The following is a 144,179-nucleotide window of genomic DNA, read 5'->3' as shown; positions in this document are numbered from 1 at the left end:
ATGTGCATCTCGTCTCACTCGAAACTCAAGAGTGGGTTCAGTTTCATTACCGTAAGAATGTAGAATATTTCTGCTCTTCCTAGAATCATCTATGTATTATAGCATTACGCGCCACATTTGTAGATATTAGACGCGTTAGTAACACCGTAAACTTCAATGTTCATATGAAAACTTTCATCATAAGGTTACTGACGATATATTGTGTAATTTCTGGAGATAGCATTTGTAAGGCTTGAAGCTATAAGCGCAAAAACTCTTAATAAAAAATGTCTGGACATCTGCATGTAGTCTTAAAATGAGGTTCGACTCATGTTTAATGGCGTTAGACTCCCGCCTACAGGCTCAACACCAGTCGCCAAAATGGGTCCGTCCAGCACCTCCTAGTGATTGAAGGCCTTCGAACGGGATTTGTCAACTTCATCTGTATCGTCATTAAGACTACCTAGAAGGTTATCCGCATTTTAAAGCACAGCATCCTATTTCGTTTCTTCTTATTGTGGCGTAGAATCTTCCTGGTTGGCTCACAAATACCACAAGGTGATTAGATATGGGGCATAGTAATCGCCAATTCTGAGCCCGATCATTTCTTTTCCACACAACGATGATACTGGCACGAACAGGAAATTTTTTTCAATGAATATTCTGACTTGCTGACGTCAGGAGCAGAGTACGGATCTCTAGGAGGTGCTGGTCCATTCGGCCAGCTGATCCTGTTCCGGTGGAAAAGTGTGAATACGTACATTCCGACCGCATCAACACATACACATACCCACGCTTAATACCTAGGCTGACCGTATTTTCTTCAAAAGATACAGAAATCGGTATCCATACGGAGATATCACCCAAAACATTGTCAAAAAAAAGTTGCCAATTACGGCCCGAAAACTTTTTAAAAATTTTTCGCATTGCCAACCATCGCTGCAATTGCTGGAAAATCGCTAGTGATCGGAAATAGAGGGCAATTGCAAGTCACAAAGAAATAAAATGCAATTCATAATAAAAGAAAATTAAATGTTTGATAAATATTTGACATAAACGTATAACTATAATAAATTGCGATAGAATCACAATTACCATAATGTGATATATAAGTCGGGAAAATATAACCTTTTAGTTTTTGATTTCAGTAAAAAATAGGAATTCAAGCCAACGTCTTTGAAAATATAGGAAAAACATGTCGGGAGTCTGCAAAAATATATAATATACTAGCTATAATACCCGGGCTTTCTTTAATGAGGCTTTTTGGATCACTTGATATCTCCCTCTTTCTTTGAGGGACATGCAAACCGTGTCTAAGTTAACCAATATGGCGACTTCCTGCGCGACTCATGAAATAAACAAATCTAGATTTAAAGAAACGTAGAAACTAATAAATGCATATATATATATATATATATATTATTTTTCATTTTTTAAGGGTGCTGAGTATTTCGACCCCCCCCCCCCCTTTTGAACTTCAAGTTATCCATCATCTGCCCATTTCTGCATCAAAAAATGCTTAATTGAAGCTGTGGAATTTCTTCGATGTACTTTAAGGGCCCATAATTAATTTTAAAACAACCTAAACTATATGCATTTATGCAGTTGAGTATTAAAAGACAACAAAGAGACATTCAATTTCATGCTTGAGAAGATATAAAGTTGAAATCAATGTTATTGTATCCAACTCAAAATTAGGTCCGGCTATATACTTCATATTTAATCTCCTGGGCTTCGCATATCTCTAAGCGAACTCAATATTTCAAAAATCGAGAATTCAATACAATTTTCAAATGAAAAATCAATTTCATCAAAAATCAATTTATTGATGTGGCGGAAAACCCCACTAAATTTCCGCATTTCTAAAGTAGAATCGGCAGTTTTAACACTGATTTCCATGGGGATCATCCTTTGCCTGACCCTCAAAGTGATGCTTATGATGATTCTGATGTCTATTCAAAAAGCACTCGTTACTGAAAGTATTGAAAATGTGGCAAACCATTATAAAGGCATAAACATATCGGCATCATTAAAGAAGTGGCAAACCATTATAAAGGCATATGCATATCTGAAACGCATTGCTAGGGAACCACGGTAACCAAAATAAACGTTCCGAAAGTGATTGTTGAGGCCCAAAAACCATTGTTGCCCGACAGTTGTTTGCCCATTTGGGGCATTTGCTCTGCTCTGACGAAATTTTTAAGTAGCCTAAAGTCGGGTCACATTTGGTATGTATGCAAAATTTGACGACGATCGAGCTAAAATTGTAGATTTGTATAGAGAACATACACACACACAGACAGAAAACCAATTTTATATACAGTCGAATCCCGTTTTAATGAATACCGTTATAGCGGAAAATCTCTTTTTAACGAACACTTTTCTAATCCCCCAAATAAGTTTACATAGGAACAATGCCAGGTAACCTGGAATTCCTTTATAACGAAATTTCGTTTTAACGAAGTGATTCCTCCGGTCTCTTGGAGTTCGTTATAACGAGATTTGACCGTATATAGATAGATACGGGAATATTGAGTAAAATATTGGTTGGATGGTCAACCGTAATAATAATGTAAGCTAATGCTACCTTCATCTCATCAACCGGGTATGGTTCCAATTTGAAAAAAATGCTCAAAATATGTTAAAAAATCACCCCGTGCCAGTTTTGAGAGTATAAATACAGTGTGTCCCGAAATAAAAATCTATATTTTTATACAGTTCTCCCCTTTTTCTCTAACTTCCAATTACGAAGTTGTTGCACCTGTCTCTTCTGAGGCCAACAAAAAAAATTCATGTTTCCAAGTACAGCATTCGTTGAGATATTTCACTTGAAAAACCGGAGGGGGGTTAGTTGGGAAAGAACAGTATAATGATTTGTCCATTCGTTTTTATGCTGTTCTTTCATAACATTTCTCAGATTTTTGAATTCCAATATCTGAGTAAATATCGCACTTGACAACATGTTTTTTTGGGGGCTGAGAAGAGACAGGACAACAACTTTCTAATTAGAAGTTAGAGAATGGGGACACTGTTCAAAAATTTAGATTTCGTTTATTTTGTGACACACTGTATTTTCACTCTGTAAACTGTTACAGGCAGGATTTTTTAAACACATTTTGAGCATTTTTTAAATTGGAACCTCTACGATGAACAGTTGATGAGATAGATACCGTATTAAGACTTTCGGGACACCCTGTATACAAGTTTCTGGCCCGCGGACTGAAAATGTACTAGCTAAGATCCGATCACTAGTTAACACTGCGGAATGTTCCGATCAGTCCATCTTATTTGGAACTATACCGCTGATTGTATTCATATTCAGCCAGGCTGATTGCTTCAGCGGCTTTCGATGCCGAGAAGGTCGAACGAATTAGACTCGAAGTTATTCCTATGGTCATTGACCGTGAAGATATTTTTCCAAAGAATGCTCGTGTTTCAAACCATAAGAAAGGCCTGATGAAATATTCAGCTGATAAGTGACTTGTTGGGACTGACTGTCTGGGGTTTCTGTTTCAGTGAAAGTAATTATTCGGGTTTTGTATGAGAAATGAGAACAGTCAGTTAGAGTTTGGTTGTTCAGAGAGAGAGGGGCTGTGAGAAAATACGCTCACAATTATAAAATACATACGTGGGTGCATTTCCGCTCATGTCGTTCAGAATGAATCAGCTTGTCAATCTGCATGTAATTCAGAATTTTACTACTACTTCAGAATTCTAATCAGAATTTTGGCCTCGAAAAAGTTTCATTGTCAAAAAAATGCACTTGAGCGATCGGTATTTCCTTGAAATTATACGGAAGGAAATTAATAAGATTTTCGAGAAGATTTTGTCCCCATGTATCCTAAGACGGAAGATTCATCGCCAACAATTCACCGACAACAAAATTCATCGACGAAGTGACATAGTGAGTGATTTTGTAATAAGACCTGAGTGAGGCAGGGAGTGAGTTTCTCATATATGGGGCCACTCATACGGTTACTCACTCACTATCGTATTCGCTCTAATTCATTCACCAGCTCATTCACTCACTTGCGTATAATTGCTGGTTATTCACTCACATGTACTAACCAGCGATTATGCATATTTTCACCGATTTATCACGTTTACCGTAATTTGTACCGTACGTGCATAAAAAAAACTCTGATTTTTTGGGATTAATATTAGGGGGAAAAAAAAGTTGAAAAGGTGTATCTATACAATGCTATCCCCCGCACCAAGGGCGTAGCGAGGAAAGAGGGGATTTGGGGGGTCTGGTCCCCTCCCCCCGAAATGCGAGAAAATGACCGAAAAAAGGGGAAAAAGATGGTCAAATCAATTGTTTTATCACTTTGGTCCCCCCCCCCGAACGAAATTTCTGGCTAAGCCCCTGCCCCGCACCCCCTCCCCCCTGTATAAGAAGCCACTCCTATTTTTAGGACCCAATTTTTTGGCAAAATGGATATGGCCGGAGTTTACCTCAGCCACGAACCGGTGGCTCAAGCTTTACGAACGCTTTGGATGCAGAAGATATTGAAGGAAAATTCAGGTCAAATCAGTCTCTTTTGCAGCGCTCTCTAACGAGAAAAACTTGAAGTAATTTTTTTCCTGTACCAAAAAAAAAAAAAAAAAAATCCAACTTCGTGGAAATAACTTTTTCGCGAACCGCATTCAAATTTACCCATTCTTTCAATTTTCATGAATTTTCAAAATACAGCCGAATCACGTTTTAACGAATGCCGTTATGACGGAAATCTCGTTTTATCGAACACTTCTAATCCCCAGATAAGTTTACATAGGAACCTAATGCAAAAACCTGAAATTTCTTTATAACGAAATTTTTCGTTACAACGAAGTGATTTCTCCGGTCTCTTGGACTTCGTTTTAACGAGATTCGACTCTATTTACGAATTTATATGACACCCTGTATAATAATGTAGCTGGAATCACCCGGAATAAGAGCGTAAAAAATCAAGTAAATGCCGGCCATGATTCATAATGATGAACTCATACTCACAAAAATGTCAAAATTTATTGCCGCGTGTTAAGATTCTGAAGGAAAAAAAATGTCTCATGTTTTAACCTCGAAACCAATATTATTTATGGAGCGTGAAATGAAATTCCAAAAAAACAACGTAATCCAATACAATAAAAACTTTCATTTAAGAAAAAATGCTGAAACCATTATTAATTAATCACCGATGAAAAAGAAGCCCATACCATATAGTCCTTTCAGTTTCCAAGGCCCTTTTCTTACTGCACCTTAGTTTAGGCCTCGCCTTCAAGCCGTTATTTCCTAGACGAGCCCATAGTGAACGCATAGGAGAGAGAATCTTTTCTATTACATTATCTCCTTCTAAAATCAAATCTAGTTTTAAAAAAATAATAATAAAATAAACACTTTTTCTTCTTGTTGAATCGTTTTCAACGATTTTGTGGATTTTTGTTGAAGAAAACAATAGTTTGTTTTGCGGCTTTTGAGCTGAGGATGAACAAATATCGCCTTATCTTTGCCGAAGTCTCAGGCCTGATCTCTCCGTGATCTACGAGCTTATTCATCTCTCGGATTTGGAAATTGTTTAAGGTGCGTGCGTATTATGTGTGGAATTTGCTGAGATCGAAACGCTTTCTTTTACGAAATACTTGATGTGCTGATATCTTTACTTGAATTCATCCTTTTGATAGGAATTCAAGCATGTAATTTGGGGGATGATATTTCTTTTTCCCACCATGCGATGTCTTTATTGAGAAATCTTCTGGGATTTGGAACGATTTTGAGTCGATTCGATCGGAAACGAAAATAATATGAGTTACGTTTACCTGACTTTGTGGCTGTATGAAAAGAAACTGATCACTTTGTCGAACCCTTTTGAGGATGTTGAATAACAGCGTTCGAATTGAAAAATAAGTCACTTGTCCAACAGACTATTAAATACGAGAATCTACTGGTCCGCAGATATCATGAGTGGTCCGCTACACGAAAAGTCTCTTCTGAATAATAATAATTTTCCTAAATATATTGTCATTTAGAAGAATGATATATAACCAAAGTGTGCAAAAAAGCCATAAAAACCAATTAGAAGTATAGTCAAACCTTATGAAGCCACCATTGTTGATTCTGTGGCTTTATCGATAAACAAGTCTGGAGGTTTGAAGAAGCATCGCTTTTTGAATTACATTTTTAGGAAACATTTTGCAAAAGATATTGCTACTTATAAAGTAGAATATACTGAATAGTTTTTTTTCTTTTGCCAAAATCAAATAGCAAACAGTTCGTAAGCAACATTGATTAAAAAATAAATAAAACAAAACATCTTCACATAAAATGTGCGGGTTTTTTTAGCATATTCAACAAAAAATAAGACATTTTCAATTGTCAAAGTGACTGCCGATGTTTTTCGCTGCTGGTCCCGCGGACAATTACAGTTTTTTTTCTCGGTGGTCCGATTGTTTAGTCCCTGATCTCGGATCAGCGGGCCACCAATGATTTCTAACGCTGAATTAGAAAGCCGAAAATTGTCGTATACAGTAATACTCCGGAGTTAGGATGTGAACATACCTAGTGCTTCCGTATTTCCGTTTCTGGAAACCCTCGGCGTCTCCGATTGGTTAAAAACCCGAATCTCAAGATAAAAAAGTTGAAACTCGGATTTTTAACCAATCGGAGACGCGGCGAGTTTCCAGAATCAGAAATACGGGAGCACTATGTTCACACCCCTTAAGCCGGGTTTTCCTAGGAGCAGGTTTTCTATGGTGCGCGCAGTGTGAAAACGCTGATTGGTCAAAAAACCTGAATTTCTGGTTTTTAACCAATGAAAAAACCAATTTTAACCAATGAGTGCGCTGAAATTCTACTTCTAGGAAAACCCGGCTTTACGCGAAAGTTGGGACCGACGCACGAATAGGTGTATTGTTCCAATCTAGCTAGCCAAAATCCGTTTTTCAAAACGCAGTTGAGGCGTGAAAGAAGTAGCTAAAAGTGAAGACAAATGGTGGGAGTATCAACTTATACGGTCATTCATCGTTTCTTTGTGTGATTGAATTAGAGTCAAACTCTTTTACAGCAGTAAATTGTTTATTTCCAATATCAACTTCGACTTCGTGGACTGCGTATTTTCAGTGTCACTTTCTTTAGTTCCAAACTCTATTACTGATAGAAAATAATTATGGATTTCTAAATGGCCACTCATAAACGTTTGTTTAGACATGAATTTGTTTATATTTGTTTATTTAAAATATAAGATAAGGCGTTATGAAAGATACCATATATTTTTGCCAATTTTTATTGTTAATTCGATACATTCGATAAGGAATTTGTTATACTTCCCGATGAGTCCCGATGATTGATTTTTTTACTGTAAGTAAGTGCTCAAGTTATGTAGTAAATAACATTGAAAAAAAGTTAGAAGCGGAAAAAACGACGATTTTTAAAGATATTTCTTTTGGACGCAAAATCTATGCATTTCTAGGAATGGTAACTTTCTTAAACCATTTTTGACTGACGTTGCATTTGTGCAACGTTTGCTCTTAACATTTCTGAAAACTTCTCTTAATACTTTGGGAAAATTGCTCTTAATACTTTAAAAATATCTCTGAACACTGATTTCTATAGCGATCATCCTTTGCCTGACCCTCAAAGCGATGCTGTTGATGATTATGACGTCTATTCAAAAAGCCTCATTACTGGCAACGTTAAAGAAGTGACAAACCATTGTAAAGGCATATACACGTCTGAAACGCATTGCTAGGGAACCACCGTAACCAAAGTAAACGTCCGAAAGTGATTGTTAAGGCCCAAAATCCATTGTTGCCCGACAGTTTTTTGCATTTAGGGTATTTGCTCTGCTCTGACGAAATTTTAAAGTAGCCTATCGTTCAAGTCGGGTCTCATTTGCTATATGCAAAATTTGGCGACGATCGGTCTAAAATTGTAGATTTGTATAGAGAACACACACACAGAAAATCAATTTTATATATATAGATATTACTTTCTATTTTTTAGTTCCATATTTTTGGCAATATAAGATGGATTTGTTTGTATTTTTAGAACATATTTTTTTATTTCATAATGCCTCCGCATATTTAAATGCAGATTCATTTTCATTTTTAGTACATATTTCAGTATTTCTAGTGCATATTTCATCATTTTTTGGTGCATATTTTGCCACTTTTTTTAGCGCATATAATCTATAGTACTTTATCACATATAATACCTCACATATAATTCGTATAAGTGGAATCCTATGAGCCACAAAAAAAAACGAAATTCAACCAACAATTGAGAGTTTACGGCATCAAAGAAATTCTCAGCAGTGCACCACATTTGAAGCAATCTTGTGTATTGTATATCTCATTGTATATCGAGCTCCATTTCACTATTTGCGTTATGAAAGTAATGCAAATGCGGTAAGATAACATGTATTAAAACTCGCATGTCGTGATTATAAACGCATTAACCTCTAGTTATACTCTTCTATGTTTGCGTTGGACGTTTTGAAATGATAATTTCCGAGCATGTAATGATTCAATTCGAATGCGTATTTTCTTGGAAATATTTTAATGGCGCAATTGTGCGTCGGAAATCACGTTATAGCATTCTTTTTCCCCCCGCGGATGATTAATCGCTCTCGGTCTAGCTTTTGTCATTATTCCTACTACTACCACCATTATCATCATTATTATCATTTCTGCAAACACTTCAAACTCGTTATGCAGTTAAAAAAAAAAATAGAATATATAAAAACACAAATGGAAACACTTGCTAACGCTTTTCCTTTTGTATTCGGATGATAATCCATTATGTTTGAGTTGAACATCAAATATGTATGTATAGACATGGATAGAAATGTAAATAAACATGCAAAGGAGATGGAATTTTATGATACATTACAATTGCGCTGATGAATCGCAAATATCGATGCCCGTTACTCATGACCGTGAAGCATATGGAAAATATTTGAAAATTTGATTCACGCATTTCATTCATTGTCTGTCATGGCCTTGTGCTCATACAAAGGCCAATGGGAAAGTCTCGGAATGTGAAGTTCTTGGAAACCCCGTGCTTTTTTTTTTATCCAATTTGTTTTCATCTGTCTTCAGACTATTTAACCGTACATGATCCTCGTATACAGTTCAATACGGAATTTCCAACAAATTGGTACATGATGGAAATGTGCTTGTACGTGCTATGAACCTAACGTGAAGTTTGTTTCCGTTTAATGCTTGTTATATGTAGTTCTGTCATCTTCCATGAATTTTTCTAACCATGAGTGAAGTGTAATGATCGAATCTATTTTCAGTGTGAAAGATGGCTTCGTACAGATTTTTCTGTTAAATAGAAGCTTTTATCAGATACCACATTTACATATGTTTATATTTACATTATGTTACATTAGCGTGCCCCGATTGTTTTCTCATTTATATATTTGGCTGGTTTGCTGAATTTTGATGTGATAAAATAGGCCTTTTGAAAATTGAAAGTAAAGTGAATCACGTAATCCGGTTATCACAGAATGAAAGCTCAATTGATTGGTACTATAGCCAAAGCTTAAATAATTGATACCAGAGAGAAAGCTTAAGTGATTGATATACCAGAACCAACGCTTAAATGGTTTGAACCAGAATGAAAGCTTAAATGGTTTGAACCAGAATGAAAGCTTAAATGACTGATACCGGAGTGAAAGCTAAAATGGTTTGAACCAGAATGAAAGCTTAAATGACTGATACCGGAGTGAAAGCTTAAATGACTGATACGAGAGTGAAAGCTTAAATAATTGATACCAGAACCAACACTCAAATGAATGGAACCAAAATCAAAGTTCAAATGGAATCAGGAACCAGATTCAATGCTCAAACTTTTGTTACCAAGACTAAAGGCCAAAATGGTTGTTACATCTCAGATTATTGACGCCAGAACGAAAGTTAAAATGGCTGGTGCCAGGATGAAATTTCAAATGATCTTCACAAGAATAATCATAACGCTATCAACTTCTAGCTTTTTTTGTATTTCTAACCTTTCTAGTAAATTGCGTATTCTCTCATGTATAGCTTCCTTGGTAAAGTTTAAAAAAAAAACAGGCCTAACTTCACTATGTATCAGTTTCATATAAAAATAAATATCAATTTCATATAGACCCTGTGAAAGAGGAAACATGAGAGTAATACATAAAAACAAAATCCCTAAAATGCCTTAAGGGTACTTAAAACCAAGAGAAGATGCTACCACTAATAGTACAATAATGATAGTACCAATTATCCTCAAGAAGACATCGACTATTCTCGTGAGGTATATCTATGGCATTAGAAGAAAAATGACTTTTGTGGCTATTACATAATGGTTTCTAAATATAGTAAGGCATGACTTATACATGAAATTCTGATTTTAGTATCAATTACTCTCTCTGATTTTTCTGATATAATACTTTTTCCCCTTCCAATGGCACCAATACATCAATGACATCTATTTATTCCGGAAGTTCCTTTTGTAATGAGAAGAAATAATAATAATAAATGCAATACAAGTTGCGTAATATAGTGATAGATATGGAATAAGTGATTCGGTATCTGTGATAGATTTATTTGTCCGAGATCGCGCGTTCAATAATACAGTGTTCGTCGCTAAGCAAATTTCAACCATGATTTGACGAAATGACACATCATTGTAAATTTAAAGGCATTTCCTTGGCGTAATACGGAACTATTTCATTATTAATAATGGAGCAAAAACAAAAAACTTACAGGAAGTTTATTTTAATGGTTTACTTTTCGTTCTTGATGACACTTAGAATGCGTAAGTCATCCTTCCCTGGGGATAGGAGGAACGTGGGATGACCCTTGACTACATCTCTGTAAATGGTCCCATAAATTCGGATAGATAAGAAATATATATATGGGTGTCATTTCATAAACAGGGTGTCTGTATAATATAAGTTATCCTGCTCCGAGTCGTGTAACTTTAAATGCTCATGAGGGAGAAACAAAATTTCAGGGAACTTCTCTTAAATGAAAGGATGAAGGAAAATTTGACAGCTAAAGAAAAAAAGTTCCTAAATTCACCGCTAGAAGTCCTTTGACTCTATAATTTAGAAACTAAACTGCGAGTGAGTCATTTTTTTCTCTGCCCAATACGCCAAGGAAATTGACCTAGCAATAAATGACATTTTTATCTTATTCAAATCTATGTTAATCATATAAATGCAGTGTGTTCACTGAAGTTAAGCATCCCACATATTTTTTAAATGCAAATACAAACACAATGGCCACAACAAGCTAATTGAACAGCGAAGGGGCTGAAAAAAGATTCCCATAATAAACATGGATTTCAAATATTGCCAAAATACAGCAATACAATGTAAAAGCATATATCACCAAAGAAAGAACTAATAATTGTTGCTATTTAATGCACTGCCCATTAAAAAGATTATGGTTGCCTTATCTAAGTATGGATATGATTCTCGATTTATCTCAATATGTTCATCGTATTTTTTTAAGAACGTGTCAATTGTGTTAAAATTCAAGACACCTGGTGGTAAGCTAATCTATTTATTAATTAAAAACCTCATTAGAGAAAACTCCCTGCATACCTGTAATACCTAAATACCACAACCTGGAATTGTCCCTTACGATACTGGTATAACCTGGTCGAAGCAGTTGATTGACGGTGTATTAGTAACCCGTGGTTCATCCTGTCCATCCCGTTGGATATTTTAAACACTTCGATCATATCAGCCCAGACTATTGGCGTATACAGAATTTCCTCAAGAGGGAGGTATTTTTTTCATATCTCAAGCTTTGTGTGCCAACAAAAGCGTGCGTAGCTCTTCTCTGCATCCCCCTCAACCAAGTCTATGTCTCTCTGTAGGTATGGTCTTCAAAACCTTACGGCATACTCCAGTACCGGCCGAACTAAGCCTCGGATAAACGGAAGAATGATTCAAGAGAACACGAAGAAAACGTTTTAGGAATGAAACCGAGCATTCTGTTCGATTTTTTTTACCACCTCTGAACAGTGTTCAGAACACCTGAGCCGCTCGTTAATGAGAATTCCGAAATCGGTGACCCTAGTTGTATCCGGGATGGTACATGATCAGCTACCGTGCTACCCGTATGTGAAACATGGGTTGTTCGAACCAAAATGAGCGACAGTGCACTTATCAACACTAAAGGCCATGCTTCATTCATTAGCCCATGATACAATCATGTTCAAGTTCGTCTGGAGTATTTCCCTATCACTTGTATTCCCGACTACCCCCATTAGCTTCACGTCATCTGCGAATTTGCTAACCATCTCCATCGATACACCCTGATCGAGTTTATCGATAAAAAGTGAAAAGTGCAGGCCCAAGGACATTTCCTTGAAGGACTCCGATCTTCAAACCTGTCCAGTCAGAAAATTCCCTGTTCACCATAACCCGTAGCGACCTATCTCTTAATCACGATTCTATCCAATTCAGAAAGTTGTCCGCAATCCCAATCTCGTGTAAACGCTTCAAGAGTTTTCCATGTTGGATCCGTTCGAATGCCTTCTGGAAATCAAGATAAACAACATCAGCGTTTTTGTTTTTTCCCAAAGCCTTAGTCACGTGATCACGGAAGCAAAGGAGGTTAGTTACACATGACCCCCCTTTCTGAACCCCGGCTGATTATCCGACGATACGTTGGTCTCGTCTACCCACTTCACCAGTGCCTTTTGATAATAATTTCTAAAATTTTCGAGAAGGAGCTCGTCAAACTCACCGGACGATAATTCGACACGGTTTCTCTACTACTCTTTCAAAATATCGGAACCACATTACCAAGCTTCCAATCCCTTGGGACTTTACCCTCAGCAACACCACTCCTTCGAATCTGTGCAAAACTGGCCCCAACATTTCTTTTCTTTAGCACATTCCCCTAAGGACTCTATGATAAATATCATCTGGTGCAGGTGTTTTCCTTGCGCATACGTTTTTTTCCTTTTTTTCGTCATGTAATTCAGGAATTCGGGAAATCCTCAAAATTTTTCTTCTCTGGATATTTTAATGCTTGCCAATTAAAGGGTTAAATCAACAACACATCTCTCAAAAGATAATTATACGGACAATTTGATGATAATCATCCTATCTTCTTGATCCTTTAAATAGAATTCAAGACAGATAGGATTAGATTCAGAGTTTTTTTAAAGACTTTTTTTTCAATTTCAGTATTTCAAGATAGGTACGCAAGGCTAACATAAGATCCGGGACTCACCCTTTGAACTATCATAACCGGCACCAAGGAAGTAAATAAGCCGATAACATCCAAACCAACGTCCACGGAATTTTAATAAAGCTTTGAAGAGACGTTTCTTTGAGAAAGATGACTACAACACGCACATAAAAAACAAAATGGTGTTTTTTAAAATAATAGAGTAACTTCAACACGCTGGTAATTTGCATTCCGCTCGTCACATTGACGTGCTAAGTTATACACGTATATCTCATACAAGATTCAGGGCACGCACTTTCAAAATGGGAAAACAGATATAGACAGAAAACATGTATTTTAAGTAATCTGAGGTACAAAAATAACAATAATCTCTCAGAGAAAATGTATATTTTTGCGATATTTTTACGGTTTTGTTCCTTAATTTACCGGTACTTAGAGTAAAAGTGGTACGGATGACAACAAAATATCTCGAACCAAAACTTTTCAGATTTATTCCAATAATTACAACAGAAATTAGCACGGTATTTTCCTCTACACAACACAATAAATACCTATTCTTTAAAACATCAGGTATTTATTACCCATTATCTAATACCTAAATTATCTAATACCTAAGTTATCTAATACCTAAATTATCTAATACCTAAATTATCTATTACCTAAAATCTATTACCTAAAATCTATTACCTAAAATCTATTACCTAAAATCTATTACCTAATTATACACGGGATTTCTTGTGAGAAACTAATACAGAAAAGTGTTTCCAGTTTTGACCAATGATTATGGAGTTATAACGTTTACAAACGATTGGCAACAAAGTCGGATGATCTCTATTTGAGGAATCGGCGATAAATATGGTAACCTTGCTTAATCTGTCCGCAAGGGCAGTTAGAAAAAAGGAAAAGAGGGAGAAAGAAAAAAAGAGAAAAGAAAACAACAAATGAAAAAGAGTAAAACAGAATAATAAATTGATAAGTTGATAAGAGTGTATGAACAGAGAGTACATTTCTCTTTTCACACTCATCCTACCTGTTCTCATCCACTCTTATATGTATATAGTAGAGAGATACACCATAGGTGTGAAGAAAAATCACTATTAGAGTATAGAGAAAACGAAGAATAAAAAACATTATAGGGTTACAACAAAGCTTCGCGATGATGAGGAGAGAAGAAAAGAAACAGAACTTGTTTGAATTTATTCCACCGGCGTTTGGACGCATTATTACGTCCCTGATAGTAAAGTGGTTAAAAATTAATGACGTCACTTTCGAATCCTGCCAAATTCATCGAATGTGAAGCCATTATTTTTTTCTTTGCCCTTTCCCTCAAAAAACTTGACTTTACTGTAAAAAAAAGAAAATTACCGAATATTTTGGCAAAAGAAAAAAAGTGTTGATTTTGAGAAAACAATTTTTCCAATAGATCTTGCTTGGCTAACACTTTACATATCTGGTGATTAGGTTTGTCAATATAGCGGGGCGAAGGCAACACGCTAAGTTGAAAAACGCGCGATCGCGGAAGAAAATAACTAAACTTGGCTTCTAACGGGATTGAATATTTCGGTTTATTTTCAATTAGTGGCGAGATGCTGCTTAAGAAAAAAAAAATTTCGTTGGAAGTTTGACTCGTAATTGAGCCTTAAAAAACTGACACGTCACAAAATTCCAAAACGTTAAACCCCTAATATCGTGTAGGGCCCCTGCGAGCCCGCAGAAGTGCCGCAACACGACGTGGCATGGACTCGACTAATGTCTGAAGTAGTGCTGGAGGGAATTGACACCATGAATCCTGCAGGGCTGTCCATAAATCCGTAGTAGTAAGAGGGGGTCTCTTCTGAAGAGATCTTCGGTCAGAGATCTCTTCTGAACAGCACGTTGCAAGGCATCCGAGATATGTTCAATAATGTTCATGTCTGGGGATTTTGGTGGCCAGCGGAAGTGTCTGAAGTCAGAAGAGTGTTCCTGGAGCCACTTCGTAGCAATTCTGGATGTGTGGGGTGTCGCATTGTTCTGCTGAAATTGTCCAAGTCCGTCGGAATGCACAATGGACATGAATGGGTGCAGATGATCAGACAGGATGCTTACGTACCTGTCACCTGTCAGAGTTGTATCTAGACGTATCAGGGGTCCCATATCACGCCAACTGCACACGCGCCATACCACATCACAGAGCCTCCACCAGCTTGAACAGTCCCCTGTTGACATGTAGGGTCCATGGATTCATGAGGTTGTCTCCATACCCGTACACGTCCATCAGCTCGAAGCAATTGGAACCGAGACTCGTCAGACCAGGCAACGTGTTTCCAGTCCTCAACAGTCCTATGTCGGTGTTGTCGGGCCCATGCGAGGCGTAAAGCTTTGTGTCGTGCAGTCATCAAGGGTACACGAGTGGGTCTTCGGCTCCGAAAGCCCATATCGATGATGTCTCGTTGAATGGTTCGCACGCTGACACTTATTGATGGCCCAGCATTGAAATCTGCAGAAATTTGCGGAAGGGTTGCACGTCTGTCACGTTTAATGATTCTCGTCAGTCCTGTTCTTGCATGATCTTTTTCCGGCCGCAGCGATGTCGTAGGTTTAATTTTTTACCGGATTCCCGATATTCACGGTACACTCGTGAAATAGTCGTACGTGAAAATCCAAATTTCATCGCTACCTCGGAGATGCTCATCATCTCTCGTGCTATGTCCCATGTCTATGTCCCATCTCTCGTGCGCCGACTATAACACCACGTTCAAACTCACTTAAATCTCGATAACCTGCCATTGTAGCAGCAGTAACCAATCTAACAACTATGCCAGACACTTGTTGTGTTATATAGGCGTTGCCGACCGTACTCTGATTGGTTCCATATCTCTTTATTTGCATACGCATGCCTGTACCAGTTTTTTTGGCTCTTCAGTTTATAAGCCCTGGTTCTGAGCTGTCTACTGCCGCAACTATTCATTAGAAAGAGCGCAATGGTTATATGGGCGGGGGATGTCTCCTCAGTTTCAATGTTGGTGCCGACTGATATAAAATAATTGTACATCGAATCCCTCTGGTAGCACAGAGGTAGTTAGTTATAGTTGGTTCCTAGAGCTTTCTAACGTTGACGCGCGAATGCGAGCCGATCGCTCCTTTGGAAAAGTCTCTCCACTGAGAGGAGGTAAACCTTCAACCCGATAATTACCCGAAAATTCCGGCATTTGCCAATTTCACTTTAAGAATCGAAGACAGATGACACCATCAGTAGAACACGAAACATGCATAATTCTGGCAACATAAATACGGAGGTGCCACACATATTCAGTAAAAGTCCGTTATAAGTGCGGCTAATAACGAGAATCTCGCTATAGCGAGTGATAGTAAGTGATTGTCAAATAGCTAATGTTTAAAGATGCAAAAATATTCGGTTATAATGCGTTCAAAATTAGAAAGCACTCGCTATAACGTCAAAATAATTCTCAGAGAGAGATGCCAGAGTTTTTCCCTTCTCTCTCTTCAAGAAATGAACATGGCGACTCTTATTATGGCATATGCTCTTCGTAAAAATTACTCTGAGGTTCTTCGAACGAAGAATGTACAATGTAAGTCGAATTGTTTTAACCCCTTCTTCCTGTTTTTTGGCTTCTCCACTGCACACCACATGGATTACGTGTTGATTTTTTTTCCGACTGTTTTGTCTCTTCAGTCACTGAGGAAACCCCGGAACCAAAACTTGCAAAAAAACTTGTCTTTTCCCAGAAAATGACAGAAAATATCGTGCTAAAAAAACTTTCAGATTAGCGGGAAAATGTTTACGAGTCAATGCACCATGGAAATCAGCAGTGATATAATTATAATAGCGACTTCTAATTGTTGAGTTGGTCGACTATATGGCTTCGGTAATACGAAATTATATGCAAAAAATATATACAGAATGCACAGCAAAACCTGGGATGTGGCATCTTAATGGCGAACCGTTGATCCTAGAGGCATACTTACAAACAGAAAAAAGTATTCAAATAACTTTTAGACCTCATCATTCACATTCCAAGGGGTTGTATAGTTATTAAAAAATGAAACAATTAATTTTTTATAGGGGCACCCTGTCCTCAAAAACACAATTAGAAAGTTGTTGCTTTGTCTTTTCTGAGGCCGAACAAAACAAAATCCATGTTCAAACATTTGTCTTCAGAAAACGTAGAAAAGTTGGGAAAAAACAGCTTAATGACGGTAAAAGCGTTTTCCTTTTATTTGCTGTTTTCCCCACAACCTTTCATTCATATTTCGAGTTTAAATATCTTAGTGAATATCGCACTTATCAATGCATTATGTACATTATTACAACTTTGTAATTTGGTTTTTGAGAACAGGGTGTCCGAATAAGAGGTAAATTTTTGTATTTTAATAACTATACAACCCCCTTGTAATATGAATGACGTATATACCTGAGTTCTAAGCCTTATTTGCACACTTTTTCATAACTGGAAGTATGCCTCTAGGATCAATAAGTAAAATGCGGCTGAGCGACTTACCTCACTACCATTTATACTGTATACAGTACCTTTCTTCCTTTGAAACCGAGCACAACTCAGGTCTATCACCATCTATGGGCGATTTACTACCCAGTGAGTTGTGCCAGAAGTGTAACTGTGTTTGTACCTAACAGTTTGAGTGCGTATGTAGTGTTGCGTTTGATTTTTCAGTGCCGCTATCCATACCCCAGAAGTGAAGTGAGTGATGTGTCGTGATTGAATTACATTTGTACTGTTTGTAGGTCTGCTGCTCTCTGTGGCGAAACTTTTTAAAGGGGAGATCGGCTCGCATTCGCGCCATAAAGTTGGGATGTATAGAGTACCACCAAGTGTATCGCCATAGCTAAGGCTCATTTTGAGCAAGGAAAATTCGAATAGACCAATCAAATGATTAAATTTCGCAAACAACGAATCAGAACTCCGCTTTTCTTAACACATTGTTGACCTGTCACGAGTTGGTACGACCAAAGTATGTTAATTGAGGATCCAAATTAGGCCCAGGAACCTCTGATTACTCAATTACCCTTGCCACATTCTACTGGCGAACCGTTGATCCTAAAGGCATATTTTAAATTAAAAAGTATTCAAATCCCGTGTAGACCTCAGAAAAGCCATTTTGATTTCAAAAATCACTGAAAGAGAGGAAAAGAACTGCATCCCCCCCTCATTTTCGGGGATTTTTTTTGAATTCACATATCTCAGCGAATATTACGCTTGGAAACGTGGAATTTACTTTTTCGTTCAGCTCAGAAGAGACAACTTTCTTATTAGGTTTCTTAGCACAGGGTGACAAAATATTTTCCCTCATATTCCAACAACTATACAACCCTTTGCAACATGAATGACTCAAGTATGTCTTCACGTTATTCGGATACTATTTCCTAATTGGAAGAACGCCTTTATGATCAACGGTTCACCAGTAGTTTGCAGCACAGGAATTTTAAACCCTACAGTGCATACTGTTGCCAATTGGCAGCATCTACTTTAAATATGTTTCTTTTCCCGTTGCAAATTGACAACTTCATGACTGGGACATCCATTATTTCCATTTTTCATTTTCGATCAAAAGGCATTGATAGATGGCAGTAAAATTCCTCAATTAAAAAAACAAACGTGAATCTTCTATAATCGGTCAAAAAGGAAAATCGTACACGTCGAAATGATTTATTTGCATTTCTGTTTTTTTACGTTGAAGTTCGCAACCCAATTTTTTTTTCTGTCTATAGTTTGAATCACAAAGAAGGTAGTTGTGTATTTGGAAAGTAAAAATACTTCAATACATTTATTTTATATGCGATTTTACATCGTCTGTACGTCCTCTTTGAGACCTTGTATAAGGAATACCATTCAGAGTAGATTTTTTTAAATATTTTTTCCGGCTTCCTGTAGGTTTCATTAATTGTGGAAAAAATTATCAGCTCAAAATAAAAAAAATCATGCATTGTAGGGTTAACTATGCTTCATTTGTACAGTTATCGTTCAGAAGACCAGATAGTACAATCTCGGCCCCGCTTAATCGGATAAATTCCTCAGGCTTAGAAGTTTCTCCCACAGAGACATCGTTTTATTTCCCCGCTTTATATGATAATTTCAGACCAGACCAGACCAGAATTGGACTTTGAGCCGATTCCCAGCCCGCGAGGGCCAACTGCCGGCTAAAAAACTGGCCAAGAAGGCCTGTGAAGAAGAAAATGTGTACATGTTTGTAGATAGATATGTGTTTGCATGAATGTGTAGTGTATGTAAAAATAACTGGTCAAATTGGTGAAAAGTCATGATCTGGCTATAAGCAGGCAAATGTCATCACAGTTCACAGATTCCCCGCTTTATATGATAATTTCACTGACTTTTCGTCGTTTAATCAAATATTGCGCTTTTAATACACATCAACCACTGTACACATAATGCTTTTATGAAACATTTTTGATCAATGGAAAATATGTTGTTAAGATAAGATTATATATATATATATATATATATATATATATTATGATAGGTAGGGCCTACTTTCCTCTCCAAGTATTCAAGTTGTCTTCAATACGTACATTTAATTATCTTCTGTTCTTCTAATTATCTTCTTCTTTGTGTTCTCTGTTGAACCAATAGAAGGCGCTGACTTTCCTAATGAAAAGTAAAAATCTCAGGTATTGTGATGATCATTGCAGTTAAATATAGTTTCCATATCATTTTTAATGTCTGATTTATTCGAGATGCTTTATTAATATTGGTTTTTTTTTCATCAGTTTTCCCAAAAAAACAACTATACAAACTATATATTAAACTATATTAACTATTTACAAACTATATTAACTATTTACAAACTATATTAACTATTTACAAACTATATTAACTATTTACAAACTATATTAACTATTTACAAACTATATTAACTATTTACAAACTATATTAACTATATTAACTATTTACAAACTATATTAACTATATTAACTATTTACAAACTATATTAACTATATTAACTATTTACAAACTATTTACAAACTATATTAACTATTTACAAACTATATTAACTATTTACAAACTATACTAACGTTGTGAAATGGCAAATGAGATGTTCCCCGCATAATCGGATATCGCGTGCTGGAATCGTTGATATCCGATTAAGCGGGGCCGACTGTATTTAATGAAAACAACAATGAAAATTTCCTCTCTCTTACATTATAGTATTACGTAATCAGTTGAAGAAACTAGAATGATTAATGATCTACATATTTTCTTACAAGGATCGTATTGAGTTCTCAATTTTGCGAAAATAAATAAAAATAAAGAGAAACGAGGTAATGACATGTTTTACAAACACATAGTTCATAAATGATTAGCTCATATCAAGGAAATCATCGAGGAAATGGATCATCCATCTGTAATACGTTATCGTACCTCACTCCTTGAATGCGGAAGAACGTGAAAAGTTTTCAATGTCTCATAGAAATCACTTAACGATGCGTGAAATTCATGCGTTTACCATCAAAATAATCTAATCATAATTCAAATCTTGGTCGTAGATCAAGATATCCGATGAAACACAGATATTTCTTGATAGACATCTATCTTATGGATATTATTTTTAGGAGATAGTTTTCAACCTTTTTTCGCTAAATCGGGAGACCAGTTGACACCGAGTTCACTTCGGCATAAAAATCTAGAAAAAATATCCGTTACCTCGAAAGAAAGTACTCTTTGAAATCTTTCTTGACTAAATAAAGCATTGCTTGGATTTTCGTTGAATAAATAAAGGATTGTTACTTTTTGTTGACTACATTTTACCATGGACCATTTCGTTGACTATATAAAACATTGTTCGTATTTTTCTTGGCTAAATAAAGCATTACACTTTTTGAATTTTTGTTGACTAAATACAATATTGCTTAAATTTTTGTTGAATTATATTGAATTTTTGTTGAATTATATTGAATTTTTGTTGACTAAATAGAGCACTACTTAATTTTTTGTTGACTAAATAAAGCACTACTTAAATTTTTTTGACTAAATAACGCTATGCTTGAATCTTTGTTGAATAAAGAATTGCATGAATTTGAATTCTTGTTAAATTATTGAATTTTTGTTGCCTAAATAAAGCATTATTTGAATCATTGTTGAATTAAAAAAAGTATTGCTAGAATTTTTTTTGACCAAATACAGAGACCACACTAGTCCAACGAGGAAACAACAAAAAGATTCCATAAAAAATATAGATCGTCCAAGCATCGCTTGGATTTTTGTTCATTAAGAAGATCATAGTTTAAAAACTTTCATTAAATAAAAGATTCCTTATGCAAAATTACTACTAACTAATGAATTTATTTGTAAGGATTGTTTAGTGTCTGATTTTTTTTTTCTGGCATATTGTTATAAAATCTTATTTGACTAAATAAAGCATTATATATAGAAATGTTCTCTCAACTTGTTAATGCAAGGTTCATCGAAAGACTGGTTATTTGTGATGATGAATTTTCTTTCTTGTAATCATCATCACAAATAACCAGTCTTTCGATGAATCTAGTAAATAAAGCATTGAATTTTCAAGAACTTTAGTAATATTTCTCCTCCAAGAAATTTGTGACTTTTTTTAAACCTCTCTTTACTGACACATTGTTTGAAGATATTTGCTGACTAAAAAAACCATTTGGTTGAGAAACTTTTTTGTGCTACAAAATCATCGTTTCCAAACCTTTATTAAATAAACATTCAACAGAAATATTTATTAACTAGTTTATAAGGAACTTCTTAAAGCCTCTGTTGATTGATCTATTGTTTGAAAACCTTTCTTGACTAAATAAAGCACTGTTTAAGATTTTTATAAATCTTTATTAAGTAAGGAGCTATTTAAAACACACATTTTTGCAGATCTTTGCTGACAGAATGAAGAATTCTTAACATCATTGTTGATTAAAAAAGATTCCTCAGAAGTAATTATCAGCAATGATAATTTCTAATGAATTTATTAATAAGGAGTTATTATTACATTTGTTGTCTGGCAAATTGTTTGAAGACCTTAGTTGACTAAAACGTAATTTAAAGACCATAGTTTGCTAAGACATTGTTCGACAAGTTACAGTTGGATTTAATTTTTATTATGAATATATAAAATATCTGCTTCATGTATAAATATTACAAATTAACTAAAATCAACTATTGTATTGTAATAATGTTTCGTAACCAAATAACAGTGTGAAGCCTATAATGTTATAGATAAACAATCAAACAAAAAACTTTTAACGTCCCAGTAGAGAAATTTCATGAAATATTAATAATTTGTTTCGGTAATTTATGATTATTCAAATCATTATAATAATTTCTAACATTCAGATCATTGAGCAATGTCATCAATGATAAGATTCCCAGTGTAATTTGGTATCCTACATCATAGATATTCGTTACACATCTATGAGAAAGAGAATGAATATTTATATTACATTCGTAATAACGTGGGCGTGCATAATCATTTCTAATTCGGGAATAATTATTTAAAAAAAACATATATACGTATTCCATATTCCATAAATGATTAGTTTCATTTCACGGAAAGGTCACAACAAGCCAACACGAACCGGATCGAATCGAATCGGTTCAATAATAACGCCAATAAGTCATCAATATCGTATAATCAATACCATTTCATAACCAGCGACAATTTTTCTTTCACGCCATCTCCATACGTCACGTGCCGCGACCGTGAGATGAGGACAATGGCGTAATCGCAAATCGAGAAGAGTCTAATGCATAATTATCCCGTTTGCTCGCACACGATGTCCGCGTCAATCAACATCTTAAATAATAATAATAAAGATTCAAGAAGAAAAAAGAACAAAATATCCAGGTCTATATTCTTCTAAAAACCTTCAATTACTGGAACATAACATTAACCGCCGTCTCTTCTCCATCCCACACAAAAAACCGTCCTCCACTGGCATCTTCTAATACCAAAGAACAAAAAAGACTAGTCAGAAACATTCACAGCTTCTTTCTTTCTCTCTCTCTCTATGGGATGATTCCATATCCAAAAGAAGAGTAGAAAATTGAAAGAAAAATAAAATAGAATAGTAATAATAAGAACAAGAATAACACTAAAGAAGAGCACCGACCACCACTCGCTCGCTCTGATTTCCTCCAACTCCGAGGTCAGATGAACCGAACTCTCCAAGAAGTGGACCAACAAGAACCAAAGAAAAATAAGAGTGAAAAAGAAAGTGAAATCATCCCTTTTTTTTTCTATTTTATTCATTATTATTTTTTGTTTAATATACGGTGGAACCCCGTTTATACGACGTTCAAAAGAACGGCTCAAAACGTCGTATAAATGCGAAAGTCGCACAACCGGGACTTATTAAAAAAAATTATCGTCAAAAGACACGTAAAATGCGTATTACAAAATTCAATGTGTTTGATTGCATTTCTGTTATTAAAATTTTTATATTATTTGACTTGAGAAAAACGTACTTGAGAGAAAAAATTGAATTTCAAGATCGCATTTTAAACCGCTTAGAGAAATGATATTATCTTTGCTTATATACAGTCGAATCCCGTTTTAACGAATACCGTTATAGCGAAAATCTCCTTTTAACGAACACTTTTCTAATCCCCCAAATAAGTTTACATAGAAGAAGAAGCAATGCTAGGCAACCTGGAGTTCCTTTATTACGAAATTTCGTTTTAACGAAGTGATTCCTCCGGTCTCTTGCCATTAATTATAACAAGATTTGACTGTATATCGCACCTCAAGCAAAGTGCAAAGCACCTCAACGAAAATGAAATTCTACTGGAAGTTCTACAAGGAACTGATACTGTGTCGGTACCGTATATGTCTCTTATTGGCAGACCAGTACCCAGTGACGTTTTAACGCATGGGGGACCACCCAGGCCTTGCCCGGAGCCCTCAAGAGAAGCTTGTCGTCTTGGCTCAGTGAGCGCGGTCTTGGAGCTTCCGTGTGACAACACGGCTCTGTTAATTTTTTTTCAGTACCCTGGACCAGTACCCTTAAATGCTTACAATGGAATTTCCCACCGTCTGGTGATAACGCTGGAAAACATTGGGAGAAATCATTCTGGAAGGACATATGGCCGTCTTTCAAACGATTCAAACCCGTTTCTTTGGGGCTCATCGTGTCGGGGTATTCTCAGAAACAAGCAATAAGCAAAAATCATTTAAATGTCCATTCTAGAAAGCCATCAGCCTGCTCAACGGTTATTTTCGTACATGTCAACAATCACCCTAAAATTTATGGTGCTTATGGTGATAATATGAAGAACTGATAACCAGAAGAACTGTTTCACTGCATACAAAAATTACGCGCATTTGATGTATACAAATGAGGTAGTTTTAAACGATTTGGAGCTCGAGTCGATGTTGAAAACGTCGAATAACTGAAGTGTTTTGCCTCGAATAAATAAATTATTTTAACATCAAAATGTATTGGGAACCAATTGCGACCGAAGCCACGCGTCGTATAAATGTGAAAGTCGTATAACTGAGAGACGTATAAACGAAGTTCCACAGTATATTATGTCTATCCAAAAAGGATGGTTGATGAGGCAACAACAAGACCAGTAAACGCATCCACACACACACAAGCGTTGTTCCTCCTCCTCCTCCAATCTTAATACCTGCCCAATAGCTTTCTTGCTTCTCTCTCTTTTCTTATTCCTCCACTTTCTCTCTCACTATCTTCTTAAAACTGAAAAATACCTGTCTGTGTCCTGATTTCCTGTCCACTAGCGGCAAGGCCTCAAGGAAAAGAGAAAAAGGCATCTTCTTCTTCTTCTTGAAATGAGGAGGAGGATGGATGGATGATGTGGAGGCATCTGAACACTAGAGGAAGCAATAAGACTGGACGACAAAAGAAGGGTGCGAAGGGACAACATCATCATCACATGCTTTTTTTTTGCAATGGACCATTAACATGGGTCGAGAGAGAGGGGAGGGGGCAGAGGATGTGTGGAAGTGGTCAGTTGTGTTATTTTTTTTTCTTTTCACTTTCAATTCGGGAGGTGGGATGACACCGTTTGGTTTGGATCATGGTGTCGAGGGGGTATATAAGGATGTGCCCTCGGATCCATCTGGCAAAACACTTTCGAACTTTCTCTTAACCATCTTCACCTCCATAAGGATCTCTCTCATCACTTATATACCTTTAAGATCTTCTCTCTCTTCCTTATATCGGATCATTCTCTGGTATATATATATATCTTTGATTTTTTTTTTCAAACCAAAGGACTTGGTATTTCTGTGCGAGGAACAATCATGGACAGAAAAGTGAGTTTGAATTTTTTTCTTTTATTGTCTTATTTTGTATTTTATGGTATATCGGGATTGTGTGATTTATGTTTCCTCAATTTATAAACTAGTGTAAATATTATTTTTTATTGAGTTGGTTTAATTGCTTTATGTCCATTTCTCGAGCTACGTTGGTCAAAGTAGCCCTATGCTGACTTGAGACCGAAAGTGAAAGTTCCTTGGAATACGATGAAGTTAATTCATACTTTTTGGTAACTCTCAATTGAAAATAGAGACTAATCTTCATATGGGATACATCCATGAAGACGATAGTTCGATATTTATATTACTTAGAAACTTTATTTGTCCATTTCTCGGCCTGAATTGATCTAAATGGCCCTATGCTGACTTGCATTCCAAAGCGAAAGTTCCTTGGGATACGCTGGTGTTGATAACATATTTTTTGGCAGTTCTCAATTGGAAATATAGAATAGTCTTCACGTCTGATACACCAGTGGACACGATATTCTGATGATGATATGATTATTCCTTAGAGACTTTATTTGTCTATTTCTCGGCTTGCATTCATGAAAGTGGTCTGATGCTGACGTGAGTTTTAAATGGTATGTCCTTTGGGGTTTCTTTTGGTGAATCCATTCATATCAGTTTTGTATGATACCAATACGGTAACTACGAAAGCCTCCTAGATGCTACTATCTATATCTTTGAAAGTCTCTATTTCCCGAGGATTTTCTACTGACTATTGAGAATTTAGAAACCAATTTTAATTTCCATAACACAGTCATGTGTACCTTATTCTACAATTTTCGCTTGTTAGCAGCGTTAAACATTGCCTTGGTTTTGTTACTTTGCAATCCAGAGGAGTACCGATGGCTTTAAGTAATATCAATAACTTTATATTGGATGTTGAATATCCCAGAAAGCAATTTTCTGGCATGCGTTTCCCTTTTTACTGTTAATTTTTTTATACTGCTATTCAAATGCAGGGCACAAATTTGACTTTAGTTAACTCTGAAAAAGTTGGCATTTTAAACTGATCCGAAAAGGTTTTTTGTAAGCGATTTAATTTAATTTTTCTCAAATTTCAGCTCTTAAATAGTGGAATGCCATAAAAAACAGCCCTAATCACTCATGCAATAATCATGCCCAATTAAAATATTCAATTTAGTTTTCTAATGTGCCTTCGCTTTCGAATTGCAACTGGGAAATTTCGTGTTTAGCCTTTTAATGGCACTATTCCAAATCGACATTAAAATTGATATTATTTTTCTATTTTATAACTAGTGATTTTTTCGCCTAAATAACTGACTATAATCCTCGTAATCCATTATTTGTTTTATCCTGTGAAATATAAAATGTATAAATATATTTAGAAATGTATATAAATGTAAACGGTAAACATTTCCTATATATACTCGTAAGTAGGCAAAGAGTAAAATTTGTTAAAATTATGCAAAATGTTCGTAGGTGTTCTACACAAGGATACGTTCTATCTAAGTTCTATTTTACGTCATCGCCAAAACCCATACATGCTCATAACATAGCCCGAGGCCAAATGTGGGCACTAAAGTGTTATTTTTAAAAGCGGTTTGTTTCTACGGATCACTTTAGTAATTCACGGCACAGTTTCAGACCTCTCAATCGGCTCGAAGAATATTTTCAGATAACTAAAATGACCCGCGTTGCAGTTCCACGTGACTTAGATATCCCGCGGCACATTCCCAGGTAATATAAGTGACCCGGGGTATATTGGATGCCCGGTGCACATTTAAAAATGACTTTAGTGACCTGCGACGGCACTGTTCCGAATCACTTGAATGGCACGCGACACTTTTTGATACCAATAAAGTGGCCCGCACTTTGTAAAAGGTTGAGCACCCTTGACCTAAACTCTATGATTCTATATAAATCTTGAAATAAATCCCATGGCGGATCTATTTAGGTAATAGTATTCCTCTCGTCCGTAACTGTGACTAACGAACAGATCATAAGTATATATAATCACAAAGTTAACTAATTCAAGAGTAAGATCACGTTCTCTCAAATAAGGTTGGTCATAGATAAGGTCTAATCTACCTGCATGCGGTATTCGAGGTCTCGAGAACATAATTTCTACCAGGAGGGATTAGTTATCTGACGTTGTCGGCACATGTCGCACATAAATCTCAGATATCACCACCATTAAGGAGTTCGAAACGAAAAAACACGTTTTTCCTGCTAACCACGAGAGTATCTATCTTTCTATATCCACCGTATTTATTTGGATAACTATTACACAGTGGAACCTCGGACAACGGACACTCCCTGTTAACGGATTATTTTCTGAGTTTCTCCCATGGAATGGGGCTTTAAAATATTTCACTCTCCGTTAGCGGACACTCTGGATAGCGGATAGTAAAATCATGCAAACTCTAATTTTTTTTCAAAGTCAGATTTATTAATTTTTGGTCATAAACCGAGAATTTATCCTGTTCTGATAATATTGTTTAATTCCAAGCTCGTATTGGTAAATATGATGAATCGTCAATTAATTACTTAATTAACTGAACATAACTATGGTCCAGAATGGTAAATTCAAATGGTAATGTTGGTTTTATTTGTTGATTGCATGTGAAGAAAGCCAACATTACAAGACCAATAATGTTGTTATGAATGTTACGATAATTATCTTCCTCACACTTATTTTAATTTAATTTTTATTGCAGAATATATGTGTTACAATTTTTTACATATTTTATCAGACTTTCTAACTTTCTTTGGGAATTATGTATAATCACCGGTAAAAGTGATAGATGTAGTGAAATTTAATGAAATTTTCTTTATCGAGACGATTGGTGATTATGCATAACCACCCGGGGGGTGTATCACTTTTTCACTTTCATATACATTTTAACATTAAAGGAAAAAATTGGATGAGTTTGTTAATTCAATATTATTTTTACTATGCTTTTCATGACGTTTTTGCCTGAAATTTTTTTTTCCATCTCGAAGATTGGGAATTTTTCTCTCATTAAATTGTCTTGAAATCTTTCACTCATTAAATTGTCTTGAAATATTTCATTAAATTGTCTTGAAATATTTCATTAAATTGTCGTGAAATCTTTTGACTTATTAAATTTTGTCATATTTCATTAAATTGTCTTGAAATATTTCACTAAATTGTCTTGAAATATTTCACTAAATTGTCTTGAAATATTTCACTAAATTGTCTTGAAATATTTCACTAAATTGTCTTGAAATATTTCACTGAATTTTCTTGAAATATTTCATTAAATTGTCTTTAAATATTTCATTAAATTGTCTTTAAATATTTCATTAAATTGTCTTGAAATATTTCATTAAATTGTCTTGAAATCTTTCATTCACTAAATTGTCTTGAAATCTTTCATTCACTAAATTGTCTTGAAATCTTTCATTCACTAAATTGTCTTGAAATCTTTCACTCACTAAATTGTCTTAAAATCCTTCACTCATTAAATTTTCATTAAAACTTTTTCCTCATTAAATTTTCATTAAAACTTCTTCCTCATTAAATTGTCGTGAAATCTTTTTCCTCATTAAATTGTCTTGCAATATTTCATTAAATTGTCTTGAAATCTTTTTCCTCGTTAAATTGTCTTGAAATCTTTCACTCCCTAAACTGTCTTGAAATATACTTCACTCATTAAATTGTCGTGAAATCTTTTTCCTTATCAAATTGTCTTGCAATATTTCATTAAATTTTCTTGAAATCTTTTTCCTTATCAAATTGTCTTGCAATATTTCATTAAATTTTCTTGAAATCTTTTTCCTCGTTAAATTGTCTTGCAATATTTTATTAAATTGTCTTGCAATATTTCATTAAATTTTCTTGAAATCTTTTTCCTCGTTAAATTGTCTTGCAATATTTTATTAAATTGTCTTGCAATATTTCATTAAATTGTTTTGAAATCTTTTTCCTTATCAAATTGTCTTGCAATATTTCATTAAATTTTCTTGAAATCTTCCCCCTTATTAAATGGTCTCAGAGCCTTTTTCTGTCCTAAAATCTGTTCTCTCTCTTTCTTGAAAATTTTCTCCCCTCTCTCTCTCTCTCTCTCTGCCTTCAAATCTCATTTTCCTCAGCCTTTAAAATCACTCTCTCTGCCTTAAAATCACTTTCCCTTTCTCTCACGCTCCTCAAATCTCGCTTTTTCCCTGCCCCGAAATCTCTCTTTTGCCCTGAAATCTCTCCCTATCGGTCATGAAAACTTTCCTTTTTCTGACTTCAAATCTCTCTCTCTCTATCTCAATCCCTTTCAGAAATGTGTCCTGAAATCTCTCTTTTTTCAATGTCTTAAAAAATTTTCTCTCCTTCTGCCATGAAAAGTAGCTCTTTTCCTTTCTGCCCTGAAATTACTTTCTCCCTTTTACCAGAAATCTCTCTCTTCGCCTTGAAATATCTCTCCACTCTGAAATTTCTGTTCTCATTGTCTTGAAAATTTTCTGTTCTCTCTCCCGAAAAGAACATCTCCCTTTCTCTCTCTTTATATTTCTTCCTTTTAATCTCTTTATCGGTGCTGGAACCTCTCTCTCTTTTTTTTCTGGCTTGAAATATATTTCTCTCCGTTTGAGAAATGCCCTGAAATCTCGCTTTTTTTCCTCCTTGAAATCTTTCTATCTCTCCCTCTCCCCCCCCCCTCTGCCCTGAAGAATCTCTATTTCAGCCCTGAAATTTCCCTCTATGAATTGGAAAAGTTTACTCTCACTATATACTCTGAAATCATTCTCTTTCTCCCTTGAAAAAAATTTTTCTGCCCAAAAATCTCTATGTATATCTTTCTCTCTCTCAGAAAAATTTCCCTTTTTCTGCCTTGAAATCGTACTATTCTTCTCTGTGCTGGCTTGACAATCTCTTTCTGCTCCTCTTTTCCTCAGAATTCCTCTTTGCTTTAAAAAAAATCTCTGTTTCTGCCCTGAAGAGAGATTCTCTCTCACTCTAAATTGGAAAACATTTCTCTCACTCCCCTGAAATCTTTCCTGCTTCCTTTGTCTTGAAAATATCTTTCTGTAGTGAAATTACTCTCCGTCTTAAAAAAATCTTTGTTTCTACCCTGAAGATTTTCTCTCTGGTCATATTAAAATCTCTGTTTCTGCCCTGAAGATTCTCTCTCAGGTGAGATTAAAATCTCTACCTCTGGAATTCCTCCATATCCTCTCTGAATTAAAATCTGCCCTGAAATCTCTCTCTCTCTGAATTAATATCTGCCCTGAAATCTCTCTCTCTCTCTCTGAATTAATATCTGCCCTGAAATCTCTCTCTCTCTCTGAATTAAAATCTGTCCTGAAATCTCTCTCTCTCTCTGAATTAAAATCTGTCCTGAAATCTCTCTCTCTCTCTCTCTCTCTCTCTCTGAATTAAAATCTGCACTGAAATCTCTCTCTCTCTCTCTCTCTCTCTCTCTCTGAATTAAAATCTGCCCTGAAATCTCTCTTTCTCTCTCTAAATTTGAACACTTATCTCTCGCTCCCCTGAAACCTCTCCTGCTTTCTTTGTCTTGAAAATCTCTTTCTGCCCTGAAATTTCTCTCTGCCTTAAAATATATGTTTCTGCCCTAAAAAATTTCTCTCTCTCTTTCTCCCTATTTCTCGTTCTGACTCTGACTTAAAATCGCTCTTATCTCTACCTACAAATCTCTCTCTCTCTCTCTCTCTCAGGAATCTTCCCAGGAATACACAACACTACTTTAAATGCTTGATCATTTTTGCATTGCCTCATCGAAAACTTGAGTAAATGCGAAACAAAACTCTCCAATTCTCACGCTATACGCTCACTCCCAACACGTAAATAAACTCTCAAACGATTTCGAAACTACTTTCAACACTTCAAAACAAAGTAACGCAGGTCAATGCAAGTGAAAACAACACACACACACAGAGAAACTAATCAGGAAGGAGGAAAAAAAGTAAAATAACACGGTTATAGAGAGAGCCAGTCATCGTAATAATAAATAAATAGACACAACTCACTACTTCGGATGGACGATTCTCTCTCGATCTTTGTTTCATGGTCAACTGCACTCTACTATAAGTAGAATCAAAACACAAGAAACATATTCCGACAGATTTAGTAACAGTTCCGCTAATCCCTTTCTGCTTGAAAAATTTTATTGATACTATTTGAGTAAGTTGTAACAAGATGGATCTATCTCTGATTCCTGATGGGATTCCTTTTTTATTATTATTCTCACAAACGAGCCACGGTCCCGCAACGTTAAATTCTGTCTTCAATTCCTTAAGGGTTTTTTTTGTCTCGTAAATACAGGTCCTTGTCGTATTATTTACGGGTTTTTTTTCAAGGTTGTAACTATTTGGCCTTCAAATTAGTCGATTGTCACTTTTGAAGACCTTTTTTTAAGCTCACGTACTGTCGGAATGGTTTTATTTGAAGTCATGTTTCCTGGATACATCATGTAGCCAGTCATTTGTGACTCTGAAATTAAGGATTACGTATTTTTGAGACCTTGTTGTGAGATTATTTGATGTGAAAGGTGTTATTATTTTACCGACAGGAGTCTCTTCTCTAGTGATAATTGTGCACGTTCAGAGTGTTTATCAGCATATATCGAAATATTTAAGGCGACACGGCTTATATTAATAAGATAAATGTTCGGAAAAACCTTTGAAAATACTTTCCAATTTTCATAGGTGCCCTGTTATTTTGCGGAGTTGTCCTTAGAATGGGTTTTCCCATAATTCTGAAACGCTTCGCGACGTGTAAGGAGTAATATAGTATGGTTTCGCTATTTTATTTCTTTTGGCAAATTTTAATATTTTCGAAGTTTAATTTTTTTTAAAGTAGCCTATATTTTTATTCAATGTATACAAAATTTTGGTGAAGGGTTGATTATTAGTATTGAAATTAGTATTGAGATTATTTGAGAATTATTAAGATTAAGTATTGAGAACGTACACACACACGCACGTGCAATGCGACAAACAATTTTTTTTGATGCCATGTAACAAGAACTAATGCCATGTTTCGGATCTAATGAGAAATAATTTCAGAATCAAAGACAAATAATTTCAGCATCAAAGACAAAATGATAATTTCAAAGTCAATGTGAAATAACTTCAAGCATTGATAAAAGTAATTTTAAAATTAATGAGAAGACGACCAGAATTATTGAAAGAAATATTTTCAGACGTAACGAAGACTCATATGTAATGAAAACATTATTTCAGGATTGGTTGAAATTTTGTTCATATTTAATGATACATTTCAGAATTAATGAAAATTAACATTTGGATATAAAGATGATTTCAGAATTGATGAAAAAATATCAGAATTAATCAAAAATAATTTAAGGATTTATAGAAATTCAAATTTTATGAAAAATCATCCCCAGAGAAAAATAAAATTCGTTCATAACACAGCAAGCACTCTCTAAATGACTCGGAGCCCTGGGCACCATTGAACTGTCCTATCAACATGCCACTGTGGGAATCTAAATACCACAATATGACATGTGTGTGCCCTCGGGCTTCACAAAACATTTCTGTTTGTTCCTCAATGTCTGTGAAAGGAAGACCCGTGTTGATGACCCTAGTTCTTTCGATACCGAACCTGAGTTGGCCGCCGATAGATGGCGCTTTTATTTCCGACCCAACTCAATCGCTAGTGAATTGTCGTATGACGATGCTATACGAATTGGCGTGCGGCAAAGTTGTAGGCGTATGCACCACTCGTGACACAAGTAGACACCTCCGTGTGACTAGTTGCTCACCTATTGATATTTAAAAAATATATATATAAAGTTTATTTGACGTGCTTGATGACGTCACTACAATTCTTGATACAGATTTCCCAAAAAAGATCAAATACAATAAATTTACTTTCTGTGAGACTTCCGCCATTTACAAGACACGGTCTGTTAGCTTATAAAGGTTCCTCGTTATAACAGATCCATTTCTATAAAACGCCTTTCACTTGCATGGATAAGCACAACGTATAAAAGAACTTGTTATATAACAAAAAGTCGTACAAAAAAAACACTTTTTTTTAGAAGAGCAAGGCTTCATCGGCGCCCATAACTTATCAGCTCATCCATTCAATATATAACACGTTCCGCCATTTTTTTGTTTTCACTCCCATTGCTTTCACACAAACTTATCTCTTCTTCATCCGATAACTTTGCATTGTACTTATAAAGGGGGGTTTTGGATAATAGTGGAGAGAGAATGAAAAAAAAAGTTTTGATATTGGATTATATTCGATGAGTTCCTTGTTATTTTAATGTTTAAGTTCCATGAAATGAAAGTCTCGAACGGGAAATTTCTTTTCCTGTCGATAAAAGATGAAGTTGGTCAAAAGCGGATTAGAGCTTCCGCTCCGAAATGGATGTCAGATTTTAAGGATAACACATTATTTTATGCCTACTTCTCATTATTTATCGTCTTATAACCCTATTGTTCTCGGATGAAAATGCTTCTGTGATAGGATCATCTCATTTTTCTCTACCCACTACCTCTTCTAATATTTATACAAGATGTTTTACTAGTACTACTACCGAATAATACTTACGGCTATTAAAGGATATATTGCTTTGTTTTTTATTCTCGGATATTTATTCGTTTTTATTCATGAATATGGAGAAAGTTTCCGGTATTGAATTGCACTTTCCTTCTTTATTAGAACTGATGCTTATACCTGTGAAACAAAAGCTTTCGGGTCAGTGGGAAAAACTAAAATATAATGAGAAGCAGGTGCAATATCGTTATATGGGATTCGATTGACGTACAAAGTGCGTTAAGTAAGAACTTGGAGTAAAATCACGAAATATTAGTACAGCGTACAATAATTTATTCTTTTTTCAAAATATCTTTCCTTAGATGATATGACCAATGAACGATGGTCTTATCGTTCATTGGTCTTTGAAAATACCCTTTTCAAACCCAGTAGAGAAGGTTTAGAACCACCTATAGAACAAGCTCGTGACGTCACTGAAGAAAACCATTTCACCTATTGCCATTGGATGTAGCAGGCCGATGCATGCGATATCTTTACCTTTTCTCGCAATTTATTCAATGGCAATAGGAGAAATGACCTTCTTCTTTCGCGTCACAAGCTTCGTGCGGAGGTCTTGTGCTATAGGTGGTGTTGGGGTGAATCCTACAGCTTAAATAACCAACAATTCTCCCACGGAGCTTCCCTTCAACGTCGAAAACGGTCAGAAATCGCAAGGTCCTGATTGTAAGGGATTATGGCATAATTGCAATATTGCATTTACGTATCGTGTTTCAGTTTTTAAAAGTTTGCGACAACACATATCAAGAAAGTTTCGTGAACAGATAGAGATTTCAGTTTTGGAGGGTTCACTCTCTCTCTCTGAGGCCGCTTCCACAGGAAAAGCCTTCTCTAATTTCTTTCGAAAGTGGGACCATTGCATATCATCTGACGTCAGATACTTTGAAAAAGAATACATTATGTTTTGCTGTACTTATATTCATTGATTTCACTCTAAGTTCTTATGGAGTCCACTTTTTATTAAACACAGGGTTGTCCCAGAATTTTTCCTCTAAAATGAAAGAGCTTATAGTACACGTCGAAACAAAATGGAACTCAGGGTCACAATATTTTTGTGTGTGTGGGGGGGGGGGGCAGATTTTTTATTTCTACTCACAGGTTACTTTAGGCTCTTTTGTTTTCTCTCTTTCTTTGTACCAGTGACAAATTCCGTATAATTTCATGTTAAAATTCGTTGAACACGACAGCCGATTCAGAACTGTGCCGCCAAAATGAGAGGGGTGATAATAAATGTCAACGCAACTCAAGGTCGCAACCCACTTATTCGAGGAATACGCGCATAGCACTCTTCAAAAATCGCCAAATATTGACTATTTTGTCGAATCATAAGCAGCGATAGGAAAATTTCCTCTTTCTAGTCACGGACTATTACTGGGAAAAATATATCGGCCCTTTTTTCTCACGAACGTTATTATGTACATGCATGGTTGGGAATTTTTTTGCCCTCTCTCACTGGTTACTTTAGGACCTTTTGTTTTCTTCAATTATTGCGCACCAGTTGCTTAAGCTGCGCTCATAGCGGAGCGAAGACGTACGAGTGCTGATGATTGCGACTAGAAAGAAAAATAGGCATAGGGTTAGAAGAAGAGATGTGTGTCCGCACATAGTAAAGGAGCAGCAGGATCGAGAAAATTACAGGATCTGAGGGGTTCTGAAATTAACGGACCAATAAGTAGATAGCGAAAAATCAGCAGATCGAGGTGAAAATAAACAAGTTTGTTAAACTTCCGCACCTCGTTGAGTGGCCTCTTTCATTTTTTCGCCTCACTCCTCTAGTATGTGCGGTGTAGAATAAAATAATACAGTTTTTTTGCCGCTATAAATAGTCTATATTTGCGCGGCCTTAGATTCCATGTTAATTAAAATGCAATAAACATAAAATTCATTCGTCTTGTTTGTCTTGGCGTGTACTATCACCCAGCAGAGATCTCGGACACCTTCCTTCGTGTTCAAATTGAAGTTAAATTAAAGATTTTAACATTCAAATCGACGTCTTTTAACCTCTTCATGTATATGAATGCTTCTTACAATGAAGTTTGAGTCTGCGATCCTTACGATGATCTGACAAAATTTATTGGGAAGGTTCATATAGTCTCAGTCTCCTAGGTTCCAGCGCCTGTGCAAACAATCAGTTTCGTGCATACTTTGCATTAATAATTAGAGAGGACATCTTTTTCTACATGTATCATCTTACTTGTTTACCTTTGCAGCTATTTTACAGCTCTGATTGATATATTAGCATATTAACTTTACTTTTTTCAAATTTTTCTACTTGCAGGTTTTCTTGCTCTGTTCTCTCCTGTTAGCATCCTTCTTGGGATCCAGTGAGCAGAAAGGATACAATGTTGGTGGAGCAGGTGGACAGCAAGGTTATGGTGGTGGACAAAAGAACGGAGGTGGAGGAGGAGGAGGAGGAGGAAATGGAGGATACGGAGGGGCCGTCGCTAACGGTGGTTCACAGGCCGGATACGGCGGTGGACAACGAAACGGTTTCTCCGCCGGAGGTCAAGGAGGATCAGGATACGGTGGTGGCGCATCCGGAGGGTATGGAGGAGGCCAAGGAGGAGGAGCCAAGGCCGGTGGATTCGGAGGAGGTGCCGGAAGTAGAGGATATGGTGGCGGTCAAGCAGGTCAAGGAGGATACGGTGCTGGTGCAGGTGCAGGACAAGGCGGATACGGCGCTGGTGCAGGTGCAGGCCAAGGCGGATACGGCGCTGGTGCAGGAGCAGGACAAGGTGGATACGGCGCTGGTGCCGGAGCCGGACAAGGTGGATACGGTGCAGGAGCAGGCCAAGGAGGATACGGCGCTGGTGCAGGAGCAGGCCAAGGAGGATACGGCGCTGGTGCAGGAGCAGGTCAAGGAGGATACGGAGGACAAGAACAGGTTAGACCCGGCCAAGCCGGATATCAACCCGCAGGTGGTGTTGCTTTTAACCATGCCCATGCCAGCGGACTAGGACACGCAGGTAACGCTAATGGTGGTGGTGGTAATGGCTTCGTAGCAGAAGGCCCTGGTCGTAATGATGGTTTTAGTTCTGCAGGAGGAGGTGGATTCGTCAGAGAACAGGGTGGATTCAGTGGAATGAGAGGCGACCCGGGCATCCAAACAGTATCCGGTGGTGGAGTTGGACAAGGGAATTACAAAGGGTCTGATGGAGGATATGACCCAAACGTCCGAGTAAGTTCTACGAGTAGGAGATAGGGAGTGAGAGAAAGAAATGGAAAGTTTCGCGAGTGAACTCAAAACTCCTGTCATAAACTGAACGGGCAAATAGGCATTGACGATTCCCAAAACAATTACGTTTCTGTTCCCTCCCCCTTCTGTACTAAAAATGGGCAGTAGTATGAAGATTGACGCTCGAAGAATGCGATACATTCAAGCCGATCATTTTAGCAGCTACTGAATTCAGGCCTCATTCTCTACCAAAAACTTGGATAAAAGCGAAGGTGTCTCAAAAGTACCATGTCCCCCCCCCCACCCCCGGACTGGTGATGTTGAGGTGGGGGGAGCATCAGGCTGGAATTGCAAGCCTTTCCAGATTACGTAGTTTTACTCAGAAGTCATATTACCAGATCTCATAATTATAACCCCCCGGCAGCGCCTTTACATTGAGACGGCACTAACCAAGAGGTTTTTCCCGATGTTTCTTTTTTTCGCAGTTTCATCAGAAATCATGTAAGACAGTGGATCTCAAACTTTTGTCAGCAGTGGCTTCTTTGCCCAATTCATGATCCGTCTGCGGCTCTCTAGAATAGTTAAGTACAGTGGTTCTCAAACTTTTGTCACCGATGGCTTCCTTACCCAATTCATATTTGTTTGCGGCTCCCTCAAAAAGTTTAGTAGATATTCTGCACTCATCGTGAAAGAATCACTTGAAAACGTAAATAAAGGAACACAATTCAGTATCTCCAGCTCACAGAGACGCCCCCGACAAAAGTTGGCGGCAGTGCTAGGAGCCGCCACGACGCACACTTTGAGAAACACTGATATAAGATACAAACACAAACTCGATGAATCACCTATCAGTATATTTCCTTGTTGTCCGCTTCTCATCACCTATCTTTCTACAGTCTGTTTCGAAACAAACGCTTTAAATATCTATATTTTGTATCATTCCTTTCCTATCTGTTTCTAAAACAGAAACTTTCCAGATCTTCTGACTTCCACAAATCGTGGAATTTCTAAAGAAGTATCTAAAATTTCCACTCTGGCTGGACTTATATCTTCCCATTAACAATCATTGCATCGCATTGCTCTAGGGGGAAAGAGAATCCATAATCCATCCTGGGAAATCCATTACCGACTTACACTTCTTGCCCTCAGGGGGAGCGAAGTCTTTATCATTCTTCAAACGACAATTTGCAGTCTTCACGTGGTATACATAGATTTTAACCCACTATGATCTTCCTCTTAGGAAGGGTTTCATTCATTCCGAATCTTTCTTATTTTGTTCATTTTTAAGGGTTATAACCCCCCCTCGGTAAAAAAAATATGGCGATGATGTGAATTACGGATGTGAAAAGATCTTTACTAATTCAATTTTCCTCGTAATTAGCCTCAATCTGCATGAAGACGTTTCCCCAGAAATAGACATAAAATTTAGAATAACAATAGAAAGTCAAAATGCAAAACAACTTCCGTCTTTTTTTTATGAAGTTCTTGACAGCTTTTTTCACGCGTTAATCACGTTACGTGAGAACGTATCGCCGTACATACCCTCCCAAAGAGAAATGAATTCCATCTTTTTTACAGAGTGTATAATCAAATCCCGAAGGGAAGAGAAAACTTGTTCCTAAACGTGAAAGAAAAATTCAAAACGATGAATAAGATTATAAATGGAAAAAAAAAAGAACTCAAATTTGAACAAAAGATGAAGAACAAGGAGGAAGAGAAGAGAGAGAGGTTCGTAATCAACTGAATTATGGTGTAAATGTCAATATGATTCACTCTCTCTCTCTCTTCCTTAAAATAAATAATTGAAAAAAAAAAAAGTGTCTGAAAGCTACCGAACAACTTGACGAAAAAGAAGTAGAAAATTTGATTTTAAAAAAGGATCTAGATAGCCTAATTCGGTGCATCTAGTTTGAAATATCATATTACTACTGTATTATAATATCAAACAAATGTGTTTTTAGGTCAGACGGAGGCCTTACTTCCAAAAAAGAAAAGGGACTATTTTAGTAGAATTTTTGTGTGCTTCCTTGTTTGATGGTCTGTTTAGTGGAGATTTATACCACATGGGGGCGGGAGGAGAGTTGATAAAGTGACTGAATAGACACATTTCGACTTTGAGTCATCAGTTAGTACTCGTTTGAATGATCTTCCGTTTTTGGTGAATGGTTTCGTTACAGTGAATGAATCAAACGTACCAGAACTCTGCCGCCGGACTTATATCATTGCCGAGATCTCTTCCAGTTCAGCTTCGTGGAGTCTGGAGAAAAGTTGACATGTACAGGAATGGAGTCTGTAACTGATGGTCGATGATTATTGACCTTAAAACTGTATTCGGACCGGGGATAGACATAGAAGCTTCAGTGAAATGAGAGTTTTCAGAAAAAGTCAACATCAGTCATTCGTTAAATCATTTAAAGTTTTGCAGTTAAATTTTCAACTAAATTGCCTGAGCTCCTAAAATCTGCTCCATCAAACAATGTGTTTTTAGGTCAGATGGAGACATTGTCGAAAAAAGGGACTATTTTAGTTGAATTTGTGTGCTTCCTTGTTTGATAGTCTGTTTTGTAGGGATTTATGCCACATGAGGACGGGAGGAGAGTTAATAAAGTGACTGAATAGACACATTTTGACTTTGAATCATCAGTTAGTACTCATTTGAAGGTTCCGTTGTGATCGACAGGTACAGGAATCGCTTTTGAAATTGGTGGTCGACGACTATTCATAGACAATAAAACCGTATTTAGACTGGGGTAAACATAGAAGCTTCAGTGAAATGAAAATTTTCGGATGAAGTCAACATCAATTTTTCATTGCATCATTGAAGTTGTTTTTGCTGTTATGGCTCCCCTAGAGCCCTGAAATCTAGACGTGCCCTTCCCTAAACTTCTAAAATCTGAAATTGAGCTCCCACATGTCCTATATTCTTATTAACCCTTCAATTTTCAAACATTGAAATATCCAGAGAATAAAATTTTTGAGGCTTTATATTGAGTAAATGGAGGTACACTGAATGCTATTTACATGACAGAAAACAAAAATACTGCCGATATTTAAAAGAATATGGGTTGTTGCACTTCAGGGACCACACTGTACTTATATGATTTACATAAATTTGATTAGTTTAAAAATGGCATTTATTGTTTGCTAATTTACTTTTCCATCGTTGTTGAATACAATACACTATGTATCCTCCACACATGGTCTCTCTCCAAAATTCTAGGGTTCAAAATCGTTCTTGCTTGGTTTGTCAAGGAATACGAGACTGCTGGTAATTATAGAAACTTTATAAACATCTCACAAGTAAAAATCGAATCTATAGAAGTTGCTTGGAAGCATCAATACCGAAACGAGCTCAAAATATGTCTTTATTTGAAAAGTATAAAAAGCTGATGTTGCTTGAGAGCAACAACGCTGTCTAAAAAAGAATTCAGATAGTGCTTGAAAAAAACCTTGTTGCTGAGAATTTACAAAAGAAAAACTAATTAGGTTCTAGAATCCCTCATAATACTGGCATTTTATAATTCTTAAGCGATAACAGTTCAGTTTATAATTGTTAAGAGATACATTTTGAGTTGTTTTTTCCTGAGGAAGAAGTAAATTGTTGTTCTACGAGACGTGAACTGATATTAACCCCTTACCGATCAGGGACGAGCTAATATCGAATTTGAATTTATAACCCTTAACATATTTATGTTCTCAGAGTTGTGATTTGTGTTTTTGCTGGTGCTGCCATGTGTTTTCCGTATTTTTAATTGAAGAATTTTCATGTTATGCAATTATGATGGTGTAGTTCATCCTGTTCTCATGCACAGAGACTTTTTTTTTTCAAATGGTAGGACGGGGTTGTTAGTAGTATTTACATGCTTGCTTGAATTTTTGTCGTTTCCTAGAAACCCATAAACTAGAAAGGAAAAATCGATCTCAGGAAAGGGCCAGCCCATTCAGGTTGATTGGAACCTTTGCTCACATCCAACAATAACTACGTTGATCATCAAGAAATAGGGAGGGGACCACGTGTAGCAGACTAAGGTGTAAGAAAAAAAAATAGAAACGAAATGATAATACGAAGAAAGAGAATCCATCTTCCAAGCATTTTGGTCGCTCCTCTTCATAGAGAGTAATTTAAGATTCAGAACACGAAAGTCTGCTTCTTCTCTCAGAAGCCTACAAATTGCTACTGGATCGGCCTGTAACTCTTTCTTCCTCATCATCTTCCCATAAAACTCTAGAAAGAAAAGATGTTCGTAATCTCTCTTTGCCCCTCTGTCTACAGTTTAATTCAGTCATGGAAGTTGTTGTGACAGACACGTGGTTACTCGATATACCTGACAGGAATCATGAATCTTGTTTTTCTTGTGTGTGGCTTTTTTGGGTGCGATGCTCCATTTTTCATCTCCCATTAACAGAAAAAATATCATCAGTTCGACCTTTTACTGGAATCATATTCCTCCCGTCTCGATTATAGTATGAATATTTATGGGAAAAATCTGGTTTAAAACTATTATAATGACGATCGGGAAGAAAGTAATGGTTTTGAGAGAGGTTCGTTCATGACATGACTCTAGAATTAGTTCACTAGGCGAGGCCTAAATGAGAGCGGAAAATATTCGCTAAATTATTTGTTTCTATTTTGTGTGAAAGGAAATCTTATTTACCTTCTAAAGATGGGATCTTTAATGGCGGAGTTATATGGTTTTGCCGCTTGAGGGCTGTGCAAGTTCGGAAGCCTTTCTCCCATTCTAATTTAAGTTTTTTACCCCTCAAATTTGTCGAGTTGTGTTGTAGCTCATTCGGCTCCCGATCCTGTAGCACACTTTCTTCGTCGCCCTTTTGGGCACATGACTTCAAGCTATCTAGATCACTTTTTTGGTCACTAGCGTGCTTGTACACGATCCAGGTTACTCTTTTGGTAGCCTTTGATGGTCTATCAGACCATCTGATAGACCATCAGATGGTCTATCGCTCACTAGGTCACTCTTTTGATCATTCTCATGCTTGCACACGCCTTAGGTCCTCGCTCTTAAAGTCGATGTTTTCTTCTCTCACATGCTTCAACACTGTCTTGGTCACTCAAGCGATTGCACACTTTTTTGACCCCCTTACGTGCTTGCACACTGTCTATGTCACTCACTGACATTCTTGTAACCAGATCGTGAGCCGCTGCTCTGTCTCAATGTAGAGATATATGCAGGTGGTTGAAGAAGACCTGGGCCATGCTGGAAAATGTGCGGTCACGTGTTGCGACCCTATCTCGTGAGGTTTGTTACAGTGTAATAATTGTTATAATGCTGCCATATATTTCAAATATATTTCAAAAAAAAAAAAAATCCATCTTCCATCAAATTTTCAAACTATGAATGAAGTGTAATGATTGAATAATTGTATCGTTGCAGGCATGTTGCTCGCTGTGGCGAGACTTTTCGACGGGAAGATCGGCTTGCATTCTCACTCACTGACCTGGTTTCTTGCTCTCTAGGTCACTCTTTTGGTCATTCATATAATTGCAAACTCCCTAGGTCACTCGTTTAATCACTCACTGACCTAGACAGAGGCGGGTTTGTGGTTTTTTCCCACTGTGACTACAATTTAGCCGCACTTCAAAACGTACTAATTTTCTCAACCAATCATTCTTCAGATTTGGTGTCCCACCGAACTTGTCACCCTTAGCATAGCCCGCTAAGTCTCTCTGTAATACGCCTCTGGGTATTTTCAACCTGTTGCATCGCGGTGCTTGCTCATTGAAATACCCTAGAGAGCTCGGTGTTTATGTTTGATTTCATACTCGTGAGCTTTTTTATGGACTCCTCAATTAAATACCCCATACGGGGCATTTGGCTGAGTTTGAACGTATGTCAGGGATAAGAGAAATGTGTGCGTTTCTTCTTCTGAAGATGGGCAATTCTGATGATGGATGTTTATGGCTGAAAACGTTGCAGATCCCCAAGGCTGTCCAGATTCAAGAAAACTTGGAAATTTGGTTTAATATTATTCGATCTCCTAAATCGACGTTTCTCAATCTTTTTGTCCCTTTGGACCCTTGCAGTTATGCCCGTTCTCTAGGTAACCGTTGAATTAATGTCATATTCAAGGGCAGTGAACCTTAACCTCTTTCCGCCCGTGGTCCTGTTTGCACCACAGTTTCTTCTTGTGACTCCCTGTCTTAACCAAGGACCTTTCCCTTATACAGACACACAGGAGATATCGAACCGAACACTACCAGGCTCTGTTGCTACAGCGATATAAGCACATTTTCCCAAGGAAAGTGGTCACGTAAGAAAGATCCTACCCGTGAACGAAAAAATGATCGGCATCTCCGACAGGAACACCTTGCCTACTAATTAAATGTATTTCTGAGTAAATTTATATTGTACAAATTTTGTAAATAAGGGATGGACCACCCGACTAGATTGCTGTCAGTTTCCCTCTTATAGGAGCTATACTGAATCCTGAAAGTATTTTTTGATGTTTCACCATGTTTCACTTGAAAACGAATTTCTTCACATGTGTGTTTTTGCAATTCAGAGCTCAATTTAGCTCGCTTAACCACCTGTCAAGGCTATCCCTGTACTTGATTTTTCCCCCATGCCCCTCCCTTTAGAATATCTCGGGGCCACGTGGGTGCTGCTATATAGCCCCAGAGGTTGAGTACCAAGCGTTTCAAGTAACCTTTCAAATGATGACCGTGTTATATGTAAGGAGCCTTTGTATTGCAGGGATTCCCTAATTTTACTCCAGTCAGGGCACCTTCAGGCACTCAAGTGGTGAAGTGGTAAGATGTTCATCTACTAAAATGAAGGCGTCCGCCGGTTCGATCCTGGGAGAGAATGCGCCACTACGTTAATTTTCACAAAATTAGGGTCTCGCGGGTCGTGGATTGAGCATGTGTGTGCTCTAGAGATTTCCGTCAGAATGCCGGAATTTCACGGGGGAATCCCAAGGGAAAGGGAACTTCATTCGAGAAACTCTGCCCTGACGTGTTTAAAGACCCACATACTTTTTAATTATATTTCAGAATTTTCCGAGGTTACCCAAACGTACATCGGAACTTAAAAACAAATCCTTAAAATATATATGATAGATGTTACCATCCTTTTATAGTAATTCTCTCCATGATTCCGAAGAATCTTCATGAGTTAAACCTACAGCATCCACGTGAGAGAGAAGTGAAAGTGATCGTGATGTGGTAAGAAGTCATAAGGAAAGCTATCGAAGGAAGTTTTAAAGACGAGAAATTGGTCGTTCCGAAGAAGATAACATAGTAGGAGAGACAGAAGAGAGGGAAATGAGAGAAATATATATTTGGGGTTCTCAGGTTTTCTTTAAAAGAGTTCCGTAGTCGTGACTTCAGTAGCGATTCAATGATTGTGCCAAGACATTAACTCATACTACTTAGCTATGTATAGCAAAGGGTTCAAGAACTATTTCTGGGACTCACGTCTCTCGCATACCATACCCCATGAATTCTTCTTTGAAACGATTATTTTATTGCTTCAAATTATATATATATAATGGCAAGTGCTTTTACTTACTTACGTCTCGGAGGATAAAAACTTTAATATTGCTTCTTGGCATTGCTTTGAGTTCAAACGCAAGCTTTGCATTTTTTTTTTTTTCCTTAAAGAAATGTTTTCAATCACGATAACACATTCAATGTGATTTGAATATTATTGAATTAGCTGTTGAATAACGAACTCGCTTCTCATAATAATTGTTGCAATTATGCATAAAAAAATATAATTATAATCAGATCGTCGGCTTAACAATATTAATGCTTTGAATCGCAATAATTGCTGAATAGTAACGTCATGTTTCGTGTATTGTGTTTTTTTGTGTTATAAATTATATTTATTATTTATTTTTAGCTATTATTAATATTTGACTAATATGATTCCCCATAAATTTATAAATAGTTTATAAATTAATGAATATTTGTATATTTGAATGCGGTTTGCGAATGCGAAAAAGTTTTTCTCACGAAGGGGATAATATTTTCTTTTGTACAGGAAAAGAATGAGTTCACAAATTTTTGTCGATTGAGGGTGCTAAACGAAATCAAATCACTGGAAATACGCAAATCAGATTCCTATAAAATTCAGGGGTACTCATGGGCGTACCCAGCGAGGGGCAGCTGCCCCCCTTCCCCCCAGAAGAGAAATTAAAGTGTAGTAATTTACACGCAGCACAGACATATCAATTTAGTATCGGTGAGTTGCCCCCCCTCTTGTTCAGATCCGAGTACGCCCTTAGGGGTACTATTAACAGCTTATTTCTGAATTTCCCAGTTACTGGTACTTACATGAGGTTTTCAGTGCCATGACGACATCGATGCAGTAGTTTCACCTCGGTCACTGATTTCCAACTGAAGCCTCACAAACGTTTCAGACACAGATCAAAGAAACGTTCAGGTCCGGAATTATGTGATTTGCTTTTACATAGCGTCCTCTATCAACAAAAATTTAAACTAATGTTTTTCTGTACCATAAAAAAAAATCTTCCGTGAGAATAACTTTTTTTCCACACAAACTACATTTTCAAATTACCAATGTCAGCAATTTTTTATGAATTTTCAAACTATTTACTCATTTATGCGACACCCTGTATCTCTTAGAAATTAAATTAAGAAATTGTGTATTGATAATAATAAGTAATCTGTTTTCAGCATTTGAATTTCAAAATATTATAAAGTATGAATATTCGAATTTGAATATTTCTCTTTCAATTATTCTGTTAACCCAAATATGTGATTAGCTTCAACTACTGTGTGTCACTGATTTTTAATCATTAATATTCATATATATATATCTCTCTAGTACCCACCACAGCCTTATCAATTCGAATACAACGTCCAGGATGAGTATGGCAATTCCAACTACAGACAGGAACAAGGTGACGAGAGCGGAAACGTCAAGGGAAGCTACGGCTACACCGATACCGATGGCGTGTACAGGGTTGTGGAATACGAGGCTGATGAGAATGGCTTCCGTGCCAATATCAGGACCAACGAGCCCGGAGTTGGGCCCGAAAACCCAGCTGATGTCATCATGACCGTCGAACAACCACCCCAGGCAGTGATCGACCGATACGCTAACGCTGGTAACCAGAAGGGATACGGAGGTGGATCTCAAGGAGGATACGGAGGTGGACAGCGCGGTAGCGGAGGTGCCGCCGGAGGATACGGTGGGTCTAACGGCGCTGCCGGTGGATCAGGAGGTTACGGAGCAGGTGGTGCTGGTGGAGCCGGCGGATATGGCGGTGCTGGTGCTGGAGGAGCTGGTAGTGGATATGGCGGTGCAGGCGCCGGTGGAGCTGGCGGATTCGGTGGTGCTGGAGCCGGCGGTGCTGGCGGATATGGTAACGGTGCAGGAGCCGGTGGAGCTGGAGGATATGGCGGTGCAGCAGCTGGTGGAAACGGAGGTGCTGGGGGATATGGTAACGGAGCTTCACGAGGTTTCGGTGGCGGTGCTGGTAGGGGAAATGGTGCAGGTGCGGGAGGATATGGCGGTGCTGCTAAGAACGGCGGAGGATATGGCGCAGGTGCCGGTGGAGCCAAAGTTGGTGGCGGAGCAGGTTTCGGCGGAAAGGCAGCAGGTGGATACGGTGGTAACGGAGCAGGAGCTGGAGGAGCCGGCGGATACGGAAACGGTGCTGGCGTCGGAGGAGGCAACGGATTCGGAAGCGGAGCAGGTGTTGGGGGAGGTGCAGGTTACGGCAACGGAGCAGGTGGATTCGGAGGTGGATCTAAAACTGGTTCGGGATACGGATCCGGCGCTGGAGCCGGCGGCGATTCCGGGTACAGTAACGGAGCGGGAGCAGGAAATGGCGGTTCTTACGGTGGGTCTCAGGGTGGTGCTCAAGGAGGATTCGGTGGGGCAAGCTCTGGCTACGGTTCACAGAAAGGCACAAAATACTAAAACAAACGATCACCGGAACGACGACTCTGGACTGAAATTCAATCTTTAGCTTTAACGAGATGCTGATTCCCTGCCTGGTCATAAGCGAGGATATTTAATTCCTCCCATACACGAGTGCGTAGCCTAATAAGCGAGCACAAAAACCCTTATTCCCCCCCCCCTTTTCTTATGCGTAGGTGAGCTCCGTGTATTTTTATTGCCAGTGGATTGTTTTTGCTGTGGTATATATATATTATTGTGTGTGCTGGACTCTATGATCCATTCCGACGAATTGACGTGTCATGTACTGCAACTACAACTCAGCTCAGCACTGAAAGCCATTCTCCTTGTTTTGTGATAAAAAGAAAAGAGGGAGAGAGAGTGGCCCAAGTGCTAGGCTGATTACTATTCCTTCTTGCCCGCCAAATCATTTGCCAAACTTCTCTACCAAAGCCTATTTAAAACAAAAAATGAGTTAATTAATACCATCTAAATACATCTATGTATACGGAAATACACAAATGAAGAAATGGAAAAACCTCTGCTTTTTGTTTAGGCGGGCAGCTGTGAATCGTACTAAAAATATGTAAATGCTATTGTTTGTATATTTGTTTGAAATAAATTTTTTTTTGTTGAGAGAGATATTTTTGTCTTGGTTCATGCTTTCTTTTGTGAAGATTTACCTTCTTTATCACGAAAAATAAGTTCTAGGTTGCTGACTGAGTTAGGTGCACTATCTAAGGCCGTGTCAAGCTTTTTAAAAAAAAGGTTCGTGCCACTCAATAGTGAGCAGAGACAACGCCCACGATGTACAGGGTGTCCCATAAGTTCGTAAATATTTTGAAAATTCATAAAAATTGTTATATTTGAAAGGGTTTGCGAGAAAAATCATTTAAAACTTTTAATATGCATTTTTGGCAATAAAGGGCGCTGCGTGAATGTTAATCTCTGGAATTTTGTAAATCTGAGTGCTATAAAATGTAAGATATACGATTAACAGCTCATTTAAGAATTTTCTTGTTACTGGCTCTTACTCAAGGTTTGCGTTGTGATGTTGACATTGCTGGGTAAAGCCCTATTGTGAAGTTAATTTACCTCAGCCACGAATCACCAGCTGAACCTTTACGTACGTTGATTTGGACACATAAGAGATTTAAGAGAGGTTCGGATCCATTCGCTCTTCCCGGAATTTTATGCGGCGCCCTCTGCCGATAGAAATTTGAACTAATTTTTATTTCTCTACCAAAAAAGTCCCCTTAGTGAGAATTAACTTTTCCTAAACCGCATTCAAAAATACACCGTTTCCTTCAATTTGTATGAATTTTGATTTTTTTGCCCATAAATTTACTGATTACTTGATTCCCCTTGCCGCAAATTATTGGCGAACCATTGATCCTTGAGACATACTGTACTGGCAATTAGTAAAATTATCCAAATAACATATAGTGCTCAGATACGTAATTCTTGTGTAAGGGGTCGTATAGATATTAAAATACAAAAATTGACTTTTATACAGACACCCTGTCTTCAAAAACCCAATTAGAAAGTTGTTGTTCTCTCTCTCTCTCTCTCCTGAGGCCAACAAAAAATTCCAATGTTTCTAAGTGCAATTTTTCACAGAGATATTTGAATTTAAAATCAGAGGAAAGTTGGGAAAGAACGGCATAAACCAGGGGAAAAAACGTTGCCCGTTAGTTTTTGCCGTTTTTTCCAAAATTTCCTCCGATTTTGAATTCAAATTTCAAAAATTGTACTTGGAAACGTGAAATATTTTCCTTGGCCGCGTGAGAAACAGGGCAACAACTTTCTAATTTTTTTTATGGCGCACACAAGGGCCCGTATAAAAAGTTACTATTTTTATTTTGATAACTATAAAACCCCTTGAAACATGAATGACTTATCTGAGTACTGAACGTAATTTGGAAACACTTTTTCTTACTGAAAGTGCACCTCTAGGATCAACGGTTCGCCAGTAAAATGCTGCAAGGGGAAATTGAGTGATCACCTTGTATATAGATTTCAAAAAGTATTGGTAGAGACAATTTTCCGATGTCCAAAAGACTTCGCAAATAATAATCATTGGGCAGTTAGCTTGTTAGCTTGGCCCTATAACCCATGGCAGGAAATTGATACTCCCAGAGCCGCAACTACTGTAGATGTTTAGTCAGCCGGGGCAAGCGGCCACTTTGGTGCAACCTTGTAATGTTGAAAGAGAGGTTCAAAGGGGGGGGGGGGGGAATTGCGCCCCTTCTGATCCGGGCACCAGATCCGAGTGCTTCCCCTGAGTTGCCGCCCTGAATACTCCAATAATAAATTTGACTGATAAAGCTTCTGTAATCGAAGATTTTTCATGAATTTTCATGCTTCTCATGATGGTACTTGACGTTAATACTCAGGGACGTCTCTGGAGACGTGCGCAATAGCAGACGTGCCAAATCAGGGGTTAAAAAAGAATAACAGTTGCAAAAACGTTTGGAAAAAAATTTTCGCCTTTGAAATTCAAACTATATAGATATATCGTATGGAGCAATTTGCGTAGAAAATTAATTTTTCACGCTTACGCATGGCGCATAAAAATCTGCGAGTTTTTGGGGCCATTTCACTGATGAGACTTTTACCCCGGAGGGGAAGAGGGGCGAAGAAGAGATGTCTCGCACGGGTGAGATTTAGTCTCGAGCCGTTCCTGTTAGTCCTATCGAGAGATTGTGGTGCCATACTAAAAAAAAATGAACTATGGAAATTCAAGCTGACTATCATCGTTTTACAACAATGACAATCATATTCGTAGTTGAGTATTCAATCGAGGTTCTTGCAGGAGACGTCGATCCAATGCCTCCATTCATAAAGTCCATGATCAAAACCAAAGATGGTCACAGGTACAATGTACAATATTTTTACGATATCAGCACGTGTTTTCTCATACTATCGACGCAAATGAGTATGCATTTGATAAAGCCGATTGCATACTACGCATGCTCGGGCTGGTGTGCTTGTAATTGTCTTAGCTCGTGCATGATGTGAACGGGATGACAAGTTAAATTCACTTGTTGTTGGTACATCAAAACCTCCAGACTTAATACAGTGCAGAGCTCTGGTACTGCTCCAATCAGTTTAGGCGCTAGTTATACAAATATTGCGTTTGAGCTAGACCTTCAATAAATAGTCTTCATTGTCGCCTCATCCTGAGCCGAAGTCTGACGGGCAACTGAATCAGTGTGGAAGTAGATCAAAAGAGCAGAAGCAAAAATTTTGACACTTTCCCTGACGAGTAAGTCCCGAACAAGCGTAGTGACCATTCAGAGTGGGTCGATCCAAGTGTCTTACATCGCATGGTATGACAATGAAAACAGAATGAACAAAATTAATATTCACTCGGTGCTGTATAAAAGATTCTCTCTGTACATTCTCAGGTAAACTTCAAAGGTACGCAAGGCATACAAAACAAGCCGGTCTCCACTTAACATAAACGCTGCCGTAGGATGCTACAGACACAAGACGAAACTGAAAGAAAAGAATGTAGATAAGGTTTCATACACGTGTTTACCAGACATAGTTCACAGCGGCAATTACAATTGAAGGGGTAAAAGTCACGGTAGTGTTAGTCACTTTTCGGTCTAATTGTGATTTGCATTGTTCATTTTATCTTCAAATGCTAATACTCTATAGGAAAAAAACTGTCTCATCTCCCTTGCTAGCATATATGACCGCAGAATCCTGTGATTATGTAATTTTTACCCCGTGCATTTAAACGTTTTGTATCGTGAAATGAGGCATCGCGTTTTACGAAATTCGTTCGAACGTTTTATCGGATGTTCTAATTTTTGAAACAAACGTGCATATCCCCACATCTTTCCGAAGATTCATCTAATTATACACAACGTATTTCCCCGTATTAGCCCAGCATGCCGTAAAAATTCGGGGACACCAACTTTTTGGATATTTGAGACTGGTTCATTTCAGGAATGCCGGGAAAAGCTAGTTTCAATAAGGATTACATGATACATTCAAGAGATCGAGATATCAATCTGTAATGAATATTGAATAAGTACGTGAATTTTGGAATGAAATGATAGTTTTCCCTTCAGCAAGTGTGTTTCGGCCAGGAATTTGGTAGCGGTAATGAAAATTAAGCTCTAGCTCATCGCTCTAACCTAACTATCGACAGCCTTATACGAAACACAGATACTGCGTTTTGCACTTTTCTGTGGTATTGAAGATTGATGAAAGGAATATTATGTCACTTTTATATTATAAAAACTTGTTTTGCCATGTTCTCTTTCATTTTCCGCTCTGTTTATTCCAATTTTGCTTACATGATCAAAAATAATATTTTTGTAATTATATTACAGTAAAAAACTTGCCTTCAACGGAATCGCAAGGGACCGAGATATTTTTCCGTTGAACAAAGGTTTCCGCTTGATAGAGGTTCAATGGCCATTATGCGTAAAATTATGTAATGATCTCGGGGATGTTGAAATAAAATAAAAGTAAATTAATTGAAATAAAAAAATGTAAACAATTTATAAAAATAAATAAAATAGTCTTAATTAGTAAGTATTTATTAATTAGAAAGTAATAATTAATTATTAAATATTTATCACTTGATATGATACATTATTTAATGCATTTACTTCAACATTACACTATATATACTGTTCACTATATACATTAACTATTCACATCGCCAAATAGTGAGTCCAGACCAGACCAGAATTGAACGTTTCCGTCGCTGCCCAGCCTTTGCAGGCTGTCTGGCGACTTACAGATCACCAGGGGTGGTATGAGAAGGAAAAAGACAAGTTTGTGCATGTGTGTAAGGTATGTAGTGTATGTGTGTGTGTAGAGAATGAATGAGCCAGGAGAGTATTGTTTACAAATCTTCGCGAAATGAATGCTCATCGAGATAAAACACAACACAATCGAAGAACAAGGAGGCAATGTCTTACGGGAAGTAGCTGATGATATGCTACCCAAAAACCCCAACATTATAAATATTTACATAATCGAGAGACACTAACCAGAGATGTTTGAGGTACTGTTGAACCGTCATCAGTCATATAACCATAATCAAGAACGTCAAAGAAAAAGTTATAATGAAGACATGACACATACCATCTCTGTATTGTAATAACATCAGTTTCAACACGACACGAACCCAATGCACCATTTTATGCAAGCGCAAATTATGAATAAATGAGAAAAATTATTAATTGCGAAAAAAAAAACAAAAAAACATATAAATGCCTCTGAATTGCGATCACAGCATCCGCAATATCAAACAAAACTGATATTAGATTGATAAATTGTTTTGAAAAAAAAAAAATCAAAATCATGAAAATGTTCTGAAAATTACATCAATTCGTCACCCAATCCACGCTAAGCAAGTCCATTGGCCTAGAGTGTACTGTGGGTATTCTAGGGTCATAACAGACAATTTCTCTAAGATGCGGGTGTTCAGAAGATCGTAGCCTGTCAAAATGAGCATTGGCAAGCTCCTTGATATAGTCCAAGATTAGTGGTAAGTCAAGATCTTTACGGATGTTTTTTCCTCTCACATACCAGGGGGCTCTGGTAAACTGACGAAGAATGATGTTCTGCTGTGTCTGTAAACGTTTCATATTTGCAAGACTGGCATGAGCCCATACTGGGGCAGCATATGTCAGAATAGGACGAATAATAGTTTTAAAAAGAATTACTTTATTCCTCAACGTTAGCCTGGCCTGTGGGAATGTGATTCTGGATAGCATCCCAACTGCTTGTGAGGCCTTATTTCTTACGTACATCACCTGAGGAGAAAATGAGAGCGACTTATCTAGTATACAACCTAGATACTTGACTTGGAGTTTTCTTGTCAACACCGTATTGCCGATGTATATGGGAGTTCTTGGAAACTTGTACCGTCTTGTGAAGAGAATATATTGACATTTTTGATGATTCAACTTTATATCGTTGTCTTGGCACCAGTCCTCAACGTCTTCAGTTGATTCTTGTAAATTTTCAATACATTTTTTCCCTTTTTTGTGATTGGTCAACAGGATGGCATCGTCAGCAAATAGACCAAGCATTCCGCGCTGAGGAGCTGGGAAGTCATTGATGTATAGCGCAAAGAGCAGTGGTCCCAAACAAGAACCCTGCGGGACAGACGCTCTTATTGGTCTAACAGTTGAGAGACAGTTGCCATTTTTGACTTGGAATCTTCGATTGGAAAGGTAACTGTTTAAAAAGATGATGAAATAGTCAGGCAAACCCAGGTCAATTAGTTTGGATAATAAGGTCGTGTGATTCGTTTTGTCGAAGGCCTTACATATATCCAGACAGAGAGCACAGACATGTTCCTTGTAGTTGAACGCAGTCATCACGAACTCGGTAACTCTGTGCAGCTGAGTAACGCAAGAATGCCCCCGCCTGAATCCGTGCTGCTCACTTCGAAGAATGCTGTTGAAGGACAGGAAAGCGTCAAGACGTGAAATATAGATACGTTCAAAGACTTTAGAAATGTTACTGAGTAAGCTGATAGGTCTGAAGTTTTGAGAGAAAAGTGGGTCAGTTCCAGATTTATGAAGAGGTTTGACAATAGAAAGTTTCCAGACATTAAGAAAATAGCTTGTCTGAAGCATGCTATTAAATATATTAGTGAATGATTTGAGGATAGAAAGAGGAAGATTTTTAAGAGCGAGATTTGAAATTTCATCATGACCAGAAGCTTTTTTAGTTTTGAGTTTGTTAATCATGCCCCTGATTTCGTCAACATTGGTCAAACCGGCAGCACCCATTCCGCGCAAGGCATCCGAGCGAACTCTATCCAGGAATTCTTGAACTTTTCCATGATGAGCTGAAGCAATACTTCGAGATTGCAGACTGTTTGGCATGAATTGCTTTTCATAGTTATCAGCAAACGTTTCAACAATCTCTTCATTAGTATACAACAGTTGACCTTGTTCGTTTGTAATTTTGTCCACCGCTGGAGATTTTCGTTTACAGATTTTCCACGCCTTCCAAAGTGAGCCATCGGATGCTGTGGCCTCCTCAATGAAGTGGGTGAATCTCTCATTGACATATTCAGTTGTTTCTTGTCTTATTTCCTTTTCTAGTCTGTTTAGAGTGGTTTTGTCAGACCGTCTTCTAAATCTTTGCCAGAGTTTTCGGACCCGGTTTTTTAGTCTGATTTTGTCCCGTAATTCTTCCGAAATGCCAAATCTGTTTTCTTTTGCCTTAATCTTCCTGGTAGAGGCTTGAATAGCTGTTTTAATTTGTTCAGTCACTTCAACTACTGCATTTTCAATACAGTTCGTCGTCAATTCCGCTGAGTTCCACACTGGTAATGTTTCCAGCGTAGAGCGGAAGATTTCCCAGTTGGTAACCAGTTGATATGGAATATCCTTTGGTCTAGTTATATCGATGGTGAAAATAATAGGGTTGTGAGTTGAATTAAGTTTGGCAGTTGTTTCGAAAAAGATGTTGTGCCTAAAGTTTTTGGAGATTCCATAGTCCAGAACATCGGGTCGATAAAATCGACTAGTAGGATAATTGGTTGGAATGTTCGATGAATGAATGCACAAGCAATTATTCCTACAAAATCTTTCTAGAACTCTACCTTGTCTATTTGTGGAATGGCTGAAGAATGTGACAGTTCCAGTCGCCAGCAATTAGTACCGGATTGTTGATATTAACGAGATAGTTTAGGAGATTGATATCAACATGGTTATTAGGTGGTTTGTAAATTGCACAAATGGTTATTGGTGATCTGTTGATGAAGATGTTTACTGCCAAAGCTTCCATTTCAGTTGAAGAAGGAATCGAAAGTTTTTGGTGAGGAATGTCCTTTTTAACGAACACCGCAATTCCACCACCCCTTCCATGTAGACGGTCTTCACGTAAACAGATAAAATTAGAGATATTGGAAGTATGAGAAGGTTTTAAAAAACTTTCACAAACCAGTGCTACATCAATTTGTAGGTCATAGAGTAACTGTTTGAATTCTTGTAGTTCCTGTTTAAGCCCAGTGGCATTCCATGCCAGAATTTTCAGCGGTTTGCTGATAGTTGACACTGGTGTATTAATTTTTGAGCGCTGAAATAAAACCAATCAGAATTTGAATAAGGTTATGAGCCTTATCTTCAGAAATGCCCATATTGACCAAAGGTTCTCGCACAACATTGGAAAAGTTCTCGATGTTGTTCTTCTGTGAATTCTCCACTGTTTCATTAGTAGTTAAAGACATACAAACTGAATGTACAGACACATCAGTGACATCAGTTTCATCAATGACAAGGTAAGGTTCTGGCATTTGCCTGTTTACAGAATTATTATAAGATTTGGAAAGTTCAGACGGCTTAACTATGTGATCGCCGAAAGAATCATCACGATTATTAAGATGTTTGTTGAATTCATGAATTACATCTGTGAAATTAATTCCAAATTGATTATTTTTGTAATCTAATATTTTCACTTGCTCGGCTTCGTTATACTTTCTGTTCAGCTCCTCGACCAGTTCGGCTTCCGTGAGATGCACTTTGCCTATTCCAAGAATATGTGGTCCCTTTAAGACTTCGTCTACAGAACGTTGTAATACCAACGGGATTGAACTAGCCTTGACCCAAGGATTTGACTCCGTTTTAGTAGACAACTTATTTTCAGAAAAGTTGTTTTCCCCATTTCTGTCTCTTCCTCGTTCTAAAACTACGTTATTTCCTACGCTGCCTAGCAGGGGGAAATCTCGAAGCGAAGGTGGAAGCTTGGAGATGAAGGTTCTTCCAGATTCACCTGTGGAAGCAGGTCTGGCAGGGCACTTAGAATACGTTCCTGTATGAGGGCCTCCACAGAAGTAACACTTTATCTTGTTCAGATCTCCCTTAACCAAGCAGCTTCTAGTACTGTGTCCTTCTGAACAAAATGCGCATATGGCTTGATTATGGCAAAAATAACTTGTATGTCCGAATTTCATGCAGTTCCTGCATTGCAAGGGGAAACGATTTCCTCTGTATCTTTCAATCTCTATTGGAACCTCGTCGATGTCGACCAAGTTGGCAATTTCTTTAGAGTTGATCGGAACTTCCACCAAGAAGAGCGGGAGTACTCTTCCTGAAGTATAGTTTTTGAGATTGCATACTTTTATCACATCGAATCCTTGTTTTGATAAGTCATTAGTGATGTCAGAGTGGTTAACATTTGCTGGTAGACCACGTATTACAAATTTTAAGGACCTTTCACTATTCATTTGGTACGTATGATACTCGAACCTGTTATCGTCCAAGAACCTTGTGACGTTCCTGTGATCATTTTCACTAAATAAATTTAACAGAATGTTCTTCTCTGTCGTTTTAGACACTGGAGCAAATTCACAATTGTTTTTTATATCTCGAAAGGTTGCAAGCCAGTTGGATCCCCAAGAGGATAAGACAATTTGGGGTACATTAACTTTTTTTCGTCTTCTGTTGACTTGAGTAAATTCATCGTTGTCACCATTAGGATAATCATTGTCAATTCTAGATTCTACCCTACTCAGTTCCACTGAATCCGACTCTGCGTTGCACTCTCCAACCCCACCTGAGTCTTTCACTGGACTTCGATGACTTGTTGAAGCGATTGCAAACTCATTTGTTGATTTATCTTCAAATATGGGGGTAGCAGTAGCTCCAGTGGAGTTGTTATTTCCCGTGGAGAGCATCACCTCATTTGCTCTTGTAGACATCTTTTTTGCCTTTTTTCTAGCTTTTGATCTCTGTGACTTCGTCAATTTTGGCTGACTATTTGGCTCGTCAGTTGTGACCATGGAACCAAGTGCTGGATCCGGTTTCTCTTTCGAGATCCTGGATTGAAGAGACGGCAGATAACGATCTGAAGTTTTTGCCATACATGCATTAGATGGAGGGGCCTTGGCAACAGTGATATTTTTGTTAGCATGCTTGTCACTTTTAGAGTTCTTGGTTTTCAATTTTCCCACGTTGAATCTGCTTTTTTCGTTGCCATTGCCTTCGTCAGGGATCACTGAATTTCCAGTTACAGATGGCAAAACTGGATTAGCCGTTGAATTAGATAACTTAACACAGTCGGAAAGTTCCTTGGTGATCCTATTTACTAGTGCCGGATCATCATGATCAGTATCAGTGTCAGAGTCCGATCGTTTTTGCTGAGGCTTATCACACTCATTCGGCACTGGGCATTGAGATGACACAAGTTTGGATAACACACATCTTTTCAACTTCTTTTTAAGGGCTTCATTATGCTTACGGGATTTACATTTACTTGAAATATGACGCTTTTTACTGAAACCATTGATTGAGGCCTTCACCAAATTATCAGATATGTTGGCATCATCATCACAACCTTCACTGATAGTAACAAATTTACCCAATTTCTCAACATCAGAATTAGGTAGTAGTGTGACATTATTATTCATGACAAGTTCTTTTACCAAACAATCGGTTACATTGACATCATTGATACCATGTTCATCATTACAGACCACATTACCCAGAATTATAGCATCAACAACATCTGTATTGTTAACATTGACTTTTGGGTTACTATTATCATTATCAAATGCTAGCTTTTCATTTACACCACACTTGTCATGATCATTATCATGAATAACTCTGTTTGATACATACATGGAACCATTAACTGATTTGATAACATTTCCGTTCGATTTGTTGATACATGCATCATGAATTAATACCATCTTAACATTATCACATGGTTTCATATCATTGACACTCTTTTCAAAATTAAAGTCATTTTTATCACATAAATACACAGAATTATCGATTGATTTGACACAATCATAAATATTATTTGGGCTGATTACCTTATCATTTATCTTTGAAACATTTCCATTCACAAATTCTTTACCTGTAGCAGAGTTTTTAACACATAAATTATCAGCCATTACTCTCTTACTCTTACGAATTGATTTAGCACACTTGGGACCAGGATCAGTTACCAAGTTTACAGGCCAAATAGTGAGTAAAAAATTTAAAACACTGCTGTATTTTTTTAATTTTTTTTCCCAGTGGTTAATAACAGAGTATTTTGTGTATGCAGTTCACGCCCTTTGCTGCTGGACTTTCAGTCAATAATTTCAGAAATAATGCAAAAATGCCCAGTCATTATGCTGCTATAAATCAAAGTTTCTTCCTTTCTTTGAAGGTTTTGACAAGCCACGTGTATAAAACTTCACCCTACATTGTTTCTTCTTCTGAAAACGACGACATTCACCTCATCTTCATCCTCTTCTTTTTGCCTTCCTATAAAAATTTAGTGAGGGTGTCTATATTAGTCGTGTCAGGTTCAGTTTGTACGTTGTCGTCTAGGTTTATGTAATCCTCAGCACTGCGTTTACGGAAAGCAGCTTGCATGCAATTTTGTACGGCTTACGTATCATTTGGAAATTCAACTTTTGCACTGGCTTCTCCCGTAGAAGCCAGTTAAAAAGTCTCGCCACAGAGAGCAACAGTCCTACAACGATAAATCATTCAATCATAACACTTCACTCATAGTTTGAAAAACTGGTGGCAGATGGCAGCACTACACATAACAAGCATTACAGAGAAACAAAAAAAACTTCACGTCAGGTTTCACTACACGTACACGCACATTCCCGCATGTACCGATTCGTTGGGGGTTCCGCGGGGGAGGGGGTGTGGGCGGGGTGCATGTGTGGTGTAGCAGTAGTAGGTAGGGCCTCCAAAAAATGGCTCGGGGATCCATGATGTTCTTAAGTCAGCCAACTCGTTGTGTACCCACACGTACCCTGTACGTACAAGACACACTTTGACTCTCGTGTGTACATACTTAGTTAATAACTTAGTTAATATCAATCACAAAACATGACAGGAACGTGTTTTGTGTCCGTGTATGCGAGTACCCTAATGTATTTATGTTGTCGGGGTAATGCTTTTTTGGTGTTGTATCTGGTTTCATCTGTCTTTTATATTTCGAAATAAAGATAGTAAATGCTTTTAACTTTTCGTGTTATGTAAGTCAGAGTCGCCCTTAGGGGGTGTGGGGGATGTACGGCAGGCGAAGTCGCACCGGGCCCCGCGGTTTTGGAAGGGCCCCGCACTTACAGTAATAGAAGTTAAAAAAAATACGTATATCAAATATATTTTCAACTCAATTTTTTTTTCTCTCATTGATTCTGAATTCTCATCAATTCTGGGATATTTTCCTTCATTGACTTTGAATTTCCATCAGTTCTAGAATTTTTTTCTCTCATTAATTCTGAATTTCCATTACTCTTCCGGAGAATCACTTCTCTCGTTGGTTCGGAATTTCCATTACTCTTCCGGAGAATCACTTCTGTCGTTGGTTCTGAATTTCCATTACTCTTCCGGAGAATCACTTCTCTCGTTGGTTCGGAATTTCCATTACTCTTCCGGAGAATCACTTCTCTCGTTGGTTCGGAATTTCCATTACTCTTCCGGAGAATCACTTCTCTCGTTGGTTCGGAATTTCCATTACTCTTCCGGAGAATCACTTCTGTCGTTGGTTCTGAATTTCCATTACTCTTCCGGAGAATCACTTCTCTCGTTGGTTCGGAATTTCCATTACTCTTCCGGAGAATCACTTCTCTCGTTGGTTCTGAATTTCCATTACTCTTCCGGAGAATCACTTCTCTCGTTGGTTCTGAATTTCCATTACTCTTCCGGAGAATCACTTCTCTCGTTGGTTCTGAATTTCCATTACTCTTCCGGAGAATCACTTCTCTCGTTGGTTCTGAATTTCCATTACTCTTCCGGAGAATCACTTCTCTCGTTGGTTCTGAATTTCCATTACTCTTCCGGAGAATCACTTCTCTCGTTGGTTCTGAATTTCCATTACTCTTCCGGAGAATCACTTCTCTCGTTGGTTCTGAATTTCCATTACTCTTCCGGAGAATCACTTCTCTCGTTGGTTCGGAATTTCCATTACTCTTCCGGAGAATCACTTCTCTCGTTGGTTCTGAATTTCCATTACTCTTCCGGAGAATCACTTCTCTCGTTGGTTCGGAATTTCCATTACTCTTCCGGAGAATCACTTCTCTCGTTGGTTCTGAATTTCCATTACTCTTCCGGAGAATCACTTCTCTCGTTGGTTCTGAATTTCCATTACTCTTCCGGAGAATCACTTCTGTCGTTGGTTCTGAATTTCCATTACTCTTCCGGAGAATCACTTCTCTCGTTGGTTCTGAATTTCCATTACTCTTCCGGAGAATCACTTCTGTCGTTGGTTCTGAATTTCCATTACTCTTCCGGAGAATCACTTCTCTCGTTGGTTCTGAATTTCCATTACTCTTCCGGAGAATCACTTCTCTCGTTGATTCTGAATTTCCATTACTCTTACGGAGAATCACTTCTCTCGTTGGTTCGGAATTTCCATTACTCTTCCGGAGAATCACTTCTGTCGTTGGTTCTGAATTTCCATTACTCTTCCGGAGAATCACTTCTCTCGTTGGTTCTGAATTTCCATTACTCTTCCGGAGAATCACTTCTCTCGTTGGTTCTGAATTTCCATTACTCTTCCGGAGAATCACTTCTCTCGTTGATTCTGAATTTCCATTACTCTTACGGAGAATCACTTCTCTCGTTGGTTCGGAATTTCCATTACTCTTCCGGAGAATCACTTCTGTCGTTGGTTCTGAATTTCCATTACTCTTCCGGAGAATCACTTCTCTCGTTGGTTCTGAATTTCCATTACTCTTCCGGAGAATCACTTCTCTCGTTGGTTCTGAATTTCCATTACTCTTCCGGAGAATCACTTCTCTCGTTGATTCTGAATTTCCATTACTCTTCCGGAGAATCACTTCTTTCATTAATTCTGAACTTCCATCAATTCTGGGATTTTTTTTTCCTTTGATTAGTTATGTATTTTCATTGGTTAGTAGATATTTTTCAGCATTCTGGTATATTCTGCGATAATGCATGAATCTTTGGATGTCGATTCCCCTACCCCCACAAAAAATATAAAATCGGGGGCTAAGGAGCCCGAAATAGTTTTCACACAGGGCCCCGCGTCTGATAAGGGCGACCCTTATGTAAGGGTCATGTTGAAGGTCTGGCTGTTCTCTGCGGAGAGACACTTAAACCTGAAATAAATCACTTAAAACCTGATTTTTAAGTTTTAATTAAGCTAAAAACACAATTAAACAAGTATCGCATCTTGAATATTTGAATGCATAATCTCGACATGATTTCTGGACCTATTAAAATAAATTAACATGAAATCCCCATTATCATCTCGTTTCGTTTTGTCTGAAACTAATTCAGACGAGAGTTTCGACGATTTTTTCAATGAGTTTCATGTGTCTGGGATGAGTGTCGTGTGACTCATTTAGGTACAGCTGAAAGTGATCGCGCAATTAACATCGGGTAGTGATGTTTCTTCTTCACAGTGGTTTTGTGAGTCACAACTTGAAACCCCCCGTCATGTTTATTTGGTTGACCTGTGTAACGTAACACAGATTTAGGTCATGTTTCTAGTTTCAGGTGATCACGTTTATCAGACATCAATTACATCAACTTTTATATATATATATATTTCTTCTTTTATATGGGAACTCTTCCTTTTATTCCATCCTCCATCCCTCAATGATGCAATTCGATATCTGTGATGAGTTACATAAAACATGTCACGTGTACTAAAAATACACCATGGTTTTCTTGAGTGTTAATAATGACACAGTAACTTGATTGCTTTTTTTTTTACACTAGTGTGCGAGCCTTGGAGTACGCAGGGGCGGGGGGGGGGTTGCAGAGTCGGATTAAGATGTTTGAAGGCTCTAAGCACTTAAACGATTTTGGTACCCACCTTTATACGTATATTTTACACAATGTTGAATCTATCAATGGAAAAAAAACCCATTGAATGGTATTATATTTCAGAAGTAACTAATCTAAGAGCAGCAGTGGAACCAGAAGTAGAGTGGGGAATATACAAGGATGACGTCACTCTCCGCTACGATACGACGGTTTTAACAACTGGCTGTTGCGAAGATATATTTTGGAAAGAGAGAAAATTCAACTGCTCCTGCGGGGAATCGAACCGACGTCCTTTCACTTTCCGGGTAAACGCCCTAGACCACTAGACTACAGAGGCACTGAATCTCTCAATCTTTCCTTGGAGCTCGTGTACACTGAAAGGGACCGTACTAAACGGCCGGACCAGACTCAGGCCAAGCTCACAACTGCTGACGCTGCCACCAGATGGCGACTTATACAATCAGTATACAATTCAGTGTACACGAGCTCCAAGGAAAGATTGAGAGATTCGGTGCCTCTGTAGTCTAGTGGTCTAGGGCGTTCACCCGGAAAATGAAAGGACGTGGGTTCGATTCCCCGCAGGGGCAGTTGAATTTTCTCTCTTTCCAAAATATATCTTTGTATAAGTCGCCATCTGGTGGCAGCGTCAGCAGTTGTGAGTTTGGCCCGAGTCTGGTCCGTTTCAGTGTACACGAGCTCCAAGGAAAGATTGAGAGATTCGGTGCCTCTGTAATCTAGTGGTCTAGGGCGTTCACCCGGAAAGTGAAAGGACGTCGGTTCGATTCCCCGCAGGGGCAGTTGAATTTTCTCACTTTCCAAAATATATCTTCGCAACAGACAGTTGTTAAAAACTTCGGAGTGGGGAATAATCATCCCTCCCGAAATCCCAATGATATGATAAAACTTTTCCTGTCCAGTAAAATACGGGACAATCCTACAATCATACACAATTGGCCGACCCTCCTGACTCATCGCTGTGGATCCGTGACTGTGTCTAAGGTTTAATATATGATCTGGATATATTTCTCTGAGCACTCACTTTATTTATCTAAAAGCTTTCTCCTACTTTTTCTAGTTCAAGTCTTTGATAATATCTTTAAAACTAATGCTACTTTTACCACGTTTGTGTCTATACTTAGTAGAGAGATATGAGCCATCATATATTTCTACATACTATAACCTCAGTCAAAAAGGGTTTTTCCCCACATTATTTGCTTTTTAACTCAACGCGTCATAAATTTTCTTTTCAGTGTTTTGATTCTGGCTTTGAAAATACAATGTTCAATTTTATTGGTTTTCCCATTCCCCCAAAATTCAATACTTTTCTTGATTAAAAATTCTTATGAAAAATTTGTTAAAAGATTAATTTTTAAAATTATGCAAGATAAGAGACATGCGTGTCAATTTTACCATTTTTTTTAATTGCCAAAAAATGCACGCTTTCGAACTTTTTTTTTCATTTTTTAGATAGACCATGGATTTACTAAGTAGGGTGGTCTCTTTTTATTCGCCCTTCATCTCATCAACTATTTGTCGTAGAAGTATGGGGTTCCAATTTGAAAAAATGCTAAAAATGTGTCCATAAACCACCGTTTCAGTTTTTAGAATGAAAATACAGTGTGTCACAAAATAAAAAAAAATTGATAGTACATGGACAAAGAAACTTATAAACTTACTACAAAGGGGGGGGGGCATGAAAAATTTGGCCTGGAGGCATACCAGAGATCCCAGCCTAGGAGCCATGCTGTAGGATATGGGATCCATGGTTTTTTTATAAATTCATTACAGAGTAATGAATATCCGGTAAAAAAAATCTGACACAGCGGCCCTGCTTCTGGAGGATGGAGGGGGCCTGATGTACCAATATACGTTAAGAACAGGGATGACTCGAGAGGATGTACCTGTGCGGAACCTATTTTTGGTCTTCTCTGTCCACGTTGTTTTTTTTGTTTTTTTTTGTCGACGAAGCTTCTCACTTTTTCAACTCGAATTTCGCACTCCTTTTATAGCAGTTCCCAAGTGCGGATCCAGACGGGGAGTGATCGCCCCTTCCAAGAGTTGAATAATAGGGGATAAATTTGTCTGTCCCATGAAATACGGATGATCCAATTCACCTACACAGGAAGTCGCTTCTCCGACACGTTGCCCTCGATCCGCTTGCCTTCACTCCATTCGAAGCTGAAGATGTCTGCCACGGCTTTATTCGCAGCAAAAGATATCTGTCTCGGCTTCATTAGCAGCTGAAGATACCTGCATTCGTTCCGTTCGCAGCTGATCTCTGCCTAGGCTCTATTCGCATCTAAAAATGTCTGTAAATCCTATCCATTCGGAGCTATATTTCTGCCTCCACTCATTTCGGAGCTGAATATTTATGCCTCCACTCATTTCGCAGTTTGATATGTCTGTCTCAGCTTCTTTCCCAGCTGCATATTTCTGCTTCTGCTCCATTCGCAGCTGAATATTTCTGTCTCTGCTCCATTCGCAACTGAAGATATTCTCCTCCGCTCCATTCGCAACTGAAGATATTCTCCTCCGCTCCATTCGGAACTGAAGATATTCTCCTCCGCTCCATTCGCAACTGAAGATATTCTCCTCCGCTCCATTCGCAACCGAAGATATTCTCCTCCGCTCCATTCGCAACTGAAGATATTCTCCTCCGCTCCATTCAGCAGCTGAAGATGCCTGTCTTTGCTCAGGAACGGATCCAGGGGTGGGGGCGATAGGTAAGAACTGAATAATATTGGAAATTTTTCATGTCCCGTAAAATACGGGACGATCCAACGAACTTACACGATTCTCTTCTCCCGACACATCGACCTGGATCCGCACCTGGCAGTACCCCATACAGCCGCGCAGGTCGCACGGCCAAAGAACCGTCCGTAGTTAAGAACACCGGTTACGATTTCTTTTCTGAATTGTTTCCAAACTCTGCTTCAACATTACAAGAGAGTGCCAAAATGCTTGCTTGACATAGCTGACCAAACCTCTAGTTGTGGCCCCGGTCTACGATGGTCTTAAGGTGGCCTTTATGTACAAATGGGTAGGGCAGAAAAGAGAAAGGAATCTCTGCCCGCGTGCGAGATTTATTTTTGGTGCCCTCGATGACGTTTCTCAGCTCAACAAATTTTTTTTACCATCCAACTCGGATCTGGCACCCTTTCCGAGAGAGGTGCCCCATGTGGCTGCACAGGTCGCACGGCCTCTGTGGGGGCTGAAAGGATTCAGCCTAGTTTCTTATAATTTTTGTTTTTTTCATACTATAAATTCTTTATCGAGAGACCAGTGAAAAATCTGGCCTCGAAGGCCCAAACAAAGATCCCAGCCTAGCGACCAATGCTGCAGCACGTGGGTGCAATAAATGCATCCAGTCTTCCCGCTAGGCCAGTACGTCCTATAGATATTGTATCTAGAAAGTAATGAGTCCCGTGTATACCGGGTGACTCGAAACGTTACGCCGTTCGCCAATAGCAGTTTTTTTTTCTTGTTTTTTGCTTTGTAGCGTTTGCAGCGACTTCACAATGGCACTAACAATTTTAAGGGAATTAGAATTAATATATATATTTAATAATGTAAAATATGTATATATACTGTCTTTATTATGATCAAAAACACAGATATTAATGCAGTACTTTGAAATAAATTATTGCACCAACGCATATTAATTATGAACTAGAATACATCAAAGAAGAAAAGAGCTGTTGCTGAGAAGGAAAATCATGTAATAAAAATCATATAAGCCTGCTGGAAGGACTTCATGGTCACTTGGGGCTGCTAGTGTATGTATTATATAGCCCCGTTCACATGTGCAAGATTGGGGGTCGCTCTGGTGGTAATTACCGGCATGACAACTGTTTTCCCCTCGTAAGAAAAAGGTGGGAGAGAAGCTCATCAAAAAAAGTCCATCTTTCTTGGGGTGGATTGGAGGTCGACACCGACCTTCTCTCCCATAATCCTTCGCGCCGCGGAAACTGCTATAAGCTCCTTCGTCAACCATCTTAAATCAATCACTTCCGTTCAACTACGTAACCAGTGACGACTTCCGGAAAGAAGAGGGGGGGATTGCCGGCATAAACTAAAACGTCATGTGAACGGTTTGTAGCGAAAATCCCCGTTACCGGTTTTATTGTACATGTGAACGGGGCTAAAGTGTGTGTGTTTTGTGTCGTGTAACATATGTTTTGTATTTGTATATCGTATTATATATTTTTATATTGTAATTTGCTGTTTGTTCATTTTAATTAAAAAGAAATACTTTAAGACATTCAATTTTAAAAATATTGTTTGTGCTGCTATCTACGTCCAAAATCAGAAGTGCCTTATGTGGTGATGACGAAGCTCAGGTATAAAAAACTAAATTCTTCATTCAGCTTTGCTCCTTATGAACTGACCTGAAAGGTCAAATTTCTAGTTCAGTAACTTTTTCAAGACCCAAGGAGACATCCAAAACAAAGGACCTCCACACAAGCAGACGACAGGTAAGATCGTAAAAAGTGAATTTTTCCACTCCACTTTACAGTGATGTGCTGCCATCTAATTTCAAATTTAAAAGTGACTCATGTGGTGATGATGAAGTTTAAAGTAAAAAAAACTATATTCTTCATTCCGCTCAGTTCCTTATAAAGAAAGCTCATAAACTGAACTGGAAATTTGAACTAAAAGTTCGGTTATTTTATTTGAGCACAAGGAGACGTCCAAAACAAACACCCTCTTAATGACCAGACGACAGACAAGAAGTCGGTTTGTTCGGTTCCCTACAAGCTACGCTCAGAAACAGAACTGGAAGTTCGAACTGCCAGTTCAGTCATTTTTTCAGGACACAAGGAGACGTCCAAAACAAGTAACCTGGAGAGAAGCAGACGACAGAGATTCTGAGGATTGCATCGAGCTTATATTACTGGAGGGAGCATCCAGCCGCCGCGACAGCGCAGACATCCAATGCAAGGAAATCGCGTGACTCGGTGAAAACAACGTTTGTCCATAGAAATGTACAGTTCGGTTTCTAAATATTGCGTTTTAAAGATTTTAGAAAAAGGATAGAGAACTCATCTAAGAGGTGAAAAAAGATTAAATTATTTCTTTCATTAATACTGGAATCATTACTTTCATCAATTCTAGAATTCAAGATATACAGAAGACTGGATGTTGTGAAGATATTTATTATTTGAGATGTTAATTTTTTAAGGAAGGAAAAAACTCATCTCTGCCTCTACCGGGAGTCGAACCCGGGTCCCTCGATTGCCAGACGAGTGCTCTGACCACTAAGCTACAGAGGAGATAGAGATTTTCCTTCGCTAGAGCTTATATATGCCGAACGGAACCGTGCATAGATTATTAGAATTATTTCCTTTATTAATTAATATTTCTTTCATTATTCTTCTGGAGTAATTGCTTTCATCAATTCTGGTTTTGTTTCTTTCATTAATGCTGAAATTATTTCTTTCATTGATTCTGAAATTATTTCTTTCATTAATTCTGAAATTACATCTCATTAATTCTGAAATTACATCTCATTAATTCTGAAATTGTCCCTTTCATTAATTTTGGAATTATCTTTTTCATTAATTTTGGAATTATCTTTTTCATTAATTTTGGAATTATCTTTTTCATTAATTTTGGAATTATCTTTTTCATTAATTTTGGAATTATCTTTTTCATTAATTTTGGAATTATTTTTTTCATTAATTTTGGAATTATCTTTCATTAATTTTATTATTATCTCTTTCATTAATTTTATTATTATCTCTTTCATTAATGCTGAAATTATCTCTTACATTAATTCTATATTTTCTTTCATTAATTCTGTGAAAAAAAATATATATATTTCTTATTTTTTAGCATACATTTTTTTTATGAGACCGCAGCATGGCCCCCACATCCTAGAGCAGGGCCCCTAGGCTGGGATCTTTTGCGGCCCCCCCCGACCACTTTCACGGGCCACTTTATGATGAATTTATAGCGTGAAAAGAAAAAAAATGGTGAAAATCGTCCCGGGCCCCAGGGCTGGAGCCTTGTCAGCCCACCCCTTGTGGGGGCCATGGACCGCAGCTCCGTAACTGCTGTAGTGGTGGATTGGTAAGATACGGAGTTAGAGACGGGAAGAGTTCAGGGTATATGGGTTCAAACCCACCCACCTCCAGAAAATTACACTGTTTTAATAAGACAACCATAAGTATTCTTTATGGGCGTTGTATAATATTTTATCATGTGTATATATTGTTTATAATTTGTGTTAATTGCATTTTTAATTGGGTTGCTTCTTTTTTTTTTAAATATATGACATCCATATTTTTATGGGCATCTTTTTCTCAGCCACCTCGTTGGGCATTTTGCCTGCTGTGGCGTTGTATTTGTATTTGTAACAAAATTCGCACATTTGCAATAATCGATTTTTTGTAGAAAAAATAATTATTTCTTTCTACAAAAACATTCGGACAGTACGGATGATCGAACAAATAAGTGAAAATACGGATTATGTGGTCTTCAGGTGGGGTTACCAGATTCAAAACTGAAAAAGCAGGATGCCTGGTGCGAACTTTAGGCAGTGCCGTCTTAACGCATGCCTCCCCCACCCCGGGCCGTGCCCGAAGGACCTCAAGATAAGAGGTGCCTCAGAGAAACGAGACGTAGTTGAAATTTTGAGGTAGGGGCCTCCAAAAAATCCCTTGGTTCAGGAGCCCATGATGCTCTTAAGACGATCCTGCCTGTCAGCCCCACCCTTGTGGGGTCATGGAATTCCAGTACTTGATTCCTTTACTTCTATTAATTTACATTAATTAAACAAAAACAGCAATACAAAATTCGAAAACTGATCAAAGTTATCGAATTGCAACGTATATTTTATGAAGAGATGATGAAGCGCTTTGAAAGTATGACAAGAATTTATGTCTGTTCAATATGGTTTGAGCCACGATGACGTGTCAGCAGGTCGACCACGTGCTAATTATAATTAATAATTTATGAATTTTGTAAAATTAATTTAAATGCCATTCCCTCTCAATGGATCGTGTTTGATTACGATTCAGAATATCAACGCGTTCCTGAAATAATGAAAAAAAATGAGTATAACAAAATGCGTTCCTTCTGAAAAAAAAATTTCCTCATCAAGATTTATGTTTGCAACTCGAAAATTTTGTAAGTCGGGGAGCAACTACATAAAAATTTTTTTAGAGGGATCACAATTTTTTTTTTGCATTGGGCCGCGAAATTCTCCTAAGCGGGGGCCTGTCTCCGATTTTTGAATTTAAATATCTCAGGGGATAATGCAGTTAAAAACTTGTAATTTGTTTGTTGGACCCAGAAGAGAAAGAAGAGCAACAACTGTCTAATTGGAAGTTAGAGGACGGGGGAGGAGAGATGAGATCGTATAAAAATTTACATTTTTTATTTTGTGTATACTGTATTTTCATCCTCAAAACTCGTACAGGGTGATTTCTGGTCACATTCTTGAGAATTTTTAAATTTTTAAAATTAGAGCTACGGTGAATGGTTGATGAGATAAAGGCTGTAACAACGCTCCAAGGAGAAACCATTGAATCTTCGAATGGCCATGATATTACCAATAAGCAGGATCGCAAGTAGTGGGGGGGGGGGAGCAGGCGGATCTGGTGCCCCCGGCGCATCACAAAAGGGGGCGCAAATTTCACCATTCAACATTACGAGGGGGGTGCCTAAATGAGTGGTTAACCAAGGCTAACCACGTATCCAGTTGCGGCCCTGCCAGTAGGTATCTTATTTCTGAGGAATCACCGTTATATTGGGTATTTTTTCTTTTAGATACATTCTCAAGTTTGTAATTTACATCTGGTAGCATTTATTTTACTTCTATAGATCAAACTACACAGTTGATCCACTAATGACAGACAAAAATCATGTCCTTATTCTGTAGAACTTGATTTACTGCATGGGCCCATCTGGGCACTTCTGGCACCTGGGTGTCAAGTGACAATTAGATCTGGTTCCGATTTTCAAGAGTAAATGTGCAAATAGGTAGGTAGGAATTTTTAGCTACGCAGTAGTGCCTCCCTCAGAAAAATATCTTTGTATATGGGCGTATGATAATCTTAAGACAGCCCTGGGCGTACTTTATGAAAATTGTGAAAAGCTAATCGAAAAACTCAGCAATAATGGGAAGTCTAGTTTGCAAATATTATTTGTTTCTCATCTTTTGTGCCATCCTTGTGATGATGATCTTGAACTATACAATCAAGTGTTCTGAAAGTTTTAGGATCTTCTATCGGATGATCGATGTTAAAAAAAAATTGTACATTAAAATAAAACCATTTGATATCTTTTTGTTGTGCCCCTTTAGTACTAATGCCCTAAGCACGTGCTTATTTTGCTTAATGGTTAATCCGGCCCTGGGGTGGGGGGGGTTGGCCTCAAGCCGAGATTATAGTGTTATTTTGCATGAAAAAACGTAGTCCCCTCCTTCAGAAGAGAAAGAATTTGAAACCGTCCCCTCGAGGAAATTCTTCGTACGCCTATGAGTACAAGTAATACGTAAGCTTCAGTTTTAGTTGGATTCGCACTGGATCCTACAGACCAGGATGTTTTTGCGAGAAGATTTGTTGGGAACCTTCATTTAAATTTAGTAAATTTTAAAGCGTAAGAAAATTTCTGAAATAAAGATAAAGATAATTTTTGGCCCTGGTTTCAAAAAAAAGGTCTCTCCACAGAAATCAAGCAGACCTTGAACATGATACACTCAAATAAGCACGAAAATTCGGGCACCTGCCATTTTCACTTTCAATAAAGAAGCTGGATGGCAGCACTTCTCGAATAAAATTTCGAAATTATAAATATACTAGGGAAACTCTCTCACACAGTAATTTCTGACATGCATCAATTTACTCATCACTGAAGGCCAAAAAAAAGTGCATTAGTGCATTATATGGTTTAGTGATACAATAAAAGTAGCCTATAAATCGTAGACTCAATAGTAACGTACGAAAGAGGGGAAGAGTGAGTGCGGAGGTTGCCTCCGTCTTAATGCATTGGCCCATTTGGGCATCAAGTAGAAAGAGAACCTCGTGAAAGAAGATCCGATCAAAAATTTTGAGAAAAAGTAGTCTATGCAAATCGATAGACAGGCATTTCTAGCCAGGTAGGAGGCGTCAGAAAAATCATTATCATCATTCACCTGTAAGACTAGGATACTCTTAAGACGGTCCTGGGGAGAGGCTCAAGTAACCCTGAACCGCGAGTATACTTATTATATAATAAGGGGACGAAGTAGCTCCCATCTTGCACCCCCTCCCCAAAAGAAGACGAAGTTTATAGACCTCCAGCCTAGGGCCTGAATTTTTTTTTTTTTTTTTGGCGTGTATATATATATACCTCCCCATATACTATAATACGTTTACTAGAAAATCAATATTTAAAATTAAATATAAAAATTACCTGTCAAAAATTTTGACTCAAAAGCCCGCTCCAATACCAGGTAGTCTGATAAAGTGTTCCAATTTTAGACAGAGTTATAAAATTTTAGTGCGATTTCATAATCTGGCCATGCATAACCAATTGGGATTTTTGTCGGGGGGAGGGGGGGTTTAACTTAATTTTCAACCCCCCCCCCCTTCTCCCACAATAAAAATGCATAGCTTTATAACAATGCCATTTTTTGCATAATGTATATATTGCGGTGTGCCTGCGATTCAGTAACCTATGGAGACAGAATGGAGTGCAGGGGGGGGGGGGAGGGGTTGTCGTGCTCTGGTCTGACCATTACTCAGTAACGTCTTATATACAGGGTGATTCAGAAAAGATGGGAAAAACTTTTCTTGCAGAAATTTCTCGATCCCCTTCCTCCCTCCCTTTTTTTTTTTTTTTTTATCAATTTTCCATGTTTTCAATCAGATGTAACAATGTTTTCCCAAAGTTTTTCCTCACAAAAGATGAGCATTTTAATGGGCTTTCTATTGCAATTTGAACTTTAAAAATCTGTTGAGAAATAACAGAGTCAAATATGTTTTTGTTCCACACCAAATCTTAATTTATGAGTACAAATGATGCTTTGATCAATGTATTTTTTTTTTCGGTGGTGTAGAAGTGTTATTGCGGTCAGTGTATATTTTTTTAAAAACAAGCGATGCATTTATCAGTGTATTCTTTTCTGCTGTGTTGTGTAAAAAAATTTTCTGTTTAAGAAATGATTAATAAAAACCAATTAAATCTTATTGTCACTTTTAACATGATTGGATCACGTTCTTTCAGATGAGCTGGTAAGTACTGGCTAATTGAGGGGTATACCAGGGGCATAGCCACAGAAATTTCGTTCGGGGGGGGGGGGGAACCAAAGTGATAGAACAATAGATTGCCATATTTTTTCCCTTTTTTCGGTCATTTTCTTACATTTCGAGGGGGACCAGACCCCCCCCCCCAAGTCGTCGTCCCCTCTCCCACTCGCTACGTCCTTGAGTTATACAAATATAATTCTTTTACGGGGCGTCAACGTCGCCGTGTATCAGCTAGTGTTAAATAAAAGTAGAAGTTATTGTATGCAACGTTGCACTGTCTCATTCACTGCCGGCTGAAAATTAAAGCCCACTTCTGAATTCTGTGCTCGATATACACCCTTGGTAATGCCACTAGTGGGACGCAAACGATTTTCAAAAATTAAAGAAATTCTATTCGATTTTTAATCGAAGAAATTCTACCAAACTTATTCTTATGAATGGTGACCTCGTAGGCTGTCAAGCCTATATTTAGTACAGTTGGCAAACTTGAAATAACTATGTGATGACTTTCTATCCAATGCGTTTCTTCGTGTTTCCTCTTTGGACATAGTTGCAGGACGTCCCAAGTGTTCGAGATTCAGGATCTTCCTCCCGCATGGAGGAGGGAGGGCATGCATTGTATATCCATGGATTCTTGGGGGGGCTAAACCCTCTTACAATGCTTATTCGGGGGGCTGGGGCAGCATTCTGAGTCTTCAGATTCCGGTGTCTATGCCCAGCATGGTGTATGTAAAGTGGTCTTTCAGATATACTGTACGTACATACGCAATCTACATTGTGATCGTCGAATTTATGACTCAAAAATAAAAACAGTTTATAACTCAAAAGAATGGCGAACTGAACATTTTTACGAAAATAAGGTGACAGTCGAACAGGAACGGAAAGAATGCTCGTGTTCTGTAAAACTGGGACATATAGTATGCATACTAAAATACGTAGAGTGACACGCGCATCGAAAGTGATCTTGGTTGTGGCACAGCTTGAAAAAGTGTCAGCCACGCCTGATATAGACCCCCAATGTATCAGCAAGGGATGTGTGTTTAGTCATCAATCTTCCTGGCATATCGTGTATTTGAATCATATGCGCTGTGGGTCTGTTGTCATTGAGGAGAGATTTTTTGAAGAGAAAATTGATTTGAACTGCTCCGTGCTGATGATTTTCTCAACAAATTTATGCCTATAACAGAAGGAAACTAGAGTAAATGTCGTTGCTTAAACCAGAGGATTTCAAAATTTTTGTTGTTATATGACTCCCCAAGGCAAGAGATTTTGCTGTTCTGGGAAGGCGCCAAATCCGAGGTGAAAAAGCAAAAAAATGTTTAAATTGGAGGTGCTTAGGCAGAGGGGTGGCAAAAATAGGTTCCACGCAGGTAGATATTCTGTCTCGAAAAGCTCCTGTCCATAGGCCGGTTGGTGGTTCTTCTGTCAACTAAAAACTCGTAAATAATAGAAAAGTTCATAAACAAAAAAAGATTTAAATGTTTTCCACATTTCCAAAAGGAAAAATCCTATGAATCTATTGATCGGAGCGCTGGGGCATGGGCGGAGATGAGCCCCCCCAGCATCAAAGGTGAAGTTGACTGATCTAATTTATATATGCATATATGAATTGACATCATCATCATCGTGTCCCCCTCCCCAGACTTCCAAGTCTATCTCCGTCTATGCGCTGATGCAAAATTTCAGTTTGAAATTGGAGCGTTAAAATTTTCCGATCAACATTGGAATACGTGCTACCATCTATCAACAAACTAGAGAAACTGTAGTTATATAAAATCGTCACCAGATGACAACACATACGTAAGTAATTAAATTTTTTTTATACTTTTTTTAAATAGCCGCATTCTTTCCCCAGACAAAATAAAATGGTCGTAAAAAAACTATTGAACTAATTCAATCAAATTTTTGAGAATTTACAAAAGTTTTGCTTTTAATAATTTAATGAATATGTTGAGAAATTTAATTACTCAGCAAAATCTAACCCTTTCAAACAAATCAAAACATACCAATAAAAGTTGGCTTTTTATCTTTGTGATGTTTGTTAAATTCAATTTGATTTGTCGAAGCTCGAACGCAACTCAGGTAACCGGTTGGTTCTTGGCACCAAAGTGATCTTGACACGAACGTACTAGCCGATGCAAAGGCATTCCTGCTCTCTTTCCCTTTATCTAATCGCCAATGATTTTCAAATAACAACTGCTATTTTTGTTGTTTTTTTTTAAATTAAAACAACTAACATATATGGTGAGTGAAATTTAGTCGCGATGGAAGCGCTCATCCCCGTTATTAATAAGCTTCAAGATGTTTTCAATACAATCGGCACGGACGCCATCCAGCTACCGCAAATCGTAGTCGTGGGAACACAGGTAATAATCATTTAATGAAAGGTTGGACATATGATGAAACCCCCCCCCCCCATCACTCATTATATTGACCATAAATGTTTATCATTATTTAAATTGTGCCACCCCGTGCTATAGCATGCCCGCTTAGATCCCCCCCCCCCTCTTATAAATACACCTATGTCCTTAAGTCACTCACATGAGTGCATACTTTCTTGGTCACTTTTCGTCACTCCCATGCTTGCATACTATATAGGTTACTCCCATCCTTGCATACTATATAGGTTACTCCCATGCTGATACACTCTCTAGGTCCAGGACTGTCTTTGCAACATGTAGGTACCTCAGGCAAAAGGATTTTTCTGGGAGCACCGCTTACCAGCGTAGAAGTAACTGCCTACAAATTCAAATACATATTCTCGAAAAATTTAACTATTTCTCACTATCACAACCGCAACTGTGGACCAAAGGGGGGGGGCGTATTTGATCTTTTAAACCCTGTTTACATGTGTAGTATTGCAGTAAGATTGGGAGTGTTGGTGCTCGCTTGACGATGTTTTTCCCCCCTCTTAGGGGAAAGACATGGGGTGCAAGAATTGTCCCCTTCTTTGTTGGGGTCACTTTTCCTAAACCTTTTGCTCTGTGTGAATTTAACCGCTCGACCCATGTGACCTCTGATGACATCTGTCGAATTTGGTTAGAATGCGTCCTTGTAAATGGATTTTAGTGAAAATCCTTTAACTCTCTGGCTGCTCATCCCGCGATTTCCACAGGCAACTCAAATGTAGCAAAATCTGCTCATCCCGCGATTTCCGTGGGCATGTGTTTTTCTTCCTTTATTGAGGAGCACATCCCGTTTTTTCCCCGTTTAACCACTGAAATAAATTACGTACAGTATTAGATGTTTCATTTATGTTTTGGCCAACAGCTGTTGTTAGTTGTCCACTAAATTGCGGCATTTGAAGGCACATGGTATTACCGCTCAAACATCCCTTTTTGAGTGAAAAAAAATTAGACAATTTTTGAAGCAATTTCGGTCCACAAATTGAGCAGTCAGAGGGTTAATTTGGCTCAAACCTGTTTTTTCTATTTCCCATGTGAGTGGGGCTTTAACCTCTCTTTCAACATTATGAGGGGAGGGTGCCAAAATTCATGTTTGCTACAGCTGACCGTATCTAGTTGCAGCCCTGATCATGAGCCCTTTCTCCCAATTATGCCCAGGTGGCTCCAAGTGTTAAGACAGCACTCAATCTGGGTCACTGACTGATATGGTCCCTTATTCTATAGGTTCCTCTTTTGGTTGCTGACTGACCTGGTATCTCATTCTCTAGATTGGCGATTCTCAGCTGGGGAGTCCCTGGGCCTCTGCGGCAACTTAAGGAAAATAAAATAAATCAGTAAATGAGATGGATAAATTAAAAATAGAAGCTTACACGGTTCCACCACCAAAATTATATACAAAAAAATTTTCCTCATTTCAAATGACTCAGTGAGTGAAAAAATGTTGAGCATCGCTTCTCTAGATCAATCACATGCATGCACACTGTTTAGGTCAGGGCTTGGCAGATACCGGTCAACAGGTTGCCATGGAAACGATAAAATCTGTATTTGATTGCTGAATCATAGTCTAAGAATGACAATTTTGTGCTTGTACGGTGACGATGTGTCTTCCAACATGGGAAAGAAGCATCAAGTCCATGAAAAGTACTTTAAAAAGTGATAGAATGTACTTTAAAAAAGTTGGACTCTATTTGGCAAGGTTACTAGTGAAACAATAGTAGCACTTTATAACATTTGAAAATGCACTAGGGAGAATTGTTATGGGGATATATCACTGTTTTTGGTGTTGCCCAAAGTTTGTTAAAAAAAAGAGTTACACAGTTTATTGGTTATTTACCCTAATACAAAAGGTCTTGACAAATCCCAGATGGCAAGTCACTATGGTGATTAATATTATTGGTATCTGATATTTTCTATATGTGATTGGTAGGGCTTGACAAATCCCAAGCAACAGGTCACCATGGTGTTTGCAAAATTGGTGTTGGCCCCCCAAAGCAGAATGTTTAGCACTTTTCTGCGACGAGCCCTGAGCTGACTGGAAATGTTCTGCGGTAAAAATCCCCATACATGTAATAATGTTTTTTTGCACTTTTTCTTAAAATTCTTCCAAATTGTTCTGCAGTAGCGCTAATTGTTCTGCGACGTATGTTGCAGATTTTGGCACATTCTGCTTTGGGGTTATTGGCAACTGAAATTTTCTGAATACGATTGCTAAATTGGAGTCATTTATGACACACAATTGTCTGATTGCATGACAGTGTATTTTTTAACATAAAAAGATATAAAGTCCCGGCAAAGTCGAAAAAACATTATTTAGGGCCATTTTTCTTGAGACTGAAATCATTTTCAACTTTTAAGAAATTTAGCTGGTGCCTAAAAGTGTTTTGTGATTTGTCAAGCTCTGGTTCAGGTGACTTTTTGATCACCTACCAAGGATCTGCTCAGCAAAAATTTGAATCTGTTTTCAGGATCCTTCACAGAATCATGGATCTGAAAAACGGACCATTCACTTTGGCACTTCATTTCTTTTGAGATTAAATGACTGGATTATTTCGCTTTCCAATAAATTTCTTACGTTGCATAATAAATAATGACCATTATATTTTCTCCAAGCTTCGAAGGTCAAGGTCAAGAACACTCAACAACAGATTTCGTCCATATCTTTGGGAAAAAACTGGAACTGAGTTGAGTTTGGTCATTGTAATGGATTGAATTGTATTCACTTGTCATTGGATAAAAAACAAAAAACATTGTGCTGAAATAATAAAAATTTGGGACCTGTTGTAACATTTGTCTTATAATAAGAATCGACTGTAAATAACTACAATCAAATACTGTTTAAACAAACACTTTTCCAATCCTCCTGATAGGTTTACAGAGGAACAATGCAAGTACCCAGAATTGCTTTATAAATTTTGTTATAACGAAGGGATTGCTCCAGTCTCAGAGTTTGTTATAATGGGATTTGAATGTATAGCCAAATAATAAGTGCATTGCTGCTATTCTGTGTATGTTCTGGCACTCAAGACTACTACTTAACCGTACATGCACCTCGTACGCATTCCTCTACAGCTTTTGTAATGAATTATTACATGGCCGGAAAGTGTGTTTCAAGTGAAATGTGTGCCCCTAATGTTCTTAGCATTGAGTTTGTTTCATATTCTTGGTAGTGCTGCCATCTGCCTTCTACACTTAAAAGCAAAAATGGGTAATGCTTGAATTTTTCATGTTGTGGGTCTGCCTGCTCTTTACGAAGAAACTTTTTCAAATGGGGGGACTAGCTTAAATTCAGCTGACCACCTCTGTGTGTCAACAGGGCGCCAACCTGGATCCTGACGATGAGAGTCCAGTGTGATGCCCATGTCACCACATATCAATGGCACTCATGACTGTGAATATTAGCTTCTTGCCAAAAAACACTTTCTGACAGATTTTATTATGTAGACAAGTGGTGCAAGTCGCAAACCATGGGTTGCGACTCCACGAGGGGTCCCGACAGATTCTCCAAAATAAAAACTTCCAAATAAGAAATTCATTTTTATTTGAAAATGTCAAAACGATAAAGAATGCTTTTATTCAGCTGAGCTAATTATTATGCATCGTACAATGTAATTTCATCAAATTCTACTTTCATTATAATCAATATATCGGCTTCATCAGAGGTCTTCAACTTTTTTCTAGTCACGAGCACTGCCACTATCCATCATCCAAAGAAGATCGCCTTTACGGCAAGTTAGACATACAAATGCCTGAAATCAATAAGATTTTAATCTTTTAAAATGCAATTTGTACGAAGTCTTTAATTGGGACGTTGATCAAGTGCTTCCTGGCACTCAATTGGGCATGAGCATCCAGCACTCTGGGTACTTCAAAGAGCACCTTGGTGCTCTCGTGCAATAAATTGAAGATGCCTGGGCCAGAAACACAAATGTGCAATGTCCTTGCAGAAACAAACGTGGGAAATGACTTTTGAATGTTTACTCTACCCATGTCATAGCTGCTTGAATTTTAGCCAAGTCTCTTGAATTTTAGCTTCATTTCTCGACCTCCCAAAAAGTTCTTAAATCTCCCGAATTTTCACGAAAATCACAAAAAATCCTTAATTTGCCTTAAAAATTCCCTACTTCATTTAAAAAAAATCCCCACTTCTGAAAACAGTTTTTAAATAATTTCTAGTGGGACAAAAAAAGGGGAGAAAAAACAGAGGCAAAAGACTTTTTGCCTCTGTTTTTTCTCCCCTTTCGAAATGACGACACACGTCATAAATGGGGAAATAGTGTGAAATTCCTTTTTTAAGGAAGTTTTACAAACCCTCTGATAGTAAAAGGAAAAGTTGTATGTCTTATCGTGGAAGGAAATAGCTTAGTAGCCAATAATCCTGGATAATAATTGAGGATTATCCGGGTGATGCACATGTGGTCAAAACCTCCTCTTTTGTTGAAGTTACGTATGTGCGATAACAAAACATGAGTACTGATAAGCAAAAAATATACATATTTAATCAATTTTAAAGATACTTATTCCCCGATGAATTGCCTTTCATCAAACGTTCCAGAAAAGGGCGACTTCTTTTTGTACAAGTTGTGTTACAGACATAAACAATCGGTCATGGTGGAAAGACTGACATCATCATCACCCATGTGAAATAAAAAAAAACAAACAAGTGTCACAAAAAATCAATGTTCTTCAAAAGTTGATGCTTTTTCCCCTTCATCTTCTGATGATTTAAGGGGGCATTCGCGGAGAATGTTTGTTCACATCGTTTCTGATTGAACACAATATTTTTTTTAGATCACCATTGAAGTTTTGGCATCCAATTTCATTGTTTTTTGCTTAGAGATTTTATTCCCAAGGGTTTAACTTCCATGTGTGTAAAATCCCTATTTTATTTAACTTCAATTTTTGAGTAGGGATTTTATTCCTTATGCTTAAACTTTTATGTGTGGAAAATTCCTGTTTTATTTAGAAAAATGTCTTTTGTATTTATTAGGGAGTGGTTTTAGTATAAAATATGGGTCGGCGTGAAAATCTTCCCTAATTTTCATTCCAGCTATGCCATGTTACTTAGAAGTTATTTTCCTAAAATGTTTTGTGACATGTATCTTAATAGGGATACCCATTCACGTTTCAGGCTCATCTTAGATAGCAGCAAAACAGGGTATCCAAAAAAAGGAAAATTTGTACATTCATGCATGTGGTGGATGATATCAAGTTAGTAGGGCCTACTTTGACAGGGTCATTTGGAGAGATTCACCCGATTTCAAAATTGTGCTTTCCTTAAAAATTAAAAACACAGAATAGAATGATAAGTAATATGTGTTCATGAGGAAAATGTGTCTACGTTTTATGAACAATTTTTTTTTAAATGGTCAATTTTAAGTGTAGAATCATTTTGAAATCGGATGATTCTTTCTTAATCACACTGTCTATGAAAATCAAGGATCATACAGCTCACCGCAACACTCCCATCTTGCATAAGGGACACTAAATACATCAAAACGTGCCAAAACTATCTCTCTCTCTCTCATTAAGGATGCATTATCGACAAAAGTCACTTATATTTTATTGCTCATTTCACTATGATTTTTGGTCAATGTATGAATCTGTTATTGAGGTAATTATTCTAATCTATCAAGTTTTTTTTTTCATTGTAGAGCTCAGGCAAAAGCTCAGTTTTGGAAAGCTTGGTTGGTCGGGATTTTCTCCCTCGAGGAGCTGGTATTGTGACCCGTAGACCTTTAGTGCTCCAGTTGGTGTATGTTACCAAAGATGACAATACACATCGTTCTGCAGAAGAAGGTATCATTTTGATCCCATCATTTTTGTTTTCTTCTCTGTTGATAAGTTAACTGGAAAAATGGCAAAGATGATGTTTATGCATAATTCAGATACATCTGTTTTCCAGGTACGTTAAACTTGGAAGAATGGGGGAAATTTCTTCACACAAAGAATAGAATCTACACCGATTATAATGAAATCCGAAAGGAGATTGAATCTGAGACCGAACGAATGGGTGGAACTAACAAGGCAAGTAAATATGTAGTATCAGCATTACTGCTGTTAAATGCCGGCTCAGGATGCAGCCAAAGAAAGACCTCACCAAGGGGTTGGTGAGCTAGCACATCTGTGAGGGTGTTGCTATGACAGTAATGTAATCTCTACTGGTTGTTTCCACAGATTTCTTTGTTTAGCACAAGCGTTTATTATGCTACAGGCAGACAGACATAGCTGCTGACTGATCAGAAAGACCATCTCAGAATGGTTTGCGCTCTTTCCCAAAGGGGTGGACTGTCACGGAGAGCCTGATGATGATATCAGACTTGATTAATCAAACCAGAACCCGGTAGCATTCGCGAGAAACTAACAGAACAGCACATTATGGTGTGTCATACATATGCACGTGGAAAGTCACAGCACAGATCACTGTCCCCTGAGGGCATCTGTCAAATTTTCTGTTTCCTATGTTTGCTGTAGTCTTGTAAAATATCTCGCTTGAAGTGGCTTGGCATCATAATGCTCATCTCAAGCGAGCCCCTGTTTTCTGATAAGAAGATCGTCATGTTCTATATGGTATTTATGGTGCTACAGGTACCATTCCAGTGTCATTTATGGTTTTTGACTGGGCCAATCACTTAGCAATGCAATAAAGTAAATGTTGCTATTTGAATTTTTTGAAATTTTGATGCTATGACTGTAACAACGAGAGCTAAGGTTTGGTTTTTCTTCTTCATTCTTGAGCACATACTTTAAAATACCTACATCCCAAATTTCAGTTGCATTCGTTGATTTTTATCTTCACTAGGGATCTCTTATATCAGCAAAGTTATTTTATGATCCACACTGTATGAGTTCTTTACAAATTTTTAAAATTCGTGGAAAAGTTTTGATATTTGGTGCATGATACGATTTTCCATCTGTTAATTAATCTATTGCACAAAACTATTTATTCCCAGTTTTTTTTCAAATATAGTGAAACCTCACTACAATGATACTCAATAACGATAAATCCCTCTACAACAACAATCTTGTTTGGAATTGCCTATAGTCCAATGTTACACTCCTCTCGATCCAATGATATCCTTTATTTTGTACAAAATTGCCACGTTTTCAAGACAAATAAATTCAATTGGTCGATGCGTTTCGGCTCTTCAATGGAGAGCCGCCATCAGGACCTCGTGGTCAGAAATTGAAAATTTATTTGTCTTGAAAACTTGGCAATTTTTGTATAAATTAAAACCAGACAAAGTTTCTCATTTTTGTGATAATATCCTTTATTACGATAAATCTCTGAATTAACAATATTTTTTGCAGAGATTTTGAAACAACTGCAATGATATATTTTATCGTTTGTTAAAAATCACTTTTGATATATTTTTAAACCCCTTACCACTTTTTTTGTTTTTGAAAGGGTGTTTTAAAAGAAATTATTTACACTATCTACCCTCGGAAAGTGTTAATGAAGTTGTTGTGAAGCTAGCCTCTGTGTAATACAAGGGAAAGACTATATTGTAAACCACTTTGGAGTGCAAAACAACTATCTAACAGTAAGATTAAGCACTTATAATTTTTTGTTGCAAATAAATACATATAAATGCATTTTATGGGTTAACTAACAATGGGAATCCACAAGTTTTTGAAGGGGATTCAGTACAATGGATCACATCCAAACAATCAAGGAACTCATAGGGATAGACAAGAGGAATGTGAATTACCATTGTGTGTGGGCTTCATTGATTCTGAGAAAGCGTTTGACTCTTTCACATCTGCTATTGTTAAAACTCTGGATGTAATTGGGGTAGAGAAGACTTACATCAATGCCATCAAGAAGGTATATGGCAAAGCAACTGCAATGTTCGTTTGGCTAAAGGAAAAGCAAAAATTAGACTTATTAGAAGGAGTCAGAGAAGGTGATACTACGACAGATACAGGAAACTGGCTAAGTGAGGAGATATCAATGTTTCAGGAAAGGAAAGGAAAATTCATCTCTGCCCTCACGGGGATATGAACCCTGGTCTCTCGTTTGCCGGATAAGTACTCTACCAACTAAGCTATGAAGACAGATAGAATTTCCTCTCTTGGAGCGTATGTATATGCTGAATGACTCTGTGCAATGGACGGTAGCAACATTCTACTAATAGCTCTCAAATGACATCAGGGTCTCCGTGAGGGCAGAGATTAATTTTTCCTTTTTCCTGGAACATCAATATCTCCTCACTTAGCCAGTTTCATGTATCTGTCATATTAACAAGGGGGAAGTCGTCTTTTGTCATAGGGTGATACTATCTCACCGAAACTCTTTACCGCTGTTTTAGAAGAAGTATTCAGAAAATTGGATTGGGATAAGAAAGGAATTAAAATAAATGGAGAATTTCTAAACCATGTGCATTTTGCAGACATTGTTGTCATCTGCAAAACGGCTGTAATCCTGTTTTTCAGCAGTAATCCAGACGAACTCGAAGAAATGATACAATAACTGGCAAAGGCAAGTATTCAGGTGGGCTTGAAAATGAATCTGCAAAATAACTAAATAAATAAAATAATATTTAGTTGAAAATAACTAAAGTTATGCTCAACCCGTTTGCGTTTGAAGAGGACAGTTTTGCTCAACAACACAGAGATAGAAGAAGTAAAAAGCTATGTATACCTGGGACAAGAAAAATTACCAAGGACAATGGTTCATTAATGAAATAAACAGAAAGATCAGGATTGGGTGGAGCACTTTTGGCAAAAGCTGTGTAATTCTGAAGAGCTACATGCCATTATGCCTGAAAAGAAAGGTGTTTACCCAATGTGTGCTACCAGCACTGACCTATGGAACTGAAACATGGACACTCACAAGCAAAACGATACAAAGACTACAGACAACACAAAGGAGCATGGAAAGATATATGCTAGGCATCACAGGAAGAGACAGAAAACGAATCACTTGGATATAAGGAACCACACAGACGTATATGATACCATGAAAAGAATTAAACTTTTGAGATGGAAACTGGCTGGACATATTGCAAGAAGACAGGAAAACAGATGGACCACAAGTATTCTAGATTGGTACCCTTCGTGGTGTTAAATGTCCGAGAAGGCGGCCCCACGCAAGATGGATCGATGAGATCAGAAAAGTGGCTGGAGTCAACTGAATGACTAAAGCGTTAGACAGAGCAAAATTGAAAAATTTAGAGACCTTTATCCAGCAGTGTATTAAAAATGGTTGATGATGAAATAAAAGACCTTTACTGTGGATAAAGGTGTAATTTGCATAACTCATATGAAATTAGCACTATAAATAATTACCTTATTTTTCATATTCAGCCTGTTTTTTTCCCCGTCTATGAAATGCATTTTAATTCACTGTAGATTTAATGTAGCTCTTTATTACCCACACATTGGAAAATTTTACTGATATTTGGTCATATCCTTTATTTCCCTGATAAAATATGACCACCCGGCTATTACGTGAGATTTTCTGTTGAAAATTCAATTCATTTTATCTTTTTAAAAAATAGATGTCTCTTTAGTACATTTTGCTATATTTTTCTCACATCATGAGTATGGTAATTTTATATTGAAATGTGACTAACATTTTTTTATTTACACCTTTTTTAATATAGGGGATATGTCCCGAATCTATCAATTTGAAAATCTATTCTCCGCATGTGGTGAGCCTCACTCTTGTTGATTTACCTGGTATAACTAAGGTGAGAATTCATTTTTTACCTATGTGTGTTCATTTTATTAGAATTTATTACATCACATCCATTAGAGTTCCCAGCAATCTAGAAAATATATCAAGGAAATAAAAAATGGTTGGGGAAAATGTCAAACAATGTTTCCCAAAGTGGGCGATTAACTGGTCTGGGGGGGGGGAGAGAAGATACATCATAAAATAGGATCCTATGGGGTCGCATGAGTTGTGGGGGGGGGGGATGAGAGAAAAAATTTCTGAAGAAAGGAAGCGATGGAACAAAAAGTTTGGAAAACTATGATGTAGAATATATTTGGTTTTTGTAAAACTTAAGAAAATATGAAAATATTTGGCAAAAGTCACAAAAAAATTCTTTGAAGGAAAAAACTACTTTTAAGCCAGTATTGCACCATAAAATTTTTATAAAAATTCATTTGTAGAACTTGGCAAATACAAACCAATAAGCTTATCAGTTGTGCTCGCTTGGAAAAAAAACGCAACAAGGTAATTCATACATTCTGTAATGAGCATTGGCTGCATTCCATTCTTCAAACAGATTTTTCTGGAAACCCTACCTTATGGTGTGACAAATCCGTCAGGTTGCCATGGCAACTATAAAATCTGTATTGATGCCAAAAATTTCCCATAGTGATTGCTAAAAAAAAAAGTCTATGAATTACAGAAAGTTTTCTGATTTTGTGACAGTTTGTTTTTCAATGTAGGAAAAGAATATCCTGGAAAATTTGAAGAAAACATTAAGCCCATTTAGGGCAATTTTTCATGAGCAAAAACCATATTAGGTTTCTAAAAAATTTTGCTGATACTTAAATTTTTTCTTGATTTGTTAACATGCCCTGCCCTGCATTATGTTCGATGTCATTTACATCTATGTACCAATTGCTTATATTTAATACAGTAACTGATCCCACTTACCACACACCAACTGCAGTCATATTGCCATACTGCAATTTCTTACCTATGGAGTTGGGTGGAAATTGAAGGTGCCATCTATTGGTGGTCGCCCCAGGCTCAGTGGGTAAAGAACTTGTTTTCTATGTTCTTTCTCCGAATTAAACCTGTGGACCCTGGCGGTGACCTTTATGCTGAAAGATAAACATTTGTGCATTAGTAACTGATACCGGTCAGTTATCAGGATGACCTTTGGCATGGTTTTTCAAATTATGATTTAGAGCAACATTTCTCAACCTATGGTCCATGATGATGGTGTAGGTGGTCCGCACAGGCAGACTTCATAATTCAGTTCTAACTGGATGTAAAATTATTCTATTGTTGTAATTGATATTATAGTAATATCCATATGGATTCATGAATAAAAATTGTACCTTCATACTTTAGGTTCGTTATACCTCATTAAGGAAAATGCAGGAAATTGCAATCCTAAATATGGGACATTACTAATTTGCGGCCCATAAATGCAATTTACAACAAATTTGCTAATTATTGCAAAAAGGGGGTGAAGGGTGGAAAAAGAAAAGATTCCTTATAAATTTCAGTAAACAAAAATTTGATGGGTGGGAAAAAACCATTCAAATGACCCAATTACAGTAAAATACGGAATGTCTCCAATTGTCTTTAAGAACATTGCCATAAGTTGGCAAAATCCTGAATTTCAAATTACTTAAAATCAAATCCTGCAAAATTCTGGAACTTCCTCAGACCTAAATCTGTTGGACCCATTGCTCTTAAAATCTCAAATAAAAATGTCTCGTCTCCGTCAGATATTACTACCGAATTCAATTTGGCCTTCTGCTCAGTTTTTTCAGTTGATCCCACTCCACCTCAATAGGCATTCGTCGATTCTGTCCATAACTCAAATCCAGTTCTTTTTACTAAAGAAGGTATTTTGAAGTTACGAAAAAATTGAAACCCCATTTCGTAGGCCCCGATGACATTCCAAACTCCATTCTCAAATATTGCGCGGAAGAAATCTCTGACTATCTCCTAATCTTATTTAATGTCTCACTAAATACCGCCATACTCCCCATTGATTGGAAAATCAATAAAATTATTCTCATTCACAAAACCAGTCCCCTCTCCGACCCCCTTAACTTCAGACCAATATCTATTACTTCATCCTGTTGTAAGATTTTCGAACATATTATAGCAAATTAAATCCATGCTCATTTAGACTCCATTAACTTTTTCTTTCCAAACAGACAAGGCTTCAGACGATCCCTTTTCTACTACATCCCAACTGTCCCTTTTCATCCATGACCTTACAAAAGCCATTGACGGGAAAGTACAAACTGATATCATCTTCTTGGATTTCTCTAAAGCCTATGATAAAGTTCTGTACAATAGACTCCTTCTTAAACTTTCAAATCTTGGTCTTCATTTTAAAGATCATAATTCACCTTTTTCCACAGTAAATTCAGATACTCCTCAAGAAGCGGTTCTCTCGCCTTTACTGTTTTTAATTTGTTTAAACGACCTCCCTGAAACCCTCAACTGCACCACTAGATTTTTTGCCGATGATTGTGTAATCCACCACGCAATCAATGACAGATCTGATCAAGAAATTCTCCAATGTAATCTTGTTTCCATCTCAGATTGGTGCTCATGTTGGCACATGCCTATCGACCTATCTAAAACAGTTTTCATGAAAGCTACACGTAAAACTCTTCCCTTCGAATTTTCATACTTGATCAATAACATAACCATATACCAAGTTTCTCAATTTAAAAATATGGGAGTCATAATCTTGGCTGATCTCCGTTGGAATAATCATATCAATTATGTTTACCAGAAATGCCTCAACAAACGTTTTTTCCTTCACCGCAAACATTCTACTTGTGACGTCCGACTTCTCTGCTACCAAACTTATATTTCTCCCGTTCTTTCTTATGCAGCTGAGGTCTGGGACCCCCACACCTCTAGTAACATCAACAAACTTGAATCTATCCAAAATAAATCTCTGCCCGCTTTATTCACGACTGCTGGTCATCTTTTCGTTCAATTTCCGATCTCAAACTCGAACTTAATCTCCACCCACTCGCTACTCACTGACTTATCTCCCACTTAGCCATGCTTTACAAAATTATTCATGGTAATTTAAATTTTGATGCGTCCGGTATTTTGTCTAGCCCTTCCTATGTTTCCAATAGACTTGACACCCCGAAAAATTAAAACCTATTTTTGCCTCCACAGATTGTTTTTCAGTTTCTTTCCAAATACCATAGTTGAATGGAACAAACTCCCCTCTACTATTGTTAACTCCCTCACAATTTCCAATTTCTTGTCTAATTTTTCAAAGCATATGTATAATCTACCGCGCCCTCTTGTATAGGCCTTGGAGCCAACAATATTGTATAAATAAATAAATAAATAAACTGAAGTTAAAAGTGCTGAAAAATTGAGGAAAAGCAGTAACTTGACAATGTGAGATGAATATTTGTATTTATACCCAAAATTACCATGAGTTATAAAAACGCTGTTTATTTGCAATTTTAGAACATTATGAATTAATTTATTATTTAGAATTTATGAACATTACAAATTTAAATAAACGTCATTGAAAAAATGGGACAAATGTATGAAAAAAAATCAGAGCAGCCAAAAAATTACAGGAGAATCCAGTCATACGGTATGCAAGTGGTCCGTCAAACTGCTTCAGACATTTTACTGGTCCTTGGGTTCAGAAAGGTTGAAAAACACTGATTTAGAGTGCTTTCCTTATTGTACCTTGGTGTTCATATCTGTGCTTGTGATTAGTATCACATTTTTTTTTAACTGTCAGAAGCTCTTCCCACATAAGGCTTGGCTGGTTTTCTCATCACCAATTGCAGTTGTCCTGAAAACCCAGCCAGTGCAGCGGTATGCAACATTCATCAATGCTAATCCACAATTTCTCATATTGAAACCAAATTTGATTGCAGCTGTGTCTTTGTTTACATGAAAGAAGTGACAAGACCAAAAAAAAAAAAATCTTGAGGAGTAAACCACGATAATTTCTCACAAATGTGCAAGAATGGATTATAGTTTCAGTGGGCGCAAATTTTTAAAATCTGGTGTGATTTATTTATATTTTCAATGAATTAGTATTTTTAGGAAAATGAATATGCCATTTGTATACATGTTATTTAACTGGTAACAAAATACCTTGAATACCACGATTCCTAAAATGGAGTCCATGCCCTGCATGGGGGGGGGGGGGGTCATGATTTTACAAGATGCTTAGGTGGGTCATTCGTGACAGTAAAAAAGGTTGGAAACCACTGCCTTGTATATTAAGTTATAAATTTCTAAACTTTGCAGGTCCCAGTTGGTGATCAACCAGAAGATATCGAAGGCCAGATAAAAGGTCTTACTCTCAAATACATTGCCAATCCAAATTCAATTATTTTAGCTGTGACTCCCGCAAATACTGATTTTGCTACATCTGAGGCTCTGAAATTAGCCAAGGAGTGTGACCCTGATGGTAAGTTTATTTTATCAATAATATTTTCCAGTTTCATTCTCATTGAAAACTTGTGTAAAGATGCTTTCCATAATTCTCTCACTCTTATTATTTTCATGTTATTAGGTCGTAGAACTTTAGCTGTGATAACTAAACTGGACTTGATGGATGCTGGCACTGATGCTGTGGATGTGCTTTGTGGCAGAGTGATACCTGTCAAGTTGGGAATCATTGGGGTTGTTAATCGTTCCCAGCAAGACATAATAAACAACAAAGTAAGCTATAAGAAAATGCAAACAGAATACTTAATGTATTACAGGTATATTGCTATTTATCACATGCAAAGTACATATCTAATCAGCAGACCCACAAACTCTCCGTATTTAGCTTGAGACTGGATTTTTAACCCTTCCTCCCACTTTCTGGAATTATCGAAAATTTCTCCAAATTTGTCAAAAAATTAGATTTTTCTCTCAATTTTAGCAAAAAATAAATAAAAATACAAGCATTAACTACAGGCATATCATTTTCAATTTATGCTTTGGAGATAAACAAACTAAAAGAAAAAGGGAGTTGCCAGGTGATTGCAGATGGCAAAAAATGTGCAGCACTTATCATCAAACGGCGATAATCAACGGCTTAAAAACTTTTTTTAAGCCAGAGCACTGGATTCACCATATATGCAGACTTACCCAGCAACCCCCCCCCCCCACACACACACACACTCCATTACAGTTCTTTCATGCTGTCATAATCACCCGCTTCCAAATTAATTTTTGTTTGATTTGGCATGGTCGTGGTTCTACATTCTGTTTTACATTACGACTGTGATTGTCGTAGATTATGGCAGCTACATGGAGGTATGGGAGCTCTACGCGGTCACTGTTGTGTGCTGACCCCATGATATAAAGCTGTCGCGATATGGTTTCATTGAAAATGAAACGAAGACATTCTAGATCTGGATGGGTTTTTCCGATTTTTCCTTGTTATTCACAGTGCTTTAGAAGGGCTGCCCGCCCCTCTTCCCTCTTATTGAAAAGTTGTATTCTGATGGTCTCTGTTCACACATATGATTTCATATCAAAAGTTGTTACTTTTCAAGAGGTTATGTAATTTAATATATTCTGCTCAGGGGTTTGCATCACATATCTGGGGGGGGGGGGGGGGGGGTTACTTTTTTTAAAATTTATTTTTAAAAAAAATGAAACTATTTTTTTTGATTGAGTTCTATGGGTACGCCAGTGGGGGACTCCCGTCTGAAGAGTCTCAGGCTTTCTGGGTTCCCAAAGTTGGCACGTCTGAATTTGATACAGAATGTGAAAGTGTTCAATGTCAATGTTGACCATATTTTAAAATTAAATTTTGTTGAGGTCTGCATTTTAATGAAAATCTATCAGGAGACTAAACTAAATCTTGTACCTTAGCTGCAATGAATGAGACTGAGAATTAGTCGTAGCATTCTGAGGAAATCGAATACTTTGAACAAAATTGTCTTCCACATTCACAGATAAAACATGAAATTGTATTTGAATTTCTATTTCTATTCTATATGAGTTTTAAAGTGATTATCCCCCCATGTGATCTTGGTACTACTACTTTAGCACACACCAACTCTGGTCATATAACACCATACAGCAATTTCCAAACAGTGGAGTTGGGTGGGAAATGAAGGCTCCATCAATTGGTGGTTGCCCCAGGTTTGGTAGGTAAAGAACTTGCTTCTGATGTTCTATGCCTAGATTCAAACCCATGGACCTTGATGGTAACCTTCATAGTGGAAGATGAGCATCTTACTACTGCACCACTTGGACTGATCTTGGTATCTGAAACCATGGAAATTTTACATTCGTTTCTCACTAGAAGTTCAACAGGGTTGTGATTTTGGCTTTTTAAAAACCAGGTTTGACTAAGACATCAGTCAAAAGGGGTTTTAACTGTTTCTTTCTCTTTAAATTTTAATTAAAATGAGGTTTTTGCTTTTCACAAGCATCACAAAATTTTTGTTTGAAAACAGGGTTGCATCTATATTTTGACTTTTACCATGGGAGGTTTTAACCACTCATGAAACTTGTTTCAACTGCTTTGCTTTGGGTGGTATCAGTTTTGTGTGTGACCATTTTGAGTGGTTTTTAGCATTTGAAGTGGCTTAAACTGATATCAACCATGCCAGTTAAAATTACCACCACCCAGTTGAAATTAATACAACCTTGCACATAAAAACTCATCTATAGCTATCCTGCCCATTTATAAGTGTCAAAGTTTTTTTTTTTTTTTAAATCACTGTATTCATTCATTTGTTGAAGTAATTTGAACACTTTTCTTTCCCACATAGAGTATTAAGGATGCTTTGAGAGATGAGACATCATTTCTGCAGAGGAAATATCCGGCTTTAGCTACAAGGAATGGGACTGCTTACCTTAGTAAAACTTTGAACAGAGTAAGGTTGTGTTATTATCCTCATATCAGTGTTATTTCCAATACATTTTGCATGCTGTCTTAATTTTTTTTTTTTTTTAAATCTGTGTTATCCTTGTCTCAGTAATATTTGCATTTAATGTTATTCTCAGAATTATTCTCTTCCGGTTTTTCATGAGTTGGTCTAATTTTTCTGTAATTAGTAGAGTATGAATATATCTTGTGACCTTTTTTGATAAATTTGGTCCCTCCTCCCTTACTTATTTCTTTGGAATCTTCTGGTAGCTTCTTATGCACCATATACGAGACTGCTTGCCAGAATTGAAGACTCGAGTGAATTTAATGATAGCTCAGTTCCAGTCATCACTGAGCTCATATGGTGAGGCTGTTGCTGATCAGGTAAGTGATCAAATGGTATATTAAATAGTTCTATGTAATCCGATTTTTAAAAAAAAATTATGCGAACAATGAGGCGTTTGAAGGTTGCTTACGTCATCAACCACTCCTTTTTGAAGATATGAATTATTCTAAGCCGCTGACAAAATTTTGCTGACGGGAAAAGGGGGGGTCAGTGTTTTGTTGACAAGGGGAGGGAGGGGGTCAAAAATGGCTGAAAATTTGCTTACGTAATACTTAAATGGCTCCTATCCCAATTATCACTGAAGAAATGCCATTCACTTTATAGCGATTACAGTTCTCGATTCGTTTAACTTTTGCGATTATAATCAGCAAAGCGCAAGGCCAGTCGTTAACAGCGGCAGGTATCAACTTGCTTGAGCCCTGTATTTCTCACGGACAGCTTTTCGTCGCCTGTTCGCGTGTTGGCAATCCCAAAAATTTGTACATCTACATACCAGATGGGAAAACAAAAAATATTGTGTATCCACGAGCGATTGCCTCAAGTTTTTAATTAAAATATTTAAAAATAAAAGTAATTTTTTCTTACTTGATGCAGAAATTTTTTTGATTAAGAAATAATAAGCTATACATATATGTATTTTTTATGGGATGGGCAACATCGCCGGGTATCAGCTAGTAATACATATTATTGCACATATTCTTGAGAATACTCACTGGAAGGACTTCTATAACTGGAGAATATTCTCATCGGGTAGAATATTCTCTGGAGGAATTTATAAATTTGAGGTTCAATTTCAAACCACTTAAACCAATTTTTCAAAATTTAGTTCTTACTAAATGACATTTGAAGATAAAAATCAACGAATGCAACTGAAATTTGGGATGTAGGTATTTTAAAGTATGTGCTCAAGAATGAAGACTGACCAATTAAATCTGTAATTCAAAGATTCATATAAATGCCACATTCAAAATAGATTGTTACAAAATAAAAGGAAATAAATTTTAACAGAAAAATGCAAATATAAAAAAAAATTTATTTATGAAAATTACATAAAAAATGATGCTGCACGATTTTCAGAGTGGCAACATTGCCCTGAAATCAGTCAAAATTCATTTCCAAAAGAAATTTAATATTCAATAAACAATGTTTGTCAACCAGGGTTATCACTATTAAAGAATATTTAGAATATGGTCATTAAATAGCAAATAACACATATGAGTGAACATTTCATGAATTGACAAGTACAGATAATTTTCCTTTGCCCTGTTTGTTAGCTTGTCTACTATCATTTTTAGCTTTTGTGTACTTATTCATAAGAATATTTGCAATTACACATAAACACTTTTTGATAACACTATAAAGAGTACTACTACCACAACTGCATTGCGTAGCAAAATTGATCCTCAATATTTCCATTTTTGCTGTCGTTGGTTGTATCAGTAGATTTTTTTGTTCAGAAAAATTCAAAAATGCATTTTAATAATTTTTACCAATAAGCTTTTGAAAACAACTGGAAAGATATTACCACAACATGTATTCATAATATCTGAGGCCATTTAAGTCATAGCTGCCAAGTCTTCCGAATTTTTCGGGAATCTCCCGAATTTTAGCTTCATCGCTCGACCTCCCGAAAAGTTCTTAAATCTCCCGAATTTTTACGAAATTCACAAAAATCCCTAATTGTCCCTAAAAATTCCCTACTTCATTAAAAAAAATCCCCATTCATGAAAACAATCCCTAAGGAATTTCTTGTGGGGCATGAATTTTTTTTCCCCCTTTCGAAATGACGTCACATGTCGTAAATGGGGAAATTCCCTTTTTAAGGAAGTTTTACAAACCCTCTGATGGTAACAAGAAAGTTGTTTGTCTCATCGTGCAGGGAAATGGCTTAGCAGCCAATAGTCCTGGATAATAATTGAAGATTATAGTGACGCGTATATGGTCAAAATTTCTTTTGTTGAAGTTACGTACGTGCGATATAACAAAACATGAATACTGATGAACAAAAACATATTTCATCAATTTTAAAGATACTTATTCCGATGAAACGTTCCAGAAGAGGGCCGACTTTTCCTTTTTGTACAAGTTGTGTTACGGACATAAGCATCGGTCATGGAAAGACTGCCATCATCACTCGTGAAATGGAAAAAAAACAACAAAAATCAAGCAAGTGTAATCAAGCAAGTTAGTCAGTGTTCTTCAAAAATTGACGCTTTTTTCCTTCATCTTCCGATGATTTTAGGGTCATTCGCGCAGAATGTTTGTTCACAGCGTTTCTAATTGAACACAATATTTATTTTTACATCATTGAAGTTTTGGCCTCCAATTTCACTTGTTTTTTGCGTAGGAATTTCACATTCCCAAGGGTTTTACTTCCATGTGTGTAAAATCCCTATTTTAATTTGACTTCAGTTTTTGAGTAGGGATTTTATTCCCTACGCTTTAACTTTTATGTTTGGAAAATCCCTATTTTATTTGGAAAAATCCCTATTGTGTTTATTAGGGAGTGGTTTTAGCATAAAATACGGGTTTACGCGAAAATCTCCCGAATTTTCATTTTCAAAAGTTGGCAGCTATGTTAAGTTGACTTCTGTTGGTCAACAAGCAGTTTAAAATAAAGCAGCTAGATTTATTTTGGATAGATTCCAGCTTATCTGTATGGCTTTGTGTGTAGGGGTCCCAAATTTTGCAGGCATAGAGAACAGGAAGGATAGATGTCGGAGGTGGCAGGTGGAATATTTAAGGTTACGACGGAGGAAAAAAGTTTTTGAAGTCATTTTTGAAATATATAATCTGTGTGGAGGTTCCAATGAAGGTCTACAGAAATGATCACATCCAGGTATTTGTGATGGGAAACCTCCGTGATTAAAGAATTATTAATTAAGGGAATTCATTCCAAAATAGGTATTCCAAAAAAGATCCAAAATTGGTATTTATGGCATTTTGCCGGAATTTCCGGGTTTTACTAAACTTTCAGGCGCTTCATCGTGGCTGATTATTCATGTGATCTCTATTTGGTTTCGAAATTACTACAAAAACTGCTGAAGTCTATCAGTTTAGTAGACAACAAAAAAATATTTTTCTTTTGTTTTGCTACCTAGTTAATTATTAATGGTTTTTATTTATTTTTTATTTTATTCATTTATTGTTTTTGCAGGGTCAAACTCTGCTACAAATCATAACAAAGTTTGCTTCCTCGTACTGTGCAACCATAGAGGGTACAGCCAGAAATATAGAAACTACTGAACTATGCGGAGGAGCAAGAATCTGTTACATATTCCATGAAACTTTTGGGCGCACACTTATTTCTATTGATGCCCTCGGTGGTTTGAGCACCATAGACATTCTCACTGCCATAAGAAATGCGACTGTAAGCTATTCTACTACATATATTTGTACAAACGTTGCATAGACATTTTTTTTTTCAATATTTGACAGCCTACTGTGACCCCATGATCAAAATTTATTTTGCTTTTTTGTTATAGGGTCCTAGGCCTGCTCTCTTTGTGCCAGAAGTTTCTTTTGAGTTGCTTGTGAAGCGGCAAATTAGACGTTTAGAGGAGCCTAGCTTAAGATGTGTTGAGTTAGTTCATGAAGAGATGCAAAGAATCATTCAACATTGTGGGACAGAAGTTCAGGTAATTTTTTTTCAGTTTGTTTTTATTGAGCTGTGTATATTTTGTGGAATCTCTCTAATCCTGACTGCTCGGGACCTCAAAGATTCCGGGTTGTGGAATTTTCCTGATTATGGATCAAGTTTTGTTGATTTCCAAAGTTCTCATATTTAAAACAATGATGTACCACTCTGAGCATTTTGATTTATATTTTCCTTTAGAAGAAAATTAAAAAAGCAATTTGCACATGCATACATGCACAAAATTATATGAAGGAAAAAGAATAAAAGATGGAATTTATTAAATTGAACCTATGCTGTGGATCATCATCAGGGGAACCCCGTACATGGTTTGAAGAGAGTTTCTGAAGGGTGGCTGTTGCCTAATTGCGCTGAAAATGCCAATCCTTGTTCCCTGACGCCTGCCTTCTCAAAAACATGTTGGATGGAAGAAAGAAAAAAAAATTATATGGAAAATGAGAAAAAATATATTGAGGAAATACAATATTTGGAAATATACAGAACTTCAGGTTATAAGCAAAATGAAGCATGAGAAAAACATATGCAAAATTAAAATGTACAAATATATACAAAATTACTATAAAAAATTATATTCTGCATGCTTCATTTTGCTTATAACCTGAAGCTCTGCATATTTTCAAATATTATATTTCTTCAATACATTTTTCACTCATTTGTCATTCCATTTTTTTTCCCATCCAACATGTTTTTGAAAAGGCAAGCATTGGGGAACAAGGGTTGGCATTTTTAGAGCAACTAGGTATAGCCACATAACATAATTTATTTTTCCCCAGTCAATTACAATAAAACTATACAACCTAGAGTTTACAATTAAATTGCATATTTCGCAATATTTTAAAAAGAAAATGCAAAGAGAAAAAAAAACTATATCTGAATGGACACTGTAGAACAGTTAATCCATAATGTGAGGAAGAAAGCTGGGACAGGGAAGAGAGCAGTAGCTAAAAGCTAGTAAAATGCTCTTTACCCTATGTCGACATCTCTGTACTTGTGACTCTCATATATCTTCTTATTTCTTTTTTTGACCTGGAAGAATGATTAAAAGAACGAAATGTATCGGCCCTATAGGTGTAAATATATTTATTAATTAAATAAAAAAAATGACAACCAAAAGGTGATATAATAGAATTTCATGCTATCAATTTTTTTCACGTTAATTCAATGGCAGATTGTTAATAATATAGAAGAGAGAAAAAAACTAGACAAAAATAAAAATTTAAATAAAACAAATCTACACTTGATATTAACTATCTACTTAAACAAGAACCATTTTTTATTTTGGTTATTTTTCCATTTTTGTTAATTTTTGAAGTTTTTACAGATTTTTTGCCCGCCCGTATTGGTTTTTTTTGTTCCTGAAGATCATAAACGGTAGATTTTCTGATTCCATGTTCTTTACAAAACATTTGTGATTGTTTCCATTGTTCTAGCATTTTCCAACTACTCACATATACTTATGTTATGTTGCCGTTAGCAACGTATGCCTGCCACATAGATGCCAATGCTTCTGATTTTTTATCCCTGAAAACCCCGAAATTTTTGATTGGCAAAAATGAGAAATTCCTTTAAAAAAAATCCCCCAATCCTTGCAATCCTAGGTTGACCATATTTCCCTTGACAAAAATATGGAAATTAGGACTTTTGAGTATGGGAAACTTGTAAGCGCCATGAAATACAATAGCAAAACTGTGCAAAGTTTCCAATTATTGCTAGAGTGGCCAATGGCAGGAAATGAAATGCTACTGCAAATCAGTAGTTTAAAATATGAATTTTACGGGAAAAAATGTTCAACGTGACAAATATGTGAAATAAGTATTCATGTTTATAGTCATAAAATTATCATAATGTAATTTATAAGTTGTAAAGTAATTTTAATCCTTGATTTTAATGGAGAAAAATAAAAATTCAAGTGGATTTTATTGAAAATATACAAGAAAAACAGGAACACATCTTGAAATTAGTTTGGGTGGCCATAATTAGGGAAAATGCAGGAACGTCCCGGGAAAACTGACTACATGGTCACCCTATTTAGTTGCTCAAAAAAATCCCATTCATCTCTTTTATTTGCATGGCATGATTTTTTTTGGCTGCAAAATATTTCTTCACATGATAAACTACAATTTTTTCGAGTCTAGGAACTGGCACTTATGCTTTTTCAGTTTGGAAATTCACTCAGCTAATCACAGAAAATAATTGGAGCATTTGACAAGTTCTAAAGCACTAAGGTTAACTATACACCACAGAGAAATGAAATTAAGGAAGGAAGGTTTGGTTCTTTTGACCAAAGTTTCAGTGGGAACTGAACAATAAATTGGGAAGATTTTGTAAAAAAAAAAATATGGGGAAAATAGCTGATGCAGTAGGAAAAAGGTGAAACACAATTCGGGTAGAGAAGTCACAGGTTGAAGAAAAAAAATCTTGGCAGAAGTGTCCGGGTTAGTGAGGTTCTACTGTACCAAAAATTTATATCAAAGATTTCCATGGTAAGAATTACTTCCCAAATTGAATTATTTATCAAGTTGAGATTATCACTGTATATGGGTCATTCCTAAAAAAAGTGTATAAACTGTTTCCGAGACTTTATAATTTTTTTTTTATTGTGATTTTAATTTTTTTTTTTATTGTGATTTTAATTTTTTTTTTTATTGTGATTTTAATTTTTTTTTTTCTAGTTCATTTAATTCTCTGTCATATGGCATTTCTTAATTTGTTGCAGATGTTATCTAATTTTTTTTTTTAGAAATCGCGTTTTTAGCAAAACATCAGAATCTGACTGGCACAGCTTGAAAAAAGGGTTAAAGAGACTTGGGGTGTAAATCTGGAATTTTCTTCAAAACAATTGGAATCACATTTTATATATGTGCCGTAGATGAATAAAACTGACAATAAAATTTTGAAAAAAAAATTTTTTCTTATGGGAAAACTTTTTTTTTGTTCATGTCCCAAAATTTTTCCCATTTTAAAATATCCACTCTGTTACATTATGTCTTTAGTACCAGATTTTTCTCTGTCAGATGTCCACTCTGTTACGTCATTATTCCTCATTATTTTCAACATCTTACTGAACACTTCTAACCTTCCCTCTGACTGGAAAATTAATAAGATAATTCCCATTCACATAAATCAGGTTCACTGTCCCACCCTCTTAATTTTAGACCTATCGCAATCATCTCCTCTTGTTGCAAGCTCTTTGAACACATAATTGCCAAGGAAATCCGTATCCACCTCGACTCGACTAACTTTTTCTTTCCCAACCAACATGAATCTACCTAAGATCATCATTATCTGTATCTACCCAGTTAACACTTTTCATACATGACTTACCAGACACCATCGACAGAAACCTTCAATCCGATATCATTTTCCTAGATTTCTCTAAAGCATTTGACATGGTGCCCCACAATAAACTTCTCTTAAAACTCTCAAACCTTGGTCTAAATGTCCAACTGCTTAAATGGGTGGAGGCCTTCCTCATTTACCATAGCCAGTTTGTCTCATTCAAGGGCCAGAACTCACCATTTTTTCATGTCAAGTCTGGTACACCCCAGGGTTCGGTCCTCTCACCATTACTATTTCTAATTTATAATGACCTACCCGACTCATTAAACTGCCGTGTCATCTACAAAACTGTGTCCAATCCTTCCGACCAAGAATCTCTCCAACACAACCTTAACATTATTTCCGAATGATGCTCAACCTAGAATTTGCCCCTTAACTCCTCAAAAAAAGTTTTTATGAAAGTTACCCGTAAAAGAATTCCCCACGATTTCCCTTACTCAATGAACAATTCTTTGATCTCTGAGGTTTCCCATTATAAATACTTAGGTATAATAATCTCTTCCGATCTGCGCTGGAATTGTCACTTTGATTATATTTTTAATTAATGTCTCCAAAAAATTTTTTTTTCCTTCATCGTAATCTGAAAAACTCCACCTGTCATGTCCATCACTTGTGCTACCATACATGTTGTCCCTCACTTGTGCTACCAGACATATGTTGTCCCTCACTTGTGCTACCAGACATATGTTGTCCCTGTTCTCTCTCATGCCTGTGAAGCCTGGGACCCACATACCCAAACCAACATAGACAAATTAGAATCTATCCAAAATAAGTCCACTTGCTTCACTTTTAATTTTTGGTCTTCATCCGTCTCCTTATCGGAACTCAAGCGCCAACTCAATATCCAACTGCTCTTCTCCCTTAAACTTGTTTCTCATTTAACTTTTTGTTTCAAAATCCTCCATGGGTTTTTAATATTGACACTTCCAACATTCTAAATAAACCCTCTCATTTCTCCGTTAGACTTTATCACTCCCAAAAATTACATCCCATCATCTTCGCCTCTTCAGATTGCTACAAATTTAGCTTCTTCCCAAGAACAATTATCGACTGGAACAACATACCACCAAATATTGTAGATTGTACTACGATTTCTGAATTTCCATGTACCATCAACCGTCATTTTCATCATACAGAACTTCTGCATCTTCTTGTATAGGCCTCTGCCAACCAATATTGAATAAATAAATAAAAATTATCATAAATAATTAAGATTTTGTTTTTCATCTATATCAACATCAAGTGATAGCACATGGAGATATGCTTTAAAATATAATAAAAGTTTTCACCAATAATTTAAATTTATAATTAAAAAATAATTGTGGCTAATTTGTCCACTCTGTTACATTTTCCAAAAACTCAAGCAGCACAACAGAATGGAAACTATGATTTAAAGTAATGTTTCTAAGTTAAGGGGTTTGAAGTTTTAAGTTAAATTTAATAAGTTATCTATTCAATTTAAATCCTGTACAACATTTCCCAGCGTGTTATTTTTTCAGTTAGTACGAAAGTTGAGTAGTCAGATCATCCAAATCACTGTCAGGGGCACAGATCCAGGGAGATGTCATGAGGGGCATTTTAGTATCAGTAAAGGTCATTATTTGGCAATACATTCTGCATTTTATGGGACAGAACTATTATTTTTATGTAATTATTTCTGTTTCCTGGCTCTACCCCCCCCCCCCCCCCAAGCCCACTAGATCACTAATGTGAGGCATAAACACAAGGTTTATACCAACATCAAATCGCTATCCAATATCAACAAAACATTTTTGAAGTAAAAGAAAAATAATACTGATGATATATAATATACAGCTAAGCAAGTCCAGTGTTCACTTTGACCATATTTTAAAATTTTTACCAGACCAAAATTCAAACTATGAGGGGAAGACTTTTTTTTTAATTTTCTCATGTAGTGGACATTTTTTGAAGATTATACAGAAGTCTCTGGGTCACCTATCACATTTTGTACTCAATTTTTGAGAAAATGAAAGTATGTGACCATAGCCTATTTTGAATATTTGAGACATCTTTCTCTCAGTTAAACATTTCTGTGCACTCAGTTACAATGATGTTCACTCTGTTATAGGAAGTATTTTTGCGGTTCTCAGGCAAAAAATTGTACAAACACTTCAAACTAAGATGTTAAAATATGAATTATTGATCCATTGTCTGTTAGAAATAAAAATTTACTGATTTTAGGTAGCTAAATATATGTGAAAAAATAAACTTTTCTGTGTGCCATTTCGAAAAAATTATAAAAAAAACATCAAAACGACAGAAAAAAAAAGTCAAATTTTTTAAACTTTTTTTCAGCATATGTGTAAGAAATAAGCTGATTTCATTATTTCAAAGACATAAAAATAGCAGAAGAAATAATTATTTTTTTTGTACAGCAATATTTGTTTTTGTAATAGTGGACAAAATCCATGACTTCCTGTCATAAAACCTAAAATATAAAATATTATTATGAAATAAAAGTAAAAAATATTTATTAAATATTAAACTTCAAGTCATTGGCTATAATTTGAGATCAATTTTATTTTGAAAATTCAACTTTGAATTCTTCATTTCACAAATGTGGAATGTACACTTTTAGGGAATGGCTCGTATAAATAATGTTATATTCATTATAATTCAATTATACCTTTTTCCCCAAGTGAAAATATATTCATGTACATCTTATTGAATTATTCTTTATATAATTGAAATATGACTGTAATTCATTTTTTAATTTTACTTTCAGCAAGAAATGCTTCGTTTCCCTAAATTGCATGAAAAGATTGTCGATGTTGTAACACACTTGCTGAGAAGACGTCTTCCCACTACAAACTCTATGGTATATTGGTTTTATTATTCATCTGAATTTAGTTGTTACCAATATTTAATGTGTGGAAATAATGGGGGGTTTTTAATCAAAGATATGTATGCATATTAAAATAATGATACAGACCTTGAAATTTTTTCTGAGATGTCCATTTGCAAACATATCAAATATGAATGATTTTTCTTTTAGTTCCTTAACTAAACTAACTTAACTTTTAACTTAACTGTTAATTTATTATCTTATTATTTTCAACTTATTTAATCTCTTATAATTATGTAAGTAGAATCTCTTAACAGTTATTGTTCAACAGTAATGTAACCAGCATCGAAGTTGACTATTTTCCCCTGATACTTTTCCATATTTCTTGCAACTTTTCAACATAGAACAACGCTTAAGTTAAGCACTTTCTAATTGTTAATAAGGCAATATCTCAAAAAACGAGGGCTGATTAAACTTTTTCATGATGATATTCGTATTCAGCAGGAATATGGGTATCATTTGGAATTGTGTATTTTCATGTCAGATGCAATTTTATTGTTGCCCAATATATCACTTGTTTTTCATAATTTTGTTTTGTTTTAATGGTATCTATTGTCTTTTTTTTTTTGCATATATTTTGAGTCACATATTCAAGTCACTTATATTTGTTTTTTCATATTGATATAGGTTGAGAATCTGGTAGCCATCGAACTTTCTTACATCAATACAAAGCATCCTGATTTCCAGAGTGAAGCTGCTCTGGTCAGTACTCTGGCGAAAAGTGTGGAACCAGATGAAAGACCAAGCTTATCGAGAAAGGTCGAAAATAATCCTAGTCCTGCTAACATTCAAAATATTACTGATAATTTGAATAATCAACCTGCAAATGAGAAGTTTGAGAACAAGGTGATGCAGGCTTTATTTTTATTTTAGGAAATATGAATGGTTAAAAACATTAATCAATTATGAATTTGGTTCATGATTTTAATCTGATTTCATTGCATTTGTTAATGGTATTTCTTAAAATAATATTTAATTAATGGTCCCATTTGTCGAGTAAATGACACCAATGGCGTTCATTCCTTCACTAATGTCGACACCAGTGGCTTCAGATTGCATTAATAAACAGCAATTGTGTGTGTAACATATAATAAAAAGGAGTTGAAAATTACCTAGAATATGCAACAGGCGTTACTAGAAAAATTTTATGCGGGTTATTTTCAGAATACTGGAGTTCCTAATTTAAAAAGCAGTATTGTAGAGGATATTTCTGGAAATCTACGTATACATGGACATTTTTTGAAGTCTAATGAAAAGTTCTCCACTATACCAAAGGTAAAATACAGTAGGGGAAATGAAAATTATTTGCTAACTGCATGTAGCATATCACTAACATGTTTTGATACAAGGCTGTCACATTTTTATTCAAGTTCTTGAATAAACTTCCTATTAATTTTGTGTACATGCCGGCTATTACTAGTAACAGTATCAAGCCCACTATTCAGTTTTGTTTGACCTATTGATTAGTAAAAATGGCAAAACTTACTAATGTGGTATAGTTAGCAAATTTCAACCAATTTACTGCATCTCACTGATATGGCATACCATGGTTCTGAGCATCGCATGAACTAAACTTAACAGTTGCATGTATTTTAATGAAAGAATTTTCAAACAAATAATACATCAGATTAATTCTCTTTTTTTCTCAGAACCCTGACAGAAGACCAAACAAGAAAGTTGAGGTATCTCTTCTTTTTCCCCCTCATTTTAACCAAATGTTATTATTTTTTTCCATGAATGTTATTATCTTTGTGTCATACTATTAAATTTCCTAATTTTAATTGTTTACATGTGCATAAAATGTTTAAACTTGACATAAACCATTTATTCAATTTTGAATAATATCAACTGCACAAATTATGGTGAGTGCCACAGCAGAGCCTCGAAAATCGGAGGCACGAAAATTTTAGAATCTTTCTTTCTCTCTTTCCCCCCCCCCCTCCCCCCGTAATTTCAGTAATTTCAGTTTGAAAAGGACTAGGCAACCCCCAGCCCTGTAGTGGGTGTAGTTAAATATTAGACCTTTTTGAATGGACTTAGACAATTTTAACTTTTGGAGGGTTGCAGACAAAGAACAAGCTTGACCGTTTTCTTCATAATGGTGGACAATGGCATTGTCCCCTAATTGCTTATGTAAAACCATTGGAAAGCTATCAGTGTCTCTGTATCATTCACTATCAATCCCATCCCAAACTCTTCTCAATCATCTCTCATCTTCGTACCCTTTTCACAATATACATTTTTTGAAACATATCGTATGGCATCTATATCTTATTCAAGTATAAAAATGCAGTAAGTATGCTTAATAAAACCAACATTCAAAGCAATTTTTTATTTTTTGGATAATTCAAGTTTTTTTTTTGTTTTTTTTTGATAATCTGTGATGACGTTAATCTCATCCACCTCAAATTATCAAGGTTCTACTGTATTTGAAAAACATAGTTTAGAACAGTGGTTCTCTACCTGGGGTCATATGGTCTCCTTGTTGTTCTGGGATATTCTAGATGGAGGCCACTGGTGAAAATCGAAATGGAAGAGGAGCCATGATAGGTGGGGCTAAGAAGGAGGGGCACAGAGCTAGTGAAAAAATTCCAATGTGAAGGAACAAATCATTTAAGTAAAATATGGCAGGATAAAGTGTAAATGTGTCCATATTATCAGAATCCAGCAAAAACACTCGTAGAACCCAGGGCTATCTGACCCATTACGGAGGGAGGGGAGACAGGTCCGTAGGGGGGGGCACATTATGAGTATGGTACTATGATTTTTAAGAGTAAGTATGCAAATATGTAAGCTGTTACTTCTTCATTCATGTATGGGGCTTTAATGGAACATTATTCTTCACGAGGTACTGTGACATTGAATGGCCCTGCATCAAACGCATACTGAAGAGGGAGAAGCTTACTAAACTTTAAGCCCAGGGGCTTTGTGATTTATACCTAATTCTGAGTTGCTAACTGTCAAATTTCAGAGCCATAAGAGATACTGTAGATACAACAAACATCTTCTGAATTTTTTTTTTTTTTGAAAAAAAAAAGTCTTTCCATTTTTTACTGTATTTTATAATTTTAAATCATGTGGATGTTTTCTAACTAGTTATACTGTGATGACGAAATTGTATATTCATGTGATAAAATTGGAGAGTTCAAAGAAGTTGTTTCATCGGACTGAAATGAGATCGTGGTCAAATTTACATATTGTTTGCTATAAAGAGTATTATTATATTGCTGCCACAGAACATATGAGTCTAATTGAAAGGAATATGGCTATGAACTCCCAATCCTGGCAGACACCAGGGCATGACAATGGAACAAATAACAATTGTGTAATATTGTGACTTCGGAAAATCTGAAAAGTATTAGGAATATGAGAAATATATCCCCCACTCCCTTGGGAAAGCTCTACATTCATCATTACTCAAAACTTTAGGCTGATTTTCACATGTCTGGAATGCTCAAATCGGTGCAAAAATAGTGGTGACTATATTAATTATATATTTGGTGACTATGATAGAGAAATTTACACGATCCATTTCTGAATATCGGTTAATGTTTTCGTTTAAAATTATGTCAGGATGAAAATGTTTCGTTTCGTTTTTTCCCCCCAGTGAAGTATTTGCATCTTTTAATTGAATTAATAACAAAACAATTTAAGTTTGCTCTCAGGTGATACCTGCTTCATTCATTCCTCCTAACTTTTTTTTAGTATAGTATGCACCGTCTCTCCCTGTACTAAACGTAGGTGATTGTATAATTTTGTAATGCATGTTTTTGCATTGTAAATTCCTCTACACTGTGTAATATAGTGTTTTCCTTTTTTATTTTATTTGCTTTCTGCGGGGATGCGATGCGAAGAGGAAAGAAAGGGTTTGTTGCATACTAATTTCAATCTATTTTTTTATTTATAGAATAAATTTTTTTTTTTTTTTCTGCATGGGCTTTGTGGCATTGCTTTCAATTTTTTCATGGCTATGCTTTTTTTTTTTCAATTTGCCTGCTATGCATGAGATTTTATCCTTTTTTTATCTGCTATGCATGAGATTTTAGCTCTCCCCTTTTTTTCTCAAGCTATTTGTTAGTTTTCATCCATCCCGTGTATGTAAATGATATTGACTCATGAGAGGAATAAATTGGTTTGTGCATGTTTGATTACAAATTGTCCCCTCCCTGTCCTCATACCAGAAGAAGGAATGTGCAGATTTTCACTTTTTGGGTCTATCAGCTGGTTGGATCCCTTATCTAAGTTTTGCCACAAACGTGAAAATTTTTCCCCAATTGAAATGCATGTTGTAGAGCATTTAAGAGAAAAGGTACTTGTAGAATAAAATAAGTAGAGTAAGTATGTTCAAGAGTCATTTCCCACGTTTTGGAAGTTTGCACATTCATGCTTCTAGGGATGGGAGTCGATACAAGTTTAATAAATTTTACTGGGCAGAACTTGTTCAATTGGAATGGCGTTGTTTTAAGCATCTGGCAGTGTTATTTTCTATTATTCATTAAACTTGATTGAGCGTCAGTCACATGTTTGCACTAACTTTTTCATTATAACAATTATTTTTCAAAACATTTTTCTTTGATTGTTCATGTTGTAATAACAATTGTTTGTGGGGGGGGGGAACTGCATGCAGAAAAAAATATTCATCTCTCTCTCTGAGAATGTTTCTTTTGTGACAAAAAAAATCTCAATCCTACAGCATGTACTTTTTTAATTTCCTTGCTAAATATTCGTGTATGTATACTGTATTCCCACACATTAGCTGGTATGCCAAGAAGTAAAGAGGGAGGCTGTATCATCCCAGGAAATTTGAATCATATATTCTGGAAAGTTCTTGAATATTTTTTATTCTGAAAACCCATTGAATGCATAGCCTACTATGCTCCTTATTACACCTCACTTTTCCCGGCATGCCGGTAACCCATCAAATCCCAACATTCAAAATTCTGGTGTCCTCAAGTTTTATGGCATGCTGGCTAATGTGGGGAATACGGTATATCTGTCAAAAAAGGAATGGAGAATAATTTAATTGCTCGCAACTATATTAATTACTTGTATTCACTTGGCATTGAGTAATAAAGTAAAGCTGCTCCTTTTTAATGAGAGCCTCTTATGAGACTCTTTATCATATTACTAAGTCTTGTGAAAAATGTTGAAATTTTTTTACTTTTTGTGTTTGTTTAAATTCTAATAGCTCGTACAGTGATGCCTCAGCTAATGAATATTTTAGTTGATATGGATGCATGTGCTAACATAAAACAGCCGCGTCATGAGCTAAATTTTCATACCAATCTAAATGAATTCAATGAGTGACTACTACTTTACCAAAGATTGACTGTCATATTGCCTTATAGCAGTTTACTACTGATCGAGTTAGATCGAAAATGAAGAGGCCATCTGTCTGTGGTCATTTCTTATTCAAGGGAAAAAATTCAGGGAAAGCATTTGTATTTATGTTCTTTGCCAGCACCGAACCAGGGAATCTGATGGCAGCTTTCATGGGGTGGACCAGTGTTTCCAAAGTGGGTAATAGAAGCTATAAGTACAACATTGGATCCTATAGGTTTGCTTGAGTCAGTCAGGGTCTGAGGGGCAATGAGAGAAAAAATTTCTGAAGAAGGGGGCGATGGAACAAAATATTTGGGAAACTGGAGTTGACAGACAAACATCTTCCCACTGAGCCAGTCCAGTGCTCCTATGAGTAACTGTCACTCGAGCCAGATTAATTTATTTTCACCTCAGAATCTCTCTCCAGATAACCTTTCTTTTGAATTGTTCAGAAATATTTAAAATATTTCATGTAAAATAGATAAGCTACGAAAAGATACCATATCCACTGAAATCATTCAAGACAGGTTTTTTTGTGAAAGACTTCATATCAAACTGAACAGTCTGAACATTCTAGGAACATATCTTTTCTATCTGCATGTTGGTGTGAAAGAGAAATGAGCTTTCAAAATTGCATATCACGCCACCTCACACATTTTTTTCCCGCACTATAGTTCACAAACCCAACTGCATAACATAGACCATAAATAAAAGATATGTACAGTTTTTCATCTTCATTTGAATTCTCCTTCATCCAATTGTGAAGTTGTTTATATTTCAGCCTTCGGTCAGTATTTGTGTGCTTTTTTTTAAGTGCTTCTAAGTGTTTTATGAAAGCTACTTTGAAATTTTAGAAGTTCCTAGAACAAATTAAAAGATTTTTTCCAAAAAACGTATGGAAAGTTGTGTTTTGACTAACGAATGTGATTCTGGAACAAATTATCTTCATTAGCCAAGTTATCACTGAATTGGAGTTATAAAAGTTACTGTTAAACCTTCATGGGAACTTCTATTTCACAGACAACTTTTTCTTTGTGGCAGTTTTTTTAATATATATATACAAACAAGGGCCGGAATTTTTTTTTCAATTGCAACAAGCTGTCATATCTATTTAAGGTATCTGACTAGGTTGAAAACATCATTTTGGAAGAAAATATGGATTTTATTTTTTTTAATATTTTTTTTTATAAAAGCCCTATTTGTTGTGATTCCAAAACAGACCTTGCTTTGTTTATATGATGCTTAGAATGAAAGTTACGTTCACTTTAGTGTTGCGTTTTTACATACAAGTAATACGCGAATAAAGACTTTAAACATGTTTTACGAAGAATGCTATTTTTGACATTTTACTTGACTTTGTGACATGATTTGTAAAAATTGATTTATTGCATTCTTACGAAATTTTAATGTGATATTTTGCTGTATATTGTTGAGGTTATGAACCAAAATCTAAGGTCTATCACATATATTTTTTGAATTACTGTGTTTTATAGACAAAATGTAGGATGAAATTTCAAAAAATTCACATGTACTTAAACATATTTTGGTGTAACTTATGAACATATCATGCAATCCTTTAAATTTTGGTTCATAACCTGCAACATTACTAGGTAAATGCACAGTGAAAATCACAAAGCATTTCATTAATAAAAAATTTTGCAATCGTGTTTCGAATATCACATGAGTTTTGCCTAAAATTTGACATAAAAATGACTTTTTCATAGAAAATATAATAGATAGACAAAAATTTGTCACTGTTTTCACCATTTCGAGACACTTTCTATCAAGAAATGTATTTAAAGTTCATTCCAGAACCATTTTTAAAGAAAAGTGACAAGAAAGGTAGTTGGATACCTTAAGATATATTTTTTTTTTCATACAGAAACAATCTAAAGTGATTTTTTACTGATTACAAATGTTAGGAATTCATTACAGTTTGCCCTTAGAAAAAGGAATGGAAGCAATTAATGTCCTTAAGTTTTAGTAGAGGACATATCCATGTCATAGCTGCCAAGTCTCCCGAATTTTAGCTGCATCGCTCAATCTCCCGAAAAGTTCTTAAATCTCCCGAATTTTTACGAAAATCACAAAAATCCCTAATTGTCCCTAAAAATTCCCTACTTCATTAAAAAAATCCCCGCTTATGAAAAAAATCCCTAAGGAATTTCTTGTGGGGCATGAAGCCTCTTTTTTTTCCCTTTCGAAATGACGTCACACTTCGTAAATGGGGAAATTCCCTTTTTAAGGAAGTTTTACAAACCCTCTGATGGTAACAAGAAAGTTGTTTGTCTTATCGTGCAGGGAAATGGCTTAGCAGCCAATAGTCCTGGATAATAATTGAAGATTATGGTGATGCACATGTGGTCAAAATTTCTTTTGTTGAAGTTAGGTACGTGCGATATAACAAAGCATGAATAATGATAAGCAAAAACATATATAATAAATTTTAAACTTATTTATTCCCCGATGAATTTCCTTTCATCAAACGTTCCAGAAGAGGGCCGACTTTTCCTTTTTGTACAAGTTGTGTTACGGACATAAACATCGGTCATGGAAAGACTGCCATCATCAGTCGTGAAGTGAAAAAAAAACATCAAGCAAGTGTCACAAAAAGTCAGTGTTCTTCAAAAATTGACGGTGTTTTCCTTCATCTTCCAATGATTTTGGGGTCATTCGCGCAGAATGTTTGTTCACAGCATTTCTAATTGTACACAATATTTATTTTTACATCATTGAAGTTTTGGCCTCCAATTTCACTTGTTTTTTGTGTAGGAATTTTATTCCCAAGGGTTTAACTTCCATGTGTGTAAAATCCCTATTTTAACAGGGTTTTTACACACATTTTTCAGTTTTTGAGTAGGGATTTTATTCCCTATGCTTCAACTTTTATGTTTGGAAAATCCCTATTTTATTTGGAAAAATCCCTATTGTATTTATAAGGGAGTGGTTCTAGCATAAAATACGGGTGTGCGCGAAAATCTCCCGAATTTTCATTTTCAAAAGTTGGCAGCTATGCCATGTCCTCACTAATCTGATAGGTGTTAAAACATCTTTCACCACTCATGGTTTTCCAAGACATGGAATATGGAGACAAATTGCTACTTTCACTACTTAGCATATGGATGTCCATGATTGAAAATTTTTATATTTTTACTGCAAAATGGCTGGAGTTGCTGGATAAGAGAGTAAAAAATGCATATATATAAGAGATAAAATGGGGAAAAAATAATTTCTGAAGAAAATTCTTGATTTTTCCAGATTTGATTCATGTTTCATTGACAGAAAATGAACAGATTTATGGTCTTCTATACCAGGGTTGTGTGGAGGTTTTTAACACATGAAAGTTATGACTAAACTGTGCTGTCAAAAACCTCAAATATTTGTTTCCAATATAAAAGTTCCCATTGCAAATACACACATTAATTGCATGTAATGTTTGAATTGACCACGCTATACAAAGAATAAATACTTAATATGATCGTAAAATAATTTTCTACTCTCTACAGAATTATTTTGGACAATATGTATTTTTCGTATAAAATATACAGTTTGAATAAAGCATAACATACAACCTGGAAGAATAAAGATTTTTGGGCATAGTCTGTAATAATCTATTTTATAGTCTGTAATCATATTCAATATATCAAACATTTTCATCTATATAAAAGTAAGCTTTTTTGTGTTATTTTTAACATATCTCAGATAAAAACTATCGTATAACATTGACAATAATTTTACGACTGTTCTGAGGTCCAAAACCTAACCCTGATCCACACATATTTTGAACAAACTATTTTGTTTAGTAAATTGGAAACAGTAATGAGTAGTTTAGATAAAATGCACCACAAAATTATGGTGGATTATATTATCTGTTCTAAACTCTGTATGTCAAAACATTCAAAATTGCAAATTATGACAAATGTTTTGTTTCAAATTATTGTAATAAATTAGTGTTTAAAAATAAAAAGTAATATACAAAAAAGTAAGTTTTTCTCATCACCTGTTGTGCTCAAAATATTTTCCAAAAGCATTCATTTACGTTTTTGATGGTTTAAACCAGTTTTGACATTTGCCACGTCAAAACTGTCCAAAACCTAACCCTGTTCTATGCTTTCTATTTATTGTTTGACTTTTCTTTTATATAGATGATATTTGTTTAATCTGTTTTTTTTTCCCCCTTCGTAGTCTACGAGTTTGCAACGCTTCAGCAGTGAATCAAATATCCCTCAAGGATGGTTGAATAGTCTGATGACTGTTACTTCTCGTAGTGAAGCCAGAGCGGAAAGCCCAGATAGCTCACCTCCAGCTGAAAGTAATGGTCATGTTCCGCGCAATGCACAAATGAAGGTCATTAAAAATCCGATGAGTCCTATCAAGCCTGTCAATTTACTTCCAGAAGTAGTAAGCTCTGTTTCTGTTAATACTCACTTCCCCCGCAAAAAAAATGTTCATAAAGATCATTCAATGACTTACGCAAAATGCTTAATTTTCACGCAATGTATAGAATATAGTGTGAAAGGAATCTATCCTGTACTGTTTATTCAATATGTATATATGATATTCTACTCTTTCAGCCCTCAAGTACATCTAGAAAATTGACTCCAAAAGAAAAGCGTGATTGTGAAGTAATTGGTAAGTGATTAACCCAGTAATTTTTCTTGAAAAAGTTCTGTATACTTTATAGCTTATTTTACGTCTTCAGTGCTACGCTAGGCTTCACAAAAAACTGTTTTTGACAGAAAAAATCACCCCAGCCACCCATCAAAAACCTGTGTTGGAGCAGCGTTGTGCTGTGAGTGTGGCACCGCCACTTTGCATTGCATTAAAACAGTCGCTAAAACATTCTCTGAGGAAACAAAATGCTCACCATCATGCTTTACACGAAATAGGATATAATTAGCTCTCCTAACGATTTTCATTTTTTTTTCTGCCAAGCTGTTTAAATTAATGGAGAATTTTTCCCTGTTTATAGTGTCTGACAGCAACTGTGGACAAAACAGTGAAATTTTTTGTTCTTTGAAAATTTTCTACCAAAACACTCTCCAGCTTATGCTGATAATTCAGTAGATTTCACTTATAATGTTTTTCAAAAATCTGTCAAAATATATTGTAAGCAGGAAAATGTTTCAAACAGGAATTCTTAATGTGATTTAATGAGAGTTGGGACCATATTAAGCGGAAATGGTATAAGAAGGATTGACTGTACTAATATTTTAGTGAGCAGGGACAATCTCCCTTCCCCCCCCCCCCACTTTGTATCGACTGGTATAATTTGTTTTAAGAAGGGCTTCTGTTTACCATATTGGAAGCAAAGGTAGAAGAATTTTCATGTTATGTAAATATTGTGTTGGAGGGGTGCCCAGACCTGCCAACTCTCCCGATTTAGGCGGGAGACTCCGGATTTTTCATCCTTCCTCCCGCTCTCCGGATTTGTTAAAATTTCTCCGGATTTTGGCAGAAAATTAGATTTTACGTGAGCTTTCATGTTGTCGTGGCGTCAATAATTACCATCATCATTAGGGAAAACACCCATAGGGGACAGCCGTAGTCATTTCCATCGAGCAGCCGTAAGAAAAAGTCTCTGTGACCGCATTTAAGCAACTGGCAAAGACGCGACTTCGTTTTCGTAGCATTTATCGGCAATCATTTATCAGGGGGAAAGCCCTTGGTTGCTGAAATTCCTGTATAATCGGTATTGTATTCCATTAACAGCCGCGCAGTAAACATGTTTTTTCGTCCGTAGCTTTGTAATTTGAATTTTTTTAAATCTTTTCTTCCGATTAAACATCTTCAGAAAGAAAATATAAAACTTTAAGCAATATACAGCTAAATATAAAGCTTTTAAGATTTCACATATCCAAGATTATCAATCACTGATAGCATCCACGAAAGGAAACACATACTTTATGAACAGTATGTAGATGTGATTTCTCTATTCTGCATGGAAAGACTGGCATGGAATTATATTCTTCTCAGGAGCAATGCAGAACCTGCCTTGAGGGGGGGGGGGAGAGAATGTAACTTTTTCTTAATTTATTTAAAAAAAAAAAAAATTTTACGAAAATTTTTTTTATTAACTTTTTTTTTGATCGAGTCTATGAGTGTCGGGGGAGGGGTACCCCCCCTCAGGAGAATCTCCGGATTTCTGGATTTCAAATGTTGGCACGTCTGGGTGCCTATTGCCTTTGGAAAGAATTTCTTTAAGTGGAAAACTTGTTTGCTTTCTTTCCTCAAAGTTGCGAAACCCAATTTCAATCGACCACAGCCACCAAGATGGCTACTGCTTGAACGCCATGATCTGACTTTACTTATACAGTCAAATCCTGTTTCAACGAATACCGTTATAGTGAAAATCTCTTTTTAACTAACACTTTTCTAATCCCTCAAGATAAGTTTACATAGAAACAGTATAAAAACCCAAAATACTTTTTATAACAAAATTTTGTTTTAATGAAATGATTTCTCAGGTCTATTGAAGTTTGTTGTAACAGGATTCGACTGTAATGTTGGGTGCATCTTTTTTTAGAAACACCTTAGGTGGAACCTACCAACTGCTGGGCTCCTACTCATCCTACTTTTCCTACTTTTTGGTAAAATGTTCTACTTTTGTCCTACTTTTTGGTAAAATGTTCTACTTTTGTCCTACTTTCTAGTTTTTGTCCTACTTTCCCTACTAAATCCTATCGACAAAATTTGTGTAATTGATTTTAATTGAGCAGAAAATCATTGATATATTGCCAAATATTACAAATGTTGATGAATGCAATTAATGATTCTGCCAAAGTAAAAATTTTATTTTTAAGGTTATTTGGGGGGGGGGGATGTATGTGGACCAGTTGGTTGATTAATTTTTCATTTGCTTAGTCTGAGGGTTCAACAAGTATAGTAGTCATTAAAAACTTCTGTCTGGATGGGAAAAATAATTTTGTATTTATTTATTTCGTAGTCTTGGACAGTAACTAACATTCATCATTCAAAATTATGGTGCAAATAGGTGAAACAACAGTTTGCATTTCAAAGCAGTTGGATACATAGGCCTATTCTAGGTTTGGTGATTCTGGTGCTACCCAATAGCATTCAATTGTCTTCTGTATTTTTAAGGCATGAAGAGGCATAAACAATATTTGCAATGCTCAGCGAAGAGCTAGAAATGAAAGTGCTTCATTTGTCAAAAATGATTACACTGGCATTGAACAGTAAAATGTGAACAAATCGCTTTAAAAAATGATGGACAACGCAGTAAAACAGGTTCACCTTGCCTTATTTACATTGGATCTTGCAATCTACACATTTTGCACTGTGCTTTTGAAAGTGGTCTCGAAGGAGCGTCATTCTTAAAAAACAGTCTTCAAAATTTGCTGTGCCTTGTCGAAGAGAGTTGACAAGCTTTGCACTTTGGAAGACTCCAAAAAAAAGAATGTAATATATATGAGTAGAGACAGCAAAGAATTATCTGTGGTTGCTAGTACACTGTTCTGGCCAAAAATTGGTGTGTGTCTACAAGGATTTTTTTCCCATTATGCTATGATTATGTTGTCTAAGGGGGTTACCCTCCCCCATCCTACTTTTTATTCCTGTGTTTTCCTACTTTTTCTCATTTTTTGAGTGGGAGCCCTGCAACTGTCATCCTCCTCACAACCTCTTAGCTTTGATGTCTTCTTTTTTTCATGTGTATACAAGGCTTTGCGACCCACACAAACAGCTTCCTTCCTCTTCCATTAACAAATGCTCCTTCTTAGAGGATAAAATTTTTGGTCCGCTGAGTGTCCATTATCGAAAGGTTCTACTGTACTCAACACAAGTTACTATGTAATGAACATTATTTCAAATCCCAAAAAAGTAAAAATAAAAGCTAAAAAGAAAAAAAAATGCCAGACGATAAAACCCCCAAGTACAATGTATCCTCACTTTTTTTTAAAACTCTAAATCAGAAGTACAGAACCCTGATGCATTTGCATACAGACCAAATGTGGTCCGTTAATGGGGTTGAGTGAAACCCCATTAAAGGGTTGTGTTGTACTTGGGTTTTTACTGTCTGGCTTTTGTTTTTTTCCTTTTTGGCATTTAATCTTCTTAGCTTTTATCTTTTTTTTTGGGAGGGGGGGGGGGCAATTTGAAATGCTGTTCATTACATAGTAATGTGTGTGTTGAGTACAGTAGAACCTTTCGATAATGGACACTTAGTGGACTGAAAATTTTGTCTTCTAACAAGGAGTGTTTGTTGATGGGTATTGAAATCCATCAAAAGGTGTACGGTATAGGAGTTTCCACTGTAATAAAGAAGAAGACAGCTATTTGTGTGGTTGCAAATCCTTGTAGACACACACAAAAAAGAAGACATCAAAGTTCAGACATTGTGAGGAAGATGACAGCGAAAGAATAATGGGTTTGTCCAAAAAATAAGATTCGTGAATGCAAAAGAAAAGGGGAGAAACAATATTCAAAGTTTATTTATAGTGAATGATTGATTGTGCAACATTGACAAACTTCATTGAAAAGGGTGTGGCTGCTGTCAGTGGAAGAAAGAAATCATCTGTCTTTTTTTAGTCTTTGTTTAAAATATTTGCTGTTATGAAATCGTCCAGAAAAGCGATTGTATTTGATGTAATAATTTACTACATACTTTGCATTGTGTTCTGCCATTCTGTGCTTGATTTATTTGAAATATGATGATGATCTCGATTTTTTTCCAGAACGCCTGATTCGATCATACTTTTTGATTGTGAGGAAAAATATACAAGACTCTGTTCCGAAAGCCATAATGCATTTCTTGGTGAACTTTGTCAAGGATAACCTGCAGAGTGAGCTGGTCACACACCTTTACAAACACGATCAGTTGACGGATCTGTTACAGGAATCTGATCATGTTGCGGTTCGTAGGAGAGAAGCTGCCGAGATGTTGAAGGTGAGTCATTGATTTTAATTGAAATATGCATGCAATAATTGAAAAATTGAATTCAATAAGAGTCCTCATATTTTGGTTTTGTATTCTTACGTTTTTACAAAAATTATTTTTTGCCAAGACCCTGTTTACCACCCTGTTTGTTATGTTATGTGAATGAATATGTTGTAAATTGTGTCATTTATGTGAAAAAATCCTTGTTGGATATAATACTTTTTTTATAGTTGTATAGAATTTGGCATTTCATTTGAGAAAATGTGTAAGTTGAAATTGTAAAAGATATTTCTCATTATTTTGAATTCAATTTTTTTGTAGGCTTTGCAAAAATCGAGTCACATAATAAGCGAAATTAGAGAAATTCACATGTGGTGATTACGAAAGTGTAAGTATGGAGTTTATGTTTATATTTATTATGATCGCAAGCGATTTTTACTCCACAGCTTCACAAATCCTTTATGCCAGATTACCATGGCAGCTAAAAAATTGGCACACCTGCCAACTCCGGATTTATTAAAAATTTCTCTGAATTTTGGCATAAATTTACATTTGGATGAAATTAGGTCTTTCTTGAGCTTTCACTATGCCATGACATCAATAACTACGGTCGCAGTTAGGGGAAAATGCCTATAGAGGGTAGCTGCAGTTCATGGAATCTACACACTCGGTTTATAAATACAATTGGCAATAATTGTTTTAATTATTGTAATAAATTAATGTTTAAAGATAAAACATTGTAATATACAAAAAAGTAAGTTTTTCATCATGTTATATTCCTATTGTGTTCAAAACATTATCAAAAAGCATTCATTTAGGTTTTTGGCGGTTTTCGACAGTTTAAACCAGTTTTTGACGCTTGTCATGTCAAAAACCCAACCCTGTTACAAATATCATCTAATGATGTCAACCAACCAGTGTTCCATAAATGTTTAATGTCAAACACTGTTATCGTTAACCAGAGCCTGAACTAGGATTTTTGCCGTCCCCACAACTTCAAAATTCAATCATTTTTTAACAGTTCTTTGCTCCCACCTACAACTGTCACCTCCTAAATTTTGCCACTCGAGACTGTTGCCCCACCCCTGTATTTTGGGCCCTGTCATAAACCATATTTTCTCAATAAAAATACAAAAATCGGAATTAATGTGTGAAAATACAAGAAATTGTCAATTATCCCCAAAAAAGTTGGCAAAAGAAAGCAAGGCTTCCGTTTATTGCTGTAAAATAGCCAATAGCATGAAAATGAATCACTACCCCAAATCACAGTGGATTAAAATGTAATTCTTAGAATAAATGTGTAATAATGTTTGACAAATATCTGCAATATTGAAATGAATATTCATATGACTAATTATGATTTTTAGTTATAATTATTATAATTATTTTTGTTTCCAATAGTTCAGGCAATAGAAGATGAATTATATATCTTAATATAAAAAATTAGGGGGTTTTTTTTTGTTTTTTTTTTTTTTGTTTAAAAGAAGGAATATTCTTGATTATTTTTCAAATTTTTACTAGAACATATCTTTACAGAAGAGCATAGTAAACAGGGGATATGACATTTTGCTGGCGAATCAGTGTTCCTAGAGGCATATTTCCAGTTAGAAAAAGTTTCAGAATAACTTATAGTAGGGGAGACTAAGTAAGTTGTCACACGCTTAATTTCTGTGAGTATAGATAGTGCCCACTGTGTCCGTAGTTGTACAGTTTTTGCATCTTGTTAAGGGGATTTTTCTTCCTAGTATTCATCTGCTTTGGACATTTTCATAAATTTTTAGAAAGATTTTTCTGAATTTTAACTGGATTAGTAATTTTTCATCTTCTCAGTTTGTTTCATTTCAATCGGGTGCCTTTATTAATCAATTTTGTCGAGTAAGTATTTTGTAAAATAATGTATAAGCTATTGTTTTGCATAGTTGCAAACTTCCTTGTTAACAAAAAAATTGCTGTTGGATTGAGTTTTTTGGAAATTTGGATTTGAGGCTAGTTGTCCCAGACAAAATGGAGTTAGTTGTCTCATGTGACAACTTATCCCTAATGGAATTACAGTGTGTTAATTTGGCTTGACTTTATTGATTTATTTTACTATGTATGAAAAATGAAAGCATAATACTATATTATAGTGAATTCATCAATTTTATTTCAATCTAGGCTGAGAAATTACAATTTCAGCGAGTATTTTGATATATGCCCTCAGCAATGATTGCAGGAGTGAGAGTCTGGACGCACAGGGCCTCCAGCTCTTTTTTTTTTTTATTCTCAATGTTGTGATGTGTATTAATAAAAATTATCATTAATTTGGAGGCTTTTATTTCGCTCTGTGTTATGGGCCGCTTTGCGACCCCCCACTTTTTGTTAAGATGCCACTGTGCACAAGTGGCAACACTTAGCATGATAGCCAAAATCACTGTTCAAAAGCTGCCATAAGTAAAATTCAAACAAATTGCAATATAATTACATTGCCAAGATTCATAATTTTTGAGTGTAACAAGCAAGAGAAGTGGGATACAATACATAACAAATATCTATATAAACCTAGGTAATCAATTCTTTCAGCGTTTTTATCTATTTTGATGGGCAGGTTGACAATAAAACATATTTGAGGAAGAGAATTCGTGATATATTTTATAAAGCTTATTTAGTTCTATCATTTTCAATGTTATATAATGAGTGAATACCTAGTTAATGTTGTGTGACAACATACCCCATGGTATGGTCTGTGACAACTTGCTCTGTATATGGGGTTGCTTGTCACACTCAACAAGAAATTTTTAAAAATTTATATTTCAAAGAAAGAAAGATTTTTTTTGTGTCCGGAAAAAGCTCTCATACGCACCAAATGTTCAAACTTGACAGGCCCGTCATTTGGGGGGGGGGGGCCGGCCCCCTGCTTTTGAAAATACATTAAAAATGGTATATATACATACATTAAGTACATGTGCTTTGCCCCCCCCCCCCCAGAAAAAGTTGAAATGACGGTCCTGAAACTTGATGTAGATATATCAAACATTTGAACTGGTTGGAATTACATACCCAAAATTAATTGAAATGCAAAAAGTGTGACAACTATCCCAGTCTGCCCTACTTAGATATCTCATTCATGTTTCAAGGAGTTGTATAGTTATGAAAATAAAAAAAATTTTTCTGCCAAAGCCCCAAAATCCAATTAGAAAGTTTTTTCTCGGTCTGTCCCAGTGCCAACGAAAAGCATTCCATGTTTGTAAGTGCAATATTCACTGAAATATTCAAATTCAAAAAATGAAAAAGTTGGGGAAAACAGCTCTAAATATGGGGGGAAAAAAACCCATTTTACCCGCATTTAAAACTTTTTCCCAAATATCTTCCATTTTTCAAATTGGAATATCTCGGTGGATATTGCAATTATAAAGAAAGAGTGCCAAAGGGTCATCCTCCAAAAATTATGAAAAAATTCAAGTACATTAATCTCAACCTGAAACACAAAAACCAAAAAGTTAAACAAGAAATTCTTTTCACATCGTAGCTTTCCTTTTTTTTCATTTTCTCCTCCCGCTTTTCTCTTCAAGAAACTGTTTTTTCCCCTTTTTATTTGTATGTGCTGTACGTGATGACATGGCATTTGAATGACGTCGCTCAAGACTGTTGGGTTGCGCAATTTTTAAATTCATTCTTGGCCTGTATTCCCATTCAAAATATTAATTAATACTACTTTTTTTTTAGGTACCCATAATAATTATATCCTGGATATTTTTGTGCATATTTTAATGATTCAAATTAATGGTAATTTTTTCGAAACTTTTTGTGGATGACACCTTTGGACCCTTTCCTTATAAAGTTTATTTAGTTCTACCATTTTCAATGTTTTATAATGAGTGAATACTTAGTTGATGTTGTGTGATGATGTACCCCATGGTCTGTGACAACTTGCCCCGTATATGGGGTTGGTTGTCACACTCAACAAGAAATTTTTAAAAATTTATATTTCAAAGAAAGTGATTTTTTGAAATATAAATTTGTTAGAAGCATGGAATTATTTTTTTTGTTGGCATCACGAAAGACATGGCAACAACTTTATAACTGGGTTTTGGGGCACACGGGGACTGTATAAAAAGTTATTTCTTTATTTTAATAACTATACAACCCCTTAGAACATATAAATGACATATCTGAGTGCTACACATTATTTGGAAATGCAAAAGACTTAGACTTGCATCTGCGGCAAAAACAATAAAAATAATTACTTTTTCTAATGAGTGTTCTAAGTCTCTCCTGTAGTGATTTTTTTTTTTTTTTTTTGAATTAGTGATTATCAAGTTTACAAGGTAAATCTAAACACACTCATTTTAAAATTAGTTTTGAAATCTGAAATACCATATGTTAAAATGTCTATGTTACAAGCCTGACATAGAGACTACCTTATTTGACATTTGTCTGTGTTGTAGAGAATGTAAAAATATGAATATCTAAAGAAGTCTTCCAAAAAATTTTTATGATCTAAAAATTTGAGCTGAAAAAACAGCTCATAAATTTCTTAAATTATCAGAACTATCTAGCACCTAACCAATATGGGTTTCAAAAAAGGAAAAATACAGAAATGTCCATTTTAGAACTAAGTAATTATCTGAACACCGTGTTTAACTATAATAAATATTGAATAACAGTTTTTCTGGATTTAAAAAGAGTAAAAAAAGGTATACCCCTGGGATCGGTTCTCGGGCGGATTTTGTTTCGTGTTTATATAAATGACATATTCAAACTGAATATAAATGGGGTAAATTAATTTCTTTTACTGACAACACAATACTGTGTGTTGAAGATACCGAAATTACAAATGTAGTAAAAAAAAGTCGAAGAGGACCTATTCAAAATCAGCAACTGGCTTAAGAAAAATAAACTTAAACTAAATATACAATAAACAAAATACATATGCTTAAAAACAAGAAATATAAATAATTTAACTGACGTAAAAATCAAAATCCACAATCGCTGTCCATGCTAGTATATATTTCATAATGTAACTGCCATGAAATTGAGAGAGTTCTGAAATACAACTACCTAGGAGTAATAATACAAGATGACCTAAAATGGAACTCACAATGTGAAAAAATTAAGAACACATGCTGCCATTTTATATACATTAAAAAACACAATTGTCAATGACTTTCTAAAATATTTGTTCTATGCTTGGATATACTCAATAGTAACATATGTAATCACTGCTTGGAGAAGTGCTTATCAAACAAATATACAAAAGCTTGATAACATATATAATAAAATAAGGTTCCTAATAACAAACACCACAGCAAACAATTATGCAACAGAATGTCACAAACTAACTATAAGACAACGCTATATTTATAGACATGAAATTTTCATTCTCAAACAATAAATGGCGAGAATCAAAACAAAATGGAGCCTCATCTATCAAGTACCAAAAACAAGTAAAACGTTATTCCAAAAGAGTTATAGATATACTGCCCCAAAAATAATGAACCTATATCATGTAATTAATCATACAAATAATAACATAAGATCTGATCACATATTTATATTCTCAATAACCATTTGTCTTGAATCCATACTACAATAATAATAGATCATAAAGCAACACAAAATAAATCATTCTAAAAAAAATTTGAAATTAATAACCATTCCTACTATCAACTGAAAAATACATGTGGATATATGACCATATGTGAATTTGGGTATGCCAACTGAATAATTTTTTATGTTTGTATTTAAATATACATGTATATGTTTTCTTTGTTTCAGCTAAAAAAACTAAACATATAAATACAACTATAAAATATTTAACCAATTAGTACATTAACAAGGCTGTTGCATAACCAATTTACTCTTGAATCTAATTTATATTGACTAACTGGAAGAACTTGTAGTCCCTAGGGGTCACAGAGTGTCTGTTATTATGTCTTTTTTTTTTTCTTTGTCTTTCTTGGTTGTTTTATGTGTTGTTTCCAGTCCAATTAAAAAATAAATAAATTATTTCTTCTAGAGGAAATCTCTAGTTTGTATTTTGTTCCTTGTGTGTGTGGAGAAGAAGGGCAGCCCCCCCCCCCTTCTTCTGAGCTGAGATAACACTGTTTTTTAAAGTAAAAAGTAATCCTGTGTACGCTACTGCATATGTGTATATAAAACTATTTTATTTACTGCCAAAATTAAACTGATAAATGCTGCTACAGAATAATTTTAGGTTCTGCAAATGTAATTTTTCCTGCTACGAAAATCAAATTTTCTTTTTCCACCTCTGATGAATAGAATTTTTATTTTTTTACTCAGATGGAAAACAAGGAGGTAGTGCAGTGAAGAAGAGGAAACTGGAATCACACAAGAATACACCTTTTGGTGACACTCAGATGGTTGTATTTTGCTCTGTGTGGACAGTAGTCGAGTTCCGTTTACTTGCATCTGGGATGGAGTTTGTCTTTTTTTTTTTTTTTAGAGCAGTCATTTTTTCTGTTTTGTAAATAGATGTTTAGAGAACTTCTCCCCTATTTGTCGCCATTTGCTGAATTTTTACTTGTACAGACATTTTTGTGGAAACCTTATAGCTCTTTTGCGTTTTCTGGATCCTCTCAAAATTAAATTACAAGACATCTAGCTTTTATATTTATATTTGATCATACTTTTATTGTCTGTGAGCAGCAAAGAGAAAAATTGAAATTTGCAGGCAAATTTGTATATACGTTGTATACACCTCTTGTGTGTTCGTGTTTCATGAATTGATATACGATGAAATCTAGTACTTATGTTGGGGAAAAAATCTTATGTTTCAAGCCTTAAATTCATGACATTTTTATGTAATCGAAAAAAATACATTAAAACAAAAAATACTATTCTCAATTTATTTTCCTGTTTCTGGTATTTCATGTGTTTATCCGTGAATCTAGTTTTCTAATGTTATTCAGAAAAATAACAAAAAAGCAAATGCAAAACTTGATATGTATTTTGACACATTATGGGTGCCGCCTTCAGAGGACGAAAATATCACGCTGACCGAGTATCTCACTTGGATTTGGTTACCAAATCGTAACACTCTCGATTGCTCAGCAAAAAGAAAAACTATAAGTCAAATGTCTGAACGTGACCAGAATGAAGCTAGATGCCTGTGTGTAAATTTTCTATAAAGTCCTGATTGGCTGTTTTCGAAGTGAGCTATCTGATGTGGTCTATTCCAATTTTCTTACAATTTTTGCTCGTAATGAACAGAAGCCATGGCGCTGCAATCGTTGGTGTTGATTTATTGTCATTTACTGATTAATTTTTGATGGCCTGAATATATGCCTTCGTAGAAGTCTAAATCAGCTGTGGACTTAGTGGAAGACTTTCACTTCCTGAAATTTAAATCTAAGGCCCTCTTGCCAGCAGTGAGCATGATGGTCGACTTTTCACATTCTTGATTTATAACAAGACGAGCATGTGCTCATTTAATGTAGTTTTTATTTCTCTCCTCGTCTGTGCTATATAACCAAGAGGGCAATCACCGCATGAAATGTAATAAATTCCCCATTGTTTATAGTATAATATACCCCATTGGTATAGCATGTTTAGAGTGTTTGAAACTTGAGTTTTTAGTAGGCACATCCATTCTTGTGTGATTTTTCTGACTATTATTAGGCCAATTTCACCAATTCTTCCATCGTGATGTTATGTTTGGAAGGTCAATTTACCAACACCCCCCCCCCCTCCCGGCAGCATCAGTGCACAGCCTCCTACTCTCAGATCCAATGTGTGGCAACCGAGAGATTTTCCCACGCAGTATGTGGGTGGGCCTATGACCATCTAGATACATGTGCCTACGTGTTACGGCCCAAGTACCTCATGTGTACTTGCTGAAGTGTACTAGCTCCTAAAGTGTTTTGTAACATGGTGTTTTAATAGGGGTACACATTCGCGTTTCAGGCACAACTTAGATAGCAAAACGGTATCCGAACAGCTGGTTAAAAAAAAAAAGAAAAATTTGTACATTCTTGCATGCGGAGGTCGATATCGAGTTAGTACTTTTACAAGCAGGTGACTAAGGCCGGGATTACACTATAAAAGTTTCATGAAATATATTTTACATAAGTTAAAAATACAACCAATAAGCCTATCGGGCGCATTTGAGCAAATGTAACCAGTACAATTATTGGTAGCAATTTTCAAGTTTTATGGAAGAACTTTTATCAAAATTGTATAGTATAATCACGACCTTAGAATCACAGATTTTAAAATTTATATCTCTTAAAAATTAAAAACACAGAATAGATTGATAAGTAATATGCGAATATACGGGGAGGGGGGGGGGGAAATGTGTCTACATTTTATGAACAATTTTTGTTAATGGTTGATTTCAAGTGTAGAATCATTTTGAAATCAGATGATTCTTAATCACCCTGTATACGAAAATCAAGGACCATACACTTCGACTTTGCATAAGGGACACTAAGTACATCAAAAAACAAAGTAAATATTTATATGGTATTAAAAAAATTTAACGTCTCTCTGTTGAAGTCAATATCGCCTAATTAACAAGTGTTCGGAAAAACACGTTTACTGGCAAAAAAATAGGAATGTCCCGGAAAACCGGGACGTCGCCGATAAATTTGTTGGTCAAAAGGGAGTCTCAAAAAGTTTGCGCACCACTGGCCTAGAGCAATGGTTCCCAACCTTTGGAAGCGAGAGGCCCGACCGTTGGGAAACACTGGCCGTGAGTCATGATTATTTTTCTGTTCAAGCAAGTGGGCGACTAAAAGAGTCACCTTGAGTGTGTGTACAAGGATGTGGATGACCAAAATTATGTGCAAGCGTTTGAATGACCAAAACAGTTACCTACAGGTGTGTGCAAGCGACCAAAACAGACGGAGAGCGGTGGACTAGATTAATAAGTGACCGAAAGAATGAACTTAAGAACAAAGGACCAGGTCAATGAGCGATCAAAAGAGTGACTATAAGAGCCTGGGGCGTATTTGCAAGTGCTAGGGCTGAGCGGGCTATGTCCCAGGGCAGAAAATTTGAGGAATGAGTGTTGAAGAAAATTAGACCTGAATGCGGAAAAGACGGCAACATGTGTGTATTTTGTCCACAGGCGGCAAAACTATAAATCCTGCTTTGTCTATAAAGCACTTTTCGAATTTGGCGACGATCATCTTGATAGATATTCATTTGTTAGACAAGTTCATCTTTGTTGTCTCTTAAGGCCCCTTTACACGTACAATCTTCCCCGCACGCCCGGAGCGGGACGTTCTTGCGCGAAGGATTGGAGGGCGGTTAGGAACGCTGCGTTCAAGAGCGCGTTGTTAAAAAGAGACACATTCTTGCGCGCGCTCTCTCCTGCACGAAAGAGGTATCTGCATCGCTCTAAGTATCGCACCAGTGTAGAATACCCCTCTCAGAAGCATATCCACTACAATATCTATGCACCATTCGGAAGCGGTTTCCAAACAATGAGGTTTTGGTCTAAATCAGTGATTCCGTTGGGGGCGATGCAATGTTCCATGGGAGAAGAAAAATTCTGAAGGGCGCGATGGGACGAAAAAGGTTGGGAATCTATGGTCTAAATCAGTGATTCCCAACATGGGCGATGGAAAGTTCCAGGGGGGAGGCGGTAGAAGCTACGGGTATAACATAGGATCTTATGGGTTAGATTGCGTTGGGGACGATGGGAGAAAAAAAATTCTGAAGGGCGCGATGGGACGAAAAAGGTTGGGAATCTATGGTCTAAATCAGTGGTTCCCAACGTGGGGGGCGATGGAAAGTTCCAGGGGGCGGTAGAAGCTACGAGTATAACATAGGATCCTATGGGTTAGATTGCGTTGGGAACGATGGGAGAAAAAAAATTCTGAAGGGGGTGATGGGGCAAAAAAGGTTGGGAAACTCTTCGAATAGTGTAAAACAGCGATTCTCAATCTTTATTGACTCGCGGAGCCCTTTTTAATAAAAAAAAATTCTATGGCGGAGCCCCGTAAGCCAATCTTTTTAATTATTCATCAAAGTTACTGATTTTATATATATATATATACAGTTTGTGCTATTTAAAAATACTTATAATTTTTTTTTTTTTTAAATTTGAATGTTTTTTTATTTTTCTCAAGCGGCCGCGAAGCCCCTGGAGAATGCACAAGAAGCCCTAAGGGCTCCGTGGAGCACCGGTTGAGAACCACTGGTGTAAAAGAATGATCAAAATGATACCGAAAAATACCCCCCCCCCTCTCTTCCCCACAGGAACAATCCATCCGTTATTGCTGTGAATTTGCCAAAACCGGATCTTTCCAGTTAAAAAGATATACGAAAAATTGCTGATGACATAATTATACAAAGACAAAAAATGCTTTAAATATAATTTTCTCGCTATTAGCTACCGCTCTATTATTTATAGAAATAGTTCGTAAGAACCGCAAATGGTCTATATTTCGTTGTATTAAAGACGGAAAAGTGCCTTTGAAGAGAAAATAAGAAGGTAGCAGCATAGCGTTTGGAAACGGTACTTTTTTCAGGTTAATTGACACCCACACACACATAATACGTTGAAGTTGGAAAATAGTCCATTACCATTAGTAAATCCTTGTTTCTTCTAAGAATAAAAACTTGCTTCTTCATCTACAAGAACTTGTTCCGATGGGCAGGGTCCCAGCCAGCCTTTTTTTTTCCGTTGTGGGGGGGCCCCCGCAACGAACGATGCGAATCTAATTATTCGATCGATTTCTAGAACCTTATAATTACGCCTCGAATTTTCATTTCAATTCTCAATTTTAATAAGTATTGCAATATCAGGAAACACAAGAACTAAAATACAAATTAATTAAAAATTCATTAAAATAAAGTAAACCCCTTATAACGGTCACCCCCTGTTATAAAATAAAAAATTTTCGGCAAAAAGCCCATTTAAATAACTTTTATTTAAGGGTCACGGACATCATTTTTATCATTCGTTTCATCGGACTAAAACCCCTATACCATAGGCCAGTGATGGTAACCTCTCTTCCAGCAAAATTTCCCAAAAAAATTTCCCTTTTGACTAAATTTTTCCCCACGCATTCTGGAAAATGTGCTGCCATCTAGCGGGGGAAATACCCTATCAAGTATTTTACAATAAAAAAGTATTGTACTGCATTCATTTCTTTATTTTTTTCAAAAAATTCTTTTGTTTGATGAGCTCTCAAAATTTCCCATAAATGCTAAGAAATTTCCCACTTGGGCAAATTTTGGCCAATTTTTCCCACGAGTTACCATTACTGCCATAGGCGGTGATAGACTTCAAAGTCTAGGTGGGGGGGGGGGGCATGGTCGTTATTGCTGGGGAGGGCACAAAGATGTTAATGCCAATTCATCTATACACACATACATTAGATCAATCGACTCCACATTTGAAGGTGCCTTCCCCCCCCCCCCGGTATCGCCGCCCATGCCCTGTATAGAAACAAATAATTGCACTTTTGGCTCCAATTATGCTCATTAGATAGCAACGTTCTATAAATGCTCGGTGGCGTGTTCACAGGGGGGTTTGGCCAACACCATCTGTAGCAGAAGGCTTCCGTGCGAAGCTTCGACATATTTCACCTGTAGCCATTGGGCTACAGTAGGCCGAAGCATGCGATATCTTTACCTTTTTTTTGCAGTAAATACAATGACTATAGGTGAAATGGACTTCTTCAGTGACGTCACGAGCTTCGCACGGAGGCCTTCTGCTGTCGATGGTGTTGGTTTAGCGGGCTTATGGCCCAGGGCGGCAAATTCGAGATATTAGGGACCAAGAAAGTTAGTAGAATGGGAGGAAGGGCGGTTAAATTTGTATAAATCTCAATAAGTCCGTCTCTGCCCAGACAGCAAGGGGTTTGTGAATTACCAAAAGAGTGATCTGAAGAGTTTGCAAGCATGTGAGTGATCAAAGGAGTGACTTAGAGCGTGAGCAAGAATATGAATGTGCTAGAGCGTGTACAGCACACACATATGAATAACCAAAAGATTGACCAAGAAAGGGCGAAAACATATGAATGACCAAAACTATGACCTAGAGTGCGTGTAAGTATGCAAATGACTAAAAAGAATGACCTAGCATCTGTAAATGATCAAAAGAGTGACTCATAAAGCAAGGAATCATGTCAGTGAGTGACCAAAAGCGTGACCTAGAGCGAGTGTAAAATGTGAGTAACCAAAACAGCATACAAACATGTGAGTGAACAAAAAAGTGTCTAAGCATGTCTAATAACTAAAAGAGTGACTTTGAGAGTGTGTTCCAAGAATAAAAATCGTGCTTATTTTAAGATAAATTTTATAATGTAACTTAACTGCAGGAAACAAAAACACCATACAGCAGTGGTTCTAAACCTGAGCCCATATGCAACCCCCCCCCCCTCCTCGTGGTCCTGGGATAATCTAAGTTGGTGAAGTGGGGCCACGGGGAGATGTGAAGAAATAAAGCTTTCAAGTTAAATGTTACGAAAAAATATGACTACTTTTACAATCCAGCAGAGCTGTCCAGGGAACGGCGGTCATCTTAACCCCCCCATGCCGTTCTGCGGACAGGGCTTGGGGGTCCTCGTGTCCATAGGAAGCCTACATGATACGAGATGGTACACTATGATTCTCTTATACATTATGTAAGCCGTAATGTATATACGGTTAACTTCCAGATAAGTATATACCACCGGAATATCACTTTGCCCGAGGATTAGTGATGTGGTGGGACGAGCATGCATAGAACCCCCAACAAGAAGAAAGCTCACTGAATATATTGACTGAACTCACTGGGAGATTTGTTGCGTAGGTTCGTTGGATTGTCCCGTATTTTACACAGACCTATTTTTCCTGTATAATTCAGCTCTTCGGAGGAAGTCATCGCCCCCCCCCCCCCTGTGTAGGCCGCAGGCGAAAAAACTATAAGTGCACCTCTGGCCCATACCGTTGATCGCTCGGAGCACATTAACATATTGTTACTAATTAACTAACCCGGGGATCACCTAAATGTTGTCATGGCTCTGGCTAACAGAACAACTGTGTACAAATGTCGTTAATTCAAAACGGTTAGTTTATGCCGAATCGACAAGCAATTCAGATGCTGTCTTGTAATACAGTAGAACCTCTCGATAACGCACACCCATGGCCCCCACAAAGGGAAGGGGGCTGACAGAGCTCTAGCCGTGGGGCCCGGGACAGTTCTCATCATTTTTTGCTTTTTCACGCTATGAATTAACTATAGAAGGGGCCCGTGAAAAGTCTGACCGGAGGGCCCGCAAAAGATCCCAGCCTAGGGGCGCCGCTCCAAGATGTGGGGGCCATGCGCGCACCCATGGAACTAAATATTTTGACCACTAAGGTGACGTGTCCGGTAATTGGGAGGTATGATATATACACATGGAACCTCGTTTATATGGCTTTCACATGTATGTTCGTTTCACATACTACGCTCGTTTTCGATCACAATAGGTTTCCCCCCATACATTTTAATGTATAAGATACTGAAGAAGCGATACATTGATGATTATGCATAATTACCAATCGTCTTGATAAAAGAAGTTTTCTTAAATATTCCATTGCATTTTTATCACTTTTAGAGGTGATTATGCATAATTCCGATGTAAAGTTGGAAAGTCGAATATAAATATGGAATTATTTTATAACTTTTCTTCTGACACTGGGGTACAACAGAAACGGCGACATGACCACAGGAAAAATTGCTACCGCAGGGAGTCCCCCATCGAGGGGTTAGCGCACCAACCTCTCGATGAGTATAAAAAATAAGCCTGCCGTTCGGAATCGGCAATAAATTGTAGGTCACGGTCTAATTAGGCCCTAGTGTGCAGAAAATGACCGTGGGGTGCGAAAAAAATGATCAAATAATATAATACAATATAATGATCAATATAAAGATCATACAATATAATAATGGCAAATTTTACGGTCTTACCCGGATATAATAATGGCAAATTTTGCGATCATACCCCGATATAATGATACACCACATCTACATGTTCGTATTACCATGTTAGTATAGTATATCATATGGTACGATTTGTCATGTTTACCAACAACGCATAATCACCGGTAAAAGCGATAATTTTTTAGTACTTATTAAATTTACCAACGGTGCTTGGGTACTATGCATAATTGCCGCTAAAAGTGATTAATTTGGGAGAAATTTTTGCCAAATTTAATAACGACGTTCGGATATTATGCGTATTCACCAGTAAAAGTGATAAATTCGATTAATTCAAAATAAATAAAAAGTGATAATTATTTTTGCCCACACATGATACGTGCACCACGCATATATTTTGCAATATTAATTAATTATTTTGTAATATTAAATTATATTAAGTGTGAAAATGGTAAGAACATTGGTAATTGGTAAGTAGTAAGAACATTCATTATAACATAATCAGTCTCGTAATGTTGGCTTTCTTCACACTTATCAACAAACAAAACTAACATTATCATTCGAATATTTACCGTCCTGGACCATAGTCATGTTCAGTAAGTTAAGTAATTAATTGACGATTTATTATACTGTGTATTTGCCAACACGAGCTTCGGATTGTACATCATCTTCGTTGAATATGATAGATTCTCGGTTTAAGAACAAAAATTAATAAATCGGGGGGAAAAAAATTAGAGTTTGCCTGATTTTTTATTGACCGCTGTGAAGAGTGACCGCAAACGGGGAGTGAAATACATTAAAGCCCTAACTCGGGACCGGGGATCGCAAAAGATGTCCGTTACTGGGAGGTGTTCATTAACGGGGGAGTGTCCGTTAGGAGAGGTTCCCACTGTAATGTACGATGGGAATTATACCGATAATTTCTTACACAGGGCGAGGCTCGTTCATAATTCACCCTCATTTCAATAACAATCGATCGTCTCGTATACATTGTTATAGACGGGGAAACACCGAAACTGTTGTAGCGCGTAATTACATACGCAGTAAAATACTTTTACGAAGAATCCGAAGAAGGATCATTTTCTTTGTCATTTGACAAGAACTACTTTCACTCCTAGTAATTATATTCCATGAGAATCGTTCCATTTCTCAAGAGACAACACACAGCAGCAGCAGCTTTAGTTTCAAGAAACAAGAAAAACAATTAAACGTCGTAAAAACAAAGCGGAGAGAATTGGGCAATCGGCTCATCCCCCTGAGGCCACACCAACAACCATCACTTTCTCTAACGAAAACCACCTTCGCTTTTATTTTGGTTTTTTTTTGTTATGGATTCCACCCTAAATGGCCGACTTCGGTCACACTTTGTGTCTCTCTTGTCTTAATTTATTTATTATTTATTTTTTTGGAAGCCACAGGAATTGGCTCATCACCTGGAAGAAGGCGACTACTCCTTACTGGGAACGTGTAAGATGGAGGGGGGAAAAATGGAAAATTGGAACGGTGAGGTTAAGATGACACGGCCAACACCTTGTCGCAAGGATATATAAATACCGAGTGTCGTCCGTTGGAACCATCATCATCATCGAGTGTTGTTTTGTTCGGATACTTGCTCAAGTTTTACTAAGACGACGATGGTAGCGAAGGTAAGCTGAAACTTGTTTTGTGCGTATTATAGCCTTATAATTTCGAAGCCTGTTGTAGCCATGTTTCCATGCTGGGATTCGAACCGCGGGTTTAGTTGTCGTCCGACGGCAGCTTTTGGAGCTGATGAGTTAAGTTCCCTCCATAGGAATTTTTTTAGAATTTCATAAACAAAGTGGATCATTGTATATATATGCCCACCAGCCACACACACTCTCTCTCTCTCTCTCTCTTTCATGAGATTTCTATGGGTAGTTCTACTCAGGGCTACCTCAACCTTAGAGGAGGTATAGGGCCATTCTATATACCCTCCTCTATATATACACTTCTACGTATAGAGACCGGAACCTAGGGGCTGAGGCCATTTAACCCCCCCCCCCCACGATCAATAAATTTTGTGAGGGTTCTGACCGCCACTCAATGATTTCTGTAAAAACAATGCACCCTCCCTCTTCTGCGTACGTGATTTGGTCTCGTATATGCGGGAATATCAGCAACTTTGAGCCTCCTTAATGTTTTCTTCATGTCGGTGCCTCTGCTTCTACGTATACACCTCCTCTAAGATCTCAACAGCATCGTTGGTCCAGGCTAAATGATGCTGTGGAGATCTCTATTCCTGACTAAACATGTCAGTCTGAGTATTTATATACTGAGATAACTACGATACTGTGATTCTCTCGAAATCACAGTAGGCTCAAAAAAAGAATAAAATAGTACTAAAAAAGCTCTCATTTTCGCGAGAGGTTTCTCTCAGTGGGTTCGTTTTAATGAATCATACAATCGAGCACCTCATTCTTCCACTGTTTTGCTGATTTACGGCCTACCTTTAGTTCTTACCTACGACGGAAAGCCTTCTGAAGTTCTCTGTGTCAAACTATTTTGTTTAACTGCCTTTAATTTCCGTCACAACTACAACAAATGCCCCACTGTGACACCTAGTCGAATTCTGGAAAAGACATGCGACCCACCTTTAGCGAATAGGCATTCCCCAAGCGGAAGACAGCTTCAGGTGTTGTTCTCGATAACGTTTTCTGTGGTATACTTTCAATTCTTTTTCCCCTTTATAGTTTTAATATTTTCACTTTCAGTTCATATTCCGTGCGAAGATGTGATTTACGAGTATAAGAGCGATTTTTCTCCAATTCAATATTTTTGCTGTCTCTGTATTCTGTGTATTTGTGTTTCCAACTAACTTATGAATTGCTTGTTGTGTGTGTGTGTGTTTGTTAACGTTGTGTCAGACAGTTACGTATCAAAGTTTTTGAAAATTAATTGTGAATGGTTTTTTTTTCACTTTCATTTTATTTTTGATATCTTTTGATGCGACGTACGCTGTCATTGAGCCTTCCTGGGCAGTGTCCTTGTACTTTAGGCCTTGCCTATGTATTTTGTATCTTGATAGGCCTTGCCTATCGATCAGTGGACATAGTCTTCCGCTGATCTTCTCTAAACGCTATGGAAGTTATCCACGTTCCATAAATTGACAAGTACTGTATTTCAGCGAAGAACTCCAAAGCCTACAATTTGTCCTGAGATACAGTAGCCTCCTTACTACTTTTTGTGAGGTCGTGGCAGATGTAATCCTCCTTTTTCAATTTCGAGTCTAAGCTGATTTACTCATGCCCCCCCCCCCCCACAAAGGTCTAGCTTACAGGTGACAGAGATCCGGGACTGTGCCCGAGTGGCGCAGTTTTAAAGATGCTCGTCTTCCACTATGAAGGTTACCGTCAAGGTCCATGGGTTCAAATCCGGGCATAACATTAGACGCAAGTTCTAGCGAGCCTAGGGCGACCATCGATGGATGGAGCCTTCATTTCTCACCCTACTCCACTGGTTGGAAATTGCCGGAGTTGGTGTAGTAGGGACGAAAATTTCTTGTTTTTTCACGCTATAAATTCATTATACAGGAATGCTATAAATTCATTATGCCCGTGAAAAGTCTCTTCTGGAGCTTCTCTATAGATCCCAGGTTTGGGGCCCTGTCGCAGGATGTGGGGGCTATGAATTCAACCAACAAAGACTTTCTAGGGTATAAGTTTCCAAAGTTCTGTTTCATATTTTTATTGCAACCACAATGAAAAAATTAATAGCCTTCGATATCTGCTAAACCCCAAGGTAAGTCCTCTTAGGACCCGATGTTCCGCGGAGTATCAGTTGGGAAACCCATGCCTTGGGGTTCCAGGTGATGTTCTGGGAATAAAATTATGTTTGAGGTAGAGTAATGCAACTGATTCTAAATCAGTCACTACACTTTTCCGACGCCAACGAAATAGAGAAGTGACCAGTGTCAGCCTTACTAGACGCGGGGTTGATTAGGAAATAATAGCAATTATTAATGCGTGTGTGCAGCACGCTATTAATGTGGGTTATAAAGCAGGGATTCTCAACCTGAGCTACGCGTGCATTTACCAAAGGCTTCGTGTCCGCTCCAGGAAATGAATAAGTAAATTGGGGAAAAAAATTAAGACTTAAAAAGAGGACTATAAGGGACTCTCTCCTCCTTAGAAATAATAGGCTAAAAAAGGGGCTCCGTGAATCAAACAGGGTTGAGAACCACTGTTACAATAAAGGGAATGTTTTATAGGTGTTTAAAATATTTTATATAAGAACAAGGAAAACAAAATTTAATTTTATGAGAGTGAAATAGAGCCTATGCAGTTGGTCGTCATCAGGGGAACCCCATGCATGGTTCGAACAATGTAGGTGTTTCTGAAGGGTGCCTATGCCCAATTGCATTGAAAATGCCAACTCTTGTTCCGCGACGCCTGCCTTCTCAAAAACATGTTAGACGAAAAAGACAATGAAAAAAAATGTTAAAAAAGTACAAAATTTGAAAAAATATATATTAGAGCTTCAGATTATATGCTCAAAGAAGCATGAGAAAATTATATACAAAGTTACAGGAATAACTTTGAGGAACGCCTATACCTTTTGTACCATGCATGGGGTTCCCCCGATGGCGGTTCTATATCACTCTCTCTCATAAAATTCAATTTTGTTTTCCTTTTTCGTAAAATAATTTTTTTGTACATAACATGTTACATATTTTTGAAAGAACAAGTGAGTAGCACTAGCACACTTTTGTCATTCAAAAAGATAGTTTTTCATTTCTCTTGTATTTACTATTTGTGATTTTTCTCTTGTACTACCTCATTTCTCTTGTATTTTATCCTACTAAAACTTGGCGAACTTGAAACCTACGTGTAAACTTTTTGCCACATTAAAATGTCTAAATATGGTTACTAGGCTAAATTAATTATCAAACCCGCTATATTTATAAGACGTTGTGTCTGAGGGCTCGCAAATTCAAGGGACGTCACTTTTGATATTCTCCCGTTCAAGTTCTGGATTAACAACTTTGATAAATAAACATACCTGTCCTGCCGATATCTTTGAAGATCTCTAAAACTTGAATCATACTGCCCTTTAGTCTAATGAATATGAATTCAAGCACTTGCCACATATTTTAACTTCAATGTATGGAAAACAGATGGCATCACAGTACAACAAGAAACCAGTATTACCTTGATAACATAAATACGTTAGGGCCACGCATGTGCAGTTGAACTTGGATAATGAAGCTCAAGGGGAATCTAAGGGGACTCTCTCTTGAAGCTAAAGGAGACAGCAAAAAAATTGAAACATCCAAAACTCGAATAACCTAATTCATCCATTTAAGATAACTAAACTTTCAAACTCTTAATAATTGTATAAAAATGCATTGAATGTTTTTGGCATTAATTAAATGGCACTTACTACGCCAATGTCCTCGTTGTTGAATTAGTGTTTGTATAAAACGTAAACGATCGCGAAAACTATTTCATGTGTGAATTTGTAATTTCCATTTGTTTTTCCCTGGATGGTCTTAAAAGTTTTACAAAATCTTTAGGTTGAATTTTTTTAGAAAATGAAAAAATGCGATTTTTCGAGCTTCAACTGCCGAATTTTTTTCCAACATGTCCATGGATTCTGCAGACGGGGGAATAGGGACCAACCTCAGTTGCTTTCTTAGAATCGTTTTCGTCCTTTTCATGAGAAGATTCTCTCAAATGTGACTTCATTTTTTACTTTTTAACTGCATCCGTATGTAAACTACATTTTTTTTTTGATATGGTTGAACAAGAGAATGAATCTTGTTTCGTCATGGTGAAAAGTTTAGCTAAGCTGCATTGATATTCCAAAATAAATAAACGATGATGCTAGAAATTCCGAAACATTTTTTCCCTAGACAAGTGACTGGGATTATAGAACTCCAACTTTTGACAATTCCGTCCGATACGCGCACTTTCGTATTTCCCGAGTTGTAGCGAGTGCTTCAGCCATTGGCAGGTGCTAATGAACTCATCCAAGATCCGGTATAATTTCATCAGCCAGTGGAAATGCAAAAGCCAGTGTGTGCGTACAGAACTGGTAACGAAATCACATTGCTTATTGTTCGAAGCCGCGACAAAAAGTCGATTTCTTGATTGCAGTTTATTTAATATTAACTACATGTTATATTATGGGGAAGATCAGTGAACCGTCTAATAAGGAAAAGATTGACTGAAAGTCAAGAGAATTCTCCGATAATTTTGAAAAAAGGAGGCCTTCTTATGTAGCATATCTGAATCAAATTTCGAATTATCCAAAACATTAAAGAAAAAAATTGGAATTAAGCAGGTAACTTTTCAACATCAAATTGAATGGGAAACAAATGGAATTCCCAAAATTCGAATTATCCGAAAATTCGAATTAACCAAACTGGAATTAGCCAAGTTTCATGTATATACTCCATAAATATGATTTTTACGTGTATCATTCTTCGATCATATGAGAAATAAAAATCAATATTGGTACCATTCAAATACACAATAAATACGTGAATAATGTTCGGAAGTTTCACAAGCAATCAAAAATTAAAATAACGCGCACATATCAACAGAAAAAATGAAGTTGAGCTCACACAGCCTATCGCAATTGAACAGTAAACCACTGTTATCTTCACAGAGTTAGAATAATATATAATTATATTAATTATATCTTTAGTCTATGGTTATCTGGGAGGCTCAGCAGCATATCAGGGTGTCAATTTTCTGAAAATGACTTTCGTATTACAAGCGTCTCTTCTTTGGCTTTCTTAAAACTTTCAGTTGCCAAACTTTCAAAGCCTTCGAGTCGCTATCTTCATATTGCAACAGCAGATAGCACCACTTATACTGACCATGAAATAAAAAAAATATTCTTTATAAAATACAAATATCCTTTATAAAATACAAATATCCTTTATAAAATACAAATATCCTTTATAAAATACAAATATCCTTTATAAAATACAAATATCCTTTTGGCGTACGCAAAGGGGGGTTTTAGGGTTCTAATCCACCCCTCCCCTCAAGCCAAGATTATAGAGTTATTTTGCAGAAAAAAACGTACCTCCCCCTCCTTGAGAAGAAAAAAAAATTGAATCCCCCCCCCGAAAGTTCTGTGTACGCCTATGGATCTCCCTTATCTCATTTCTAATGTTCATTGACTTTACTGATTGGCTTCTGAGCCCTCTATCTATCGGCAATGAACGGAACTACTGTTACCATTACTACTACTACTACTACTGGACCGTACATGCACCTCGTAAACATTCTTCTGGAGAATTTCTAACGACTCAGTACAAGTCGGAATGTGTTTTCTGAGTGTAAATGTGGGCCCCCTAACGTGTTTATGTTGTTAGAGTTATGCTGATAATTCTGGATTGAAAGGATTAATGGAACTACAATGTGCATTGTATCATTGTGGATTGGTATCATTTCTCCTGGAGAATGGGCCGTGAAAGTCAAAAACGTTAGTGATTCCAATTGGAATCAGAAAGGGATTAAGGGAACAAAATTATCAAAATTTAAAATAAAAGAGCTATGTATGGGTTTCTCTTTCTCTCTATCTTTTTCTTTTCAAACATCTTTCTTTGTTTCATAAGTGATCTATGATAGGTAGGGCACAATTGGTCGAAAGTGACATGTAATGAACACGAAGATAAGGGAAATTCTCATTTCGGGGGGGGGGGGGTGTTAAGGTGCAAATGACTTTTAAAGCCCGTGTAAAGGCCCCCGTTTAAACCTTATCATAATTTTTTGTTTTATTTCTCCTATTTCGTATAGATTTTCCTGTCAGCCGTCCTGTTTGTGTTGGCATCGGCTCAGGATTATTCCGTCGACGACCAAGGCGCAAGAGCCCAACAACTTGCCCCGAACTATGCTCACCCAGACTATCATCACCATCATCACCTCTACGTGAGTTTACAACGCACCTTGATTGTTCAAACACCATTCCATAATTCTGATTCCCCATTCCGTAATAGCCGAGATCGTCACAGCTGTATATAATTCTTGTTATTATGAATAATATTCATGCACCTTTTCAATTCTTCGTAGGAAGAAGCCAAGGCCGAGCCCTACGATTTCGGTTACCAGAGCACTGACGAATACGGCACCGTCATGAACCGCCAGGAAGCCTCCGACAACAATGGCGCCGTCCGTGGCAGCTATGGTTACACCGATCCCCACGGTGTCTTCCGTCACGTCGACTATGTAGCTGATGAATTCGGTTTCAGGGCCCAGGTCAAGTCCAATGAACCCGGAATGGGTAGCCAGAGCCCCGCCAACGTAGAGATATACGCCGAGCCACCACCAGCTGGTGTTATCATCGAAAGACCCTACGTTCCTTATCACCCTCACCCACAGGCCTCCCAGGCGCAGCAGTCTCAGGTAGCACCTCAGAGAAGGAACCCTGGTGCTGGACAACAAGGCGGTCCAGTTAGACAGGCCCGTCCATCAGCCCAGGCCGGTTCCCGTCACCCAGCACAGGCATCCGCTGGAACATCAGCAGCAGGATTCGGTGCTGGAGCGGCGTCTTCTTCATCCTCCACGGGCTCCAGACACGTCCACGCAACCGGACCGTTCAGCTTCGTCCCACAGAGGCACAACCCATACCCATCGTCAGCCAACGCCGAGCCAACCATCAGGTACACCGGACCTAACCCATACGTCCCAAGGAGCAACTACGGCCAGCACGCTGCCATCCAATACGGTCCCCAATCGGCGGCCGCAGCGGCTACCAGCGCGGTCTCTTCTACCACCACCACCCAGCAGCAGACCTCAGCCAGCTCCTCCAGCGCCAACGCCGCAGGATACCGACACCACTTGAGCAACTTGGCACCAGAAGGCGACAAGGTCGAAGGTGGATCATCCATCATCTTGCCAACGGTCGTCACCAACGGCGTACCTACGCTCGTCAAACACATCCACGCCTACCCAGCGGCTTAGACATCAACGACGCCGACCGCGACCACAATTTCGGATCTTAGTGGGAAGAGTGTCTCGCAACGTCCATGACCGTCATCAACAAGGCAGCTTATGGAGTTCCATCTCGGGCTCGAACTTTGGACGATGTTCGAAGCATTTTTCCCATAATTCATTTCGGATGCACTTTCTGTGTTTGTACGTGTAAATATAATTATTTATAATAGGAAATTTTCCCGGAAAAAAAAAATTGCTTCATTTTCTCGCTTCTTTCACCATAAATTCAATGTTTTTTTTTCCTTTTTTCTAAATTATGCTTCTATTATATTGTATTTATTTATTTATTTATTTCAGTAAATAAAAAGTTTCATTGAAATACACCCTGTCTTTATTTACATTTGCGTCCTGTCCTCCACAGTTAACTAAACGCACATTAAAAAATTACAGAAACTTGGAAAAATCGATTAGAAAACAACCAAGAAATCGATAATCACACACAGACAGTAATGAAAATTTTGGAAATAAATGACTAAAAATTTATTTTGATTTTGAATTGATGTAGATCAGTGGTCGTCAACGTTATGGACATTACGGACAGAATCAAGGCTTAGCATGAAGCTCGCGGGCCACGAAGTTATAATGCGGGATTTATAGAATTGCAAGTTGGTATCTGGATCACGAGGGCTTGATGAAATATATTGATGCAATATAATATTACAGTGATGCCTGAACGGATGGGCCAATGGACCCCAGTTAAGCCAAGAAACACAGACTGAATTGAGTCTACCGTGGACAGGAGCAATAAGTTACACCAGGGGTCGACAACGGCTGGCCCGCAGGCCGCATGAGACCCGTGAAGTGATTTTGTGTGGCCCACGACAAGGTAAAAGTATCCTGAAAAAATTACGTGATCATTATTTCAACTATCGGTTCCAACAGAAAATTTCTACAAACTGCTCACAAATTTCTTATTTCTAGCGACGAAATTAATTTAATAACTACCCGCGATGCTATAGCTAACCAATTATGTTGGCTGGCGAACAGAAAGAAGTTGGCCACCCCTGAGTTACACTATTTAACAAAACAAAAAAACTTTATCCTTTATTATTTCTGTGTTTGCTTAGTCTGAATAATTATGAAAATGATCATTATCTGACCAAACCTGAATAAAACTTTTTTTCGGCGGTACCGCTACATCTGGGCAGCTCTGTCGCACTCAACAAGCGGACCAATGTGGTGGCCTGAGTGAGTGACGATTATTCCTCTCAAACTTTGCTTTTATAACTAGGGGATCGGTATTTGTGAATTGTCAATTTATTTATCATTGGCTGATTGGGTGACTGGAACATTTAAATTGAGAAAAAAAAAATTTGTACTCTGTTATATATAAATCACATTTAAAAAATTTAAAAAATCTGCAAAAATAACTTCCAGAATACGTCACCTTTATCTAGATTTTTCACAGAAATTAAAATTTGAGTTTTAAATTTGAAGAATGATGGGACTTTTTCCCATCTTTATTCTCATATACACTCCATTTTAAATTTTTAGTCTCTCTCCCCAAAAAGTAATCACAATGATATTTTTAATGTTTTCTCGGGTATATAGAATGATCCGTGTCAAGAACTTCATGGTGAAAGTGCTCTTTCCAATAAGCAACCGTGCTTTCTTTGAATTTGTCCACAGGAGCGTGGAGGATGCCACGTGTCCCATAGAGAGAGACATTTAGCGTCCCATTTTTGCATAGAGTTTTTAATGTTTTTCCACGAGATCAAGATGGCTCTTGGTCCTGCGTTTATCTAGGAAACCTTTAAGCAGGCCAACAAAAATATCCCAAGCTTCTTTTTTTTTAGTCTTTGAGTATTTTGGGAAATGGTATTAGCGGACACAATTTTTTGTCCCATGGGTGTCAATTATCGTAAGGTTCTACAGCATTTAAAAGAAAAACCATTAAACATTGCATGACGCAATGCCGAATAAGAAGAGGCTGTTACTGAAATCACACCGTTGGATGTACAGTCCAGTCCCGTTTTAACGAATACCGACACAGCGAAAATCTCGTTTTAACGAACACTTCTCTGATCCTCCAGATAATTTTACATAGGAACAATGCAAAAACCCTGGAATTCCTTTATAACGAAATTTCGTTGCAACGAAGTGATTTCTCCGGTCTCTTGCAGTTCGTTATAACGGGATTCGACTGTATTGCAGTTTTTAGTCTGAAATCAACTATTTTTTGTTTGGGTATAAATTTGATGCTTGTCGGGGGTAGGGGGGGGGGTGGCAATTTCACTTTTTTCTGATGGATTGGTGACGATTGGTTGCATACCCTGCTTTAGTTTCAATGAAATATGGTCACCCTTGGGTATTCTATGATTCGTGAAATCAATAACTGGCGACCATAGAGGAAAAACTGCCATTTATCGCTTAATATTTCCAAAATGCTTCCTTACAACTCATACAATTCTGTTTTTTCAGGTGTATTTGACCTTCAAAATAACAAAAATTCGCTCTCCTGAGTTCAAAAGCAAATTTTGAAACATAAAATTGATATTTTCAGCACTTTTTACTGACTGATAAGTAGTCATTGGGGGTTGGTTACCCAGGAACAAAAAACGTATTACATAGTGTTATCGAAGACTTTTATTTTCCCTCAGAAATAATTTCCCCCATTAAATACCAATTGTTATTGATTCCAAAATCATCTCTTTAATCGCGAATCTTAATTTTCTGATAACTTACTTTTTGCATTAATTATGGAATTACTTTCAACAATTCTAAAATATACCCTCCTAAAAAATACATACATGTAATATGAAATCAGGGAACCCCCCTAAAATCTTGACGATTTCCATCCTGATTATTAGTGTCTCTCGTTTATGTAGGTTACGGTAAATGAGATAAATGTAGTTATATATAATATACATAATAACTGGTTTTTAATCATACTTGTCAAGTTTGATGAATTTATCACTTTCACCGGTGAATACGCATAATATCCGAGCGTTGTCATTAAATTTGGCAAAAATTTCCCCCAAATTAATCAATTTTAGCGGCGATTATGCATAGCACCCAAGCACCGTTGGTAAATTTAATAAGTACTAAAAAATTATCGTTTTTACCGGTGATTATGCGTTGGTGGTAAACATGGTAAATCGTACCATATGATCTACTATACTACATGATAATACGAACTTGTAGATGTGGTGTATCATTATATCGGGGTGTGATCGTAAAATTTGCCATTATTATATCCGTGTAAGACCGTAAAATTTGTCATCTTTATATTGATCATTATTATTGTATTATATTATTTGATCATTTTTGTCGTCGCACCACGGTCATTTTCTGCAAACGAGGGCCAATTAGACCGGAACTTCATCAAGAAGTTGGTGCGCTTACCCCTCGATGAGGGACTCCCTGCGGTAGTAATTTATTCTGTGGTCATTATTGCATTATATAGCATGATCGTAAAATTTGTCATTATATCGGGATACGATCGTAAAATTCGTCATTTTATCGGGGTACAATCATAAAATACGTCATTTTATCGGGGTTCGATCATAAAATTTGTCATCATTATATCGGGGGTTCGACTATATTCACCACACATACTAGACCCATTTGGAATTTTTTTTTTCAATATTTATCAAATTCACCAATTACACTAGGGTATTATGCATAATCACAGATAAAGGCAATTAATTTCAATTATTAATTTAAAGTATTAATTTCAACGACACTAGGTTATTATGCATAATCACCGGTGAAAGGGATTATTTTTTATTACTTATCAAATTTACCAACGACGCTTGGGTATTACGCATATTCACCGGTAAAAGAGATAAATTTATCAAAATTACCAAGAAGAGTGGTGAGTATGCATAATAAGAGATTTATCACATTTGCCGTAACATACACATATTAATTGCATTGTAAGTTCCGCCAACGACACGTACAAAATTCCAAAACGAACATTACAACCTCATAATATCGGACACGTTTCCGTCAATTTTTCGGATTCCGTCGGTATTTCACGCATTCCTTCACGATGTTGCGATTTTTCAAATCCTTCAGTTTTGATTTTGCACATTTGCTTGGAAATGATTTGCGTGATTGAAATTCGTTTTATCGGTTTGATTGACGCGTTAAACTGGAGCTCGGAGTGTTCTCATAATGTAATAAGAATACATAATCGATGACGGAAGGAAGTGTTGTGAGTGCGTGTCGAACACTTTTCCTTGCGGGTGTAGCTTGTGTGTGTGTGTGTAAAATACGTGCTTCTTCTAATGTTCAAGGAATGATTAATGACGGGTTTGTTTGGCGTGTGTTCACGAAACAAAATATTCAGGTCAGAGAAAATCGATTTGTTTCCCTTAAGAAAACAAAAAATCATGTTGAGTGAAGAGAGGTGTCACCCGTAAATATTGCTTTCAAAGTGTTGGCAGAGGAAAAACAATAAATTGGCAAATTTTTCTGCTTCTACAGGGCGTCCCGTAAATTCGTAAGCAGTTGAAAAAATTCATAAAAATCGAAAGGATTGGTTTCTTTGAATGGGGAGGTGGGTTTACGGTTCCGCAGACTGTGGGCTACACAAATTTTGCCGCAGTTTTCCCATTCTGTTATGATTTTCTCAACCACTCCTTCCTCAAATTTTCCGCCCTGGGTTTTAGCCCACTTGGTCCCCAGTCTCTAAGTCACTCATATGCTTGCGCATTTTCTTGGTCACTCTTTTAGCCATTCAATGACCTGATCTATCACTCTCTTTCCCATGTTTACACACTCTTTTGGTCGCTCACTGATCTTGGCCCCTCTTTTGGTAATTCCAATGCATGTTGCACACCGATTTAGTCACTCGCATGCTCTAGGTCACTCCTTTGGTCGCATCAGAATAATTAATGGAAGTACTGCATAAAGTATATTTGTGTGGCTTGGCACGTAATGACTATAAAAGTATTTCTCCAACCGGAAGATTATATTCACTCAATTTATGTAAGAAACTCCATCTCATTACACGGACTGTGGATCTATAGTAACTGTAGTGCCAGACATGGCCCAGGCTCTGTCCCATGGGGGATATAAGCGTATTACCCCCGAGGGGTTGGGCCACACTGGAGAGAAGTGCTCCGGGTTGGAAGGCTTGGATACCGAGCCCTACGGTCCGGCGCCCCAGTCCTCGATCTTTACGATTGGAGCTCCAGGCCGTGAGGCCCGGGAATACCATCCGCCACCTTGTTTAAAGAAACACCCTGAAGTAATTCTATGGCCCAGGAGAGGCCCAGGCCCAAACACCGGCAAGAGGCACCCTCGGTCGCACATCCCAGTGATCCGTGTCCGCAATTTCCCAGGTCACTTAATTTACATTAAGTATAATATACATTCAGTTGTATTGTTGTATTATTGTACCTTGCCGCTTGCGGGACGCGGCAATTGCCTCTACGAGGCGCGGCTTTCACATTTGTTTTTCGGGGAGCAGACAGATAGTATATGTCTGTCGGTTGATCTTTGAAGTGAGCAGCACGGATTCAGGCGGGGGCATTCTTGCGTTACTCAGCTGCACAGAGTAACCGAGTTCGTGATGACTGCATTCAACTACAAGGAACATGTCTGTGCTCTCTGTCTGGACAAAACGAATCACACGACCTTATTATCCAAACTAATTGACCTGGGTTTGCCTGACTATTTTATCATCTTTTTAAACAGTTACCTTTCCAATCGAAGATTCCAAGTCAAAAATGGCAACTGTCTCTCAACTGTTAGACCAATAAGAGCGTCTGTCCCGCAGGGTTCTTGTTTGGGACCACTGCTCTTTGCGCTATACATCAATGACTTCCCAGCTCCTCAGCGTGGAATGCTTGGTCTATTTGCTGACGATGCCATCCTGTTGACCAATCACAAAAAAGGGAAAAAATGTATTGAAAATTTACAAGAATCAACTGAAGACGTTGAGGACTGGTGCCAAGACAACGATATAAAGTTGAATCATCAAAAATGTCAATATATTCTCTTCACAAGACGGTATGTAGTTTCCAAGAACTCCCATATACATCGGCAATACGGTGTTTACAAGAAAACTTCCAGTCAA

General features: G+C 36.9%; 3 protein-coding genes and 1 non-coding gene across 12 annotated transcripts; 3 read left to right on the top strand and 1 right to left on the bottom strand.

The window, feature by feature from the left end:
- Positions 1 to 24,943: 24,943 nt before the first annotated feature.
- On the top strand, positions 24,944 to 47,641 carry LOC149089094 (uncharacterized). 3 transcript variants are annotated; one of them, XM_089237233.1, is made up of 4 exons: positions 24,949 to 25,407; positions 36,213 to 36,756; positions 36,790 to 36,818; positions 45,920 to 47,641. In XM_089237233.1, the coding sequence occupies exons 1-4, from the start codon at positions 25,396 to 25,398 to the stop codon at positions 47,018 to 47,020; spliced, it is 1,686 nt and encodes a 561-aa protein (XP_089093359.1). In that variant the 5' UTR covers positions 24,949 to 25,395; the 3' UTR covers positions 47,021 to 47,641. The 3 variants fall into 3 exon arrangements, with proteins under 3 accessions (XP_089093357.1, XP_089093359.1, XP_089093358.1); XM_089237231.1 differs by having other exon boundaries at positions 24,944 to 25,407; positions 36,213 to 37,112; XM_089237232.1 differs by having other exon boundaries at positions 24,950 to 25,407; positions 36,213 to 36,818.
- Positions 47,642 to 66,938: 19,297 nt separating this feature from the next.
- On the bottom strand, positions 66,939 to 67,010 carry TRNAA-GGC (transfer RNA alanine (anticodon GGC)). Its single transcript has one exon. It is a non-coding gene; the product is annotated as a tRNA-Ala (tRNA).
- A 7,092-nt stretch (positions 67,011 to 74,102) lies between these two features.
- On the top strand, positions 74,103 to 122,175 carry Drp1 (dynamin related protein 1). Of its 7 annotated transcripts, none has more exons than XM_089237223.1 (19): positions 74,104 to 74,338; positions 80,029 to 80,173; positions 80,280 to 80,401; positions 83,983 to 84,069; positions 88,332 to 88,494; positions 88,600 to 88,748; positions 90,806 to 90,910; positions 91,174 to 91,287; positions 94,407 to 94,619; positions 94,735 to 94,887; positions 100,990 to 101,082; positions 101,737 to 101,955; positions 102,274 to 102,384; positions 102,759 to 102,791; positions 110,617 to 110,832; positions 111,006 to 111,063; positions 115,125 to 115,336; positions 115,649 to 115,715; positions 121,607 to 122,175. In XM_089237223.1, the coding sequence occupies exons 1-18, from the start codon at positions 74,237 to 74,239 to the stop codon at positions 115,703 to 115,705; spliced, it is 2,352 nt and encodes a 783-aa protein (XP_089093349.1). In that variant the 5' UTR covers positions 74,104 to 74,236; the 3' UTR covers positions 115,706 to 115,715; positions 121,607 to 122,175. The 7 variants fall into 7 exon arrangements, with proteins under 7 accessions (XP_089093356.1, XP_089093354.1, XP_089093355.1 ...); XM_089237224.1 differs by lacking the exon at positions 121,607 to 122,175 and adding an exon at positions 117,482 to 117,570; XM_089237230.1 differs by lacking the exon at positions 102,274 to 102,384 and having other exon boundaries at positions 74,103 to 74,338; positions 101,737 to 101,868.
- An 8,588-nt stretch (positions 122,176 to 130,763) lies between these two features.
- LOC149089091 (uncharacterized) lies at positions 130,764 to 138,467 on the top strand. The gene is made up of 3 exons (XM_089239620.1): positions 130,764 to 130,828; positions 136,955 to 137,086; positions 137,228 to 138,467. Exons 1-3 carry the CDS (start codon positions 130,817 to 130,819, stop codon positions 138,116 to 138,118), a joined length of 1,035 nt encoding a protein of 344 aa, XP_089095746.1. The 5' UTR covers positions 130,764 to 130,816; the 3' UTR covers positions 138,119 to 138,467.
- The last annotated feature ends 5,712 nt before the right edge of the window (positions 138,468 to 144,179 follow it).

The sequence above is a fragment of the Pholcus phalangioides genome, unplaced genomic scaffold, assembly GCF_987345545.1.
Source record: "Pholcus phalangioides strain wild (caught in Gottingen) unplaced genomic scaffold, Ppha-v1.0 ptg000002l_1, whole genome shotgun sequence".
Taxonomy (NCBI): Eukaryota; Metazoa; Arthropoda; class Arachnida; order Araneae; family Pholcidae; genus Pholcus; species Pholcus phalangioides.
Note: the sequence above shows the minus strand (reverse complement) of the source record. Positions and strands in the feature narration are given on the sequence as shown.

Excerpts from the sequence above, each read along its gene's own strand:
- LOC149089094 (XM_089237231.1), top strand. Across the intron at positions 37,113-45,919 it reads GATATGACCCAAACGTCCGA|TACCCACCACAGCCTTATCA; the intron begins GTAAGTTCTACG and ends ATATCTCTCTAG.
- LOC149089091 (XM_089239620.1), top strand. Across the intron at positions 137,087-137,227 it reads ATCACCATCATCACCTCTAC|GAAGAAGCCAAGGCCGAGCC; the intron begins GTGAGTTTACAA and ends AATTCTTCGTAG.
- Drp1 (XM_089237223.1), top strand. The coding sequence starts at position 74,237 with ATGGAAGCGCTCATCCCCGTTATTAATAAGCTTCAAGATGTTTTCAAT. Across the intron at positions 94,888-100,989 it reads ATTGTGGGACAGAAGTTCAG|CAAGAAATGCTTCGTTTCCC; the intron begins GTAATTTTTTTT and ends TTTTACTTTCAG. Across the intron at positions 101,083-101,736 it reads TTCCCACTACAAACTCTATG|GTTGAGAATCTGGTAGCCAT; the intron begins GTATATTGGTTT and ends ATATTGATATAG.